This window comes from Grampus griseus, assembly GCF_964374135.1.
Source record: "Grampus griseus genome assembly, chromosome: 7".
NCBI lineage: Eukaryota > Metazoa > Chordata > Mammalia > Artiodactyla > Delphinidae > Grampus > Grampus griseus.
In genome coordinates, this window is record NC_139001.1 from 28,849,458 (window position 1) to 28,993,636 (window position 144,179).

General features: G+C 41.4%; 1 protein-coding gene across 4 annotated transcripts; it reads left to right on the forward strand.

Annotated features, from left to right (window-relative positions):
• Positions 1-8,277: 8,277 nt before the first annotated feature.
• Positions 8,278-121,592, forward strand: KLF7 (KLF transcription factor 7). 4 transcript variants are annotated; one of them, XR_014297019.1, is made up of 5 exons: positions 8,278-8,830; positions 48,927-49,557; positions 101,954-102,077; positions 115,344-116,541; positions 116,897-121,592. XR_014297019.1 is itself a non-coding variant. In XM_082658832.1 (4 exons), the coding sequence occupies exons 1-4, from the start codon at positions 8,729-8,731 to the stop codon at positions 115,393-115,395; spliced, it is 909 nt and encodes a 302-aa protein (XP_082514958.1). In that variant the 5' UTR covers positions 8,278-8,728; the 3' UTR covers positions 115,396-121,592. The 4 variants fall into 4 exon arrangements, 2 of the variants coding, with proteins under 2 accessions (XP_082514958.1, XP_082514959.1); XR_014297020.1 differs by having other exon boundaries at positions 115,344-115,808; XM_082658832.1 differs by having other exon boundaries at positions 115,344-121,592.
• The last annotated feature ends 22,587 nt before the right edge of the window (positions 121,593-144,179 follow it).

Here is a 144,179-nt window from a genome sequence, read left to right on the forward strand (position 1 = left end):
CGTGTTTACAAAGGGCAATCTTGTATAAGTCAGTCCACTCAGAAGACCAAATGATAGATCAGAAGATTGCCATGGTAAAGACAAGTCAGAAAGGGGAAATTCAAGGTTGCCAAATAACTTACTTTCAAACTACTAAAGTAGATCGTTTTCTAGTCTGTCTAAGTGATCTTTAAAGGTCATTTAGCATCAGGACATCCTCTACCCCAGGTCATTATAAAAGAAACTCAAATTTAAAAAATTCTATTCTCTAGCTTCCTTTTTGCTAACCTTCCCAGAAAAGTCTGTTATTACAACACTTTGTGAAATGTTACAATATTCAAGATTCCAGTCTCTCTTAACATGTAACAGTGGCTGTTTCCTGATAGACTATGTAGTACCTTATTTAAAAATTACATTATCTCTGAATCACTCAGTAAAGTGGGTTCTTTGATAACATATCTCATATACTTTATGTAGATTTTGGTATTAAAAATTTTTTTTAAATTAATTTTAGTTAATTAATTTATTTATTTATTGGCTGCATTGGGTCTTTGTTGCTGGGCATGGGCTTTCTCTAGTTGCAGCAAGCTGGGGCTACTCTTTGTTGTGGTGCAAGGGCTTCTCATTGCAGTGACTTCTCTTGTTGTAGAGCACAGGCTCTAGGCATGCAGGCTTCAGTAGTTGTGGCACGTGGGCTCAGTAGTTGTGGTGCACAGGCTTAGTTGCTCCGTGGCATGTGGGATCTTCCCGGACCAGGGCTCGAACTCATGTCCCCTGCATTGGCAGGCAGATTCTTAACCACTGTATCACCAGGGAAGCCCAGATTTTGGTATTTTAATTACAGAGAATTTTGCCAGGAGCCTTAGATCTTTTTTCTTTCAACCATATTTGACATCATTTAAGGTAATGCCACTTCCTCCTGCTTAGGTCAACCTAACAGAAGCCAGCACAAACAATAGTGTCCTAACAATACTGGAGAAGGAGTAATATTGTTTTTAAATTTTACTAAAAATATTTTGTATGATCTTTTTAAAGTTAGTTCTAAAAAAAGTTTGTGCTTATCATAACAGATATTAGATTCTCTATAGGGTGATCAGACAAATGTTCCCTAAGAATTTATAATCTCAAAAGGGCAATGATGCACATGAACATGTGGAAAGGACAATAACACTTAAGAGGGGTTTAACAAGAACATCCTCAAAGATCAAGAATCGATATTGCAGAAAATCAAAGGATAGGTTAATGTATGGCACAGAGGAGTTGGGTTGAATCTCACATCTGGGCAAATTGGGTGGAAGGAGTGAGCCTCTCTGAGTTATACTCACTGTTGGTCTTCATCAAATGGGATTTCCCTAGCTTCCTAGCAAAGCAGAGGAGCATGTCATACATGGGAACCAGCTTGGGCATGACCAAAATGTGATGATGCTGATGATTGCTTAGAACAATTTTTGAGCGTTGCAAAGCAGTAGGGGGAGATGATGAGAGCTAGGAGAGGGCTGTGAAGCATTCTGAGGTGGACACTGAGGCATTTCCTCTGGCCCCTCCCGTTTGGACTGCATAAATGGAAGTTTAGGGCATTTGCCTTGCTTACTCCTGAGAAAAGCAGTAACCAGTATTAAAAACTATGACTCAGCTGACTCTTCTAACCATTCAGATAAGCATCCTTCTGGTAAAGCAAAGTCGGTGAAATGCAAATGAGCAACCAGTCAGCAAAAAACTGCTGCTGACATTATTAATCTTCCAAACTACCCAGATCTATCATCCACATAAAAACTTATCATTGGGCACTTGTGGAATAGGTATCCCTCACTTAAAGGAATGGTCACTGTCAGCAAAGTTAGCGGTCCAGACTTTCTATCAAATCAATCTTATCCTCTCATTGATTTCCATTACCAAATCTGAGATGCATTCTGCTGTTAAATCCCATTAAATGTGTACCAAACCCTTTGGAAATGGCATATGTAAAAGAAAAATGATAATATCCTGATAAAACATTGACAGTGATATTTATACATTAATAGTAATGCTGTGCTGTATTCACCATGTCACAATAAAAATTGTTCAGGATGAAACATAACACAATCCTACAAACTGCCTCACACACTGCAAAGGACAATAATCCCTAAAACATTAGCAACTTAATTTCTCACTAGCTTCACGACTGTCTTGGCATTTCTATCATTACATAGTCAAAGGAATTCTTCTTTTTATTATTTAAAATCTTTTCTCATCTTCTACCAGTCTCTTTTCCAAAATCCTTGTCCAGAAACCCCTGAATAGCTTGTGATGCTATTCTCAGATGGGAAAAATTAGCCAGCCAGACTCAGTCATAGTGGTTTATCCCAGTGCCTGCTGGGATTTCCCCATCATTGGAGCAACGGGGCATCTCCTGGAAGGAATATTGTTGAGGGAAGCAGTGGACCTGTGAAAGTAGGACTAGATACTTCAAATGCTTTTTCTAACTTCTGAGATACAGCTCTACTATCTGACATTGTTTACAGTGGTAAACATGTCTGTGTTTACCATTCTATTTTCAACCTATGCACTTTGCATAATATATGTTAAATGACCAAATGTTTTGCATAATATATGCCGAATGACTGAATGTTTTGCATAATATATGTTGAATGACTGGTTGAACTCAGATGATGATTTTTTTTTTCATTGGAGAATATTGACACTTCTAAGTGCTCGTAGCTCAGGCTGGAAATGTGGCTACCGTCATTAATCTCCATAGGAATTATGCGTCATAGGTCATAATGGCATTAAATGTCCAACGTTCTAAGGTCTGGACAGGACGTTCCTGACAGTGAACTTTTGCTGAATTCTTGAGTTCCTTCTCTTTATCATTGCGGTGAGTCAATTTTTTATTAAGCAATAAATAGCCTGCCTTCTTGCATCAGAACAACATGCCCATCACTGGTGATGCACCCCAGGTATTCCCCTTAATCATTTTAGCATAGCCCACTGCAATGCAAAGTCAACATTCAGGATTGACTTTACCATCTGATTAAAAAAATAAATGTTTTTATTAAACTATTACATACCCACAGAATTCTGAAGAGTCAGTGGCAAGATTGGGATGTTTTCTGGAGATCAGCAGGCTACGTGCCAAGAGTTTTTGGTTAATTCACTGAGAAAAGGGTTTTGTTGTTGGTGGTGTTTGTTTTTTACCCATCATGTCCAGAAACCTCAACATGGAAGAGTCTCAAAATTGAACACACCCAGGGAGTCAGACCCATGCTCACTGAACTCACGAGGGACACACGTACAACTAAAAGGACTTTGTGTGGACAAAAACAACCAGAACTGTCACAATGACCACCAGGCTCCTGTGGTTGTAACCAGCACATTCTTTCCCTGCAGGCAGAACAAGTGGGAAGCCAAATTATGAGCTGAAAGTAAGTAGAGAATGAAAACAAGAAGAGATGTGTATCCTCAAGGAATATTTTGTCCAGGACATGAGAGGCCTGAGGAAGTTGCCATTTTTTTTTCAATCATGAAATAACTCTCTGGTTGTATGTATGTATGTATGCATGTCATTGTATGTATGGCCACATACATTTCCTTTCAGATTCAAACTGTCTCTCAGAGAGTCTTTGGCATTCTTTGGCATCTCCATCTCCATCTCCTTGTCACTCTTATTTTCTCTGATACAAACAAAGCCTGCTGCCTAAGCTCACACTTTGTTCCACTATAGTAAGATTGTAAAGAGAAGCAAAAGTCAATGGTATATGAAAGTATTATTAATGATATGGCCACTTATAAATTAATACTCCATTCAAACACCTCTTTTAAACACCTGCCCCCCCCCCACACACACACAATGATGGTGAACATTTACAGCACAATGCAAACACATTCAGTTCTATTGCAAATCTTGCAAAAGGTGTAAGGTCAGTGAAAGTGAGGTTGGTAAAACTGGCACATGAGGATCCATGGAGTTAAACACATGAAGGTAAAATCAACTGGGCTGACGACTATATTGATACTTCAGAAGAGAATAGTTTGAACATCAAAGAACTAATTGAGACCCTTGGGAAAACTGAAGAAACTCTGAAACATTTTTACAAAAAGTGACCCTCTTTTTTATTATTCTCTGAAAGTCAAATATGAAATAAAGCACGTTGTAAGGTGCTTCACAATGCTTAGGAAAAATTTAAGCCAACAATAATCATCTTGATTTATTATTTATTCATTCTATAATTAGCACATGGTTGTACTTATCAATTTTGTTCAATGTAGGATAGAATAAATGTGTTTTAAAAATGTTGAGTTTTATTTTCAAGACAAGTCCCCAGCAAACCTTTTTTCACTAACTGCTCTGAAATTTGGTCCGTGTTTTAAGTAGATTTACTTTGAGGCTTTCCCAGTGCTAATCACAATAGGATATTAAGGACTTTCTGTACTAATGACACAGAACTTTTCTAGTAGTAACAGTCTGATGTCTTGATTGTTTCTATTTGCATATTGAATTTTTACTATTTTGTCTATAAAATATCCTCATTTCTCAGTTCTTGGTGGGTAACTTGTTATTTACTCTTAGGTGTTTCCTACAGGATCACTTCCAAAGGGTGATACTTTAAAAAGTATCATCAGTATCTTCTAAGGCAACCCATGTAGAGGACATAGACTTTGGAGTCAACCTGGAGCCAGACCTATATTTGAATCTGCTTTTGCCACTTAAGAGACATATGACAATGGGCAAATTATGTGCCCACTCTGAACTTTGGTATCTTCATCTGTGAAAATGGAGCAGTAATAGCTCCCTCACAAGATTGTGGTGAAGATTAGATGTGAACATGTGTAAAATGCCAGGTACAGAGAAAGCATTCGGTATGCAGTAGTTGTAGCAGTGCTCTTTATTTTTGGTTTGCTTGGCTGCCAAATTTCCCTTGTGATCTTAATTTGTTGATTATTTTGTACATTCGGATTCTTTCCATGTGTTTTGCAATGTGAACCTAGGGTCTCTAGGCTATTAAAAGTAGCTAAATATGACTAATACTGAAAATATGCCTTTAGGAGCGCCTTGTTACATAAATCTCTTAGATCTCTAATCTATAAAGCTTTGAAAAAACTCATAATGAGGTTTTTAGGATTTACATTGTAAAATTTTGGTTGAGTTCTTCTATAAGTTGGATGGCTGATATTTACATGTGAAAAACCTCAATGGAAGTCTCCCTCTCCACACCCAAGCAATTTTTATAAACAAGTCTTGACTTAAAGCCAAGAAACTCAAGTCTTTCACCTTGCAGAGAGCCCCATGCAGAGCACAGTCTTGGAAGTCAGGTGGTCCTGGATTTGAACCTCTGTTTGGCTGCTTCCTGGTTGTGTGACCTTGACCAACTTAGTATTTCCAAGCCTGGGTATCTTTATCCATAAAGTTGGGGATAATAAAAATACCTACGCTGGGGCTGCCATGAGGATGAAATAAGACACAGCATAGAAAATGTTTATGTGCCCATACAGCTTGGCACATTGTGCTTAAAATCCTCAAAGTTAACAGGTATGTCATAATTTGTTGAAAATGGTAATAGTGTAACACAAAGAAAACAAAAAACAAGTTCAGTTGAGTCTCAAACAAATTATGTTCTTTGGTCTTGCCTTGCTTTTTGCCTCTTGCGTTTCCTACGTTTAAGATCCTTTCCCTCCCCTAGGTGGTGGTGAGATGATTTGGGAGACTGGGATTGACATATATACACTAACATGTATAAAATAGATAACTAATAAGAACCTGCTGTATAACAGAATAAATAAAATAAAATTCAAAAAAAAAAAAAAAAAGATCCAGGCTTCCCTGGTGGCGCAGTGGTTGAGAGTCCGCCTGCCGATGCAGGGGACACGGGCTCGTGCCCCGGTCCGGGAAGATCCCACATGCCGCGGAGCGGCTGGGCCCGTGAGCCATGGCCGCTGAGCCAAAGATCCTTTCCCTCCCCTATTACTCCTGAACATGTCTTCTGCCCCAGTACTTGTCAGTGATCTCTTCCCCATCCCCACACACAATCAGGATAGCATGTTGGGTTGCAGGGGCAGACCTTATTCCAAACTGGCAAGAGGTTTCTACATTCTTCTTCTCTAAGACTGGTATATCCCCCTACAAGTCTGATGGGTTCAGATATTATTTAATTTACTCAGCTAAAGTCAGGAGATAATGATGGCTAACATTTAGTATTCACCTATTAGCACCAGATACACTATGCTAGGTGAGTTAACAAACATTATAACATTTTGATTGTTCATAACAATCAGGCAAGGCAGATACCACTTTTCCTGTGTCTGAGAAGGGTAGCCAGAGGGTTTGAGCCAGTAATTTGCTCAAAGTCACACAGTAGTAAGTGGCAGTATCAATGGCCATCAAGATCAAGTTAATGCATTAATTGGTATGTGATGGCTCTAAATGGTTTTCTACTTCTGGGAAAGGCCCACGCAGACTTCTCATACTGGCACTTATATGTGTGCTATCATAATATCACTTTATTCGTGTAGGACTTTTACCCTTTTCATACCATTTATCCCCTAGCACCACGAATGTGTATAATACATAATGCTAAATGTACCAAGATCCTTGTACATTCCATGCACACACACTTACAGTACATTCACCAATTATACACTGGATGCTGGAGATCTGACCAACAGAATTCCAGACATCAAAAAGCAAATAAACTAGACTTTCCTCAACTCAATAATTCCCGTTTAATTTCCCCTGGCAAATACTGAACTTCAAACTGTGTTTGTTCTATAAAGTAGAACTTTCGAAATATTGTGATGGAGCCCCACATAGTCAGGAGAGACAGCTGAGAAGGGCGATTAAGGTGGATGTGTTTCTTCCATTATGAGTTGAATTTAAGTTTCTCATTTCAGAATAAGTACCAAATTCTGCAATCATTCCAAAAGTGGAAGTTCAGCTCACACTGCATTTTGGGGAAGCTTTAACCACACTAACCATTTAAGGTCAAGCAAACAACCGGTCAACCCTCACAACGTGCGTAGTTCAGCTAAGAGATAATAGGCTCTCTATCTATACATCTCTATAAGTCAGCGCCATAGCGCAATTCAGGTCCTCCTCTCACCACCGCAGCTAGGCAGACGGACACCCTCTCTCCAAGCCGCATGGGAAGTCTCACGTTTAAGCCCCCAAGCAAGTTGCCGGCTCCTGCCTGCACCCCACGTCTACAAGGATTCCCTCTATTGTCTTTAACACACTCCCCAGCAAAACGTCCAGTTCCAATCAACTCTAACTGCGAGGCTGACCCCCGCCCGGTCCCCGGCGTCGGCTCAGAAGGCTGGGCGGGCGGGGTGGGGCGGGGCGCGGCGGCACGCACTGGGGCGCCGGCGGGGCTGGGGGCGGGGCCTGCGCGAGGCGCGCAAGGCGGGCCCCCGCCGCTGTTTTCGCGCATTCCCCTTTGTTCTGCTCCATTGTGTGGCGCTTCCTCCTCTGGCGCTTCTTCTCGGCACCCTGGCAGCCTGTGGGGAATTCGTGAAGGGGCTTTTGGTGACTTTTTCTTTCTTCCGCCCTCCTCCCAACCCCCCGGTTTATTTCTGAGGAAGTGAGGAACTCGTTTGCGCTGCCCCGCCCTCGCGGTTCCCTGCCCTCGGGCCTAGAAGGGAGGCGGAGTGGGAAGTGACCTGCCCTCCTCCCCATGCCGGCTTCCTCGTCCTCTCGCCTCGCTCTTCCTCCGGGAGGCATCCTGACCCCGCATTCTGGACTTTCACCTCCTAACCGGCCGCGTCCACGCCAGAACGGCGATACGCGACCCTCTCCCCTCTGAGGGGCGCAGGCTCCGGCCGCCTGGGGCTCCACCTGGCACCCAAGCGAAGGTCGGAGGCCGGTGTGCGGCCCGAGCCCAGTCTCCTCAGCGTACCGGGAGCCGGTGCAAGTGTCGCCGCGACCCTCCCAATCCCTCGCGCTCGCGCTCCCCGGGCGCCGCACGGCCTCTTCAGCCCCCTTATATAGCCCTCTAAAAATAGCTCGCCTCGCACCGCCTTGTAAGGCAGCAGGGAGATTCGCAGCGTGCCAATCCGCGCCCGCCGCCAGGGCCAAGCCCCGCCCTTGGCCCTGCTCCACGCTTCCCATTGGTCCTCAGTGACTTCATGAGCCCCCTGTTTACCATACATGGTCACACGCGGCCTAATGGACGCCCTCCTCCGAGATCCCACGGCTGCGCGGAGAGCCGGGCGGAGGGAGGGAGTTTGGGGAGGGGGAAGAGCAGGAGGAGGAGAAAAGGAGGAGGGGGGGGAGAGACTACAAACTAGCAAGGATGGGGGTGGGGGTGGGGAGGGAAGGAAAGAGGGGGAGAGAAGCGATCGCGAGAAAAAAAAAAATGCCACCTCCCAAAATAAAGAGCAAAGATTGCATTAGGAGCGAACAGCGCTGCAGAAATAGATGGCAGCTTCGTGTCAGTGAGTTTGCATCCCCCTTCCTGATCCACGAGCTGGAGTGATTAGAGCCCTGGAAGGGAATTGTTACTCCCGTGAAGTCCCCTTTTCCTGGCAGCCGTCTGCACTGTACACGCTGGATGCCTCTCTCCATCCACCCCACTCAGTCTCTCCTCTCTCACCTCCTCTCTCCCTCTCTTCTGCATTGATTTTTTTTTTTTTTCCTTTTTAGTTGACTGAAACAAAACAAAACAAAAGGGCCACTGGATGTCTGCCTCCTTGGGGGGTGAGCCAGACAGACTGACAAACAAACAGACCCAACTGTGTTCGGGGGAGGGTTTCTCCTCCCGTTTTGCCCGGCAGCAGCAGCATGGACGTGTTGGCTAGTTATAGTATATTCCAGGAGCTACAACTTGTCCACGACACCGGCTACTTCTCAGCTTTGCCATCCCTGGAGGAGACCTGGCAGCAGGTGAATGATTTAAATTACTTGTGTAAATCGTGTGGTGGCGGCGGAGACGCAGGGGCTGCGTTGGTGTGGGCTTGGGGTTGAATTTTGTTTGTTCGTTTGTTTAATTCCCCCCCCCTTTTTGGCTGTCTGTTGTTTAAAATGTTTTCGGAAACAGTCATCTGCTTACCTCTCCACCCACCCCCTAACCCCTTAGTGTGCTGAGCTGAGCGGCCGGTCGGAGCTGCCTGCGTTTCAGTCACCAACACACATCCTTGCGCACACGTTGTGCGGCTCACTGCCCCCCAGCAGAGACCTGCCTAACTTCTGGGGTTCGGAGGAGCCGGGTGGGAAGGTGGTTTGGGGCTTTACGAGCCATCACAGACAGGTACCGCGTCCCTACATGCACGAGCTCTACCTCCTTGGTACCTTAAATCAGGTTCATCTCTTTCAACTGGTGCTAACGACCGTCAGATGGGGGGGAGGGGGTAGGAGCAAAGCGGAGTGTTTTCCTAGTAATTAGCGAGTATCAGTAAAGAATAGGAACTTGATTTTGAGATTAGAAGCTGGGCAGAAGGAAGAGGAGCCCAGTGATAAAGGATACTCAAAGATATCTCGGAAGAGGATGGGAAGATGTGTCTATCTCATGCTGACCGTGCATTGTAGGTTTCCCCAGTGCGGTGTCTTCGGAAGGAGAACACCGTCTGTGGGTGTCCTTGCTTCTCTTTCGTTTGGTGTGCCTCTCCACTTAGCACAACCTCCGACAAAGGGTGGTGTGTGCTTCCATGCCTCTGACTTTGTTTTAGAGGACTAGTCAAGAAACTCCTAAGATGCTGAAGGGCACCGATGCCAAGTTGGCTAGGCGTCCCAGTGAGGGGGAAGCGGGGCTGGTGACAAGTTCACTGGGCTTTGTGAAGTGGAATAAAGAAAGTGCTGGTTAGTGGAAAGTGCGAGATCTGCTGCGGAAACAGTGGTTTTCTCAGTAAGGATTAGGAGCTGCTGAGGGGACATTCTGCAGGAAAGATGGTGGGTGGGGATGGAGGGACACGAACATTCTTTCAGAATTCTACAGTGTGCATCATGGAACGTGCAAGAAGACAGTTCGGATTTGCACATTGGAAGTGTGAACGTGCACAATCCGTCTGGGAGAAACGTGCTTGCCCTTGGGGCGGGCGGCAGGAGGCTTGGTGTGTGGCTGCTCATGTAACTTCTCTGCTCCGTGACAGCAGCTTGTTAAGGCTAATGAACGGCTGAATTTCCTCCGACAGGATACAAAGCGGGATTTGCCAGTTTGAGCCTGGGATGTAACAGTTGCTGCTTTAGCGAGTGAGGTTTGGCTTGTGGTATAAGGAGCCTATCCTGTGTACCATTGTTGCTAGTTGCTGTTCTCCCCTGATTTCGAGGCTGGAGTTTCTCCAGGTACTGGCCTCTGGTGTCTGTGCTTCCACACATACATTCCTGCCCAAGGATGCTGGCAGATGTGTTTGACTTTGTCTTTCCCTAAACGCACGCACAGCTCACATGTTTCTAGCAGAAGGCATTTCTCCAGTGCATCCTTTCCCCCATCTCATCTCATTGATGAGACTATCTCACGAAGGGTCTCACTAGAGCTTTTTCCTGCTTTTATTTCACATGTTAATTAAACCAAAAGGTTGCCAGAATTTCATTTTCTGAAATAGTCTTCATTTCACACTGTCAGCCCACTGGTGTTGAATCGGTTGCCTATTAACAACTGTCTAGACAGGTTAGGGAAGAGAATCTGTTGATTTAGTCAGCCTGCCCAAGGCAGCCCTTGTTTGTGACTAACTGTTAAGCAGGGTTGGAGGGAAGAAAGTTGGCTTTATTTGTTACAACGTTCCCTCCTGATGAATCACACAACTTTGTTTGGTTCAAGATTTCACAGTAGTAAAGCCTGCTTTGGGGGAAGGCCTCTCCAGAGGAAACCTGCTTTTCTAGATCTGGTTAGAGCATCCTTGAGAAGGTCTAGATCTGTAAAGAAACATCATTGGTTTGATAATTAGAGGATGTACTGGATCTTTTGTTTCCTTAGAAGCCTTCTCCGCTTCCCACCCACCTCATCCTTCATCTCACCTCCTTCAGGGCATCTCTAGCTTAGTTTGTATCTGTGGGCAAATAAATTTTCACCCCCCCTATTTCTTGCGTTAATCCTCTCCTACTGCCAACTGCCCTCAGCTTAAAACCCTTTGCCAAGCTCTTTCAGAGGCATGCTCGTAATCCATACTGAAACATAACTTGTGAGGACACGGTCCTAAATGAGATATCGTTCCAAGGAGCTTTCTTCTGTGGGCTCTGTAGTCACAAATGCTTTCTGTAAAGGTGACTGTGCCTCCCAGTTCATGCTGATGACATAACCTCCAACCTCTGTCTCTTCCTTCCTCCCTCTACCTGCCCCCTCCCTCTTGCCTCTTCTGAGTATAAAGGAGGGGAGTGTGGTTATATGCAACTGTTGGTTCTAAATCAACCATCACATGGTGAAATTTTAAGGCTCCTGTGCTCAAATCAGCTCAAGAAGGTTGCTACAAAGAACCCCAGGCAGGAGGAAGTTTCCTGATGCTCTGGGGTAATCAGATTTTAGAGGTCAAATGAGGAGCAGTTATTAGATGTACTCCTGAAAGTGAACAGTGTACCTTGAGGAGATGAGCGAAGTCCAGAGATTCCAGTAGTCTGATTTGGTTCGTAAGAAACAGAGTGGCTTGGATGATAAACTCAAGACCATCTGTGCATTTGAAAATTAAGGATGGACTCTTTGGAGTTTTTATTTTAAACTCAAGTCTGGGATAATTGTTCTGCTTAATAGTCAGTGAGCTTGTCATGGCCCTCCTGTCACAGGGGTCGTCATTTTGACATTGGGTTTTTGGGCAATATTGTCTTAGCCTCATACAGCTCCAACTATGAAAACCATTGTTGGTGTAATTTTTAAATCCAGATGGACATCCTACATTAACAGCTCTCCATTCCTGGGCTCTGACTGCATACTTAAGCATTTGGCCCAAGTAACATCATCCCTGCCTGTCATATAACTGTAAATTACACTGTGCTTATGTGGTCTATTATTTTATGGAATTCAGCTGACGCACAACTCTTAAGGCTACCAGCCTTAAGCTCTTTGGAAACTTGCAGGAAAATTTCCAAGAGCTGTCTGAGGAAAAGTAGGAAAAAGTCAAAGGTAGGACAGAAACTAAGAGTAGCGTATAGGGTACCACTTGATGATGGATAAAGGGGGACCCATTCATGAGTTTTGTTGCCATTAGAAATCATGATTTTTCTGGACCCACTGCTGACTTGGAAAATAAAAGAGGATTTGGTACAATACTGATGGTTATTTTTCTTTGGGAAGCTACAAAGACTTTTAGAATTTGGATATATTCTTTATACCTAGACTGCTATTTCATGAGTGCAGGTCAAGTAATGATGTTCTAAGTCTTATTTGCACTTAGCTTTGCTTCATGCCATTGAGGAGCATGGTATGTTTACTTGAAAACTCTTATGGAATTATGCTTGTTGTTAATGCTGATTCATAATTGGCAGATGGGGTCAGTTTCAGGCCTCCTTTTTGCTCAGAGAAAATTTTCCACTGCTACTGGAAACAAATAAATAAATCATAGAACATTCCTCCCTCCTCCCCCATTCCCCCATTGTTTTAAACTAATGGCATACTTGGCTACTGTAAGAACTACAGCGTCCCCATAACACTGCAATTTCATCTTGGTTTCAGGCACCCTGAAACACTTTTTACAAGGGCCTTTGGTATGAAGCATCTCTAGGGGACAACTTACAAAAATGGTTGCCTGCCAAGAACAGCCTCATGGTGCAAGGGATGGGATTTGATCTGTGAGCTACATCGCTTCTCCTATGTTGGGATCTTGCCTTTGCACTGCCTTCTACAGGCCCGAGCAGCCTGGTGCTGTCTCAGCCAGAAAGACAAAGCAAACTGTAGGGTCCCTGCATCCGCAGGTTTGCCTCTGTCCCCAATTTGCAGAAAACCTTGTCATGAATTAGAATTTCTTGGCAACAGCACCACCCAGGGAAATTTGTAGACACAAAGGAGCCTTGCTAACCACACTGAAAGGATAAAATAGCTGGCTTTTTTTTTCTTTTTTGTATGTGATTTGTGTGCTCTTTAGTTACCATAACTCTATTTTTTTTTTAAATTTGAAACAGTGACTTGATAGATGAAAAAAAAATCAGAACTGCCCCTGTTCTCCAGATTTTCTAAATAAGGATGCAGTCACTCAATAAATGTAGCTTTACAAATGAAAGCACATGTGAATGCCATCTATCACACAGTTGGCCTTTCCATGTTCTTTTTAATTTTAATTTCCATGTTCTTTTTAATAGATACATCTTTGTGTAGATTTAGGGATTCTCAAACATTATCACTCAGTCTACCTGTTTGTAGTTTGGTATTTTGAAGTGAGTGAATGTTACAACGCAGATGTTTTTACTACATCTGTCTTTAGTTGGGGGGATAAAGGAAGTGGTGACTTCTTTGTTCTCCATGAAACTCCCACCCCCACTCCCTACCCTGAGGAGGATGTGATGTTGGGGTCCAATCCATTTAAAGGGCAGAGCAGAAGATGTGACACCTCACCCTGAAATGATTTATGTATGGGTATGTCAGAGACCTTCAGTGTGCAAAATGTGCTCTTCCTCTCTCCCAGCCCATTCTAAATATAAATGCCAGTGGGGGCTATTTGCCTCTCCACTTGAACGGGAATAGTTTAGAGAAGGTCCTAATGGAGCTTTCAGTAGCCATTCTCTTATAAATCTTCAGATTCTTCTCCCTTCAGAGAATTCCTGTATTTTAACTTTTTGAGTACGAGAAGGCAATGCAGTCTTCTTTAATCACTGTGTGCTTATTTGGGAGAGAAGACAGTTTCCTCTGGCCAGTCCGAACTGGCTCATGTTGATGGGATAGCTGGCCAGATCGGGTGGCAGACACCCGCTATCTCTGCAGTTTGTCAGTAGCGTGCAAGGGGTTTTAAATCACCTTTGCTGGACTCCATGATTGGTGAATGCAGAGAACGCCTCTGTGATTCCGGTTCACTCAATCTATCAGTTAGCATGTATGTTTGGAATTGGGATTTGCTGAAAGTTTAGGACAGCTCCCCAACGTAACCTGAGCGATGCCAGAAGGGTGAGGGGTGGAGATTTATCTCTCTACAAATAAACCCCTTTGTTTCCCCAAATTAGCTGAGTGCTTGCTTAGCATAAACAGGTGGAAATGTTTTAACCCAAATTGCCAAATCTTACCTAGTACAGTGATTAGGAAGCTCTATAAGTACTAATGGTGTTAAAGTCGGTGGAGCAAGATGCAGCATCTAATCATTAATGTTACATGCAACATCCACAAGTTAAGAAACACTCCTCCTCCCGGTTACATTGTGTGCTCATTTTAGAGCACCCGCGTGAGAAGCTCTCCTTACTTAGTTTAATTTAAGTGTTCCCCAAATCAAATATCGCATTACTGGAGCAGGCTTTTACCTAAGATCGGTCATGATCTTGTTCCTCTCCCTTCTTGTTCCTTGGCCTTCATTTTCTGCTGCTAATTTGGAGAATCATTTCTCCTGCCTTGAATCCTTTTTGTTTTCCTCACTTGGCATTTTGCTGTGACCCTGAGAACTTGGTCCTGCTAAGTGTATTGTGTCCGTTGCACTCTCCATTAGAGCAGCTTCCAGCTGCCCCATCCACCACATGCGTGACATAGAGATGGACAGCAGGGGGTCGGCAGCAGCTTTGTGATCAGTCCGGAATCAGCCTGCTTGAGGTGGGAGTGACTTCTGATTTCATAGTGATACCATTCTTGACTGAGCATTACTGGAACAGGCTTTTACCTAAGATTGGTCATGCCTCTGAGCGGGTAGAGGCAGTCAGTCACACCTTGTGGGCTTTTCTCTGTTTATATTAAAATATGGAAAATATTTCACCGCCAGTACTTCATTCCTTTGCTCTGGTTATGTGCAAAATACTGTTTGGGTGATGCGAATTTGAATTGGATATAGTTCTGCCCTCTATGAGCTTGACTTCAGTAGGGGAGAGTGAGCATGTTCAGAATTAAGTAATACAGTATTAGAACACAGTTGCCAAAAAAAAAGAGATTTTAAGTCCAGTATTTGAACACTGACCCATGCCTCTCTGTACTTACCCACCTCGTTACAACCTTGTTTATAAAACATACTTGAGATTTACTAAATTTTCTTAGGCTTTTTTAGCTAATGGTGTAATGGGGCTGGTGGCCCTTTTAGGGCAGATGAGTCGACAGTGTGAATGAATACGCATGTCCATAATGACCAGGAAACAGCATCCATGTCTGTGTCATTCGGAAATGATTATAGGTAATTAAAATAATTAATGTAGAGCCATATGCAATATCTATTTCTGAATATGGGTTTATTGACATTTCCTGAGGTCATATTGAAAGTCAAGCCCCAGGCCTTGTACCAAAGCTAGACCCAGAGAATTTTAGAATTTCAAATCCTGAAAGGGTCTTGGTTTCTTTAACTCTAAAACACTAGGCTAGGACCAAATGATTGTTGAAGCCAGATGAAGCATTGAACCTTCCAAGGTCACCCAGCTGTTGTTAACATGGATGGTGGTCCCAGGCCCAGTACTCTTTCAGATGCCCAAATCAGTTTGCTTGCTTTTCATCACACGGTTCTGAATATACTTTGAGTCACTTCTCATCTTTCCTCCTCTCTCTTTCCCCCTCTCCCCTTAAAGGGAAGCAAGAAAACCCCCATTTTACTTTGAACAATACTAGTACATGGAATTTTTGAATTGTCTGGGCCCTAAACCAAGATATTGAATATCTTGGAGAAAGCTTATGTGTGTAATTTAATCTCTTTTCCATTTTTAATAATGTGTGGTAACCTGGAAAATGTACACTGTACTGAAAAAACAAAATAAAAGCCCCCAATTGCAACTCCAGCCTTATGAAAAAAAGTGCTGTCACTTAAATGATAACAAACGGAGCGAGAGTAAGAAGGGTGCATTGAGATGTATGCGGTAGGGAGTTGGATGGATGATAGAACTGGGGTTTTATGTGGAAAGCGTCAAATGCGAAGTTTTGAAATGCTTTGTCTCTGACAACTTGCCAACAAAGGGACTGCATGAAACTGTAGCAGTTATCATGTGCCAATTCAGAAAAATCTCTTTTGAAGTGTTTTAAAATTTCTTGAGAGGGTTGGATGGGCAGTGAGGTTGTAATGTTTTACAAATTTAAACAAAAAACATTGCACATTGTGATAAGCAGTTGGGAAGAGAGACAACTGTGCGGTTTTTAAAAAGTCCTTATGGGGTGGGAGGTGAAGCCAAGGCTCAATTTTCAGTGTCCCTAGTGAGGAAAGGAAACGCAGGGTGCTCTTCACTCTGCTCAGTGACTTTTGGCCCTTCTCCACCCAATCTCTAGTATAGTTATGATGGTGAAAATTCTCTCTTGAAACTTGGCTCACAGATTGGTTTCACCTCTAAGATCTTAGAAACTGAAGATTTCTTCCCAAATGGAGACTTCTTTATTTCTTCAAAGCTGTAATCTACAGCTCCAACTCCAATATTTTCCTGAGTTTCAGGCCCACATTTTTGAACTGGAAACCTGGGGCTGACACTTAAGGCTTTTGGGGTTGTCCCATGAAGACCTCAGCTGAATATGTCCCAAAGCTTGAACTCGTCAACTTCTTTCCTCCCTTTCCTGGCTTCCTTGTTTCTTTTATTGAGTTGACCTTTCTTCTGTGATCCAGGTTTGAAGGTCCAGCCATCTTTGGCTCCTCTCTTTCCCTTCACTCTGATTGGTTGAAAAATCCCATTGATTTGGTTCTTACAGTACGTCACCATGGTCTACCACTTTCTTCTTGCTCTGCCATTGCCCCAGGGCAGCCCCATCACCTCAGCTGGACTGACCTTCTGCCTCCATCACCATGCTCCAAACTGTCAATGGGGCCCTCTTTTACATACGATGAGGCCAAATGTCTAAGAGTCACGATGTTCCAAGACTGGGTCTAGGTAGTAGTCACAAGTTTCCCCCTTTGTTACCATGTGCGGTAACCGCCATCCAAATTGAATGACTGTACTTTTCCTGCTTCTCTCTTCATTTATGTCATTTCCTTCAGCCTTTTCCTTCTTCTTCCTCTTTGAGTCTCTTTGTCCAAATTCTACCCATCCTTTAACTTTCAGATGGTTGCCACATCTTCCAGGAAACTCCCTCGCTTTCCCTTGGCCAACAGTAATTGCTGCTGTTTCTATACTCTTGTGTAGAACTTTTTACTTCCTCATGATGCTTTTCAGTTTTGTCCTGTAGTATAGTTTTTCTTTTCTTTTTTTTCCCCCATTGCCTTATTTTTCCAGTTAGGTTGCATGATTTAGAGCAGAGTCCATGCCTTGGTTATAATTTTGATAATAAACCTTTAATACATAACCCTTCAGGTTCTTAGAAAGCCTTGCACGTGGTAGATACTCAATAGATATTTAGGGCTTAATGATGTGACTTAAGATTTGACTATGTCTGTAGTAATGGTTCACAACTGTGGCTGCACCCCAGACCAATTAAATCAGTATTCCTTTGGGTGGAACCCAGGTATCAGTGTCGTTTTGTTTTTGCTTTTTTATAAATTTATTTTATTTATTTATTTGTTTATTTATTTATTTATTTTTGGCTGCTTTGGGTCTTCGTTGCTGTGCATGGGCTTTCTCTAGTTGCAGTGAGCAGGGGCTACTCTTCGTTGCAGTGTGTGGGCTTCTCATTGCGGTGGCTTCTCTTGTTGCGGAGCACGGGCTCTAGGCGTGCAGGCTTCAATAGTTGTGGCATGTGGGCTCGGTAATTGTGGCCCGTGGGCTCTAGATCGTAGGCTCAGTAATTGTGGCGCCCAGGCTTAGTTGCTCCACGGCATGTGGGATCTTCCTGGAACCCACGTCCTCTGCATTGGCAGGTGGATTCTTAACCACTGCACCACCAGGGAACTCCCTCAGTGTTTTTATAAAGCTTCTGGGTGATTCCAATATGCAGCCAAGGCTTTGAGCCATTAATCTATAGAGGGTTAATATCAGAGATACCAGAGTTGCAGGTGGCTACTACTTATATGGAAATATTTCATTTCTTGTATAACTTGGAATCTAAGTGTAATAGAGGTTTATAATAAAGCAGGACAGTGGATGTACTTCATCCAGCTCCTCGGTTAATAGCAACTGTCCAAGTGTTGTTTCATCTTCCTTGTTTTACTTTCCCTTACCCTAAAGTGTTTCTCATTTAGCTCACATTTCCTATGACCCACTAGAGGTTTGCTTAACCTGGTCAAATTCCATTTCTGGTACCTTTGTGGTGGTGGGCATTAAACTCCAACCATGCCGTGCTTCAAATAATTCATTCTCAGCAAGCTCTCGACCATGATTTTCCACTTACCTCAGCCTGCTCTGTGGTTTTAAAGGGATGGATGCATGCACAAACATTTGTTGGGTGATGCCAGATAGGCATTAGGTAGCAGCTCTACATATTTCTTTCTGACCTCACTGTTTGCAAGTAGACTCTGTTTATAAAGAATTTCAAAGGACCCATGTTTCTAGTAAGAGGAGCAAAAATAAACTGTGGAAGAATTGCCGCTGAGGACATTCAGGCAAGGAGGCTGCCTCCTCATCCATAGAAGGCTTTAGCTCTTGTGGTAATGACTGTGGGCATGTGGCGATGTTCACAAAGAAGCCTTAGAAATGCCTCTATTTCAAACTGTGATGTTTGCAAAAATGTATGTACTGTAGCTACATCCTTTCATCTATAAACTGTCTTTGATGGGGGTACGGTTGGCGAGAGAGAACATCATGAGAGGAGCTCAGAGCTTAGGGTTGAAGGATATCTTTTGGAAAGCTCAACCCGGCCGTGAAAATGGCAATTAGCTGTGGAGCAATTGCTCTGCAAGGAAGTGTCCGCCTGCTCCTGACCCCGCTTTCACACTCACCTTGCAGAGCCGAGGTAGCAGGAATTCAATGGCGTGGTCACAGTGCTGGCTCTTATTTTTGGAGAGGCGGCAAATTCGCTCATCACACAAAGGAGTGGAAATAGATTGCCCCAGCCCTACCTTTTGAGCTCTTAGTGTTTGTTCATATGGCCACTGTAGAGCCTGTTAATAGAGCACAGTTCCTGCCTAAGGGGTGAAGGATGTCTTCTGTGAGGAGGCCTCTGTGCAGGACTGATTCTCCAGTGAGCTCCCTGAGATGCTGCTCAATGACAGACTGCGTCTCTGGCTTTGCTTTCTGCGTTCCAAGATGGCTCAGCCCTCCCCTGTGCATTTGCCTCCCTATATCAAGGTCCTTGCTTTCTTTGATATGGACCAAGATATGATTTCCTCTGTGACGGAGATGTTCATGTTGGCTTGTGAGAGTCTAACAAACATCTGTATTGAACTTTTTTTTTTAAGGGCTCAGGGTGTTTTGCTCAGGACCTCTTGTCATCGGCACATTCTTTTTGTAACTAAGGAACGGACAGGTATTACAGAATTTCCCGTTCAGAGGTGAGAAAATTGGGGCAGAGGAAGATTAAGCAAGTTGTCTTAATGTGGCCGCAAAGCAAATGAGTTGCAAAACCAGTGGTGGAACACACTTCCCTCTTCCTTTTTTCCACTTGGCTATTCTGCCTCTTATCATAATAAGCATCATAATAATATCTAATATCTGTCAAATACTTCCTAGAGATGATCTCATCTGAGCACTTTATGTGCATCATTTCATTTAATCCTCACACCAACCCTGTGAGATACATATTCTTCTTATCCCCACTTTACAGATGGAGACATTGAGGTTCGAGTTATTAAATGACTTTGCCTAAAGTCACACAACTTGTAAGTGGTTGAGCCAGAATGCAAACCCAGGCAGTATGCTCAGGACTCCAAATTTTTACATTTATACTGACTCCTAGTTAGGCAGGAGACACCAGGGCAAGAGCCAAAGGTCATGGCCTGGGACTCAGTGGAACTGTTTGGGTTTGAACAGCTTTCTGGTCTGTCTTCTTTCTGGGCCTTGGTTTTCTCATCTGAAAAAGAACTGGGTTGTGCTAGGGCTCCTTAATGTTGTAGTGTTTGTAGTAGTCAAATTACACGAGGCCTTGAAATCAGACAGAGCTGGAACCTTGAGAAAGTCACCTAACGTCTCTGAGTCTCATTCTGTCATGAGTGGAATGGAGTTAATAATGCCTAGGTAAGGGCAGGCATGTTGGCTCTCTGGCCCAGTGTCTGGTACATGGCATCCACTCAACAAATGCTCTTTCCTTCCCCGTTTTCAACCATCCTTCCTCCTGTTGAAAACAGTGCAGAGTGACACAATGCTCTTTTTCTAAATAGTATCACTGGTCTCTCTAAGATCCCAGTGATTCTGGAATGTCTAAGAGAAGGTGAATGATGAAAGGCCAGGCCAGGGAGAATGCTGGGCATTGGACATGGTGTTCCTTTATCCATCCCACAAGAGAGCTCTCATGAAGTCACTGGTGCGTAGAAGTGGGGAAATACTAGCAATATCCATTGTCCCCAAAACTCAGCCCCCTTTGATATCCTTGGAATTTGCTTGACTTGCTCACACAAATGTCCAACTCGTTCCCTTTCTTTCCAGTCTTACTTCTGACTTACTTCCCTTAAGTTTTTCCAGCATGCGGTTATTTTTCTTTACGAGCCAGAATTAGGCACATATACTATAATACAGTGCTGGTTACTACACCTGCCTTTTCTGCCTTACCTGATGACTGAGCTTACAGCAGCTTATGAGAGTGAATCAGGTTTTATGAGATCTATAAATATCTCCGATAGGATTTTTATTTCATTTCCCCCCTTCAAATAAGACATAATGGAAGCAATCACATACACAAGGAATATTCTTTCTGTGATAAAGTGGGTGTTTTTGAATTGGCCTCTGAAAAGCAATAATTTGATGTGGTTGTTCCATGTTGCGAGTTTTATGGGGGAGGGGGAAGAATCATGCCTATGCTGCTATAAAACTCGAATATTATTTCCTCATGTTGAAGGTTTAGCCCAGCACCTATGGGGAGATTTATGTTAGAGATGCCAGCCCTGTGTGCAGACTGCATTTCCTCCTTCTGAGGAGTGTGTATTTGTGTTTTCTTAGACACACAGAATCCAGGGAAGGAAGGTCCCATTGGCTGGCAGGAGGGAGGGCTCCCAGAAAGAAGGTTTCCAGTTCTTTGTCTCATCTGTTTCCAGCTGCCCCAAGGGAGGATGTTCTCATCCTTCTCTGCACTTCATGGATTTCCTAGGAAGATTTCACACCACTTAATATATCTCAATGAGATTTTTTTCCCTTGGAATTTCACTTTTTAAAAAAAGAGTCTTAAACTTATCCAATTTTTTAAAATGTACTCTTCCCCAGTAACAAGTATGGAAAGGATTTTCCTTACCTTGCTCTTTGAGGAGTGTCTAGAAGGAACCTTGAACATGTAACTTTAAAGAATCCATTAAAAAAAAAAAAAAAAAGCCGTGAGAGTTCTATGTACCTCGTTTTTCCTGTCTGGAAAATGGAAGTCAGGAGCTCCATTTGCCATCTTACTCAGGACCATTGTGACAAAGTTAATTATGGATTTAACAATTGTTTTTGAAAAATTGAATATCTGACTCTGACTACTTAGGATTTTTTAATTTATTTTTTTGGTACAACTTCTCCTTGCATACATCTTCCCCCAGTTCTCAGAAGCTTTGTGTTTAGCTAGATGATAATATAATTTGGCCTCTGAAAGAATAACCCATGTGAACTTAGTACCTGATCCAAGGACATGCAGGATTTTTACCTTAATGTCATTTCATTTTTTCTATTTAACTTCATCTCAGTGTGTAATATAATCTTATCATTTTGGCTCTGCTACCTACAAACACTATTCCGTGCTTATCATCAAATGATGTGACTTCTCTGGTCCACAGTTTCCTCATGTGTATATAGTAGCGTAGAGTTAGGAATAGTCAGCGATCAGAGATACCAACAGGAAGCTCCTGGGCTAAACTGGCTTCAAGAGCTGTTTTATTTGGTCAGCATACATATTTCAATTTATTTTTAATTGGAATGCTTTTAGACAGATCATGCACTCTTCAATTAACCTTGTCTCCGCTATTTCTACCTCGCTTCGTTTCTGATCTCTGGCCAGGTGAGCATGCATTTGGGTTTGTGACCCCCAGACTGGCAGCTCTCTAAGTCACCTTCCCCTCCAAAACGCTGTGATTTGGGGACAACCTTTATTTCTTTATCAGTCTCAAGCTGGCTTGATTACTACTCTTATTTGGAATCCATTTTCATTTCTTTTTAGATTTCTCTGCCTTGTTGAATGTCTTTGTTTGGGATTCTGTTTTATAAAGCAGATTCCAAATTGCTTCTCAATTTCTCCTAGTCATCCAGGTTCTGTTGTAGATCATCGAAATCTGGGTTGGAAAAGACCATCTGGTTTACCCCTCTCCCTGCCTGGGCTGAGCAGTGTCTGCAGAGCATGTTTATTACTTATTGGTATTTGCAACATTTTCCAATTTGGAAACTGACTCTAAGTTTCCTGAGCTTGCGGCCTCTTCTTGGTGGAAATGGGAGTGAAATGGGACAATACCAAACAAAAAGTTCTTTTGGTCTAACAGCCCTCATTAACAAATGACTGCCATTGTCACTGTTTCTTTTGTCACTCCTGAGACCCAACTGGTCAGTGGTGGGAAAAACTCCTTTTTGTGATAGAAAAACATGTAACCATTTCTGAGGTTTCTTAGTCTTGACATAGAAGCATGTTGTACAGAACCCCATTAACTGTTTTAACTGCTTATTTTGTGTGGAAGTAGATTTTATATGACTTGTTTCGCTGAGGAAGTGATGCTTTTTGTGTGAAGAACTCCAGGGAATTATAATAAAGTACTTTCCTGAGAATCAAGTAATTTGCATTTTTTCCTACGCTTGGCACTCAAATACTGCCAGCAAGGCACTTGGCCTTCATTTTCTAATGCTTTCAGGATGCTAGTCTACATTAGGGGTGTTTAAAAAAATTTATTCTTTTGTATTGGCTCCCTGATATTACTAAGGATATCATTTAGGTTGACCAGCTGGTGATTTTCAGGGTCATTCTTTTCCTGTTAAAAAAACCCCTGTCATTCCATTAAGTTACTTGATGCGGGGTATTTCTCCTTTTCTCCAATCTCCAATTACTTTTTCTTTCTTTCTTTTTTAAAAACTCTGAGTGTTAAGTAAAGGTCCAGGTTCATTATCTTGTTAATATATATATTAATTCATTTTTTAAACTAACAGCTGTTTATCTTACTGGGTGAATTGGCAGCTATTAAAATATTTCTGAAAAAATATCCCTAGAAAGAAAGAAAGAAAGAAAAGAAAGATAGAAAATAAGGAAAAGAAAAGGAAAAAGGAAAGAAAGACATTATGTGGACTTCAAATGTCCTTGCACAGTTCTTCTGTGAAAGAGAAGCGGAATGCAAACCATTTGTCTTCCTATCCAGGATGTGCCTGCCTACATTTTCCTCCTGTTTTTGCATTCATGATCTCTGTTTTTATGCTCCCTATTCATAGAGACTAGGATTTTACAAATATTAGAATTTGAGGACCATTAGACATCTCACTGCAATCTGTTTTCTTCTCCTCAATTTGCGGGTAACCTGCCTGAGCTTTAGAGAACATTATTTAAGTCCAAGCGAGTATTGGACCATCAAGAAATGTGAGCCCCCTTTCAATATTTTATTTATTTATTTTTCAAATTTTTATTGAAGTATAGTTGATTTACAATGTTGTGTTACTTTCAGGTGTACAGCAAAGTGATTCAGTTACACACACACACACACACACACACACACACACACTTTGTCAGATTCTTTTCCATTATAGGCTATTACAAGATACTGAGTATAGTTTCCTGTGCTATACAGTAGGTCCTTGTTGGTTATCTATTTTATATATAGTAGTTTGTATATGTTAATCCCAAACTCACAATTCATCCCTTTTCGGTATTTCAAATGCATTCTCATGTTAACACAATGCATGGTGTGGCATGGCTCAAGGCAGTGCTTCTCAAAGGGTGGGCTGCACTCCAAGGGCTTCGTGAGCACAGCGTTAAATAACAACAGAATCACCTTGGGAGGCCTTATTATTCCCTTTTTAGTTTTCTTTCAATCCTTCTGACTAACTCAAGGAGAAAGACTCAGCTTTGTGGTAGTATGTCTTTAAGGCTTGATAATCTTTTCTTCTCCTCCGCCTTCTTCTCTGTCCTGTCCTCCCTCCCTCCCTTTGTTCCTTCCTTCTTGCCTCTTTTTCTTTCCTCCCTCCCTCCCTTCCTTCCTTCCTACCTTTCTTTCTTTCTCTCTTTCTCTTTCTTTCTCTCCCTCCCTCCCTCCTTCCCTCCCTCCCTCCCTCCCTCCCTCCCTCCCTCCCTCCCTCCCTTCCTTCCTTCCTTCCTTCCTTCCTTCCTTCCGACAATAGATCCCAGACCCAGAGATTTTGACAGGCAAACATTCAGCTAAAAGTTAATAATATCATTTTGGCTTTATTGTTTTTAATTTTATGATTATCTTTTATTGATGAACATTTACAGGAAGAGTATTTTAAAATATATTCAGCCTTAATACATAATGCCTTAGTGAGGCAGTTAAAAATGTAAATAATAGGGAAATGATTACACAGATGGAATGCTGATTTGGTAAAAATGTATGAAGGTGGAATGAAATGAAGTTTGAGGAACGCTGGTGTGGTAGAAAATCAAGGGACTTGGAGTCAGAAAACTGGAATTAGGCCTGACTTTGTAAGTATAAACCAGGGCAAATTGCTAAGCTGCATTTTCCCATCTGCAGTATGGGGTTTATAATAATAGGATTCTTATAATCAAATGATATATGGCTGTGAAAGTGCTTTGTAAACTGTCATATGCTATATAATGTTGTTGTTTTCTATTCTGTGGTAGGGGAGACTTTAGTCTCAAACCTTAAACTAGCACTCCTTGCTGACTTGCTTCTTCCTTATGATTTCTGTGTAGTGTTCTCAGCAGGGATATAGTAGCTTCTTACTTGTTCAAATGGGGCTATTACTTGTGCCTTAATTATGGCACTTTGAAAAATCTTCCTACTGGTTTTCTAGAAGTGGGGACATAATTTCTAATTTCTTTGTGTGTGTGTGTGTTAGCTTTTAAATAAATTTTGAAAAAGTAAACTTAGTATATAATTTATAGTATGTCAGAACTACTAGATTAAGATAATACATTTAGCTTAATTGATTTTTTAAGATAAATTTTTAAAAGTTAAAATATTTTACCACACTCATGAAACAATTGTGTGCATTTGTGTGTGTATGTGTGTTGGTGCCCAAGGATGAAGGAAGTTTGGATTTTGTATAGAAAGGAGAACCCTGGGGACAGTTTGCTTCTGCAAGTGGAAGTCTGGGGTGGCTAAAATGACTCATTAACAATGTCTGTCTCATGTTGTTTGATAATAAGAAGATGGGGACTTGCCTGGATAGGAAGTCCTGGACTTACCAGGACCTTTCAGCTGACTTACAGGGAAACCCAGCTTATGCTACACAAGGATTGGAGTGACAGAGCAGCATGCGTGCTCTCTGGGACATGGACTTTTATCCTGTCCAAGACAACCCTGGTAGGAGGTAACTGTAGATAAGAAGGGAGGTTGATTTCTCTGACATGAGGACCACACTATGTTGGTCAAGCTCCATGAACTCTTCAACTCAGGATGCTCAGATCTCCATGCTGCTTAAGACAGGTGCCCTATTGACAAGAATTTGGGGGCCCAGAGTGTCAGGTCCAAAGGCCCACTCTCCTACTGCCTCATCTGGAGCACTGGTGGAAATGAGGGTGCATCTGGATCACTGTCTATGAGGCCACTAGGGTTTTAGCCCATCCCTGTTTTGGGGGGTTGAGTAACTCCGTCTGTCTACGTTCTTTCAAAGCGAAGGCTTGCAACTTCGATGGCCCTGGGAGCAGCCCATGTGGTGGCTTGCACGGGCCTCTCTTGTTCTGCCTGCCTGGGTCAGATGGCAGCCACGGCCCTCCCCTCACCCTAGGTAGAGTCGGAGGGGGTCCCTGAAGCTCGCAGCTGCCTGTTTGCTGTGGCTGCAGACTTTCAAGGGGAAGTGGAGATGGAGAGGGACAGGAATCTACTTCTGTAGGGGTTTGTCAGGACATACCTTTGGCTCAACCTCCCACATGAGAAATTTGATTCTGGGGTCAGGAATGTGACAAAACACTTAGGTATGCAGCTGGATTTTTGCCATCAATGTGATTTGCAGGGAAGTGTGGCCATAAAATGCTTGAGATCATGAATTGGATGGACTCCCCATCTGGAGAGCCATACCTTTCCCTGCAAAATTAAATATTTATGTACTTTTAAAGTTTAGTTTTGATTTTTTTTTAAAAAGAGGATAGAAACACACTCAACTATTAAGAAAAAAACATAAATTGCTTCAGACCTAGTGGTAACATTTTCAAGTTTGCAACAAACAGCTTTATTGGAAAACATTGTTTTGTTCTTTAAAGAAAATCAAACGCATCCTAAGATGTTTCAAGACCCGGCTGATGCTATAGTCCTGGCCAGTGAACACCATGGAAGCAGCAGAGGCTGGGGCTGGCACTGGCACATTATATTATCAGAGAGCTTTGTCGCCATCTGTTATTCCTTGTCCTCTCGCTTTCAGGTTCCTCCACTGTGGCTTTCCCAGTCAAGTGCTAACTTATTTCATTTTTAAAACACTTTTTATTTTGAAATAATTATAGACTCATAGTAAGTTGCAAAAACAATACAGAGTCCCGTGTTTCCCCCAGTGGCGACGTCTTATTCTATAGCTATCAGATGACTTACTTCATTTTGAGGCACTTGCTCTGAGGGAGTCGGGCATGTGTGGTAGGAGGGAACACCTTGGAAAGCAGGGTGATGTCCTTGTGGGGCAAAGGGAGCTGTGGGCAGGGGGCAGAGGGGGAATCAAGAAGGAATCCAGGCCATCCCCTCCCCAGCCTCTTTTTACCTGGGACCTCCCAGCTATCAAAATGAAAAGCCAATTACGTTCTGTGTAAATGAGAAAAAAGAAGAAATAAAGCTGTCTATTTGCTGATACGCATAACATTTCAAATAAAAGGATATATGAAAGTACTCATTGACAGTTCGAGGAGGAGGAGAGGGTGCTGGGAGATAGAAAAGGGAGATTTTACACCTTTTCTGTTCTGTTTAAATGTTTTTGACCTTCACATGTGGTCATTACTTTTAATTTTTTTAAGACAATCCTGGTGATGGAGTGATGGGCCACTTACATTTTCCTCGTGTTTTATATATATATATATATATATATATATTTTAGTCTTATGTTCATTTAAAAAATACCAAGCCTCTTGAGAAGATCAATAATTATCAACAATTTGGACTGTTGACAGTTGTCTATAATTATACCATGATTGCCATTATTTTAGTGAGGCCAATAAATTAACCCCACCTCTCCCCTCCCTAACCTATTTGAGAAAACAGATACGGGAACCAGAGAGAGAGAGGTTAATATCAGGTGTAAAAATTGATAAAGCTGTGTTTGGACCCCGCCGGGCGGTGCGATGTCACTCTGGCTTCCCAGTATTTCCTGTCGCCCTCCCGCTGGCGGCTTGTGGGCGGGCCCATCCACGGGAAGTGTGTGCTCCACAGAACAGCAAGCAGGTTGGCAGCCTTGCCTGCCTACCTGGCCCCTCAGTGCTTCCCCCGCGGCAGGTGGCAGAACCTTCCAGGAAGAGGTCAGGGCAACAAGAGAGGAGCACAGGCTCCAGTATTTTTTCTTTTCTTAATGTTTTTTCTCCCAGTATCACTGATCACTTTCTTTCTTGGGCAGGAGTGAGGGAAGGAAGTAAAAAGAAGTTTGGAAGCTTTACTTCCAGGATGTCCTGGGAGATATTTACTTCTGGAAGAGGGAACCCTGTGCCTCTGTGGAGTTCCAGAGGAGGGCAGGGAGAAGCCCAGCACAGCAAGGGGAGGGGCTCAGGGTGACAGTTTTACATTGGTCTGACTCAGGGGTGGGGCTCAAGGGTCCATTGTCTTAGGCCCACTGGCCGGAAAGGAAGGAGGAGCAGTCTGGGAAGGGGAGCGACCTGGAACGGGTCCGGTTCTAGTGTGTCCTGAATTCCCCCGACCTCACCCTGCAAGTGAAAATGGAAAGAATTTGAAGACTATAGGCAGGTCGCCTTAACAGAAGAGTGGTGGAGGTGGAGAGACGAGAACAGAAGAATCCTGTGTCTCCAAAACACTCTGGTTGTGGAGACTGCTTTGTCCCTTACCTATCCACCTGTCCACTTACCTCTTCTTGGCCACTTCACGTCAGAACAGAGCTCACTCCTAGTCCCTGAAGTCAGCTGGCCCTTGCTGATCAGAGTTTGTCATCCACCAACGAGGGGTGAAGGAGTTGGAACAGTCACACTCGTCTGCAATAAACCATCAGGATTCTTGAGAAAGAAGTAGAGAACGCTCAGTTTTGTAGTTGTGCTTCATTTCTCCTCTTGATTTTTGTTTGGTTCTCTTTCTTTAGGATTTTCTCAGTGATGTCTTGTCCATGAATAGCTGTTAGTTGTTCTTCTTGTGAAGTCTGGAACCACCTATATCACCATCTTAGTGATGTCACTCTTCTGGTTCTTTTTCTTTAATTTATTCATTTAATTCCTCTCTTTCTCCTTCTCTTCCTTCCTTGAGAGCTTTTGATGTGCCAAGCATTGTGCTAGGCACTGAGAATGTAGTAGTGACCCAAACAGATATTGTCCCTGCTGTCATGGAGCTTAGAGTCTAGAGGTGGACCCATAAGATAGATAGGTACATATGGATGTGTGCGTTGTGATTGGCATATAAGGAAAAGAATAGGGCGTCAGGAGAGAGCATTTCTTCAGTGACTTTCCCAGTCACATCTGAAATAGTTAAGGAATTTTCCTATTCATCTCATAGCTTTTTTATATACTTCCCAAAATGTTCTTCTCAAACCTTTTTCCTGGAAGTGTATAGTTACCACTCAAAAAGGAAATATAAAATGGAACAGACATTTTGGGTTGAGGATACTTACAACCTTTAGACACCTGTATTTCATATATTACTAGTCTCCTCCTGGGTATATAAATTCTTTTCTATGTATGTAGCTGGAGTTTTAACCTTGCTAAACAAAGAGGTTGTCATGCTCTGTATCCTATATGTATTGTTACTGTTTGAGTAAGTATATTTTTGTTTAAAGGTTTTTTTTTAACCTCAACTCTTTTTTCTAATAGATTTATTTTATTCCTTTCATAGGAAAAAAAACGAGGGAAGTAAAGAAAAGGAAAAGCTAATGGGTCTTTTCACATCACACAGCAAATCATGGCAGGCAAGAGATTTTGACTAAGCATGTCAGTTAAGGCTTTAATGATATGTTACTGTACAGCACTTCCTTATAAAATCTGTATATGAAAAAGCAGTAGGTAACTTATGGTCATCAGTGGTGGCAGTTTTAAAAATATACAGATGCGATGAACATTCTGTTCCTTAAGTTCTGTCTCAGGATTGGTGAGTTGCCATTGCGTCCTGTTGAGTGATGTGAATAATATCGATAAACATATCGGGTCGTATTTGTCTGATTCTGGCTTGGTACATAGCTAAAGGGGAAAAAAACCTTTCTGGGAAGAGTAATGCTTCTTTAACAGCAAATGGATTGAATTGATGTAAGTATGATTTGCAACAGGGGATGCTTAACCTTCTATCTAGAATCAAATGCCGGAATTAGAGGCACTGAAGGCAACAGTGACTTGAACAGCAGTAAGACTTTTGCTGGATCTGCATGATTGGGAGAAGGATTTGGGGATAAAGATGTATCTGAAATCTTAACTTTGCTTACCTTTAACATCTGCCAGTTTTCAGCCTTGCAGTGACAGTTACTGGCATTACCGAGGGATGGTGGCAGGGTACTGGAGAGACCAAGGTACATTTTCATGTGAAGGGAAGCATGAAATGAACCTTGTTCATCGGGTGTGCATGAGATTTGTTGACACTGACTTGGTGATAGAGGCAGTTGAATTGGGTCATGTGACCTATGAGAGGGAAGCAGTGACTCCCAGCTGGTTGGGAGTCCTAAGCAAATCAGAAGGGACACAAGCGTAGGGCTGGTGGTTTCATTTCCATGCAGGTATAACAAAAGCTCTGTATTTTCTTCTGGTGAAAACATTGGAAAATGTTCATTTTGGTACTTGTAGGTGACCCAGGAAAACAAGTTGAAAAGTTAGCAGCAATGGGATGCTGTACAACTTGTGACTCAACATTTGTACGATGTTTTTGAAACTTTTGCCTTGGGTTAGCCTCCTGGCATGACTTTTTGGAAGTCTGCACTAAACAATAACTCTTTGTCATTCAGACCTAGCTTGGTCTACCTGTACTTCCTTCCACTATGACAGCTCCTTGACCAAGGGCAAGATTTTTATGGGGGTGGGGGAGGTGCTATATCAATACTGGCTTCATCTGTAGAGCTTAAACGCATTTGCCTCCTGAGAGTTAAGCCTTTAATGAGGCATCCTTTCCCTTGGAGCCAGCCTGCCTTTCTGCCGTCTTTGCTCTCCACCAAGGCAGAGAGCAAAGCCTTCTGTTATGATATTGCGGAGTTAATAATGCTGCTCTATTGATTTTATGAGGCTCTCAGTCACAGGGGAATGTATGGGGGATGGGGCCAGCACTCACAGTGCGCTTCCTCCAACTCTCTTTCCAGCCCTGGAGCTTTTGTTTTGAATCTGGAAGCTTCCAACCAGGGCTGGATTTCCAAAGGTCAAATGTGCCTGCACATTTTGTCCTTAATGAGTTAGCTTTGCCCTGGAACCCTCTCTGAACTTGCCAGCGTTCAACCTGAGTGGTAGCAGCAGCTTGATGACCAGATCCAATTGACGTTCCACCCTTGCGAGGTGCCAAAAGGAGCCACTTAGGGTTATTGGCCAGGAGAATGTGGTCATAAATGCATGTCTACAGGAATGGGCGAGGTTTCCTCTTTGCTTAGAAAGCCAGAAAAACATCAACAGAAAGGGGCTACAAAGGAAAAAAACACATCCAGGCACTGAACCTTTGGTCCCCTCACCAACAAAACAGTTGATGGTTTTAATGAGGAAATTTCACTTTTTTTAAAAAGGGGAGATAATCATCTTCTTTTTTCCTCTTGTTCTTTCTCTTTTATTCCACATTTTCTCGTCTTCCTCCTCTTCTTGCTTTAAAGGTGGCATACACAGGTCAACTGATATCTGAGGAACTGATGTTTCTTTTACTTGATGATGAGAATTTCTTAACTCAGTATTGATCTTTTTGCCTTGGCTACCAGGAAAATCAGGGCTGAATTTAATTCTGTGCATGATCCAGTAGCACTTTTTTAAGCTGAGATTTTTGGTAATATTTATCTTCTTTTGTTCTCATTTTAAGGTTTGTTATATGTATGTCTTAAATTAGTATGAATCTGAAACGGAAAATGCCTTAGATGACTTTGTAAAACATTTGGGTTCAGGAGTATTACTTGGTAGCATTAATATGACCATTAGGCCTCACTAATATCTTTTGAGCTCTTGATCTTTCCCTGAATTATCACTGAGGATCTAGAGAAATAGCCATTGCTGTTTAGTAAGTATACTGGTAAAGCTGAACCTAGAACAAACCAGCAACGTCATTGTCAGCCAAAAACTGTTTGCATTTTCTAGGCCCTGGGGATGCATTTTTTGCTGCCCCTTTACAGATACCCCATGTATCAGACCCCCTAGACTGCTCACCCTTTTCCAAGCACACAGTGGGGCTTTCATGTGTCTACATCATTGCTCATGTTGTGTGCTCTTTCTAGAATGTTATTGTTCCCTTTCTACATTTGACAAAAGCTCACTTATTTTTCAAGGTCTAGCTCAAATGTGACTTTTTCATGTGGCCTTCACTGACCTCTCTAGGAGAGTGAGTTGGTTCCTTTGCTGTGTTGCCATAACACATTGTTTGTCCTAGCTATTGGTCACACATATACCCTGTTCTCTTTAATTGTATGTGTTTCTATCCCTCTGTCCCTACTATACCATGGGCATCTTATAGGTAGATATTGAGCCTTAGGATTCCCTGAAATCTCTAGCAAAGTGTCTGATGTAAAGTGGAGGCTCAGTAAATAATTGTTAAATTAATTTAAAAGAAGTACGAATACAGCACCTGCCCCTGAAAGGCCAACAGAGTTCAAATGGGTGTAACCTACATATCGTAGCAGAGTTCTTCCTCCCTGGCCGTTATCCTGCTAAGACAAAGCTACCAGTCTGATCCAGTCACCCTTGAGAAGAGCACAGAATGATAAGTAATAGTGGCTCCTAATCAAGATTTTTTAAAAAATTCATTTAGGAAGAATTTATTGAGCAGCTGTTGATTATACCGAGCACTGTGCTTAGCCCAAGGGAGGTTTAAAACTTGGTGCCAGACCTCCAGGCTCTTGTAGATTTGTTAGTGCTTACCCTCTCCTGCTTGACTTTTCGTGGTGACATCTCTGCAGATTTCCCTTTCTTGTGTCAAGATTCTTCTTGAGAGCAGGGATTCCAGCTGCGTGGTGCTGGGCAAGAGTAGCTGGTCAGGAGACGAAGGAAGGTGCTGCTCATTTGTGATTTCCTCCAGCTGGGTCTCTCCTCAAATAAGCAATTTCCTAGGAAAACTTGGTGGAAGTGTTTACCACAGTTCCCACCAGTCTCTGCTGTCATATTCTTTTCACTAATGTGTACTAGCCTCCTGGCCCCTGTAGGTGTTTTGAGTTTGTGAATCCTGACCTAGATTTATCAGGCAGGGCATTGATAACTACTAGAGGAGGGGATCCTTAGAAACAACACCTGTCTACCCCAGCATCTCAAGGACAACTATCTGGCCTTGTTTCATGGGACCTCACCTGGGAGGTTGGGCAGAAATTGCAGTCCAGAATCTGAAATTGAGATACCTGAAGACTCCTATAAGCAGAGGGATCAGAATAGTAAATTCCATCTTCATCATGCCTTGCTTCCTTCAGGCAAGCAAGATTTGGTCACAAGAAACCAAGGATCAAAGAAGAAGTGACTTCAGGAAGGCCACAAAGCTAATTACATAGGAGGAGCTGGTAAAAGTCCTCCTGACTTTAGTCTGTGTTCTCTCCGTGACACCACATTGCCTTTGATTTTATATACCTATAAAAAGTCCCAAAGTTGAAAGATTTTGATATCCGAGATTGATTAGGTACCCCTCCCAATAAGATGCTACATTACTTGATTTTTAATAAAGATGGTCTTTCACAACCACATATTTCTGAATCGCAATAATAATTCTTTCTTCTTAGTTTACTACCAAATGATTATAGATAAAACCACTTTAAAATTAAGGTTTAGGTTCCATGTAGGGAGCAGGGGTAAGTGTCAGTTTTGCCCTTGTGTTGATTTGCTGCCCAAAGTTTGATGGATCCCCTTGGTTAGAGGTACGTCACCTGATAAGAGCTGCTGGCATCCAGGATTTTTACACAGGAGTGAAATGCTTGCTGTTCATCTGTTTTCCATTACTGCTACTTTTCCTCCTCTTCTTGCTGCTTCTATTCCTTCCATGTTCTTTTTCAAGCTGCATTTTCTATTCGAATCTTGAACAAAAGAAATAAGTGATTGATAATACTGGTGTTGAAAATGGGCTAAGATCCAGTATTCTGAAGGGCACTGGGTTGGGGGCGAATGTTGAATCTGGTTTAGTGAAATATGCATTTTTATGTTTATTAAAACTAGGAGGGCTTCCCTGGTGGCACAGAGGTTGAGAGTCCGCCTGCCATTGCAGGGGACGCGGGTTCGTGCCCCGGTCCGGGAAGATCCCACATGCCGCGGAGCAGCTGGGCCTGTGAGCCATGGCCACTGGGCCTGCGCGTCCGGAGCCTGTGCTCCACAATGGGAGAGGCCACAGCAGTGAGAGGCCCGTGTACTGCAAAAAAAAAAAAAAAAAAAACTAGGAAATTTTCTTTCAAATGTTGAATGGCAAATTCAAATACCCCCTTTAAAAAAAGTGTGTCACTTACAGTTTTCATATATTTGGTATTAATCCAATAAACAAGTAAAATTAGGTCCTTAATAAACCATAATTATAAATTTTCTCAGTTCAGATCTTAAAAAGTGATACTGGTTCCATTTCTTTCTATCTCAGTAATGACATTTGATGTTGACAGATTGGAATGACTAAAATACTGTTTACTTCTAACAATCCAACCAAGATTTGGAACAGTCAGAGAAAACTCAGAAATCTCCTAATAAAGGCTGTTGTCAAAACTAAGACCTCTTTTTGTTCTCACCAGGAGAAATTACATATGTAGTTGAAAAGTTTGTGAAATGAAATTTGGGATCGGGTATTATGTTTACAATTTGGGAAGATCCTGAACCTTTGTCAGGAATCCTGTTCCTTCAAGGTTACTGCAGATGGTTTGTTGAATTTTTTAGAATGTTTTGAGATCGTGGTAGAGGGTTCAGAGTTGGACCAGAAAAAAAGCCTAAGGGAAAAAGGCAAGAAACTTTTGGTTCTGTTTCTGGTCTATAGTGTGGCTATAGAAGTATGGAAAACCCAGTTTTCTTTACTAGCTTGGGTTCCCCATCAATAGGATGGGGATTTTAATCCTTGTTGTCTAGTTGGTCTCACAGGGGGACTTTGAGGTTACATGAAAATATTGACAACCATTTTCAGAAGCTTTTCACAAAAGAATTATCCGTAAAAAAAAAGGTATATGTCATTTCATATGGATTGGATTGGAAAAGTCCCAGTTTCACCTGGCTGCTATAGTTATGATTTGTTCCCGATTCTGTCAGCCTGTTTTCTAGAGAAAATGGAAGGTTTCTATAGATCTCTGATTCAGTGAATCGTGGGTTCAGAGCTCAGAGTATGCTTTTAAGAACAGCACAGATAAAGCATCCCTGCCTTAGCAAAAGTGATCCTTTCATTCATATAGTTGTTTGCAAATCCTGGTAGTGTGGATGGCATTTTAATTTTATTTTTCCAAGAAGCACATTCAAGAACTCAATTTATATACACTAATATGTATAAAATAGATAACTAATAAGAACTGCTGTATTAAAAATAAAATAAAATTTGGAAAAAAATAACTCAATTTATTGAAGATCAAGCCAAATACAAGCAAATTTTATGGCAATTGCAGATATAGACACAACATCAAAATATCTCCTAAATTAAGGCTGTGGCTCTGCTGGGGCCCACATTCCAGGATTCTCAGTAGAGAAAACATGTTTTCTTTATAGGGGAGTTTTATAGCAGCAATGTTCCGGTATGTGGTTCAGGTTAATTAATGATGTAGTCACACTGGTGTCTTGCCATGAGTTTTATTCCAGTAAGTAGGGCACTAGGAAGTCTCATTGGCATATCCTGTCATGCCAAAATGGAATCCTTAATTTGGACCATTAAAATACATCTCAGTGAGGTCTGTCAACAAGGTAGTTTAAGAATTTTTAATGTGGATACTACCTTACACTGAGAATTCACTCACCATAAACTATTAAGTAGCATGTGCATTGGTTTCAATGAATATATGCCGTTCTAAAATATTTTGTTGGCTGAGATGATTGAGACAATTGAGACCTCAAAGACCCAGACCACCCACAAGCTCTGGTGGAGTTGACCTTCAATTGTGTAAGGAGATTTGTACTAAGAACCACCTTTTCCCCATGAGAGTTTCTATTAATTTTAAATCATGGTGGCGTTTTAAAACTTAATTTTATGTTGTGCATATGTAGCAACCTTCCTTGGAGGTTGAAACAACAAAGCAACTAGATTGGAAATTAGATTTTCCCCCTTATGCTGCTAATGTAGTTCTTGTTCCATTGGGATTTCCCTTTGCATGGGCTGATGATTTCTTTGAAACTGTATGGAAATTGGTTCAAACAGGAACAAAGGGGAGAGGGGATGGCAGTGATGATTCAAATTAGTGTCTCTTCTTCAATGAGAGTCTAGTGCGCCTGAAAGTGCATGTCTTGCGGTACCAGGCGAGCCACCTAAGGTTAAATGAGATGCCAGAGCTACTGGAAACCAAACTTCAGGGCCTCAGCACTTGATTCCTCCCTGTCCAGTTGGGTTGAATTGTTAATTTGAAATCTGCAACATCAGAATGTGGTTCAGAAATGGGCCAAGCACGATTTTTCTTTTCTTTACGTGATGGAAAACCCTCTCTTTCTTTCTCCCTCATCTTTTTCCAGCCATCATGTGAAAGCTTCCTATTGCCTAACATAATAAACAAGAAAGGGAATGACTTTGTGACTCTGAGAACAATGACGGGTTTAGAGAAAGGCATCCGAAAGACGTGAAAAAGAATCTACATTTCATTTTCAGTGGCATGTGCACACACACGCATACATGTGTTCATACACACACAGGGACCCTGTACAGCTTATATTCAATATTTTCACCCTCAGCTCTTGCCTAGTTTAAGCGCCATACCCTCTTAATTGGATTTTGGCTTACTTCCAGGTTCAGTGTTTGAGGGCTCTGTATCCGTGAAATAATGATACTGAAATAAATAGCACCTCTCAGTAGAGATATCTTTTTATGTAAAATTCTTAAAGGGAATGGAGAGGAACAAAATGCTTTGTGTTTAGGAATTTATGGGAAAGTCACCAGAATGGGCCAAAACAGGAATTTCCAAGGACCTCACCTATGTAAGTGAAGTGTGCAGCTATTTAGGATGACAAAAAACATGCGTCCTCCCTGCCTGCGAGATTTGAATGCACTGTTTCATCGAAATATCAGTGAATGTGGGGATGCCCGTGTTGGGAACCAAATGGATGTGACCCTCAAGTGCTTCAGAGACCAGTGGCCAGAGTTGCCTTTCTCAGGGAGGTCCTTTTGGGTAATAGAAATGGGAATAAATGATGTAAGATGGTTGAGTCTCTATCTTAAATCTGTTCCCTCAGGGCACCAGTTAACAGGAACCTGGTTGTGGAGGCCAGGAGAGGGTGGGTTTGTTCATCTGAGCGACACTTGGAGCACATGATGCAATACAGACTCCTGAGAAGAAATACCCTCTTTGCATCCGTTTGAAATGTGCAGGTGTGAGGACCCAAGGCTGATCTCTTTGTCTTGAGCAGAGTTTCCATCTTACTGAGTCTGATGAGTATGAGTCAGTGAGTGCTTTCTCGGTGCTAAAATGTGAACGGAGGAGAAACATTGATGGAGTCCTCTGACCTAATAAGGTAGACATTTTAGGATAGCTTTCCTGGCTGGTGAGACCAGCTAAAGTCCTCCCTGGAATTCAGCATTGACTAATGGCTTCATTGATTCATTTACCCATTAAACTAGTATATTTAGATGCCTTTTCCAGGCCCTGTGCTGGGTGTGGAGATTCATTGGCACATAAGCCCAGGTCCCTACTCTGCTGGAACTTCCCTAATAGTATGGAAAGATGGACAATAAACATGAAAACAAATAATTTAGATCTTTCCAGGGCTTGGTAAGTAACTAAAAAACAAATAAAACAAGGTAGTCTGAGGGAGAATGAATAGGGTGTTTGGGTTAGTTTATCTAGGCAGATCAAAGGACTCTCTGAATAGGTGGCAATTAAACCAAAACATAACATTAAAAGAAAGCAGGTATGCCATGACCTGGGGAGTCTGGATTCTGGGGTGCAGGAATAGCAGGCACTGTGGCCCTGAGCTTGGTGTGGTTGTGTGAATGGAAGGGGGGCGGTAAGAGGTGAAGAAAACAAGACTGGTTCATGTAGGATCTGATTTGCCATGGCGAGGAAGTAAGTGTGATGGCAGGCCACTGAAGTACTATCAGCAAGCACTTGAGCTGGAAGGGGTCTTGAGAGGGTGGTTCACTCACTTTGCAGGAAGGGAAAGAACTCCCTGCTCAGGGTTAGTAGTTCCGTGGGAAGGGAAGAGGCAGTGTTGGAAAGGGAGGTGTTGAATCTGATTCCCAGGCCAGGTTCTTTTTACCAATACAAATGAGAGTTGAACAGCACCTTGTCCACTTGTGTTTATGGCTTCTCTTCCTGGTGGTTTCTGGAGGCCAGAGGAGAAAAGATGAAGTGGCAGGAGGAAGAGGAACATTCTCTGAGATGAGGAAATGGCTTTTACTTCCTACACAGGGCTGCCCTATGGCCTTGTGGGAATCTAAATGTGCCTCTCATTTGGGAATGCTGGGTGTATCCCAGACAGTAAGCATTTAAACTTTTTTTTTTTTCTTTAATGAAAAACATTGAAGAGACAAGTTAATATCACCTGTAATTAAATATTAAAATACTGCTGAAGCCTACAAGGACTGTTGTGGGTTATATATGCATACATATTGTTTCTGGTGTTCTTTTGGTGGAGGAAGAAGAATTTTGGGCTTGTATCATACTTTCGACCCCTGCCTGAACAGAATTGTGATCAATTGTGTTGACATTTTGACTGAATTGTTTGTTTGAGAGTTGCTTCATTCATTCATTCGACAAGACAAATGCTTGAATCAGGCCATGAGTCAAAAACAAGTCCGGGTGTCTTCGAGGAGCCCATATTCTAGTGAAGATTATATTTAGATGCTGGCGAGGCTCATATCCACGATGAACCAGAGAATTCGTTTCATAGTATCTGTAAACTTGGGTTAGTGAGTGTCTTAAGCTTCATGAGCGAGGCCATGAGGTGCCTGTGAAGAGGCCAAAGACCACCTTCTTCTGGGTTTTGCAGCCTCCTTCCTTTCACCAGCCAGTTGGGCAGCAAAACCATTGGTCTGTTCCTTCAAACCTGTTCTGAATGAGCCATTCCCATGTTTCTTTACCCTTCCACCACTATTTCATGGCCTCCTGGAACTCCAGACTAGTAGGTTCCTGAGAACCCCCATCCATTCACCTGGTAGGTGAGAAAACAGCGCAGTGAGGTAGGTCATGCAGCCGGAGTCCCCTGCTCACTTAACCTTTTCCACTCAACAGCTTTGCTTTACCTTGATAATTATTTGGTGTTTTCATCTTCCCTTTCCGTGCCCTTGATATATTTATTTTCTTCTTAGATGTGTAATGAAAAGAACACATTATATATTGGCTATAGCATCCATAGTGTGTGTTTCAGGCCCTGTTATAAGCGCTTGACACTTGAGAGTGATTGAACTCTCACACACTTCTGCAGGGTAGGTTCTTCTGTTATCTCACTTTACAGATGAGGAAACTGAGGCAGAGGGGTCAAGTAACTTGCCCAGCAGTGATGTGAGCTAGTAAGTAGTGCAACCTGATTTTGGACCCAGGCAGTCTGTCTCCAGGGCCAACTCTTAACCCCCTTGCTTCTGCCTTTCAGGGTACACAGGGCCTGTTTCCTTAACTGGGGTGAGCAGCACAGTAGCACACCCACATAGGCACCTTGAATATTTTGGGAAATTGATTCCAAGGACCCTAAATTAAGTAAATGAACAACCATCTATGTCAGGAAAAGCGGCTTAGGGCTTGGTTTCATTATGTCTTTGGCTGTCACTTTTCGAAGTCTGAGGAGCAAAACAAACATTCCTCTTAGTGCCGCTACGTTGTCTTCAGCATTCCACAGTGGAAGTGCTTAAACTCTCTTGGTTTTGAAAATATCCTCTGTGATCACCAGCCACTAAATTGCATCTGCCACTGAGGGCCCCGATGGGATTTGAACCTGTTGTTCTTGGGAAATTCAAGCTTCGAGTGGGTTTGTGTGTGTGTGTGTGTGTGTGTGTGTGTGTGTGTGTGTATACATTGTACACCTGGGCAGCTGTGCTTTGGGGTGAAAAACAATCATGTATGTATACGTATTTTTTATGGGAGGTAGAGGAAGGATATATTTAATTTACCCGACTGAGAAGGATATAACAATGGTCCAGAAGGGAGTCAATGAAATGAGCTTGCTTTAAAAAAAAAAAAAAAAAAATCCCAGTAGCCTGAGTCAGCCTGTGCAAGTGATTTGGGAGAGGAAGGGGAGATGATGTCATGGGTTCGGCATGTTCCGATCTTGGCCACTCAGTGCAGAGGGGCCCAGGGAGTTTGGGGAGGGTGTGTGCGTGTGTGTGCAAAGTTCACAGGAGCGGGTAGGGGGGTGAGTAAGAGCGGGTTGTAAAACAGGATTAATAACCCCTTGTCAGACCTTTCCCTGTTACTGTGTTTTTCAGTAATTTTGGTTTGAATGAAGGCTCTCTAGCCAATTAATGTTTATTTGTTTCCTTTGGCAAGACCCATTGGGGGAAGGGATGAGATTGGTGGATTTAAAATTTTTGTTTTGTTTTTGCATTTTGGAAGAAGAGGCAAGTAACGTGAGTGTGGGTTTTCAATGAAGGCTCCCCTGCCCACCCGCCCCCTCCCAGCCGCAATCCACCCCTTTAAGAGGCAGGAGGCAAGACATGGCCAGCTGGTGCCTTGAACTGACACAGGTGCAGAGGCAGTGGGGGGGTGGCGAGCCAAGAATAATTACAGGTTTCTGAACCATCAGGCCCCTCCTGACACAAGCGCTCATCGCAAAAACTGCTCTTTATGGAGAATTAATGGTGAAGCTGAGCAACTGTCAGGATCATTGTTCTCGCGAAGCATCACCCCTCAGGGGGGAGGCCTTCTCCCGAGTCCTTGGGCTCTCATGAGTTGCTGGAGCAGGGTGCCCTTCTTCTCGAGCAAGGACTGGTTGGCCCTCTCCCGCGCAGTGATGGGCTTTTCCTTTGGGGGTGTCTCTTGTACATTTTTTTTCTTTCTTAAACCACACTCTCAGCCCAGATCTGGGTCTTTGCTCTAGTGTAGGATGATTTTTCCTTGACTATTAAGGCATGAATTTTATTTTGTCTATGAAAGTATAATAACTGAAGCAGAGACATCTAATGAAACTTACTTTCAAGCTCTAAAGTAACAAATGGGATTTCCTCCAGTGTGTGTCAAGCTAAATGGAGACTTAGCTGGGAAGCAAGTTGATAGTGGACCCCAGCATGTTCTGTGATCTAGCTGTGATGAGCAGTGGTGTCTCTCCATGACTCAGAAGTTGAATTTAGTTATAGTTCAGTGGCCAAGTGAGAGCGAGTGACTCTCCTTAAGGGCTGATGTAGGGTAGGTGCAGTAATTGTAGGTAGAGGCCAGAGTGATAGACTTCTCATTGGTGTGTTCTGAAAAGTAACATATGGAAGAAGAACCCTGAACCAAGATAGGATGGCCTCTCGTGCATGGGCCACCTTGTCCCTAGCGGACACTGAATTTTAAGGGTCACAGACACTGTGAAGGAGGAAAGAGCTCTTCCAGGTTGTTGGAGGCCTGGGAGACAAGGAGCACAAGACATGGGCCCCAACTCTGCGCAGGTTACATGGCTGTAAAATTCGCCTTAACTCTTAATTCGGATTTGAGTTGTTTGGTGGTTGTTGGTTTGTTTGTTTTTAATGCGCTGCAACTAAGGAATCCTTGGAGATGAAAGGGGTATTTGAGGCTGTCTATTTCAGAGACGTCACGCTCTCCCCAGGCCTTTAATTTTGTCTCCTTTCTCCCCAGCCTCCCCAAACGAAAAATATACAACAAATATTTTCTTTGTATGTTGAAAATAGTTGGGGGAGGAGAAACACTGAAGGGGTTTTGGTAGAGATTTCCCAACTTTCATGTTTGTTTAGAATTCAGTTAATTTTCATAGCACTGTCTCTCAGAATTTACAGATTACTAGAGGGAAATACTTAATTTGGTTTCAGCTCCAGCAACCAGTCGATGTGAGAGACAGTGGGAAGGAATGGCATCTTACACTGGTTACAGTGCTGTGGTGGTTTTGCGGAGTTCAGCAGTTCTGACAGTGATGGGTAATACTGTTGTACCTCTGGGGTGTGCTGTTGATGTGGGTTCCTTTTTTTTAACCTAATAGCTAAAAAACGCAGTAAGAGATTTTCACTTATACCATATACTTGCTCACCCACAATTTCTAGACAGAATTGATTCTCTCCTAACTTTCCACCCAAATATTTTCTGGCAGTGAAAGTCAAGAAAAAGTGAATGTTTGTTTAAAATCTATCTCTAGGTCTTACAAGTTTGATTCTTGTCACTGGTTCATACCTCCTCTCTGCTACGAGTTAGGTTCACTGTTACATTTTCCTCCTCAGAACTGCTTTGAAATGTCGAAACCCAGGAAGATGGGCAAAAAGTTGAGGTACCTGTTATGTGAGGTTCTCCCACAGGCTTACTGAGTTTATCAATTATGGTGCTTCCTTTCCCTCCCCCAATCCCTCAGAAAAATTGGTACCAGAACTCTGGCCATGCTTTCAACTTCCTTTCCCATCTTTCAACTCTGACCTAATTTAAAAAGACTAGAAATGTGTCAGAACCATTACATCATACCATCCTTTGAAGGGGGAAAAAAAAAAATCACAAAGTTCCCATAAATATCAATCTTTGCAATCCTATAGAGTTTTCAAGTTGGCTTGGAGTTAGAAGAATAAAGCTTTTGCCAAAAAGTGTGAAGTGTGAACTTAGTTAATAATATGTTAGAAAGAATGAGTATTTTAGAAGATTGCTTTACAAAAGAAGCACAAATTACCCTACTGTCAGTAGCTTGTTTTGTGTCACTTTGAATTTCCATTCTGGGTTGTGTGTGAATTTCAGAGCACAGAAAAGTAATTAAGCTTTGGGACACTCCCAGGAGAAAGGTAAGAGCTTCGTCTCCCTGTTTCTATACTTCAGACTCTTTGGGGACTGTGGCACCATGGTTAATAGCACGTGACAAAACCACACATAATAAATGTCAGGAAGGGGCTCCCATGGGCAGCTAAGTGCAGTTCACCTGTGTGTGCAGTTCACTGGGTGAGCATTCTTTCTGGAGCCAAAATTCACCCCTTCCTTGCTGGAAGCATCGGCATTATCATCATCATCAACATCAGTAGGTCAAGGTCTGATCTCAGAAGAAGCATGACTTTGCAAGTTTCCATGAAGGAGATTGCTGTTATCTCCCCATATTTTTGCCTCTATGTTCTTTCCCCAGTTTGTTTGATCTCTTTGTTCTTTTAACTCTTGGATCTTTTAAGTGAATGAAATAGGTGGAATACTTAGAATGAAGGGCAGCTGGCTAAAGGGAACACAAATGACTGATAATTGATTATGAACACAGGTAGTAGTGTAGGTGGCACTTTATTTCAATGACTATATTATTCCAGAAAGAAATCATTAGCAAAATGCCATTTCTTTTATTTCTTCTATTTCTTTTTTGACTCACTAACTCAAGTATATGTGGATCCAAAGACTACAAATAACTACTCCTAGTGACACAGTTATTGAGTGGTGGCAAGAATATTGGACCAATGGCTTTGTCTTATGTTCTAATTAAAAGACAGAAAAAAAGCCTAGAACTTTTTGTGTTTTAAAAACATTTGGCTTTAAAGGGATGGCATTGAGGAGGCTGGACTAGAGTCTGCCCCAACCAAACATGGGTATAGTTTCAGTGGTGGTGATGGATGGGGGTTGTGAGGCAAGCTTATGTTTTAGAAAGTTCTTACAGTGCTACACCACTTCAAATACTTAGATATATCTCCCATCTGAGATAGCAAAGGTAGAATTTAGCTCTAAAAGATTATTTTTATTGTTTGAGACCTATGTGATTTAAACAATATGGTCATTGCTTTTAAGGAGATCATAATCTTAATAAACCAGACATGCTACCAATTTATGGACCCTTAGATTCATTTTGGAGACACAGTTTAATTGTCCAGGATTGAGGAGGGTTGTCTTTCAACACTTGACAGCCAGCATATTTTCTTAACTCTGTGTTTCCTAAACCAGGCTTCCTGAAAGAGATAGACTTTATGCTGAACTTTGGATGAAAGAATGATTAGTGGGAGAGAAAATAAAAGATTGTGTCAAGCATATGGGCATGAGGGGAAGTTAAGGAGAGGAAAAATAGGTGAGGGAAACCCTTTAGGGGGAGGGTTTTAGGGGAAATGGCAAAAGCACCTGGAGATATTTGCAATCTTGACTGGCAATTTTCATGTAAATTATGATGAGATAAGGACAGGTTGAACAAGAGCCATTTGGTAACCTTGGCATCATCATGCCCACATATGACCAAGTTTCTTGATCCTGTGAAAGTAACTACCTCTTGCCAACAGCAGGGAGATTTTGGTGAACTTAATTTGTCCTGCAAGACTTGGATTATCCTGTTTTCTGTCAAATTCTGCCTGTGCATCCTATCATAGAAGTAGCAGGTATGGCAGTTAACAGGTTTGAATTTTTTTCTTTTTTAAAAACTAGGTCTTGGATTATCATTTTAATAAGCATGTTTCAACAAGAAGGCTATGAAGAGAATGGAGAGTATTTTAAAATATTTCAGGGTGATCATTTCAAAACCAAATTCAGGTGATGTTTGTTAGGAAACTAGAAGAAGCCATGCATTTTGAAATTGAGATATCGGACAGCCTTCACAAAACTCATCTGTGACTCATAAATAATAAGAAAGTCACTTTGCAGTTGGGTGCGTTTCCTCCCCATTGCTGACGGTAGTGGATTTTTGAGAAGGTGGAGGCTGATCCAGTGGCTCAAACCCTAAGTTGTATTGTTAGGTCAGGCTGAGGAAAGCCTCATTTCTCCAAGGTGAGGTACCAGACAGCCATGATTTATGTCATTAAATTGACATCTGCTGACTCCAATTTGGAGTTTGCTGGCTAGTGTCATTGGGACAGAGTCCCAATCTCTGGTTCTGGTGGACAAACAAACATTTGAACTCTGTATCGAAATTTGCAATCTGGAGACACTCCTAGTGTGCCGATGGGCATTTCTTCTTCTCTCTCTCTCTCTCTCTCTCTCTTTTGAAAGTATTTAGACTTATATTAAGTCGCAAAAATTGTACATAGAGTTCCTGTATACACTCTTTGCAGCTTCCCTTAATGTTACATAATCATAATACAAGTATCAGAACAAGAGATTAACCTTGATAAAATACCATTAACTAATTTATACACTTTATTTGAATTACATTATTTTTCCCACCGGTGTCCTTTTTCTCATCCAGGATCCAGGCAGGGATCCATTGCATTTAGTTGTCTTATCTCCTTAGTTTCCTGCAATCTGTGACAGCTTCTCCTTTGTTCCTCATGATCTTCATACTTTTAAAGAATACCAGCCAGTTATTTTGTAGAATGGCCCTCAATTTGTATTGGTCTCATGTTTTCTCATGATTAGATTGAAGTTAGGTACTTTTGGCAAGAATGGCACAGAATAATGTTGTGCCCTTTTCAGCCTATCATGTCCGGGGAGCATGATATCAATATGCTGCAAAATTTTATCATATGGTGAAGGTGGTGCATGCCAGGTTTCTCTACTGTAAAATTATTATTTTTGTCTTTGTAATTAATAAATGTCTTGTTGGGTGGGTGCTTTGAGACTAGGCAAATATCTTGTTTCTCATTATACCTTCATCTATTAATTTTAGCATCCATTGGTGATTCTTGCCTGTACTCATTACTACTTTGTTGTTTGACTAATGGCGATTTTCTATTTCAATACTTCTATTTTCAATACTTCTATGTTTATTAATTGTAATTTTACTATAAGTAGGAGCTGATCTATCTCCTCCATTTATTTATTTATTCAACCGTTTATTTATATCACTATGGATTCTTGGATATTAATCATGTTCCATGGGTTAGAATCTGTTATCATTATTCATTTTTGTTGCTCACGTTGCCTAGATTTGGACTTTGAGAACTCCTTCAGGTTGGCTCATGAGTCTTTTTGACATGCCTCCATCACTTTATGAGCACTTCCTTACCTTCTGGTATGACAGTATATTCTAGTCTCATCTTTATTTTCTTTGCCTCAGCCTTTCAATCAACTATTTCTCCAAGGCACTCTGGTTCCCTTTATTGGATAGTGATATTTAGAAACCAAGATCTTCATGCCAGGTGTGCTCACTGCTACTGGGGTGTCTTTGCTTGTAGACTCTTCTCATTGATGGAGCTAGGAAATACATGTATATATACACATACATGCATATACACATTTATTTCTATACATACCTCTGTGTGTATATGTATTAAAATCTCTGAGTAAATACTGATACCTTAAATTCCAATTAAACATCATAGGCGTTTCTTAAGGGAGTTCTTATAATTATTTTTCAAAAACATTGGTGATAAACTGTCTCTTTTGCTTGGAAATAATCTAACATTGAAATCCTCCTCCTCATTAACATTTTAATCTCCAACACTCCTGTTGAGTTTCTGGTTGACAAAGTCTTCTTTTCTATCTAAGCTTCATCTCCAGCAAATATTACAAGAAGTAGATTTCTCAAGACAAAAATATTCCATAATGATTTCAGAGGGCTACTCAGCACATTCTGATGGGTACTCATGCTTCTCTAACTCTCAGACGGAATAATAATGCCTTGTATTAGGATTGCAAGTGATAACCTCTCTTAAGTGGTCCAGATTTTCCCACATTTAATCATGGGAAGTATCTCCATCCTTAGATAATTAGTGTGATCCATGTGTTCTGGGATTCAATCTGGGATTCAAACTAGGGCATACTGGGTAGGTTATTTTTGTTTGTTTTTTTTTGGTACGCGGTCCTCTCACTGTTTTGGCCTCTCCCGTTGCGGAGCACAGGCTCTGGACGCGCAGGCTCAGCGGCCATGGCTCACGGGCCCAGCCGCTCTGCGGCATGTGGGATCTTCCCGGACCGGGGCACGAACCTGTGTCCCCTGCATCAGCAGGTGGACTCTCAACCACTGCGCCACCAGGGAAGCCCTGGGTAGGTTATTTTTTATCCTCCCTGAAGAGTGTGTAAATGCATTTAGAATATCTCAGTTCCTTAGAATTCCTTAGAGTATGAAGAGATCTGAGCTTCCTAATAATCACAACAATTTCTTAGTGACTTTTGATTCTGTGAGCTAAAAATATGTAAGATGACATGACATCCGAAAGCTGTATCCACAGACACTGGTGACTGTGAGTGTGAAATCGTCCTTGTTTGTGAGGCCGGGAAGGACCTCTTATAACCTATGATTCAGCTGATTTCTACCTGAAACATATCTGTGTCTCTATGGTCTGGTTCTGCTCTTTGGGCAAAGCTAAAGGAGTATTACAATTATGTTCTAGAAGACATGTATTAGTGGTCATTTCTAGGATTGCTAGCCTCAGCCTAGTCCAGGTTAGGGTCAGCAGGTGGCTTTTGTAGAGTGGAGTAGAATAGAATGATCAAAATAATAGTATAAAGTTGATTTTATCTTTGTTTGATAGACATTATGTACCTGATGGGTACCAGACACTGTACTTGGCAGATGATGGTTTAAAAAGGGAAGGGGAGGTTTCAGGGGTAATATCTTATAATTCAGAAGTGAATTGACTGGGGCTAACACTGAGGGTTTCAATATTGGAAAGAAGTAAATGATAATTTTTAGCAATGAGATGGAAAAATGAAAGGGAAAATCTCTGAAACATAGAATTCAGAAAAGGGGCAAATAAGGATAAGACAAATTCCTAGACCTGAGAAGGTGGTAGTACTTGTTTCGGATATAAAGTGGTGGGAAGCTACTCAGCAAGAGCTATTATTTAATCAATAAGCAAAATAGAATCAAACTTACTTTTCCAATAAGCTTTACTTGATTAATACCTCCATAATATAGAGTACAGAATTCATTGTCCACTCATCCCCTAAGAACTTATCAACATACTTTATTGTTATGTTATTTGGTACCACTTTGCTTATAAATTCATGTAATTTTTAGCTGGTAATTGTTTATTCTGCACCTACATCACATGGATCTATCACCGTCTTCTTCTTCTAACATACAGAAAGCCTTGCACCTTGCTGTGAACACAGTAGTTGAGTGAACACTTGTGACATGAGGGTTGAATGAAGATTGGAACCATTCATTAGTTTATCCTATTAAAAATCAATAGTGAGACCCAAAGGTGATTCATTGTTAAAAATCTGCTTTTCTTATTCAGTAATGCAGAGTTTTACCAGAAGGCTGATTAAAAACCAATCTTTTGAAATGTCATCAAAATAAAATCCTTGACAGATACAACACAACTAGGTATATCATTAAAATAGATTCTTAACAGAATAAAAACCTAGAATCAGAACATTGATTGAAAACATAGAAGCTCTACAGAGGCAGTAAATTAGGAGCTAGTCACATTTTAAATTTGCCATCAGTGTTTTCTTTGTTGAAGCCCCAGAAGTTAGAGCAAATTGAACTGATAGTATAAGTTAGCACCATGGTTTTCTGCCAGATTCTGGAAGAGTAGGATTAAGTGAGGAGAGCTTTTAGATTATAAACTTAAAATCCGCTTTGGCCATAATAGCGCTTCCCCCATCTTACAAAGACTTACATGCACCATGGAGGAAGATTTGTTGAAACTCTGAACCTTTCTGTTTTTTTGGTTTCTTTTTCCTCACTTCTTTACCGGGTGAAAACTTTATGTTGAAATAGATTGTGTCTTATCTGTACCAATTCAAATAGCTATGATTGAACTTATTTTTATTGTGGAGTCAGAGATGTCAAACTATTATAATGGGACTCATGCTCCTTGCCACACAGTATGTAGCAATTGTATTTTGAATAACTTGCTGTAAACAATGGGGGTTTTGTCATGTGCATCAAAGGTTTTATACAAGGCGTTCTTTAGAACAGTGTCCATTCCTGCTGGTTAGGGAATCCATTCCCAAGGCAGGGCTTGCTGTTGGTTCAGCTCATGACTTAGTTTGGGTGGGCATGGTTTATTCTAAAGGGCAAGTTGGAAAACTGGTCTATTTTTGTGACTTGCTAAAGTCTATTTGAAAAATTAAGTTGGACTGTGGGGAGTCTTGATATGAAAATCTTGTCTGATTCTATTTGCTTCTTGCTTGCGCGGGAACTCCTAGGGAGGCTTAGAGCATCTCACCTGCTGAATTGGATTGTGGAGCATGAGACCATTTTAACATTAAATGTTCTCAGGGAACTTGATGGTGTGAGATAGCCCTTCTGGGCTTCTAGTTCCCCATTAACTATAGTAGTTGAACTCATATCATGTGACCCTTGTGAACCCTTCAGAAGTGTCCAGGGAGAAAATAACAAGGTCAGACCTTTCAACAAGAGAATTTCAGATACGAGCCATGAAACATTCTCTGTTCCTTCCTGTATCTTCTTCCTCAGCCTGTCAACATGTGGTCTCATGGTGTTCTTTGCTTCTGATGGCTGTTTCTCTCCCTCCCTCCTTCCCCTCTGCAGACATGCCTTGAATTGGAACGCTACCTGCAGACGGAGCCTAGGAGGATCTCGGAGACCTTTGGTGAGGACTTAGACTGTTTCCTCCGTGCTTCTCCTCCCCCGTGCATTGAGGAAAGTTTCCGGCGCTTAGACCCCCTGCTGCTCCCTGTGGAAGCGACCATCTGTGAGAAGAGTTCGGCAGTGGACATTTTGCTCTCTCGGGACAAGTTGCTATCTGAGACCTGCCTCAGTCTCCAGCCAACCAGCTCTTCTCTAGACAGCTACACAGCCGTCAACCAGGCCCAGCTCAACGCAGTGACCTCATTAACGCCCCCCTCGTCCCCTGAGCTCAGCCGCCATCTGGTCAAAACCTCACAGACTCTCTCAGCCGTGGATGGCACAGTGACGTTGAAACTGGTGGCCAAGAAGGCTGCACTCAGCTCAGTAAAGGTGGGAGGGGTGGCAACAGCAGCGGCAGCCGTGGCGGCAGCTGGGACAGTTAAGAGTGGACAGAGCGACAGTGAACAAGGAGGGGTAGGGGCTGAGGCATGCCCCGAAAACAAGAAGAGGGTTCACCGCTGTCAGTTTAACGGGTGCCGGAAAGTTTATACAAAAAGCTCCCACTTAAAGGCCCACCAGAGGACTCACACAGGTAGTGGTACAAGTTGGCCGCACGTGGTTTCTTCTTTTTCCTCCTTTAGCCTCATGGTGGGAAGGGCTTCTCTCTGTTCCGAGAAGTGGCATCCTTGCCAACTAGGAGGTGCAGAGAGGCAGGTGGGCCTGGGTGGGGAAGCAGGCGACTCACTCGTTACCTTAGGATCTCCAGGTGTCCTGAGCACAGGACATGGGTTTGTCACTCACTGGCTCGGAGACACTTTCAGAGGCAATAATTCTACAACCATGGTGTAGAATCAGACACTACTGAGGATGCCTGAACAGGGGCTCTGGTGGTGTGACTCACAACCGTACGTGATATGTGCACTTGTCACTTTCCTGGTACTTTTCATTGTTTTATCAGTGTAATTTTGCAGTTTGGATCAACAGTGGAATCCGAGGAGGTACATTTGAAATTCACAATTGAGCAAGGTAGCCAAGGTGTCCCTATTCACTCTTTTTCCAGCATCCCTGATTTTTCATCAAAGTCACCAACAGCAGGAGGGTTTCAGAGTTCATTAGAGGTGATCATTCTATAATTAATTGGCATCTCCTCTTTTGCATTGTTCTCTGGCGCATGCTTTATGGAGAGATGGCAGAATTGCTTTTTAATGAGCTTGTTACTGAGAAGTTGCTAAAGTGATTACATTGCTGTGTGTGTGGTAAGGGCGCTGGGGACCGGTGGGGACTGTATATTTTCCTCAGGACTTCTGTGGTGACTCCCAGGAATCATGTTGATCTTGGGAGCGATGGGATAATTTGGTAGAGGGGGGTTTGCAGAGAAAAGAGTGAGATTAGCATATTCCTTGAATCCGGTCTTTGTTCTCTGGTTTGAGTTGGAAGCTTAGGGCTGGTGGCTCTTCTTCGGGTTAGCATCATAGGAGCAATTACTATCATTGGGGTTTTTTTAATGAGTCCCTGACAGTGTATTGCTGGTATGGTTTTTGCATACTGCGTGCACAGTACAAGCTGAACAGGGAAAACCTCCGAAAGTATAAACAGCAGAATCAGAGTGTTGTCAGGGAGAAATAGGGGATTGGATCTAGGCTAGGAGATGTGTTGGTGAGAGTTCTTTTTGGGCTCACTGCCTGTCTTCCAGGTACTCTGTGGTGGTTTGTGGGCTGTGTCACCAAGGAAGTGTACAGTGCAAAGTTCATTGGCTGGAAAATCAGGAAAACCTGGGTTCTACTCCAGTGCTATTACTAACTAGCTTTGTGACCTTGAGCACATCGCTTTACCTCACTGGCGGCCTCATTTTCCACATCTGCCAAACAATCTAGATCTTAAGGCCCCTCTCAGCTTTAATCTTCTGGGGGGAGGGGGTCTGTGAAATGTCTTTGTGCAGGACAGAGAAGCTTCCCTGAGGTAGGAGTACATAATGTGTGACTAGAAGCCATCACCACCGCGAACCTGGAAGGTACTCCCACGGGGGGATGAGCGTGGACGTTGCTTCTTCACACCACAGGACTTAGGCATGCTGTCCTCTAACTCCGAACTGACTTTCCCTTCTGCCCTTGCTTGGTTCATGGGAAGGTCCCCTAAGGTAACTTTTGAACCTGTGGCTCAGGTTCAGGTGCCACTCAGGGTTCCCATTGGAGATTGGGTTCAAGTCCTCCAGTCCACATACATCAAGGCGAAAGCTTCCTGCAACTTTCAGCTTTTTTTTTTCCTCTCTCTGATATTGTCCTGGAGGTCGTTTTTATTTATATGTCTTTCTTTCTCAAGTCAATGCGTAAAGTAACGAGAAGACATTGCAGTGCTCCCAGGCTTCAGCCATGACTCATCTCCTGTTCCCCGCAGGAAACCAGAGAAGGCAGGATGAGGCAAGAAGGTTGAGCATTGTTGGGGGTGTGGAATTCATGCTTATGAGCACATTTTTTCATTACTGACGTGAGACAGGCTATGTCCTGCCTAGTATGAGACTGGACGGCTCTGGGGAAGCAGAGAGTCTTTTTTGGGGGTGAGTCCAGAGCAATTTCTTCTTTTCCCTATCCCCTCTTTCCAATGGATGTGTTAGAAGGATAGCTCTGAGGAGTGATGCATATTTTGTGCTTTGTTTTTTGGGCATTTTCTGTTCAGAGTGATTATCAAGGTGGAGCTCATTATGTTTCCCAGCACCTGCAACCTCTTGCCTTATAGCGAATTAAAGTGGAAAGACTCCTCCCCGTGGGGAGTTTACCCAAGAAGGCACCATGCATTATTAGAAAGGCAGTACTGCAGAGTGGTTAAGAGCAGGGCTTTGCAGTCAGGGAGACTTGGGTTTGAATTCTGGCTCTACAACTTCCTAGATTTATGACCTGGATACATGATGTATCTTCCCTGAGCCTCAATTTCCTCATCTGTAAAAGAGGGATAATTTACCTCCTAGATTGTTTTGAAGATTAAATGAGTAAACATATGTAAAATACTTGGCAGATGGTAAGAGCTCGTTAAGGATAGTCATAGGGTTGGTTATAGTTGTGACTATTGCCGATGATCTTGATTAGCAGTGATTTTGTGCAAAAACAGCTTTATGTAAACTAGAAATAAACCACTTAAAGTTAAATGCCACCAAAGAACAAGAAGCTTTTCTTTCCTCACTTCCATAATTTCAGTGTAGGGGTGATGATACAAGGACATTACTCATGGAGGGTGAAATTGGACATGCAGGCCTTGGCCCATTGAAGTTGGCAGTAATGTAGAGCATGACTTTCCTAAAACAACACAGGAAGCAATGGCCTTGCACCCTCCAGAAGCATTTTGCCAGTAAAACCTTCTGCAGAGACAAGCACGGAGGGAAAAGTAGGTGCTTTGAGAAAGAGAAAGAATAGGAGGGGAGGCAGAAAGGATAGGAAGGATAGGAGGGGAGGTAGAAAGGATAGGAAGGATAGGAGGGGAGGCAGAAGTGGAGATGGATTAGGAGAGGGAATCTGAATTAATTTGGATGAAATGGATGAGAATCGGAAGTATTTATTTGGAATTGGTGTGAAGGGGGCACATGGGGAACTGAAAAAAACAAAAGTGATAATTTATGTGGTGTGGATGAACTAAGAATAATGAAAAAAGCATGAAGGATGGAATCAAATTAAGTGCAAACATATCAAGGAGGTAGACTAGTAAAAAGCTTGAGGGCAAAGGTATACAGTGATGGGAATTCAGGTTGGAGACGAGTCTGCTGCTAGAAGTGAATGGAGTAGGAAGAGCCGCTGACCAAGTGTTGAAATGAAGTTTAAAAAAATTGGCTCTGGGGCTTCCCTGGTGGTGAAGTGGTTGAGAGTCCGCCTGCCAATGCAGGGGATGCGGGTTCGTGCCCCGGCCCGGGAAGATCCCACATGCCGTGGAGCGGCTGGGCCCGTGAGCCATGGCTGAAGGGCTCTGGTTGGATTCAGGCAAGCTGTTTTAACACAGGGCTCACTTTAATTCAGTGAAAATATTTTCTTATCCTTCAGCTGAGGAAGTGTTCTGGGACATAAAGAGAGAGAGAGAGAGAGAGAGAGAGAAAACCATCCAGGAGAAAGAGGGAAAATATTGGCATTTTGTTCTCTAGAGTTATATATATGATCTATCTCTTCTATATGGTAATATGTTGAAAAAGAGACACTTGCAAATGTGAAATAAAATGTGTGGGTCTCTGTCTATGCATAAAGAAAGACAATACGTTGTTAGTAACATGGACTTCCTTGCATTGAAGAATTTTTAAAAGTGTTATCCATTTAATCTTTATACAGATAGGATTTACTGAGCTGGAAAAGATATGCTGCTGCTTCTTTTTTTTTCCCTTCTGTGTCTGTTTTTTGAGGATGCTGAATCCTTCAAACTTTTTGCCCTGGAGGATGTTAGGCAGTGAGGTGGCCTTTCTTTTTTTCAGGTAGCAGATGTTCAAGTTGGTAGCTAGGGCACAAATACTGGTTGCCCAAGGAGGAGAGGTGAGGGATGGGGGAGCCAGGCTGGGGGTTGCAGAAGATGAGGCAGGAACTGGGACAAAAGGAATATTGTGAAGTAGCAGAATCTTAGTGAAAGGAAGCATATAAAAATGGACATATGGTTTATTCATTGGGAAGAGCACTTAGTGCTGGCATGAGCGTAAAAATGTCCTTTAGCAGCCAAGCCATTACAGACCTTTCTCTCCCACTCTGTTTTCTGGTCTTTGTATAATATATTTTTCTTTCTCAATAAGTCAACCATTATGTTCATAGTTTTATTCATCTTCTTGGAGACAGCTAAATAATTCTTATATTTTGACACAGGGGAATCTCTCACTTTCAATTAAAAAAAAACACTTTATTATGCTTATTTTCAGCAAAAATCAATTTGTTAAAATGTTAGTAGTTTCTATTCAAAATGAGAAAGAATAATATTCCACATTTCTTCTTGATCACTGCTAAGTAGGAAAGGAAGAAAGTCTGTGATTGAAATGGTGCTTTGTGTTAAGTGAGCAGACTTTTCTAATATGGAAATTCATATAAAAGCATGTCCACATTTACACTATTAAGATGAGTCAGGTTGGTAAATTCTGGACAAAGGCCAGCAATGAAGTCTTTGGTTGTTGGTCACAGAAGAGGAAGAAAAGAGGCCACGTCCTCTCTTGTGCTACTTGGAGAGCTCTCTATAGACTGGGGTTGCTTTAGCCTAATCCATGGGTGGTGATAGGACATTCTAGATTTTGCACTGAAAAATATAAAAGTATGCTTTCTAAGTGAAAAGATAAAAAGAACGTGCAATTTACTTAGCATTCTATATCTGCTTTGGGGTGGTCATAATGAATCAAGATGTGGCACAATCTCTAAGTTTAATTAGGATTTAGGGAACTTGTTTTTAAATGGAAAGGTGAGTAAAAACATTACAAACAAAAAGATGAGTGTAGTATTTAAGAGGCAAACAAAAGTGCTTATTTTATACATATAATGAAAGTTCTTTAAAGTTTGAAATATAATTTATTCTACATTTCAACAAATACTTATAAACACTTGCTATATGCCAGGTATTGTTCAGAGTATTAAGAAACAAAATTCGATTGAGTAAATTTTAAAGATCTTATTGGCTTTATTTAGTGATTCATGAATTGGGCAGCATCTCATCTAACAAATAGAAAGGAACTCTGAAGCACTATGCAAAACAAAAGACTTTTATAGACAGAAGGGGCTGGACAAGGAAGTTGTACCAGCAAAGAGTCTGATTGTTTGTGGCAAGGTCACCTTCCTTTAGGGGATGACAGGGATCTATCACGCAAATTACCTCTCTAGTGCTGATCAGGTAATTCCAGATTGACTGGTTTAAGATTCCATTCTTGCGGCCGGTGAACCTATATTAAAATTGTAAGTTTCAGTTTGGTGAAGTGGGACTTAGCACAAGTGACTCCATTTTGGGCCAGTTGTCTCTTTTTTTAACAATTCTCCCTTTCTGATCAAACTCAGCCTTAGAGATGTGATCAAAATTTAACGCATTAATGCCACTCCCAGCTACTGCTCTGAAGATCTCACAGTTTTTGCTGATTCTCTGTGTGCTATTCACAGGTCATGACTTAAGTTTCACACTTTTTAAGTTGGTCATTCTCTTCATCCCTTTTCTGACATTTCAGTCTTAGGGTGTTACTTGCTTGGTGGTTAGTGACCATGAACATGCACTTAAACGTGCATTTAAAGTGCACCAGGAAGACTACTATGATTATTGTAAGCAAGACAAATTCCCAGTGTCTGGAGTGCACTTCAGAGCCATGCTCCCCAAGACCCAAACCAAGCAAAATCAAATACGTCAAGGAAGACCTCATTGAAGGAGTCGCTTTTTAAAGCCAAGTGACTTATTCAGTGATTTTATGTAGCTGAGTTTCAGCTTCCCCAGAAGTGTTAATCCAAGTGCAGCAAGTGGTATTGGATGCAGCACAGACACCTTATTGTTCAGCTAAAAGATAATCAAGGGCTATCCCATTATCAAGAACAACCTTGGTCAGAGTCTAAGGAATTTTCTTGGGCAGCTATTGCTTTAGCAGTGGATTTTGCAATACTTTCAAGAGTTAAGGAAGGTTCCTGATCATAGTCTCATTTGTACTCACTTCTAACCAGGGAAGTAAGTGCCTGCCAAAGGAAGCGAATCCTGAGTCCTGAAGCCTTCTGATAGGTCCCTTCTAACTTGACAATGTAAATCAGGGGAATTGACCAATGAGGTGCCTCAGTTTGATTGTGGATGGTTAGGGGCACAGTTAGGTAACCTAAGAGGCATTGCCTGGTTATGTACCAGCCATCTAGGTATGCATAAGCCCAAGGAGAATGATAATCACCACAGACAAAGATTAATCATGTCAGGGCACAAATCATTCCCATGAAGATGGCACTGTTAACGGATTCATTTGCAGGGATCATTGCACTTGCCCATTCAAGCCAGGGGTCAGTTAGTTTTTCAGTGCATTTGGAAAGTAAATCTCCTAGCCCTAAATAAAAAGTTGTTCTAAATTCCTTGCAAAAATGGGTGCAGCTGGTAAGATCTTTTCACGATTGGGGTAAGATCTGATTTAGATAATCATAAGAACGTCGAGGTGCAAATGTACTATGGTTTGTCTAGGTATTGTGTCTAGTTGGGCAAGTACAGCTATAATCAGAGAAAAGTAAAAACAAGGCACTGAATGTCCTGGCCATAAAAGTTAGACCCTCTAAGTGACTTCTAAGGGGGGTTCAATTGTAGTTTACAGGACATTAGGAATAGAAGAAAAATTGGTCGCAGGAAGGACCAGGGGGTCTCTAGCATTATGGACAGGTTGGAGTTTTTAATGGCAAATCCAGCAGTCTAAAAGGTTATCCCCCTTAGTAATGGCCTGGGAGATATGATGATGGTGTCGTTCCAGGCCAATGCCACAGTAAAGGAAACAAAGAGAAGAAGAAAGGGTTTTTAATGTTTCGTTAAAGTATGAAGTCTTGATTCAGCATCTTGGGTGGAAGCAGTCTATACTGATGTCAGCTACTTCTCTTCCTAGTCAGTTTAATTTGCAGGTCTCCAGAGTTTGCCCAGGAGCAGATGTCAGGTGGAACCTTCTTCAGCTGTGAGATATGTACCCAAGGTTCAGTGCCTTCTATTTTTGCAGCAGTGTCAGTGGTCAGAAGCACTTGGTAAGGTCCTTTCCATGAGTCTCACTTTTGCAAAAATATCAGAGTAAAACAATAACTGCCTGTAAATTATAAAAGACTTTAAAATGCCCACTGTTAAGATCTGATGAGAACTCATTTGCCGAGGAAGTGTATTTATTTCTGTGATATACATTTTAAGATAGTAACTGGAATTACGACTGATAACATTTCACCAGAACATTTAACATTTAAGAATTTCATACGATTTCTGGAACACTTATAACATATACAAATACAAAATAGAGAAGACTTATTGTTACCTATTTGGCAATGCTTCTTATTTAATTTAACATATCAAATAAGCCTATTTAGTTTAACATCTTTCTTTTTATGAGGAGACAGAATAAATCTCTTGAGATGTTCCAGGGGCCCTCTGGAAAATCCCAAAGAAAGTTTGAAGTCAAAAAACTTCACTTAGAATTTGATTTGGGGGGAAGTGTGTCAAAAATATCCATTTAATAGTGACAGTAGATACTGTTAAAGGCAAATACAGAAGGTTACATAGTTGTAAGCAAAACTTAGCTCTTTTAATATTGAGAAGATTGGGTTTTCTCAGCAGTCAAAGACCTGATAAAGACAGTGTGAAGCACAGTAAGTTGCTGGTAAGACACAAAATCTTCACTGTCCAGGCAGATTACTTAAAAAATAAAGAAAATTTCACAATCCATTATCAAAAGCAGACTAAAAGTCCAATAAAACCTTGTAATTTTAACAGAGAAAACCAATTCTAATTTTATACTAGTGTACTTTTGATATTAAAACTCATTTTTTTAAACGTAAATAAATTCATTCTAATCTTAGCCAGCCTGACTACACATAAAATTTGTTTCCAAGGTTCCTTTTCCACAAACTTTCTACAATTTTGTCCTATTTTTTTTTTCTCTTTCTCATTTTGGAACAATCAGTCATTTTACTTTCCTTACCTACTTTTCATACACAGTTGTTTTCCTTCACCCTTATTTTTTCTAAGTAGTTTTAATTACATATATTGATAATATTGAAAATAAGGAATGCATCCTTAATTCATAGTGAAAACTAAGATGTAAGAAATTGTGGACTGTCTCTTATATGGGCATTCTGTGGATTGGCAAATTTATAAATACATTTCATAATTTCTAGAAGTATATTCTTTCTCATAATAAATTTTCCAATGTAGCAAAAAAAAAAAACCCATGTCTACTAATAAACCCAAGTTTCTCAGTAATAAGAAGCTAAAAGATAAACCTGTGTTCAGGACTAACGTTCCAGTATTTATATGGAAATGATCTAGATAGTCAGTGACTATTCATCATTTAATTTAACTTAGCAAAACTTTAAGGTTTCAAGTTACCAAAAAGATTTGGGGAAACTATTTAAGTAGATATACCATAAACCATAGTTATTACTGGAAAGTGGAAACGCTTACCCACTTACATCTATTTAAATCACTTGTTCTTAACAGTTATGTTTAGATTACTCATGAAAATTTTATCATACCAAGTTATTTTTCTTGCTGAAAAATTTTGTAATGGAGATAACATGAACTTATTTGACTAGTAAACCCAGGTAGAATAAAATTGTATGTCTGCATTATTTTCAATGTTGATAACTCTAAAGACATATCTATTTTAATTAAGCCAACAAACTTAAACTAGCTTTTATTTACTGAAGATTATCCTAGGTCACGTGAACTTGAAAAACATTTGAGTTTTCATATTTCTGAGACTATGTTTAATTTATATAGCATTTGTTTTTAAACCAATTAAATGGAGCCCTTTACAAATTAATCTTAGCAATACCATCCAGAGGTAGAAAATACCACACATCTACAACACATATACAGTTGACCCTTGAACAATGTGGGGTTCAGGGGTGCCAACCCTCTGCATAGTGGAAAATCTGTGTGTAACTCATCATCTGCCCTCTGTATACATGGTTCCTCTATATCTGCGGATTCAACCAACTGCAGATCATATAGCACTGAAATACTTACTCTTGGAAAAAACCTGCAAACAAGTGGATCCAAACAGTTCAAATCTTTGTGGTTCAAGTGTCAACTGTGTATATAGACACACATAAACATACAGACTGACTTAGAGACCTTAGAGCTTCCATCCTCAAATTTTAGCCATGAATTAGGTACAATAATACAAAACTCACTAGTTATATAAAATAAGTTGGATCAAAATTGTGTGTTTGGCAGATGGAATAAGTTAAGGCTCAGATGGCTAAAGCTTTTCACTAATATTTGTGAAGAAGACACTTAAGATTTTTCATTTGTCTAAGTTCCAAATAACTCCCTACCCCCTTTTTTCCCTTTGGTAAGAATTACCTCCCTGGAGTTTGCATTTCAAAGAGATATGGCCTAGATACGATTTCCTGGAGAAGACCTGGTAGAACATTTACATCTCAAAGGCACAGGAAAAGAATGTAAGTTCGTCCAAGAAGGACTCTTGTTTCATAAGGCCAGAATTTTTACAATACCTACAAGTCTTTTGAGATGAATAAGGGAGGTTTGGGGATTGGACTTCGAATTGTTTCTAGAGCTGCATTTCTGGTTTTGCAAAAATTTGTAAGATAGGGGCAGTTGCTTTTAATTTCTCAAAGAAGTGGGTTGTAGCCTAAATGATTATCAAGGGATTGATTTGCTTATTCAACCACATTATCTTCAATTTGCTTTTTTATATTGGGGAGAGGATTTCCAATTAAGATGGAAATGAAAATTTATATTCTGGATTTAGAGCTGTTTGTCTTTGGAATGTTTTAGTAAATGCTTCCACAAAGGCATCAGAATAGTTTTTGTTATTTTATTTTTTTCCTCCTGGGTACATAGTTTCATTTATCTTAGGGGAGGTTTAAAAATTTTTTTCTGTCAGGCTCTGAATATCAGCTTCCAATTTGGCCAACTTCTGCTCACAGAGCTACTTAAAAAATGCTTTCAAATATCTTGTCAGTTTTCAGCTGACACATGCAATAAATATAAATAAATAAAATGAAATAAAAAATACTGGCAGTATTGAACAATCCTATGGACTCGAGATGTCCCCAAAGAGGGTGCAAAAGTTACTACCCTCCCAAGATTCAGAGCCACTCCCAAAGATAGCCAAAAGGAGAAAGAAAGAAAAAAAAAAAGACAATTCCCCTGAGGGCTGGCTGTATACCCAAGCTGCAAATGGGGTTTAACCCATATTTCTGTCCAGCCATATCTAGCTGCAAATGGGATGTAACCTACATTTCTGCCCAGTCATATCTTGAGGCCCTCAAATTGACAAGCCAAGTTCTCAGGACGTAAAACAAGACAAACAAGAAGGTAACAGCTGTCCTTGGGAGAGAAAGGATCAATAACCAATGGATCTGGATTTAGAAAGGAAGGAGCAATGTCAAATTTTATTTTCCTCTCCCAACTGGGCATAACAGACAGAAATTCAGGAGAGCTCCCTCTGGTAAGAACACTCACTCTTTGCTGGCTTCTGCCAGTTTCCCAGGATCCCATCTGCAGGCTATAGTATTTACCAGAATTTGACAAGGTTTTTCCATTAATTTTAATTTTATTTTTCCTTGGCTGTTTAAGGGAATAATGTAGCAGTTTACCAGAAAATCTCTCGGAGTCCTGTCAACTCTGGGAGGGGTGCATATGGGGACCTTCCTTTGAGGGTAGATATGGGGGTGTCTGTATGGCCACTAACTTGGCAGACTTGTTCAGTCCTGTAGTCTCTTCAGAATTGAAAGACAATTCAAACAGAAGACCATAGAAGGAATGTTACAGCAAAGGGGGGTAAAGGGGAGCAGTAGGAACTGTGTCCCTCCTGTGGTCTTTGGTTTTAGGTACCTCTTGAGTCTTTTCATTAGCCTTTTATAACACATCTTTCAGTGAAGGTAGTTTGGAACTTTGGAGCCTCTGCCTGCCAATTACAGTAGGTATCCCATTCTATTTGTTTGATTTGGGAACCCTTGTTTTAAGGCACGCTTTCTTAAATGATCATGTCTAAATGGAACGTTCCCTATAATGGCCGTTGTAATTCTAGGTTGTCTTTAGTAAGGTTTTGCCATTGTTGTTAAGATATTTATAGCTTCCGGGACCATGGTTCTTAGACATGAAATAAGCAGGTGTGCCAGAGGTAGTGTACTCAGTTCTTTGAAACGTAAGGATCCTAATTTTTTTAGCTAAGCCTTGGGTCTCTCGGAGCCAGAATTAATACCCAAGAGGGATGTGGCACTGGGTTGGGGATTGTGTGGTGTTTTACAGCACACTTTGTTGTGTGGAAATTTTCTTGGGATTGGCAGGTGACCTGGTGTCAGTCTAACCTGTTTTGTGACCAGTTTATCCTAACACAGGAGTCTTTTGAGTTAGGTGACAAGCGCTCTAACAGCTTTTAAGTGCTCGACCATACCCATCAATTTTGTGACTTTTGTCTTCTGAGATTCCCATTAGCAATAGTCATTACCTCATATGCACACTAACATACCAGCAGTAACCAAAGACATGTTACTGCATACTGGCCAAGAGAAGGTGCTAGGTGGACACCACCAGCTGTTCCCAATGAGGAACTACAGACTAAACAGTCTCTAATAAATGGGGACTGTGGACTAACCAAGGGCTAGGGACTTGGGTTCCAGGTGGGACCGTCTGCCAGCTCACGCTGACCCACTAAGCCCTGGACTGGGGCTGTGGTCTAACCAAGGGCTAAGGATTGGCACTCTGTTAGAGCCTCCTGTCATACTAGGCTGGCCCGTTAACCTTGCACTGGAAAGCCAATTGGATCAGGAGCTCAATGCAAAGAGAGCAGAACTCAGAGCTGAGAGGAACTTACCCACAGCCCTTGAAAATGATGAGACAGAGAACTCAAAGGTTTACAGGTACCAGTGCCTGTGTTTCTCGTTATCTCTGAAGCCATCAGAAGTTTCCTTTGGATCCCGCCACTGCCTCCAAATCTGTTAAAAAACAAAATTCAACTGAGTAAATTTTAACGATCTTATTGGCTTTATTCAATGATTCAAGAATTGGGCAGCATCCCATCTGGCAAATAGCAAGGAGCTCTGAAGAGCTCTACAAAATGTAAGACTTTTATAGGCAGAAGGTGGCAGGACAAGGAAGTTATACCAGCAAACAGCTGTTTGTGGCAAGATCATCTTCCTTTAGGGGGGATGGCAGGGGTCTCTCAGGCAGATTACCTCACTAGTGCTGACCAGGTAATTCCAGATTGACTTGTTTAAGATTTCATTCTTGGGGGAGGCTAAAACTATAGTTAAGTTAGGTATTAAGTCTTGATTTGATGATGTGGGGCTTAGCACAAATGACTCCATTTTGGGCCTTTTGTCTTTTTTTTTTTTTTAACAGAAATCTTTTACAAATATAACCCTTTAAGCCATATTAATCTAATGACACAGGTGCTATTCTTATTTCAAAGAGGAGAAAAATGAGACCAGGAGAGGTCAAGTAACTCGTCCAGTGTCACAGAGGTCCTAGATGGCTGGTCCAAGATTCAAATCAGACAGTATTGCTGCAGTCTGAGCTCTTAACTTCTGTGCTAACTCATGAGGGGAAAAGAAGCCATACAGATATTTTTCTTCATAACCCATTCAGAGGAAATGAGAAACTTATCATTTAACTACAAATTGACAATGAAAACTACTTTAAGTGTCTTCTAAATAGGTAAGAACCGGCAGGATCCTTAAACATACTGCCTCATCAAGTGACTGAGAGCCAGAGCAAGGAAATTACAAAGGGATGATCTTCCATTTCCAGGCCCATTACTGTTACTGCAATAGTTACTATTATTATGGTCATTACTATTAAACCGTTTTTTTTTTAAATTAAAGAGAGACTTTCTTATAACATTCCCAATTCACTCATTAAAATGACAAATGTTAATAGTCTATCCATATGAAGTAATAAAAACAAGCATTATCACATATAGTGGAAACTGAGGACCAAAACTATAAATATGCCTTAGTCCAGTGTATACGACCTGCCACTGGCAGAATTAAAATTTGTACCATGTCCCTTAGGCTTGCATTCTATTTAGTAGAATTTAGTCGTATTCTTATTTACTTTGTTCATTCAGTCATTCTACAAACAGGTATTAAGTGCCCGTAGATGTCAGGTGCTGTGCCACGGAAATGACCAGCAGTTAAGAAGGGAAGAGCCAGTCAGATAAGGAGTTCTAAAGGAAGACAGGGCATTAAATGAGATTAGGGCTCCTGTCCGTGGTCAGAAGCAGCATGGATGATTCAGAGATACGAAGCCGCTCTTCTCTTTCTGGAAAGGGTGTTTTTTACTGAGGCTGTTCATCTTTTAAAATGATGCCAATGTGATAATACACTAATGTATATAAAATTAGAAACCCTAATTCGAGGTCAGGCGTACCAGCAGGATAAAATTAAATACCTCAGTCTGGAACTGTAGGGGGCCCATCGACCACTTTCAACCTCCTCAGCGCCATAGATAAGAATTCTTTGAATTTATACAATAGCAACTGAAATAGGGCAATTTTAAGACATTAAAGGGCCTTTAATATGCTGAGACACATGGCTGCTAATGAATTTTATCCATGTGTTGAGGCAGAAACTCATTAAACCCCTATTATGGGATGGAAACTAGCATAAGGGTTAACTGTTCAGTTCACAAGGTGGAGAGAGTTTAATGGGAGGGTTTGATAGTTTGGATTTAGCATATTCAGGGGCTTAAGGGAAAGAGCGTGAAAGAAGGGGCGTGAATGAGGTGGGGAAAAACAATTGATGGGAGAATTTTATGATTCAGGAAAATCTTAGAGCTTCACCACGTGATAATTTAGCAATATGCTAGCTCTTAACATTTATGAAGATAAATTTAGGTAAACATATATTGAGTAGAATGGCTTAAACTCAGCATATACACAGCAAACACATTTATTTTATTATTATAATATGGTAATAACTGCAGGCTTTGTGGGATGCCTATTCCAGGTGTCCTTTTAATGGATAATTGGTAGTCACAAAGTAAATAAATATGTTAAAATAAGAATTGAGGAGAAAGAAAAAACCATGAAATTAAAAAATATTTCACCATAAACAATACTTATTGAACACCCACTATACTACTGTTCCTTCCCCCATCTCTGAGAACCTCATTTTTTGATACAAAAGCCTGAAATATGGTTTCATAAAACCATTATATTTAGAACCTGATTTCAGAAGAGAATAGAGCATGGATTGGGGATGGGAGGTAGGAAGAAGGAAGAGAAAAGAGGAATCTCATTTCAGAAAAGGCAATGGAAGTAATCGAATTTTATAAATTCTAAGATTTAAAGGTTAGGCCAGCTCTGTTTGCTAAAGAGGTTCATGAGAAGTCTGTGCAAATGAAGGAATGGCATTGGGAAGGCCAAGTGTGAACCTGAAAAAAACTGTTCCCTTTAATAAATAATGTATAGACGCTGTTTCTAATACAGTAAGAATATTAATAACCATGATCATTATGGTTATCCTGTATATATTATATTGGGAGGTTGGAAGAAAGTTAAACGGAGCTTTGTAAAGAGTGCAGGCAAAGATAATATTGTAAGAATTAATTGGTGGTAGGCAATAGTTTTTTGTTGTTGTTTTTTTTTTTTTGCGGTACGCAGGCCTCTCACTGTTGTGGCCTCTCCCGTTGCAGAGCACAGGCTCCGGACGCACAGGATCAGCGGCCATGGCTCACGGGCCCAGCCGCTCCGCGGCATGTGGGATCTTCCCGGACTGGGGCACGAACCCGCGTCCCCTGCATCGGCAGGCGGACTCTCAACCACTGCGCCACCAGGGAAGACCCCGGCAATAGTTTTTTTATGTCTCCTGAAGTTGAAATAGTAATGGAGTGATTCTGTTTGAATCAGGAAACAAAGGGGAGTTCAAGAAAGTCATGTGTAATAAAACCAAAACCAAAACCTTTTTTTTTTTTTCAGCTTTGGAATAATCCTTTTGAAAAAATTAGTTGAAATACAAGGACAGATGAAAAAGTATTTGTAAAATGATGTGCCTTTCTTTGAAAAATATTCAGTTTGAATTTTGTAGAAATTGTAGTTGAAACCTTGAATATGGATCATGAGGAAACAAACTTTTCATAGAAAGAAGTTAATTCTGGTAAGCAAATGGAACTCTTTGGGAATCCAGCCTACTATGGATATATGTGTAATGGGACTCAAAGCCAGGCCATCAGCTACCAAATGGAGAGAGCGTGGCCCTTTAAACCAGGCAGTTTCAATTTGTCCCCAGTCTAATGGAGGCGAACTGGATGGCAGCAAATTTGTTTTCTAAAAATCTCAGTTCCTTCCTTCTTCATGCCCCACCAAAGAATCTTATACTTGATGCTTTCCTATATTGAGTCACTTCCTGCCTTGTTAGCCTTCCTTTACCCTTCATTACCTCAGAAAGGATCTGGACACTATTGATTGGTGGATTACATGTCCATCAACCAGTATAAAACACTGAAATCTTTTATTATGTTTTGAATCTTCAGTTATAGGAGACTCAATGGAATTTCAGGAATCTGCAAGCAAGTAGGGAGTCAAGATGGGGGCGTGTTGGAAGCTGGAGCAGCATTCTCCACCTCCCACTCTTTCCCCTTTCCCTGCTGATGGATTTTCTACATTTTCTAAGAGTAACCTCTTTTCAGCCATTTTTTAAAGTAATATATTGACAGGACAGTTATTAAGCTAAATGTTAATAGAAGGAAGACCATTCAAAATAAACAAAAGTTAGTGACTTTTTAATGTGCTGGCTATTTGGCCAGCCAGTGACAGAGTCACCCCCCGTTCCTGCAGTGTCTCCATATTTGGTTGCCAGTGTTAGGACCTGACTAGCTTATATAATGGAAGTCAACCTACTTAAATTATTTAAGGGTGTCTGCAGAGAGAATATGCTTTCTGTGGTCTGTCCCATATTTATGTTCACCTTGCCTCCTCCTCTATTATCTGTGCTTATTGAGGTAGGTGAGTTGGAGACTGACCCAGGATGGAAGCCAATAAGTTTTGGGGGATGGAAGACCAGGGTGCCCCATGACTAATTCCTTATGGATCCTAGGTCCAGCTTTGTCTTAAACCAGGCCTACTTGGCAGACTTTCTTCCTTTTTGGACTTTGCATCTTTTCCTTTTCTTCCCTTCAAAAGTTACCTGCAGTCAGGTTAGAATCCTTTTATTTTATTTGCAAAATAAAAATGCACTTACAATTTAAAACTCATTTTATATGATAAGCCACTCATCTGGTGTCAGCAAGCATATACTTTAGACTTCTTTTGTTGTTTTTGTCTTCAGAATGTATCCTCTTTCCATTACTGTAATTGACATTTAATTTATGGAACTCAGTAAAGTAAAACAGTATCATGCATACTGTTTTCAAGCAAACAATGTAAAACTTTTTAAAATCCCAAATCTGTTGGGATACAATAGTTTCAACCATTCCACTAGGTGAGCTAAAGTTGACAAAAGCCATCAGTCCTTTTGTTGTGGGCAGGAAGCCAGAAGCCATCCTCAATGGAGAAGGTCCTTTTCCTTCGTGGAAGAGTATTGCCCAGTGAAGTGTGTTATGGTGTCTAATGTCTTCTTCTGGAGCCCTTGGAGTTTTCATAGCAGGGGAATTTTGTAAGAAGGATGATAAATTGTTCCAATATTGAAGGTACTGTTAAAATGAGACAGGTTCTAGGAGTCTAAAGGATGCCCTAAAAATGTGAAATTATATAATCTGTGCCCTGATGACTAGAACCTAGGAAAAAGGTTGACACCAGTACATATTCTAGTATATAAGATGGGCAGTGTGCAATTGGAAATATTTTAGAATAGCTGCACGATAGTCATGTTTAAATGTTTTCTGTCTTCATTTTGTATGTTCATGAGGTTTAATATCACCTCACTGGAATTCATTACTATGATTGTGAACTTACAACATGGCGTTTGAATCCCCTTACTGCGGTATTCACACACTCTTCACCTGTACTCAACTTCTATTGTAGAAAGGAAATAATGATTTCTCATACAGAATTCTCAATTGGTCATGAGCCTATTGGACATAGTATCAGTATTTTAAAAAGAGCAACAAAAGATACATCTCCCTTCTCTGATATAGGTAATAAGAGATTTTATGTTCCCAGTGTTCAGGAGAGAGTGTCAGAAAATCAATATGAATAAATTCAAGTACACAGAGGATTCAGCCTATTCGAAAATGTAGTGTATGGAAGAATGACGGTATGCATTATTAAATGTTTCTTGTTTCACTCACATGTGAATATTAGCACGAAGAAAAGGTACCATAGGCTACTTATAAACTTAGGCAGAAGGCGATTTGCTGGCTTTTTTGTTTTTTTCGTTCTTTGTTGTTGTTGTTTAGTGTCTCAAGGCTTACAGCTAATCTGAATTTGAAACTAAATACTGTCATTACAGAAGATTTTTTTCTGAGTTCTTCCAATTTCTCTGGGGACAAAATAATGGCTGCTTGAAGCAGTGGAGAAACAGTAATTAGGGCAAATAGTAATACTGTGCATGATTGAGGAAAATGTGAGGAAGGGAGGGAGAAAATGCAACAGACAGACTTGTACAACCTGTTACTAGGAAACCACATCAGCATTAAATACAGTGTGCTAATTGGCTATCCTGTTTCTGCCTGGGTACCAGCCTGGGCCTGCTGCACAGCTGTTTCTGCTCTTTCTGGTTGCTAGGTAACTGCATCAATTTTTTTCCCCCTCTTTGTATTCTGGAGGCTAATTGGCTACTTCTGCTCCTGGTGTTGCTGCTGGGTACCAGTCTGGGCCTGCTGCTCTGCTGTTTTCCAAAGGGATTTAATGGGGGGAGGGGAGGAAAAAGGGAAAGGAAGATATGCTGGCAATTAATGGAGCATAAGTGCAAATTCTACACAATGTCTGGCACCTGCGTCCCTTCAGCCTGCTTTCTCAACTAAATCCTTTAGCTATGAAAACACATTAGAATCTTGAAGTCTTTCTTCTCTCTGCTTACCTTTTGAATATAGTTTAAAAGAAACAAGACATTTGAAGACTTATTACTTCAATGATGGATCTGATCTTAAGAAAGAATGGGCAAATTATTACACATCTATAGTTGATATGGGCACTAATAGAATTTGTGCAAACATGAACATTTCTAACTTAATAACAAAGAAGCATCTTTAACATCTTAAGGAGAGTACCACTTTATCTCTTAACTGGACCAAATTCCTTTGTAGTCATTCTTCTTGATATCATACAGAGTATAAAGTAAGAAATCAAATGGACTAAAAGCAACTATAGGATTTTCCCAACTGTTTTATTCATTAAGAAAGAGTAAAGGGAAGCTTCTAGACCCATGCCTTTCCATTATGGATTTCATTTCTCTGATGTGCACAGCGCATGTCCTAAGTACTCTTTGGTGATACATTGCATTTACATAGAAATAAGCATGTTTGCACACCTTATTTTTCTTTCCTTATAGCAAACAAACAAATGTGGTGCAAAGTAAACCTAAAATCAGTTTTGTGATTTTTTTTTAAAAAGTGTAATTACTTTCCATATCATTTTTATTTCCTATCTAAGTAGAGGTTTCCATTTCATCATTATTGAAATTGTCCCTGGAAGTATGGGGAGGAAGATTCTTCAGAAGTGAAATGATGCTTCAAGGAGGTTTCACTTTAAATGGTTGAGAAAGTATATGTAAATTGAGGCCCCTTGAAGAGGCAACTTCATCCCCCTGGGAAGGAGCTGTTTTATTGAGAAAACTCAGAGCATGTTGTGTGACTGTGCACAGAAATAGTTAGCAGAGGCAACTCTTACTCAACGCTAATGGCTAGTGCTGGCTTCCCATACTAATGAGATCTACCCTCCTCTATTGAAAGTGAAGAAGGAGAAGCTCTATTCTGAGCAACAGCCCTGCCGCTAGTAGATCAGATCAGGCTCTATGGAATCATTTCTGTTTAAAGTATCCTTAAAATAGGTAGAAGGCCTCAAACTAGGCTAGGATGATGGAGAGAATAGTGCAGTGTTCCATAGATCTTAAGGAAACCAGCTAGCTGTTAGTAGCGATCGAACTGCAAAAGAAAACCTTATTATCAGAGGATAACTACAGAGCAGGTATAGTATTATTTCTGCTGTCTCTATTAAAAGGACCATTGTTAATCACTCGGAAATATTATGGGTCATCTGCAGTCAACGGAAGCAGGATATGGAGGAAAAGTCCAAGGAAGTCCTGGCTGTTTTTGTCCGTTCCTCTTCACCTGTGGATTGGATATATCTGCTTTCTGGCTCTGGTAAGACCTGAGAAACCAAGACAGAGGTCTTGGAAGACTGAAGCAGTCATGATTAGCCCTAGCCATAAACAAACACCGGGACCCACTTCCTAGCTTCCTCTCTTCCTGCTCTTCGGGCAGGCAGGTCTTTATTCTTCGCGTGGCTCCATATTGAAAGCAATAGTGGGAGTGCAAGCATGCTTTGGGGGTTGAGGAAAGGAGATGTTCCATGTAGCTGCTTCAAACTTCCGATTCTCCTCAGTCACAAAAAACCTGCTTTGCTAATTCTCATCTGCACGCAGTGTTGCTACCCCTTGTATGAGGTACATCAGTTGATGAACCTGGAAAAGAGGAATCTGATGGCTGCTAGCTGCCCAGGAGGGCTGCTGCTAACCCACATCATGCTTTTGTGTGAATCAGAAAAAGGTGCACCTTCCGTGGGCAGACGTGGCCTGTGCTTGAGCAGCAGAGCTGGATTCAGCCCTCCTCCGCCCTTCAGCTGGCCACCCTGTGTGCACAGCCTCACATGGCTGCCTGCTCACCACGGGAGCTGATCCACTCGGCGGGCCTTCCCTGACCCTCCAAGAGCTTGAGAAGCTAATGAGGTTCCGGCAGGAACATGAAAGTCGCATGACTGTTGGGGTGGGGGTGGGTATTGGGACCTCCTCTCAGTGGCTGAAGAGGCTGCCCATTATGTGTGAGAGTAAACCTTTTAGCCCAGCTGCACTCCCCAAATGCGAGATCATTAGTTGCCTAATGCTCTGATTCTCAACTTGGGCCCATTTTCCCCCTCGGGGCATTTGGCAATGTCTAGAGACACTTGGGGTTGTCACATCTTGGAGGGGGATTGCTACTGGCATCTGGTACGTGGAGGGCAGGAATGCTGGTAAACGCACTGCAGTGCACAGGACGGCCTCCACAAAGGAGACTCATGGGGCCCAACCGCCCACAGGACCGAGATTGAGAAACCCTGGCCTAACGCAACCTTGGCCGTCCTTTGCTCCTTCTCTTTGGGTTCCTCTGCACCGCTTGCAAAATATTTCCTCATCCTTTTAAGACTACAGCCAGGTCTTGCCTTCCCTTTTGTGCTCTTTTAAAAATTGACAGAATATAACTACTGTATAATGTATTATTTCTTTTGGGTCTCAGAAGATGTGCTGTTCCCCCCCTCATGATATAGGGAAATCTCTTCACCTCTACCCGATGCCTAGCTTTCTAGAATTAACATTCATGATTGTAGCTCCTCACAAGCGACATCCCCTCCCCTCTTGCTGAAGGCTCCTGACCTGTAATAATTTGAGATTTTGCTGAGGCAGGGATTTAAATCACATGGGCTGCCAGGCTGGTAGGTGGTAGAGAGGCTTTTAGCCAGGAAATGGGTCCAGCTGACCAGGCACTAACGATCATTTTCTACCCGTCCTCTCATGTACAGCAGTCTCGCCAAATTGTAACAATTGTTTCCTTATTATCAAAGAGAAAGTTGACTGTTAGGGCAGAAATAAGGCTGAGAATAAATATTTTCAGTCAGAAAATGGACCTTTTATTGGGAAAACTGTATTATACTGGTATGTGCTACCTCAGTGCATTTGCTATCGTTCACTGTCTGGTTCACACCAGCATCGTGAGGAAAGTACCGTGAAGCATTTTGAGTTCCCAGGGAGAAAGGTGCTACCTCACGTAAAAGGATTTTAAGTGGCATTATCTAATGGACACATACTTCATGCTTGCATTTTGTCAGGAGATGTGAATTATGCATTGGCCCTTTCAGCTGCATTCACATGCATAGAAAATAACATTGTCAGACATGTCATCCCCCAGATACAATGGACAATATGCTATTATAATTGTGTGGCATTGTCCTTGCTGTTTGGAGATAATACTGCTGACATTATTCCTCTCATACATGTGAATGTGGCTATAGGGAGGACGTGACATCTGTGTCTTTCACACAGATTAGCTTATCCCTTGCCACTTGGAGAGATTGCGATTAGTGGGCTGGCCTCCTGGGGTCATGGTAAGGGCCATGTTTTGGATCACAGTTGTTATCGGACCTTAGTTTTAGGTACAGTAGGGAATTAGTAATATTTATCTTGATGACCTGAAGAGGCAATGGTTATTTAGTCAGCTCCCCAGAGCAGATGTACTAAAGAAAGGGTAGGCTGAGGCAGTCCTACTCAGATTGGCTTTGGAAATGAGAAGGCAGTTGGGGACCAAGCCTGGATGGCTGCTTAACACATTATTGCTTTATCCAAGGAAGTAAGCAATAAGATATCACTTGTATAGGTTGTCATAGCTCACCAAGTGCTTTTACATACCTCATTTTATTTAACCCTCACTTACCTGTCAGGTAAATGTTCTCATTATTCCCATTTTATAGATGAGGAGACTAACGCTCTGAGAATGATTTTCCTGTGATGAACTCTAAAGCATACCCCATTCTGTTTGTCCTTTGGAAATCAGTTATTTTTGCAGGGATGGGGCTAAATTCAAACAGAATATAAATGAGTTTAGTTGTGTTTATGGTTCAGCAAAATAAATGGCTTAACTTTTGCCATCCTTATCTCACACATATGCTAAGTAACAGGTGAGTTGTTATATATCCAGTATGACAAGTTTAGAATAGCTAAGAGAACTGAAAGTTTGTCTTATCTATTCCTATATTCTATTTAGATTGAATTTAAGAATCTTTAATCTTGGGGTTTTTTTTTTCTATTTTAAGAAAGAAAGCTTTGAAGATGCCAACAAGTGCAAGGCATTGATTCTTGAAGTGATAGCTCAGTACTAGCGCATTTGCATATTTTAGAAAATGTATGGAGAGAAATAATAAATGAAAACTTCTCCTGACCCCTTACAAGAATGCACTTTAGTCCTCTTTCCTTACTAAACTGGAAAATCCAAATGGAGTGCCTTAGAGAAGAGGTGGGAGAAGCTGTGGATGGATGGATCTTGGTGTGTAGGTTACTCGTTGCTGTCTTAGGTATACCAGAGCTTTGCTTGGGGAGTTTGAACAAATAATTTGTGCTTTCATTTTTATTTGTATGATTATTACAGAGTTAAAAAGTAATCCTGTTTATCCCTCTTTTGCCCCACTTTTTGGAGGATGTTTATGGACGTGTTAAACGTCTTAAGGAGAAAAACACTTGATCAGTACAGTAATTATAAATCCCCTAGTGGGCAAAGATCCCAAACTCAGGTGAAGATTCTGCTGCTGTGTGCAGCCATCTTCCCTCTGTATTCACAAAAGCATGTGGTGAAGAATAGCTGCTTTCTAGCATTCTGCCAAAAGGATCTATAGGAACCTCTGAGTGACAAACACTTGCATTGTCTTCCGGAGAGCTGAAGAAAGAAAAGGTTTTAACACCAAAAGCCACATTTCTGGAAGGTGGAAGGAACAGCACACATGACCCCTGAGGGCTCTGCTTTTTGAGGATTGTTCGCCTGTAGATTTAATTTTGTCTGATCTCGGGTTCCTGTGCATCCTCATATTTACTTCCCCCTTTTATTTATTCTACCTGCCAAAGAAATAATCATAACAAACCATTAGAACTGGCAGGGCCCTCATCCTCATTTGATATGAGCTGCTTGCTTGCTTAGAATTTGCTGCTAAGCATTAGAACGCTTTCTAACCGATGTGTGTCTTTTCCCCCCTCCCACAGTCAGATCTTGAAGTTTTTCCTGTGGTTTTCCTTGGTGTCCATCTTTTCCACAAAGAATGTTAAATAAGCAATGGCAGGGACTGGAAATAATCCTTTCAACTAAGGAAAACCTTTCATGCATCTTTCCCACCAGTGTCATCGCATGAGTTAGAAGGACCAGAGGCACAAAGTTTATGGGATCAATTACAATGAGTTCACTATTAAACATTTTTTTAAAAAATCTGTTGTGAGAAGAATAAAGCAATAATTAAAATTAACTGAACAGCTTTTGCTCTATTGAGGCGTTAAATCTTTGTGTAAACACAATCATATTGTGCAAACATGGGTCTTTTCACTTGGCTGATTCAGACAGTGAAACCGCTGAAGTTTTGAGGTCTCGGGGTCAAGGGCCCATTTTGACGCGGCTTGAAAGGTCACCTGCTCATTTGTGTCTCCGCTGTGCAGCACACTGGGCCGTGAGCAGGTATGATTCCTTGCCCACCACGGCGCAGAGAGGAGCCGGCAGATCGCAGGTCTGAGGCCGGCACGTGAAGCCAGCGCGCTGCCCACGGGGCGGGTGTGGGTGCCTGCCGGCCGCTGGGGTCCGAGCAGTGAGCCGGCTCGAGTGTGGAGAAAACAGCAGTTATGAAATATAAATATGTTTATTATTACACTGGGCCCCATGCTATATAATTTCACACACACTCATATTTGTGATTTATGGCCACAGCTTTATATGGAGGAGAAGCTTGCTAATTAACCCAAATTGATAGGGAGGTCTCTGAAGATGATCAAATTGGAAGGAGCGGGGTAACTGAGAAAAAATGGTCTCCTGAAACAACCAAAAAATAGTGGCTGCCGTGTCGGAGGCATCCTTTGTTCATTTATTTTGATAAGCAGAGCTTTGCCTTAATTATTCATGATAATGCTTGCCCTGCAAGGAGTGTCTGTCCCCTGTCCTGGCAGCCCCGGCTCGGTGCTGGGTTCTCCGTGAGGTTAATGCCGAAAACACCCAGCCCAGCTTCTCTTGAGATGGTGTCATGCTTTCACCTGTGAGAGCTGAGACAGGTGAAGATTAGGAGGTTCACGCACACCTGCCGCCTGTCCCTTTCTGGAAGACGGATGTTGAATGGGTTGAAGGAGGGGAGGCCTCAGCCCCGGTTTGAGGCACTGCTGTGCTAATCAGGCTGCTTGTTGGTGCTGTACCTGTGTCCCTGCCCTGAATCCTCCCAAGGTGGGTGGTGATTTTCCCATCACAGGGAGGAAAAATAGGGGCCTAGAAGAGCCCAGGGATACCCAGCTAATAAGGAGCTAAGCTGACTTTAAGTCAAGATCTGATTCCAAAGTCGGTTCTCCTGCAGTATTCTGCTGGAATTTTCTAGGAGAGAAGCCAGGAAGGGGCATAGGAGCAAAGACCCCACCCAGCTTCCACCACAGCCCATCCCATTGGCTGTGCTTTCAGCCCATTTCCTGATCGTAGCAGCAATAAACATCATCGTTTCCAACAGCTTTCCAAAGTGATTCTTGTCTTGGCAGAATCTTGAGTTACTTGTTCTGGGAGCTCTTCAGAAGGAAAGCACTTTGGAATAGCATATGCTAGTTCCAGAGTACTCAGAGCATCCATGATTCATGACTCTTGCAGAAGAACTTAATGCAGGCAGGATACTGCGACCCCGGGATAACTTGATGGGCTATTTTTACTTGGATGTATAATTACTAGAGAGTGGATACTGAATGGCCCACCCACTCTATTCATAGCAGAACCTTGGGAGGCATCCCTGTACACAACCTTTTGTTTCCCCCTTATTCATTCATTTCCTATAACTTTTGGGCATTACTTTCTAACTATGTTTTGTATTTTGTTCACTTCTCTCCTTCTCTGCTGCTAGGAGCAATGCCGTCCATGTTCCAGCCACAGTCTTCTCTCTCCCAGATGGTTGTAGAGCCTCCTAGAGAGTCTGCCACATCAGCTTATTTCCCTCTGCAGCCCATTCTCCGTTTTGTAGCCAGGGTGATATTTTAAAGATTCAAATCTGATCGTGGTATGCCTCCGCTTAAAAGCTCACAGTAGCTGCCATTGTTCTTAGGATAATGTCCAAATCCTTACGTGTGGTGTGTAAGATGACTGTCCAATAGAAATATGTAATACAAGCCACATGTGTGTTTATATATACATATCCTGGCAGCTTTATTTTAAAAGTAATTAGTTATACTAATTAATTAATTTTAATACTAGACTTTAAAATAATTTCAACATGTAATCAATATTAACATTTATTAATGAACTACTTTACATTTTTTTCCATAGTAAGTCTTTGATATCCAGCATGTATTTTACACTTAGAGCACAGCTATATTCAGATTGCTCACATTTCAAATGCTCGGGAGGCACATGGGACTAGTGGCTTCCAGATTGGACCCAGCAGTCTGGCCCCTTACCGATTTCTCCAGTCCCATTGTGTTTCTCCCCTCCCTGCAGGACACACCAGATCCTCCTCTTTGGGCTTCTGGGCTAGGTGTGGGAGAGGATGTGGCAGAGAGGTAGGAGTTTGAGGAAACAGCCCAACACAGAGCCATCTTCAGTCTACCTTTGGACCTGCAGAGCTTTCAGGCAGTCGGAGGTATGGGTAAAGAATGAAGCCATTGCTTTTCTGTTGGCCTCGGGGGTTACCATTTTGGTTTATCTAGGGCTGTGTCAGGCTAAACTGATGCTTTTTTGAGAAAGTGAAGGGAATTAAATGGAAAACCACTGGTAAAGTTGATATGTGGTATCACTTTGCCTGCCTACCCCACACAGAGGTCCTGTAGTGGGTAGTACCATTATATGAGCTAAAGATGAGACTGTGGGACCTGACAGGGGTGAGTGAGGGGTAGTTCACATCCCTGGCTTCTAGTCTCTGTGGATAATATTCCTTCACATGTTCATTTTTTAAAAGTTACAACAGCTACTGTATGCATGCCTCTAAAGAGTTCTGGTATTCTTTCCAGTTGAAAGATTTATTTTATCAGAAAATATCTCCAAAAGGAATATGAACATTTATTTTTATTGTTGGCATTTAAATAAGAGGCAGAGTGAGATAAGGGTTAATTATGTGGACTCTGAAGGTGAGCCTTCCTGGGTCTAAATCTTGGTTGTACCACTCGTAAGCTGGTGAACTTGGGGAGTGGCTTAATTTCTCTGACCCTCAGTTTCTCATCTATAAAATGCGGGAGGATGATAGCATGTATTTCATAGGGCTGTTGAGAGGATTAAAGGAGAGAATAGCCTTGAAGCCCTTAGAGTGCTGCAGTGCCAGCCCATAATGACTGCTGGATAAATATTAGCCAGTACCCTGTTTCCCCAGGATTTATAAAATATCATCATCAATTGAGGATTGATGGAATTGAGCCACAAGTCTTGGCTCAGGATGATCATGCAGGATGTTTTCTCGGGAAAGATGCAGTTATTGTCTGTTTGTGTATAATGTTTTGTGTTTCTCTCTCTCACTTGGTTTCTGCTATATGTATATCTATGTGAGGAAGGAAAATAGAGACATCTTATCAGGATTTGATTCTGCCATCCGTGTATCCAACAGAAAAAGCAGACATATTTTAGTGGATGAGATGTGTGGCATGGTGAGATGTATACCGTATTTAGTGGTACATGGACTATGAGCTATTTTTCTATTTAAAAAGTTGCGCTGGGGCTTCCCTGGTGGCGCAGTGGTTAAGAGTCCGCCTGCAGATGCAGGGGTCACGGGTTCGTGCCCCAGTCCGGGAAGATCCCATATGCCATGGAACGGCTAGGCCCGTGAGCCATGGCCGCTGAACCTGCGCGTCCGGAGCCTGTGCTCCGCAGCGGGAGAGGCCACAACAGCGAGAGGCCCGCTTACCGCAAAAAAAAAAAAAAAAAAGTTGCGCTGTTTGGTTCAAACCCTTTGTGTTTCTAATCAGTGACACAGTGCAAGTTGAGAAGTTGGGGCTTAGGGTGACATCTCTGATCATTCATTGAAAGACTAGCACCAGGAGGTGGCCTGCTCCTAACACCATACACTGATCTCTAACCACATTAGCTAGAAACAGGTGATTGCAGACCTTTTGTTCACCAAGAAGGTACATCCAGCCACTGGGTGTTGATATGAGCCACCTTGCATAAAGAAGGATGTTTGTTGGGAATATTTTAATAATAAGTTTGCTTACGTAATTAAAAGCACTTGCCCAGCCATCATCTCTCTTCATACTTCATAAGAGTCCTGTGAGGCCAACATCAAAGAAGAGGTTAGCCCCATTTGTTTCCGGTTTTATGTTTATCTTAGTATGGTATTTAGTACTTATTATCATTGGTGGATTTGTTTATTGGGTTGGTTGCTCTCTTCCTTATATATATATATATATATATATATATATATATATATATATATACACACACATATATGTTCTTTTTTTTCCTTTTTCTCTTTTTGTAAGTGTGTATGTTTATGCTTCTTTTTGTGATTTTATCTGTATAGGTTTGCTTTTACCATTTGTCCTAGGGTTCTGTCTGTTTGCTTTTTTCTTTCTTTTTTTTTGTTTTTTCTCTCTTCCTTTTCTTCTGAGCTGTGTGGCTGTCAGGGACTTGGTGCTCCGGCCAGGTGTCAGCCCTGAGCCTCTGAGGAGAGAGGGCTGAGTCCAGGACATGGACCACCAGAAAACTCCTGGCCCCACATAATATCAATCAGTGAGAGCTCTCCCAGAGATCTTTGTCTCAACACTAAGACCCAGCTCCACCCAACGACCAGCAAGTTCCAGTGCTGGACACCCCATGCCAAACAACTAGCAAGATGGGAACACAACCCCACCTATCAGCAGAGAGGCTGCCTAAAATCATAATAAGGTCACAGACACCCCAAAACACACCTCCGGACACGGCCCTGCCCACCAGAAGGACAAGATACAGCCCCACCCACCAGAACACAGGCACCAGTCCCCACTACCAGGAAGCCTACACAAGCCACTGAACCAACCTCACCCGCTGGGGACACACACAAAAAAGAACAGGCACTATGAACCTGCAGCCTGCAAAAAGGAGACCCCAAACATAGTAAGTTAAACAGAATGAGGAAACAGAGAAATATGCAGCATATGAAGGAGCAAGGTAAAAATCCGCCAGACCAAACAAAGGAAGAGGAAATAGGCAGTCTACCTGAAAAAGAATTCAGAGTAATGATAGTAAAGATGATCCAAAATCTCAGAAACAGAATGGAGAAAATACAAGAAACATTTAACAAGGACCTAGAAGAGCTAAAGAGCAAACAATGATGAACAACACAATAAATGAAATTTAAAATACTCTAGAAGAAATCAATAGCAGAATAACTGAAGCAGAAGAATGGAGAAGTGACCTGGAAGATAAACTAGTGGAAATAATTGCCACAGAGCAGAATAAAGAAAAAAGAATGAAAAGAATTGAGGACAGTCTCAGAGACCTCTGCAACAACATTAAACACACCAACATTTGAATTATAGGGGTCCCAGAAGAAGAAGAGAAACAGAAAGGGTCTGAGAAAATATTTGAAGAGATTATAGTTGAAAACTTCCCTAACATGGGAAAGGAAATAGTCAAGTCCAGGAAGTGCAGAGGGTCCCACACAGGATAAATCCAAGGAGAAACATGCCAAGACACATATTAATCAAACTATCAAAAATTAAATTCAAAGAAAAAATATTAAAAGAAGAAAGGAAAAAGCAACAAATAACATACCAGGGAAACACCATAAGGTTAACAGCTGATCTTTCAGCAGAAACTCTGCAAGTCAGAAGGCAGTGGTAGAACATATTTAAAGTGATGAATGGGAAAAACCTACAACTGAGATTACTCTACCTGGGAAGGATTTCATTCAGATTCGATGGAGAAATTAAAACCTTTATAGACAAGCAAAAGTTAAGAGAATTCAGCAACACAAAATCAGCTTTACAACAAATGATAAAGGAACGTATCTAGGCAGGAAACACAAGAGAAGAAAAAGACCTACAATAACAAACCCAAAACAGTTAAGACAATGGTAATACAAACATAGATATTGATAATTACCTTAAATGTAAATGGAGTAAATGCTCCAACCAAATGATACAGACTGGCTGAATGGATGCAAAAACAGACCCATATATTTGCTGTCTACAAGAGACCAACTTCAGACCTAGGGACACATACAGACTGAAAGTAAGGGGATGGAAAAAGGTATTATATGCAAATGGAAATCAAAAGAAAGCTGGAGTAGTAACTCTCCTATCAGGCAAAATAGACTTTAAAATAAAGACTATTAGAAGAGACAAAGAAGGACACTACATAATGATCAAGGGATCGATCCAAGAAGAAGATATAACAATTGTAAATATTTATGCACCCAACATAGGAGCACCTCAATACATAAGGCAAATGCTAACAGCCATAAAAGGGGAAATCGATAGTAACACATTCAGAATAGAGGACTTGAACACCCCACTTTCACCAATGGACAGATCATCCAAAATGAAAATAAATAAGGAAACACAAGCTTTAAATGACACTTTAAACAAGATGGGCTTAATTGATATTTATAGGACATTCCAAGTAAAAAGAACAGAATACACTTTCTTCTCAAGTGTTCATGGAACATTCTCCAAGATAGAGCATACCTTGGGTCACAAATCAAGCCTTCGTAAATTTAAGAAAATTGAAATCATATCAAGTATCTTTTCCGACAACAATGCCATGAGACTAGATTTCAATTACAGGAAAAAATCTGTAAAAAAATACAAAGATATGGAGGCTAAACAATACACTACTAAATAACCAAGAGATCACTGAAGAAATCAAAGAGGAAATCAAAAAATACCTAGAAACAAATGACAATGAAAACACGACAACCCAATACCTATGGGATGCAGCAAAAGTGGTTCTAAGAGGGAAGTTTAATTAATTAATTAATTTATTTTTGTGTTGGGTCTTCGTTTCGGTGTGAGGGCTTTCTCCAGTTGCGGCGAGCGGGGGCCACTCTTCATCGCAGTGTGCGGGACTCTCACTATCGCGGCCTCTTGTTGCGGAGCACAGGCTCCAGACGCGCAGGCTCAGTAGTTGTGGCTCACGGGCCCAGTTGCTCCGCGACATGTGGGATCCTCCCAGACCAGGGCTCGAACCCATGTCCCCTGCATCAGCAGGCAGACTCTCAACCACTGCACCACCAGGGAAGCCGTAAGAGGGAAGTTTATAGCAATTCAATCCTACCTCAAGAAACAAAAAACATCTCAAATAAACAACCTAACCTTACACCTAAAGCAATTAGAGAAAGAAGAACAAAAAAACACCAGAGTTAGCAGAAGAAATCATAAAGATCACATCAGAAATAAATGAAAAAGAAATGAAGGAAACAATAGCTATGATTAATAAAACTAAAAGCTCATTCTCTGAGAAGATAAACAAAATTGATAAACCATTAGCCAAACTCATCAAGAAAAAAAGGGAGAAGACTCAACAGGTTTAGAAATGAAAGAGAAGTAACAATTGACACTGCAGAACACAAAGGATCATGAAAGACTACTACAAGCAATGCTAGGCCAATAAAATGGACAACCTGGAAGAAATGGACAAATTCTTAGAAAGGTACAACCTTCCAAGACTGAACCAGGAAGAAATAGGAAATATCAACAGACTGAAATTTCAGACAAGCACTGAAATTGAAACTGTGATTTAAAATATTCCAATAAACAAAAGTCCAGGACCAGATGGCTTCACAGGTGAATTCTGTCAAACATTTAGAGAAGAGCTAACACCCATCCTTCCCAAACTCTTCCAAAATGTAGCAGAGGGAGGAACACTCCCAAACTCATTCTACAAGGCCACCATCACCCTGATACCAAAACCAAAGATGTCACAAAAAAATTACAGACCAATATCACTGATGAACATAGATGCAAAAATCCTCAACAAAATACTAGCAAACAGAATCCAACAGCACATCAAAAGGATCATACACCATGATCAAGTGGTGTTTATCCCAGGAATGCAAGGATTCTTCAATATACGCAAATCAATCAATGTGATACACTATATTAAGAAATTGAAGGATAAAAACTGTATGTTCTCAATAGATGCAGAAAAAGCTTTCAACAAAATTCAACACCCATTTATGATAAAAACTCTCCAGAAAGTGAGCATAGAAGGAACCCACCTCAACCTAATAGAGACCATGTATGACAAACCCACAGCCAACATCATTCTTAATGGTGAAAAACTGGAACAGTTTCCTCTGAGATCAGGAACAAGACAAGGTTGCCCACTCTCACCACTATTATTCAACATAGTTTTGGAAGTTTTAGCCATAGCAATCAGAGAAGAAAAAGAAATAAAAGAAAAAGAAATAAAGTCCAAATCGAAAAGAAGAAGTAAAACTGTCACTGTTTGCAGATGACATGATCCTATACATAGAGAATCCTCAAGATGCTACCAGAAAACTACTAGAGCTAATCAATGAATTTGGTAAAGTAGCAGGATTCAAATTAAATCACAGAAATGTCTTGCATTCCTATACACTAACAATGAAAAATCTGAAAGAGAAATTAACAATCCCATTTACCACTGCAACAAAAAGAATAAAATATCTAGGAATAAACCTTCCTAAGGAGACAAAAGACTTGTATGCAGAAAACTATAAGACACTGATGAAAGAAATTAAAGACGATACAAAGAGATGGAGAGGTATACCATGTTCTTGGATTGGAAGAATCAACATTGTGAAAATGACTCTACTACCCAAAGCAATCTACAGATTCAGTGCAACCCCTATCAAGCTACCAATGGCATTTTTCACAGAACTAGAACAAAAAATTTTACAATGTGTATGGAAACACAAAAGACCCCAAATAGCCAAAGCAATCTTGAGAAAGGCAAACGGAGCTGGGGGAATGAGGCTCCCAAACTTCTGACTATACTACAAAGCTACAGTAATCAAGACAGTATGGTAGTAGCACAGAAACAGAAATAGAGATCAATGGAACAGGCTAGAAAGCCCAGAGATAAACCCACACACATATGGTCACCTTATCTTTGACAAAGGAGGCAAGAATATACAATGGAGAAGAGACAGCCTCTTCAATAAGTGGTGCTGGGAAAACTGGACAGCTACATGTAAAAGAATGAAATTAGGGCACTTCCTAACACTATACACAAAAGTAAACTCCAAATGGATTAAAGACCTAAATGTAAGGCCAGACACTATAAAACTCTTAAAAGAAAACATAGGCAGAACACTCTATGACATAAATCACAGGAAGATCCTTTTTGACCCACCTCTTAGAGAAATGGAAATAAAAACAAAACAAATGGGACCTAATGAAACTTAAAAGCTTTTGCACAGCAAAGGAAACCATAAACAAGACGAAAAGACAACCCTCAGAATGGGAGAAAATATTTTCAAATGAAGCAACTGACAAAGGATTAATCTCCAAAATATACAATCAGCTCATGCAGCTCAATATAAACAACCCAATCCAGAAATGCACAGAAGACCTAAATAGACATTTCTCCAAAGAAGATATACAGATTGCCAACAAACACATGAAAGGATGCTCAGCATCACTAATCATTACAGAAATGCAAATCAAAACTACAGTGAGGTATCACCTCTCACTGGTCAGAATGGCCATCATCAAAAAATATATAAATAATAAATGCTGGAGACGGTATGGAGAAAAGGGAACCCTCTTGCACTGTTGGTGGGAATGTAAATTGATATAGCCACTATGGAGAACAGTATGGAGGTTCATTAAAAAACTAAAAACGGAACTACCATATGACCCAGCAATCCCACTACTGGGCATATACCTTGAGAAAACCATAATTCAAAAAGAGACATGTACCACAATGTTCATTGCAGCACTATTTACAATAGCCAGGACATGGAAGCAACCTAAGTGTCCATTGATAGATGAATGGATTAAGAAGATGTGGCACATATATACAGTAGAATATTATTCGGTCATAAAAAGAAACAAAATTGAGTTATTTGTAGTGAGGTGGATGGACCTAGAGTGTGTCATACAGAGTGAAGTAAGTCAGAAAGAGAAAAACGAATACCTTATGCTAACACATATCTATGGAATCTAAAAAAAAAAAAAGAAAAGGTTCTGAAGAACCTAGGGGCAGGATAGGAATAAAGACGCAGAGGTAGAGAATGGACTTGAGGACATGGCAAGGGGGAAGGGTAAGCTGAGACGAAGTGAAAGAGTAGCATTGACATACATACACTACCAAATGTAAGATAGATAGCTGGTGGGAAGCAGCTGCATAACACAGGGAGATCAGCTCTGTGCTTTGTGACCACCTAGAGGGGTGGGATAGGGAGGGTGAGCGGGAGGGGATATGGGGATATATGTATACATATAACTGATTAACTTTGTTACACAGCAGAAACTAACACGACATTTTAAAGCAATTGTACTTCAATAAAGATGTTAATTAAAAAAAAAAAGAGAGAGGTTAGCCCCATTTTGCAGAGGAGGAAAGTGAGACTCAAAGAGTATGTAACTGTCTAAGACCAAATAAGTAGTAAGAGTAAAGGCTCAGGTCTCCTGAGCCAGGTCTCCCAGGTCTCCTGATTGTGAGTCGTGTGTGTGTGTGTGTGTGTGTGTGTGTGTATGTGTGAGTGCGCGCGCGTATGTATTTTCCACTGAACTGTACTTGCAAACATGATACTCCATTTCCAGAAGTTCTGGCAACCTTTCTGAATAAAACAAAAAGTGAGATTGAGATGTGAAATAATGCTTTTACTGTAAGTTTTCCATTTGGGCGTGTATTATTTTCATTCATTGCTTTCTGTTTACCCTTTGAATTAATAAGAACATAAATGAAGCTATTTGTGACAGAGACCCAAGCTAACAGGCTTAAAGAAGACGGAAGATTTTTTTTTCTCTTTCACATAAAAGTCCAGGCTCTGAGGCAGGTGTGCTCTGAGAAGTTTTCAAAAGCCCAGACTCCTGTCCTGTTGGTCCCTCTCCCATCCCAAGGGTTTCTGTCCTTAAGGGATCGCCCATGTCCATGCAATTCAAGATGGCTACTCCCAGGCCTGCTTTATATCAACCTAGTTTTCATGCAACTATTTTGAAAGTGGGAAGGGGAGAGGATGTCCCAACTTTTAAAAGTACAGCTTGGAATTGCACTTGTCACTTCCACTCACATCTCATCAACCAGAAGTTAGTTATATGTCGATATGCAACTGCAAAGGAGCTGGGAAGTAGAATTCTCATTCTGGGTAGCAATGAGCATGGCTAAAATCTGGGGATTCTCTTATGATAGAAAAAGGGAGAATGACTATAGAAGGACAACTGGCTGTTGCTGCTCTGCTCTGAGTCTTAAGAATAGCCTCTTTTTAAGACATTTAAACATGAAGCACTTCAGTTTCAGAAATTCTAAAAGTATAATATGGTAAGAAAAAAAATCGTAGTGCATTTTAGTTTGTGGCACATTGCACAGTCAAAATAACTGCAGGGAAACTAGCTTCCTGTGGTATGCCAGAAGTTCTGAATGGAAATTTAATTTACATTTTGCATTTTATGAGAATATTGCATTATTGGCATAATATGAAGTGACTGGGAAATGAATAACTTTGAGAAAGTAAGCCTATAGGGTCAAATTAACCACATCTTAATATTCTTGTACTTTTTTCTTTCCAAAGTATCAAATCACATTGCACTGACATTTTCACCCCAAGTTGAAAATTTAGTAGAAGAATGAAGAGAAAAGTATTTTGTAGCTGTGGGTTTAGCACAGACAAAATTAAGGCTGTTTGAGGTTAGAGGGATATAGTCTGACAGATTGTGTGGGGATGTTTTTACATATGTGGGTGTCAACATGTTTGTGCTGAATTGTTTGCAGATATGGGGGGAGGTGGTTTTGTGTGTGTGTGTGTGTGTGTGTGAATGTAGACTCCATGGGTGGCTTCAATCATTGTGTTTTCTTCCTAATTCCTATTACAAAGCAGCAGAAAGAGGTTGTAGGAGGATCTAAGCTACAGTGCTTGAAGGAGGGTTTGAACTAAGGACTAGTCATAGATGCATGTTTGTTCGATCAAGTTAATTGACGGTCTTTGAAATGTCTCCACTGTTCTAAATAAGTCTTGGAAACACTAAGGCAAGTAAACCTGGCCTCTACCCTTGCAGGGACCAGTTGGTTTTGTGAGGCGACAGCATGTAAACACAACACTCAAGCAGTAAGATAAGACCCTCCTGAAGAAGTTATAGGATCAGAGAGGAAGGGGCACCCAGTTCTACCAGAGTTGGTTTAGAATCGCTTCCCAGAGGATACGCTTTGTGAGGTACTGGTGCCACACATTAGGCTAGGCTCTGAGGATACAGCTATGTACAGACATGAACTCTCACTTCAAGGAGATCAGTCTCCTGGGAGGGGGGTGGCTTGTCATCAAGACCCCTAAGGGTGTGGTTCTTACTTCTTTCCAGTCCATTCTTGAAATTCCTCTTCATATACTCACCCTTCACCTCAGCTGCGACACCCCACTGTTCCGCATCTGTGGGCCTTTGTATCTGCTGTTCCTTCTCCCTGAAATGCCCACTTCCCTTGTCCCTGGCATCCCTCAAGTTTCAGTGAGGCTTCTCTCTTCTGGGATGCCTACCCTGAGGGTCCTACAGAGTCTAGGGATGGCCTTCTCCACACATCCACGCACATGCACTGATCAGACACATCGGCCTTTTGTTGTTTGTGTGCACACATGGGGCTTCCCCACCTGGAAACCCCTCTAAAACAGAGACCCTTTACTTTTTTGCTTTAATCTCCGGCACTGTCATTGCTCGGTGCATATAAGAACCAACAAGTAATGTTGGTTGAATCTAGGTTGTCACACTGAAGAGGCTGATGGTATTTTCACCATCAGTGAGTTAGACCAGAAGTCTTGGTATCTGACTTCGCCTGCTCACTTGTGGACAGAGATGAGGTGTGTCGGAAACAATTGCATGTTAGGGTTTGTGAATCTGGAAGGCAGGATGTTACTGTTGATTTCTGATCGATCACTGACCTGTTCATTAGTAAGTGTCATTCTGAGTGAACTATATGCACTGAGAATGCCTGAGCTGGTACTCAACAGTGGGTGATGACAAAGAGGCAAGCGAGAAAGCATCTAGCTCTGTTCCTAGACACATTGGATACTCAGACAGGGCAAAAGATCAAGGCATAAAAAGATAAATATCTATAGGAAATAGCAAACAGGTGGCCAAAGAGTGAAAACTCGGACAAAACTATAGTTTTCTGAGAAGGAGCAATACTTTGGGCTGACACGTAGAAGACAGACACATCTTGAGTTGAGGACATCCCCGTACGCAGGAAGGGCTGGGGCGGGCTGCTTGGGAATGTTGGAGAGTGAGGGGTTTATGGAAGGAGTAGTGGATAGATAAGGGTAGGGAAAAAAGTGAGATGGTTTTGTGGACATCTTTTCCAAAGTACATAGGCAGTGGTATTTGAAGAGCATCTTGCATAAGTTATCATTTGTCAAAATAAGAGACTAATATTTTCCTTTTGAGTTTTATTTCCTTAAACTTCATACTTGGGCAGGTACGCATGTGGGATGGTTTAGCTAATGGGGAAATTTGGTCTCTGGGAAAAAAGGGGGTTAACCTTGGGAGAGTTAAGTTATATAGACAAATTGATGCTTTAAATCTTGACTCGAAATCTCTAGGGAATTGGATCCATATCTATTCAGCTTGAATGGTAGCTGGTCCAGGTGAGGGCCCATATCTCCATCGTCTGTATGTAAATGATACAATTTGGGCTTTTTGAGGATTGATAAAGTTACCTTTTTGTTTTTTAATTTAAGACAAATTACCTTATCCAGTATTGATTTGCTTAGACCACTTCTCTACCATCTGCATTTGTATAATCAGGGAATAACAATTAATGATTGCGTTAGCTGAATCAGAACAAATTCAGGATGCTAACACTAGTCATTTGATAATTTCCAAAATCAGATCTAACGTGGTTTTTGGATTATCCAGTTTTATGGTTTTCTATACCACCGGTCCATCTCTTTCCATATATATCACATATGTAGCAGAAAATTAACTCTGTACCCTAATATATGTGTTTCAAGCTTATATTATCCAATTTTTAGTTAGCAAAAAAGGAAAATTCAGTGTATCTAAGACAATAAATTAGGCATCATCTACTAATGTGATATGTGCCAGTTGGTGACTACCATGTGTCCTGGATCCAGTGAGATTTGTTTTAGCCTACCCTCCCGACACATTGGTACTGGACCTCCATGCCCCTCTTTTTTTCATAAATCCCAGATACACAATCCTCTCCCGCTGCCCTCGGGTTCTCCCAGATCCTCACCAGTAGGTATAAGGCCTACTCTCATTCAAAGCTCTGTGCTACCCATTATTCTTTTTCTTACTACCTCCCTTCATGCTAGAAGAATAAATTCCTGCCAGTACTCACTTGAAGTTGTACACCTGAGTTACCAGCCTCTGAAATTCGTTGGACCTTTGGGGGGAAGGGTTCCTGTTCTATGTTGGTTTGCTTCTGAAGGGCATGGCACACTGCTGCATTAGAGATATTACTACTTTCACAGTGGCTTGGTGATACTTTTTTCATATCAACTAAGCTTGGAACATGTTGATTGGGGCTAAAGTTACATTTTTAAAATTAAATTTTTTTAAATGATTCAAAAATTAATAGTTTGGTCATGGTTGTAATAGTAATACACTGTTCCTGCATGTATCCTTTGCAATCATGCTATATTTACATTTGAATACAAAAATCAAAGATTTTGGCCATGAGTTTGAAATTCATAGTTCTTAATCAAATTCTTACCTAAATACATCACATTGAATTGTGGAGACCTGGCTTACAGAGTAATATCTTTATTGCTAAATGGAGGAAATGCCCTACAAATTAGTTTCAAATAAATTCACATGGTGTAGTTATTGTGACAGGAAAAGAGACAAATGTTTTAACAAATTTTTTCTTCAAATTTAATTTCTATCTAGCTTTTAACTTTTATTGTAACTTTGGTAATCACCAAAATGTACTTAAATTTCCAAATTGATATTAAACTTTCCTTGAATTTATCTTTAAAAAGCTGATAAAAATAATTTTTAAAATTAATATTGGACAACAGCAACCAAAAGAAGCCAGTAAGAATCAAAGCAAAATAAGAAAAAATTAACCATGGTGCCAGAAAGACATTTAGTTCCCCGAATGGTCATACTTACCTGTTTTACAGCTTGAGATCATATAACTTCAGGTATGAGTGTTGAATTTTTAAGTGAGTTTACAGTCTTTTGAGAATTACTCTCTTAAGAGTTGTGGGATTTTGTTTTTGTTTTGCTGGGGGAAGGGAATTAATTGTAACTTACTGAAAATATTAGAATGCTGTATACATTTTGATAAAATAAGAAATCAGTTTGACTTTGAGAATATTATGATACCCCTAGCCTTATGGGACACATGCTGTGGTATCTAAAAACAAATGTATTGGACTCACAGGTTGCACATTTGCAAAAATTCTATAATTGCTGAGAGATATACTTGTTCCAGCATCTGTGATCGTTGCCTGTTTTCATGACCAATCCAGTCTTCCTTCAGCATTTCAGACAAATTCACTAAGAATCTAACAATTCACCTCCAAAGGAACGTTTAGAAAAAGTTAACAGTCATTAAAAATGGAATATGTCCCCAAAGACTTGCTTAATCCTGTGTATTTCCAGGCCGTGTTTTACAAAGCTAGGTGGGTCTGAGAAGTGATTCAGTGTGATGCTTGGGCTCCAGTTTAAGTTTCATGGAGAAGCCCTTGTGCCCTTGCCCTGCGTACAGAGGTGACAGAGATCTCTGTTCCCATAGTCTTCTCTGGCCTCCTGCACACCTGCAAACTCCATTTTGATATCACCATCATTGTCAATACACCTTTTATCCATTTGGGACTTCGTAATTGACCACTTTTATGTACTAGATTCCATTGAATCTTCATAACTACAAGAGAAGAGGGAAGATGTTTTAAAATTTCTTTTCTACGCAGTTAAGAACAGTAAATCCAGAAGAAGTTAACTGACTCTGCAAGGCTGTATTGCTAGTATGTGGCAAAGCCAGAGCTAAAAGAATCTGGTTTTGGATGACTAGTCCTTTATCTCTCCACCAGACCAATGATTCAAGTTTCATCAGGGCATTGAGGGAAGCCTACCCTGAGGGTCCTACAGGGTCTAGGGATGGCCTCCTCCACACATCCATGCACACACATTGATCAGTTGCATTGGGCTTGTGTTGTTTGTGTTCACGCGTGGGGCTTCCCCACCTGGGAACTCCTTTAGTGCCAAGACCATTTGCTTTTGCTTTAATCTCTAGCACTGTCATTGCTCGGTGCATATTAGAACCAACAATTAATGTTGGCTGAACCCAGGTTGTCACACTGAAGAGGCTGATGGTATTTTCACTATCAGTGAGTTAGACCAGAAGTATCAGTATTTGACTTTGCCTCCTTACCTGCAGACAGAGATGAGTTGTTTTGGATGATGTGTGTTAGGGTTTGTGAATCTGGATAGCAGGGTGGTAACATAGCTTTTTGTGCTGGGCATTGGTAAGAGTTTAGAAAGGATGAGGCCTTACACTTGAATTAATGGTGGGAATTCTACATAGAAGCTATATTTTAAACTAGTGCTGTCTAAAATAGAAATATATGCAAGCCATATATGTGATTTAAAATTTTCTAGTAACCACATTTTGTAAAAAGTAAATAGAAATAGGTAATAGTAATTTTAATAATATATTTTATCTAAACCAATATATCCAAAATATTCTTTCAACATAAATCAATATGAAAAATTATTGAGCTATATTTTACATATTCTTTTTATTAATAAGTCCTCCATATCCGGTGTATTCTATACTTATTGCATGCCTAAATCCATATGCTAAATTTTCAATGGTTAAAGTTAAATACAGTCCTACCAAAAGAAGAGTATAAAATATTCTTTATATTGCTTCAGTTTTCAAATTTTAATTTACATTAAATTAAATGGGAAGTTCAGTTTTTTGTTTTTGTTTTTGTTTTTTTTGCGGTACGCGGGCCTGTCACTGTTGTGGCCTCTCCCGTTGCGGAGCACAGGCTCCGGACGCGCAGGCTCAGCGGCCATGGCTCACGGGCCCAGCCGCTCCGTGGCATGTGGGATCTTCCCTGACCGGGGCACAAACCCGTGTTCCCTGCATCGGCAGGCGGACTCTCAACCACTGCGCCACCAGGGAAGCCCGGAAGTTCAGTTCTTTAGTTGCCTTAGCCACATTTCAAGTGCTCACAGCCACATGTGGTTTCTGACTACTGTATTGGACACTGCAGTTGTTGACAGCTGTGGGATTCAGTCAAAATCCTTTCTCACCTCTCTCCATATTCTGAAGTAGGAGCTATACCTCATTAAGGGTATAAGGTTTAAATTTTAATTTATAAATTTTTAAACAACCATTTTAAGGTGGTGATCCAGGCAATGAGGAGTTAACCTAATCTAAGCCAGTTATTATTTTATTAGTTGTTTTAAAAATAAAAAAAAAATAGAGTAAATGTTTGTATGGTCTGTAAAGTGTCTGGTGCTTTGCATAAATTCAGAACTCAGGCCCTAGCACCTAGTTGGCTTTTGGGTGAGCAAGTAAATGGATGAATGAAAACAATCAACATGGAGCATAAATAAATGAGTACATATTTTATTTTATGTAATAGTTATAAATGCTTTTGAATTCAAGAAAATAAAGCCCTTGTCTCATTTTTCCATCACTCCCCTAATCTAAAAACCTTGGGAAAAAAATATTTAAAATTCAGCTGGAACAATGATTATTAATAATATTTAACAATGTTAGTAATAATAATTGGAAGCCATTTCCACCTTAAAAGTGGCAATCTGGAAAACGGGGCCATGGTCGTTTTCTTTGAGTTTGAGAATTTACAAACCTGTCACAGCATCATGACCTGTATATTGCATTGCTCACTACAATTTTCCATTAAATGTTTAATTTATTGAATTCATGTAGATCAATCTCAAAGTGATTTAGTAAATAAATATTTCAAACATTATCATTAAAAAAAAAAATTTAGCTGGAATCTAAGAGGAACTCTGAGACAGTTTTCCAAAGCAGCGTTAATAACGTGGAGTGTTTTTTAGTTGTAGCACATACACCCTGAGAAGGGATTGCCAAGCTATGGAGTGATGTTTACTGGTTACTCTTTTTCCAATTTTTTTTAATGTTTATTTATTTATTTTCTTATTAGTCATCCATTTTATACACATGAGTGTATACATGTCAATCCCAGTCTCCAAATTCATCCCAGCACCACCCCCCACCCCCCGCCGCTTTCCCCCCTTGGTGTCTATACGTTTGTTCTCTACTTCTGTATACCAATTTCTGTTCTGCAAACCAGTTCATCTGTGCCATTTTCTAGGTTTCACATATATGCGTAAATATACGATATTTGTTTTTCTCTTTCTGACTTACTTCACTCTGGATGACAGTCTCTAGATGCATCCACATCTCTACAAATGACCCAATTTTGTTCCTTTTTATGGCTGAGTAATATTCCATTGTATATATGTACCACATCTTCTTTATCCATTTGTCTGTTGATGGGCATTTAGGTTGCTTCCATGACCTGGCTATTGTAAATAGTGCTGCAGTGAACATTGGGGTGCATGTGTCTTTTTGAATTATGGTTTTTTCTGGGTATATGCCCAGTAGTGGGATTGCTGGGTCATATAGTAATTCTATTTTTAGTTCTTTAAGGAACCTCCATACTGTTCTCCATAGTGGCTGTATCAATTTACATTCCCACCAACAGTGCAAGAGGGTTCCCTTTTCTCCACACCCTCTCCAGCATTTGTTGTTTGTAGGTTTTCTTATGGTGCCCATTCTAACTGGTGTGAGGTGATACCTCGTAGTTTTGATTTGCATTTCTCTAATAATTAGTAATGTTGAGCAGCTTTATGTGTGCTTCTTGGCCATCTGTATGTCTTCTATGGAGAAATGTCTGTTTAGGTCTTCTGCCCAGTTTTTGATTGGCTTGTTTGTTTTTTTAATATTGAGCTGCATGAGCTGTTTATATATTTTGGAGATTAATCCTTTGTCCGATGATTCATTTGCAAATATTTTCTCCCATTTTGAGGGTTGTCTTTTCGTCTTGTTTATGGTTTCCTTTGCTGTGAAAAAGCTTTTAAGTTTCATTAGGTCCCATTTGTTTATTTTTGTTTTTATTTCCATTTCTCTAAGAGATGGGTCAAAAAAGATCTTGCTGTGATTTATGTCAAAGAGTGTTCTTCCTATGTTTTCCTCTAAGAGTTTTATAGTGCCTGGTCTTACATTTAGGTCTCTAATCCATTTTGAGTTTATTTTTGTGTATGGTGTTAGGGAATGTTCTAATTTCATTCTTTTACATGTAACTGTCCAGTTTTCCCAGCACTACTTATAGAAGAGGCTCTCTTTTCTCCATTGAATATTCTCGCCTCCTTTATCAAAAAGTAGGTGACCATATGTGTGTGGGTTTATCTCTGGGCTTTCTAGCCTGTTCCATTGATCTCTATTTCTGTTTCTGTGCCACTACCATACTGTCTTGATTATTGTAGCTTTGTAATATAGTCTGAAATCCAGGACCCTGATTCCACCAGCTCCATTTTCCTTTCTCAAGATAGCTTTGGCTATTCGGGGTCTTTTGTGTTTCCATACGAATTGTGAAGTTTTTTACTCTAGTTCTGTGAAAAATGCCATTGGTAGTTTGATAGGGATTGCATTGAATCTATAGATTGCTTTGGGTAGTATAGTCATTTTCACAATATTGATTCTTCCAATCCAAGAACACAGTATATCTCTCCATCTGTTTGTATCATCTTTAATTTCTTTCATCAGTGTCTTATAGTTTTCTGCATACAGGTCTTTTGTCTCCCTAGGTAGGTTTATTCCTAGGTATTTTATTCTTTTTGTTGCAATGGTAAACGGGAGATTACCATTCCTTAATTTAAATTCCTTAATTTCTCTTTCAGATTTTTCATCATTTGTGTATACGAATGCAAAAGATTTCTGTGCATTAATTTTGTATCCTGCAACTTTACCAAATTCATTGATTAGCCCTAGTAGTTTTCTGGTGGCATCTTTAGGATTCTCTATGTATAGTATCATGTCATCTGCAAACAGTGACAGTTTTACTTCTTTTCCAATTTGTATTTATTTTTCTTCTCTTATTGCCGTGACTAGGACTTCCAAAACTATGTTGAATAATAGTGGTGAGAGTGGACATCCTTGTCTTGTTCCTGATCTTAGAGGAAATGCTTTCAGCTTTTCACCATTAAGAATGACATTGACTGTGGGTTTGTCGTATCTGGCCTTTATTATGTTGAGGTAGGTTCCTTCTATGCCCACTTTCTGGAGAGTTTTTATCATAAATGGTGTTGAATTTTGTCAAAAGCTTTTTCTGCATTTATTGAGATAATCATATGGTTTTTATTCTTCAGTTTGTTAATATGGTGTATCAGATTGATTGATTTGCGTATAGTGAAGAATCCTTTCATCTCTGGGATAAATCCCACTTGATCATGGCGTATGATCCTTTTAATGTGTTGTTGGATTCTGTTTGCTAGTATTTTGTTGAGGATTTTTGCATCTCTATTCATCAGTGATATTGGTCTGTAATTTTCTTTTTTTGTGGTATCTTTGTCTGGTTTTGGTATCAGGGTGATGGTGGCCTCATAGAATGAGTTTAGGAGTTTTACTTCCTCTGCAATTTTTTGGAAGAGTTTGAGAAGGATGGGTGTTAGCTCTTCTCTAAATGTTTGATAGACTTCACCTGTGAAGCTATGTGGTCCTGGACTTTTGTTTGTTGGAAGATTTTTAATCACAGTTTCAATTTCATTACTTGTGATTGGTCTGTTCATATTTTCTGTTTCTTCCTGGTTCAGTCTTGGAAGGTTATACCTTTCTAAGAATTTGTCCATTTCTTCCAGGTTGTCCATTTTATTGGCTAGAGTTGCTTATAGTAGTCTCTTAGGATGCTTTGTATTTCTGCAGTGTCTGTTGTAACTTCTCCTTTTTCATTTCTAATTTTATTGATTTGAGTCCTCTCCCTCTTTTTCTTGATGAGTCTGGCTAATGGTTTATCAATTTTGTTTATCTTCTCAAAGGACCAGCTTTTAATTTTATTAATCTTTGCTATTATTTTCTTTGTTTCTATTTCATTTATTTCTGCTCTGATCTTTATGATTTCTTTCCTTCTGGTAACTTTGCATTTTGTTTGTTCTTCTTTCTCTAGTTCCTTTAGGTGTAGGGTTAGATTGTTTACTTGAGATTTTTCTAGTTTCTTGAGGTAGGCTTGTATAGCTATAAACTTCCTTCTTAGAACTGCTTTTGCTGCATCCCATAGGTTTTGGATTGTCATGTTTTCATTGTCATTTGTCTCTAGGTATTTTTTGATTTCCTCTTTGATTTCTTCAGTGATCTCTTGGTTATTTAGTAACATATTGTTTAGCCTCCATGTGTTTTGTGTTTTTTACGTTTTTTTCCCCTGTAATTGATTTCTAATCTCATAGCATTGTGGTCAGAAAAGATGCTTGATATGATTTCAATTTTCTAAATTTACTGAGGCTTGATTTGTGACCCAGGATGTGATCTGTCCTGGAGAATGTTTCGTACACACTTGAGAAGAAAGTGTAATCTTCTGTTTTTGGATGGAATGTCCTATAAATCTCAATTAAATCTATCTGGTCTATTGTGTCATTTAAAGCTTGTGTTTCCTTATTAATTTTCTGTTTGGATGATCTGTCCATTGGTGTAAGTGAGGTGTTAAAGTCCCCCACTATTATTGTGTTACTGTCGATTTCCTCTTTTCGAGCTGTTAGCAGTTGCCTTATGTATTGAGGTGCTCCTGTGTTGGGTGCATATATATTTATAATTGTTATTCTTCTTGGATTGACCCCTTGATCATTACATAGTGTCCTTCCTTGTCTCTTGTAACATTCTTTAGTTTAAAGTCTATTTTATCTGTTATGAGTATTGCTACTCCAGCTTTCTTTTGATTTCCATTTGTATGGAATATATTTTTCCATCCCCTCACTTTCAGTCTGTATGTGTCCCTAGGTCTGAAGTGGGTCTCTTGTAGACAGCATATACATGGGTCTTGTTTTTGTATCCATTAAGCAAGCCTGTGTCTTTTGGTTGGAACATTTAATCCATTCACGTTTAAGGTAATTATCGACATGTATGTTCCTATTATCATTTTCCAAATGGTTTTGGGTTTGTTTTTGTAGGTCCTTTTCTTCTCTTGTATTTCCCACTTAGGGAAGTTCCTTTAGCATTTGTTGTAGAGCTGGTTTGGTGGTGCTGAATTCTCTTAGCTTTTGCTTGTCTGTAAAGCTTTTGATTTCTTCATTGAATCTGAATGAATCCTTGCTGGGTAGAGTAATCTTTGTTGTAGGTTCTTCCCTTTCATCACCTTAAGTATATCATGCCACTCCCTTCTGGCTTGTAGAGTTTCTGCTGAGAAATCAGCTGTTAACCTTATGGGAGTTCCCTTGTATGTTATTTGTCGTTTTTCCCTTGCTGCTTTCAATACTTTTTCTTTGTCTTTAATTTTTGCCAGTTTGATTACTATGTGTCTCGGCGTGTTTCTCCTTGGGTTTATCCTGTGTGGGACTCTCTGCACTTCCTGGACTTGGCTGGTTATTTCCTTTCCCATGTTAGGGAAGTTTTCGACTATAATCTCTTCAAATATTTTCTCGGGTCCTTTCTCTCTTCTCCTTCTGGGACCCCTATAATGTGAATGTTGTTGCGTTTAATGCTGTCCCAGAGGTCTCTTAGGCTGTCTTCATTTATTTTCATTCTTTTTCTTTATTCTGTTCTGCAGCAGTGAATTCTACCATTTTGTCTTTCAGGTCACTTGCCCGTTCTTCTGCCTCAGGTATTCTGCTATTGATTCCTTCTAGTGTGGTTTTCATTTCAGTTATTGTATTGTTCATCTCTGTTTGTTTGTTCTTTAATTCTTCTAGATCTTTTAAAAACATTTCTTGCATCTTCTCCATCTTTGCCTCCATTCTTTTTCTGAGGTCCTGGATCATCTTCACTATCATTATTCTGAATTCTTTTCCTGGAAGATTGCCTATCTCCATTTCATTTAGTTGTTTTCCTGGGGTTTTATCTTGTTCCATCATCCAGTACATAGCCCTCAGCCTTTTCATCTTGTCTGTCTTTCTGTGAATGTGTTTTTTGTTCCACAAGCTGCAGGATTGTAGTTCGTCTTGCTTCTGCTGTCTGCCCTCTGGTGGATGAGCCTCTTTGTCCAATGTTAAGAAAGCTTTGTGACATTTTCTCTCTCAGTGTCTGTATTCCCCAGGTGTTTAAATTCTCTAGTGTTGCTGAGTGTGATGTGAAAGCAATTGATGGGTCTTTGCTGGTTTCCTCTAGATGTGCTAGGTGACAATATAAACCCATTACAGAGTACCCTTTCTCCTTTCCATTTTGCTTTTCCATTTCCTGATCTACAGAATTTCAAATTTCTAATCCAAGTCCTAAGGAGACTAGGACCCTAACATGCCCAGATAACAGAAATCTAGTAGCTACATTTTTTAAACAAATAAAAAGAAATAGATAGAATTAGTTTTAACAGAAACATAGGTACATCAACATCCTAGTCTCCTTAGGAAATGGATTAGGAACTTGAAATTTTGCAGATCAGGAAATGAATGCAGAAAATTTGCATTAGCAATGTTTATTTTCAAGAGACCTTTAATGCAAGATTCTGACACCTGTTCGTATTGCATGCTACAATCTATATCTTAAAGGCAAATGTATAGTGCAATATGTTTGACATATCACTTATGCTCTCCCAAACCCATCTTCAGTGAGAACCTCTACCAATGAGTTCTGTAAAATGATGCACTTGGTTTCCCAGAGGGGATGTTTCTCAGGAGACTGATCCCAGGGTTGAGATGAAGATTTACAGGAAGATTTTCAGGATACTCCTTTTTTAGACTCGGGCAGATAGGGAAGAAGTGGGAAGTGATCTTTGATGGTGAAGGAATAGTTAATCCATTGTAGAGTTTCACATTGTAGTCCCTGTTACAGAGGCGTGGCCAGATTTAAACAAGCAAGCAAACATTTTCTACTCTTATGCCAGTTCAGTACATAGCGAGGGACTGAAATCACTCAGGCTGTCCTGCCCCTCTGCTGTACCTGGGTCTTTGTTGCAAATGAGGATGCTTTATTCATGCAGTTTCTTTTACAGGATTGAGCCAGGCCCTGAGTGCTGTTGGTATCACAGTGAACAAAAGAGATGCCCTCATGAAGCTTATACTCTCCTAGGGGAAGCAGACAGTAGTACACACAAACAATATGCAGTCTAATGTCAGAGTGACTAAGTAGTATATAGATGACAGAATCTGCTGTTCAGCAGATGATGGGGAGGGTAGGTCTCTCTGAGGTGGAGACATTTGAACATTGACCTGAATGAAGTGAGGCAACAGGAGTATTCTAGGTAGCAAGTGCAAAGGCTCTGAGGTGGGAGCAGCCAGATAGGGCATGGGGAATCAGGTTGGCGGTGGCAGATCATGTAGACTCTATACTACAGGACCTTATAGGCTTTTGACTTTTATTCTAAAAGCAATAGGAAACCATTGGAGCATTTACACTTCAATATCTTCTTAACCATTTTTGGGTCATGAACTTCTTTGGCAGTCTGGTGAAGCCTGTGGAACCCTCTGCAGAATAATATTTTTAAATGCATAAAATAAAATGGGGATTTTAAAGAAAACAATTTCTTGTTTTCTTTAAAACAGGGGATTTTAAAGAAATCCAGGGGATTTTAAAGAAAACAATTATATGGAAATATAAAGATTGAAGTCCCCTTTAAGGGACACACATGCTCTGATTTACATTTTCAAAGGGTTGTTCTGACTGCTGCAGCGAGAATAGACCGTAGGGGCCAAGGATAGAAGCACAGAGACCAGTGAGCTTGGAGCCAAGCTGTTTTCATCTACCCTGTAGGGCAACGGTCTCGAAATAGGGTTGTGCAACACAGTCTTTTTGAGTGCAGGAAGAAAAATTTATAACTTCTATTTATATTTAATTGACCCTAATTCTTTTAAATTTCTATATTGAGTGTATGTTTTATAATATCCTAATATATTAGTACATTAGTACATTTATGTAATTCATGAATAGATCTGCATGTATTGGAGGTACATGTTCAAAAGGTAATGGTAACAATATACTTTGATCAATCAAATGTGATGTTTGTGATGTAGGAAGAGTTACTCTATAAGAAACTAAAAAAAAAAAAAAATGCCACACTGCTTTAGACCACATTCCATTTCAGAGGCCATTTTGTGGGGAAGCATGAATTTGTGCCATGATTCAGCCTTGCTAAATGTCAGTCCGGTTTCTCAAGCATCCTTAACTCTCCTTAAGAGCCCTCACATGGCTATAAATCTATTTACACCTGATTAGACCTACTGTCACATCTGACGTGACACATACTCCCCCAGGGAAATGAGTTTCCTGGGGTTAATAATTTCCAGAAAGGAAAAGCAGTTCTTGATGTTCCCCCTAAAATTCTGAAGAGCGGCTTCTACTGCGGGCCCTGTGAACCGTGCAGGCACTGTCATGCTCTCCTGTACATCCTCTTTGTCACGTGCTTGCCTTCATTCACGCACTCCTTCGGGACTTGAGTCCTGATGTTTGAAGCCTGTGTCCCATTTGCCTGTCTCACAGAGACCTCTCTTGAACATTTTTGTTCACTCTTGAGATGCAGTGAGCCAAATGCTGGGCATTCTAGGTGCCTCAAGTGTAGCGTGGGGCAGGGCTATGACATTTTCTGTTTTATACCCAGGAATAGGACCTGGAGTGGAGCAAGGACAGAAGGGAGGGTGAGGCAGATGAGCTGATTTTGCATGAATCTGTTCAGTTATTACTGAACTGCCTTTTTCTTTTCTTTCTTTCTCCCTCCCTCCCTTCCTTCCTTCCTTCCTTCCTTCTTTTCTCCTACACCCCTTTCACCCCCTGTCTTTTTTTTCTAAAAGACTTTGTTTTCTTTTATAAAGAAAGCCGTTCTTTTCTAAAGAAGGAAAGCCAAGTCTTTCATAAAATGAGCAGAAACCCTCAGGTATGGTGTTAGGATAAAAACTAATGCATTGTGGGTGTAGGTTGTTCTGCCCCCAAGATCCAGCAGTCAGGTGTTGGTGTCTGGGGGATGTAATCTTGGCCATGCAAAGTGCTGACGGAAGAATTTCACTGACTTGAGAGTAGATATTAGTTTGTGGAAGTGGGTACAGAACCCAGAAACTAGGCCAGCCTAACCACACTATTTGTGAGCTTTAGATAGGAAATTGTATTCCCAATTCTTTGTATTTTTCCTGTCCCTCTGATTTCTGAACTCTCCCTGTTTCAGGCACTACTCCTTCATCTGGCTCTGTTCTTTCTTGGTTATTTTAAATTTCTTATTAGTGAGTATTTGCGGAAATGGCAACTTGTAGGTCAATTACTCAGGAGCTAGAAAAATAACCTGATGCATCACTGTAGCATAACTTGGCTAAACTAGCAGGGCACAGAGGGTCTTGTCCGTAGTGTTATTCTGTATAGCACCTGCTGCAAGCAGGAAACAATGTTAGGTGACACGATTCAGAGCTAAGTCAAGCTGTTTTTAGTTTCTGTCTGTGCAGTGGCAAAAGGGACACAGCCACTGGAAGGACACTGAAATAGCTACTGGGAAGAGGATGGTTGGTTTGTGCCAGGAATTAACAGAGCATCTACATTATTTTCTGGGAAATAACTAAATCCTTGAAATTATTTGTCAGAATAGAACAGAACAAAACTGGTTTAAAAAAATTCAGCAAGGGGAAAAGCAAACTCCTTGAAATTTTTAAAAAATATACCCAAAGACATCTACTTTAATCTCCCTCATTTTCTGTGTCCTTCCTGTGTCCTTCAGAATGTGGTTGCCTGTGATGGACGGGTCTGTTCGATTGTGGGATTGATTTTGGGGACTGGATGTCTCTGCTTGTTGCTGTAGAATGTCATGGGATTTCCAGATGCCTTGTTGTATTTGGGGTACGCTTGGTACCCAAGGTTCCAGGACCCTCCAATTTTACTCTCATTTGAAGGCCTTTGAGTGTGGAAGGTATTTTGAATTTCTGAAGTCTTTGGTGCCTCATTCTCCATTTCTTGTTGTTGTTTGTGTCAGATTTGTTTGAAGTAACAGAGCCTCGTGGGTGATCAATAACATTAAGTAAATGATGCCAACAGGCCTCTCTGAGAGGGCACTTATCTCTCCTACTTGGGTCTCTTACTTCCCCTTCAGCATCCCACTCATTCAGAGCAGATCTAAAGAGCACAGTTTTTCTGGTCCATTCTCCATCAGTATACTGAGAAAATACTTAAAACTTAAAAAGACTCTCTGTTTTCCAATATTTAGTTTGCCCAGAGTGACTCCAGACCCAGCTGTCTGGAGCCTGAGCCCTGGAAGTTCGTACTGATGGCCAGTTAGACCTGTCTCCTCAGCAGCCTCTGAGAATATAGACGAACGGGGAGGAAAGGGGGTTCAGATTAACTGAACATTTACCTTGTGCCAGGCTTTGGAAATGCCTTATACACAACAACTTATGTAAGCCTCACGATAAACACAGGCATCTCACCCCCACTTGACAGATAAGGACCCTGAGGCCTGGTGTCTGCAAAGAATGAATAAGATCCCAGGTGTGCTAACTCCAAAGCTGACTTGACCCCTCCACTCTTCACCTTCTCTGCAGCAAGCGCACTTTTCCAAAATTGTGGCTTTAAGTATCCAGAAGCTGAACTTTTAACACCGCTCAGTGATTCTTTTTTTTTTTTTTTTTTTCTGGTTTCCAAAACTGAATGGGTTTCCTCCTGCGCTTCTGGCCCTCCTTCATGTCCTCTTGGTTCGATTGAAAAGAAATGCCTGTGTTTCTCATTCCTCTTCTCCATGGGTTTTACAGAGCAGCAGCCCACTAGGGCACCAATTTAATGAAATGAAATTTTTCAATCATGTTTGGTTCAATTCTAGGTGATACAAATAAAGAATTGTGAATGCTTTGTAGTTAGGTTCAAAGGGAAGGAAAAAGGTGGAAAGAAGAAACTGGGTCAAGTATAGTACCTGGGCAATGTCTCCTTAGGTGCTGCCTAGTGAACGTTGAGCTATTAAAAATGGAGAAATAATGGGGCAGCCGTACTACTTTGGCACTTGTGTATCTGGAAATTTCAGGTTTAGCAGTTTATAATACTTACCTATGCCAGGCGTTGTTCTAATTTATATATAGTACATATGTATATTAATTTATCCTCTCCAAACCCTTTAAGGTACATATCTCTAAGAAAACAGAGGCACAGAGATGTTGATTAACTTGCCCAAGGATAGACAGTTAAGGGCGGAACCAAAAGTTGAGCCTAGGAAGGTTGGCTTCAGAGCTGTTGACTGCTATGCTAACCAGCCTCTCAGTTACAGGGCTCAGTAACTCTCATGATTTCAAAGATCATTTTTCTTCTTATTAGAACCAGCCCACCATACAGTTGGAAGGGTAAGTATTTGTCATGTTTGATGACAGACGTTGATGGGTTAAAAAAAGGTCTTAGGAAAATCATGTACTTTCTCTTCCATATTCCTCCATCTGTATTTACTGTGCGAAAAGGTCACTTGAGCACAGAGCTCGAATTTCGTGCTTCTAAGCAGCTTCACCGTGGCTGAAACCTTGCTCTACAAATTGACTTTAAAAATATTTTGTAATAATGTGTATCACGCTCAAATATGAACGCTCTGGAGTCATTAAGTGATGAGCTTCTTAAATAGGACTTTTGAAACTGTATTTTACATAAATGCCGGGAATCGTTAAGTGATTTTTGTTTTACTCTCAGATTGTAGCCTTTTCTCGTGACTGTCCATCCACTCACATTTACTGGAAGGAACGGGGGTTCTGGGAGACCTGAGCTCTTTGCCTTGTCAGTCAGCTGCCTGGCTACAGTTTGTGGTAGGAGGGAAGAGAGGGGAGAAGACTAAATAGGCTGAAATGGTAAATTACTGTAGGTTCTGGAGAAAAATAGAATTAGAAACATTTGTGGTTCAGATGAAAATAGCACATTTCCTTTCTGCTTGGAGTCGGGGGGAGGGGGTCAAAGTGCTCCAGGGAATAGAAAATAAGTAAAAATTGATCCCTCACCAGTTGAAGGAAATGCTCTGACTCTGGGAACTGAAATGACAGCTCCAGATTTGAAGATCTTGTGAAACCACTTTTGAAGGTTAAAAAATAAAATAAAATAACAACAAGAAAAACACCAGGAGACAAAAAAAAAAAAAAAAAAACAAATGTGACATACTGTGTTAGGAAATGCAGTCTTTCAAGAATGATTTCACAGTCCTTTTCCAAGACTGTAGAATAGGTAGCAGACCCTGATCAGGTGTGTGCCCGTTTTGTTCCTGTTGCTGACCATGGTCATTCCATCTCTTCTTGCAGGTGAGAAGCCTTATAAGTGCTCATGGGAAGGGTGTGAGTGGCGTTTTGCACGAAGCGATGAGCTCACAAGGCACTACAGGAAACACACAGGTGCAAAGCCCTTTAAATGCAACCACTGCGACAGGTAAAGAAACTTAGAAGCTGCTGGGATGGGGAAGGGAGTTGCTGAAATGGGTGGGGGGGGGGGTGCTGGTCGTGTGCTCTTGGGTTTATCACAAGCCTCTCTTGCAGAGACTCAGGCCTGGGAATGCCTTTTACTTCTCCATGGAGAAAACCAATTAGATAAGGGTGCCTCCTTGCATGTAACCAAGAGATGATATGAATTCTTGGATCAGTTACATAAGTATTTAATGAACACCAGAACTGTGATAGTCACTGGGTATCAATAAGACATAGCTCCTACCCTCAAGGGGATGATGTGACAGATAATTTTAGTATAATAGGAAAAGTGATAGGATAGAGAATGGTCACCTGTAGCTTCTGCTCTTTTTATCAACATCAACACTATTTTTCCTCATCCTTAATAACGTGAAAGAATAGAAAGCCTGCTTAATGGAGGGAAGGTGAATTATAAGGCTTTTCTTCGAAGCACTGTTAGAAATGAATTTGCTGAAGAGAGTTCCCATTCTTTGGGGGGCCTGGACCATCCTTTCTTCTTTGAAAATAGGTACAAAGTTCTAAAAGTTGGTGAGGCTTTGAGAACTTATCCTATAATTCAATTTCAAACCTTCAGCATTTGATAGTGGAAGAAAGAGCACGTAGCAGCAGATTCTACGCAAGTAATAGTATCTGACAGCCCTGGCATTATCAACCAATAAACCCCAAAATGGAGACTCTGCAGGCCAAGGTGAAGGCAGGATTAGGTTTAGACATAATCAAATAATGGGCTTGCATCTGAGCGTGTTAGCCTTCTAATCCTATTTCTGTGTTTAAAAGGAAGCTTAAGAAAATTAACCATCTTTTTAATGCACTACTAAAGGTCTCGGTTATGATGAGAAAAATGCTTCTAATACGATAAAAGCCCTGAAAGCCTCAGGGTTCCCCGGCGCAGCCAGCAGTTCACAGGCTGGCAGGAGGGGTGAGCAGGATGTCTGCAGAGGCCTGGCTCTCTGTCGGAGGAAATGCAGTGGTTTTCCCATCCTGCCCCCCTCATCACTGTGCCGGCACCTCCCTCACCAGACCTTCCTCTGGAGTAGTGCCTGTTTGTTTGGAGAGCAGGGCAAGAGTGGCCAAATCTCATGGGTGGCCACTTGGCTTGGAGCTCCTTTAAGATGCTTATAAAGGAGTATTCAGGTTTTTCCTCCTTTTTTTTTTTTTCCTTTTTCCTGAAGAGGCTATTTTCCTCTTATCTTCATTCTTGAAGAACTAAATAAAGCCCCCCATGCCTCCTGGAGCCCAAAGATAACCTCCCACCCCAGGGCTGAGGAAGTACATTCCATGAAGCTATTGTCTCTCATTCCCTTGGAGCTCTCTTCTGCTACCTAAAAACACAACCTGTTTTTTCATTTCTATCCCATTACCTCAAAGTCCCCCTAAATTTATGTGAATCAGCAGCTGTTCTTCTACAGATTATATTTCAGTGATGTTTCTCCTTATTTGATATCATCTCTCGACTCCCATCTCAAGTTCATTCCTCTCTAACCCTGGCTACTAATAAAGAAGTTATATAGATGGTGACTCTTTGACCACAGCCCTTTGAGGAAGAGCCTTATATCAGTGGGGATGAAGAGGATCCTTCGTGAGTTGTCAAAGTGTGGTGGTAGTAGGTACACACGAGTCGCCTTGCCCTGAAGGGTGGTGAGGCTATTACTTGGAGGTGGTGCATTAGAGATGGCCACAATCTGGGGAAATTGCCAGAGTTAGTATTCCTCTCTTTAGGTCCACCGAGTTACTAAGCAGTATGCAACTGTCCAGCACTTGACACATTAGGATTAAACCTGACCATTTGTGTGATTTATATGGAGAAATATTTCACACCGACTGGATATTTCAGTGAAGGAGATGTCAGGGATGGGTAATTTGGTTAGTCTTTTGCTTTATTTTCCTCATTGAAATATACTCTGGTTTCTGGAGTTAGAAATTTGAGGAACAGGTGGTACAAATGTGATGTGGTATTTGGGGGAGCTGGTGAGTAGCTCAGAGTCCTGTGGCATGGACCAAGAGCCAGTGCATTTCAACAGTGTCAGAAATCAGGGGGAGGAGTCTCATTCGTGTGTCCTGACAGGCAGCACCTTGTACTTCAGTTGCAGGAATTATACTAAGAATAGAGCAGGTCTGGGAGGTGACGTGGGGAGTTGGAGTGGTCCCAAAGCCGATGGAAGGAAAGCCTGGAGCGACCGGGGACTTGGCATTCCTTAGAAGACTTTACCTTCAGAAACAGAGGGCATCTGTAGCCCTTAGCAGGACACTGAAGCCTATTGGGCCCAAAGGGTGTATGAGCCCAAGAAACCTATCTCTTGCCTCGTTTAATTTAGCAATCAGACTGCCTAGAGGCCGAACTAGGATTAGGGTTTCTTGTCCTTAAAGCAGGTACCTCCTGGAGCCCAAATTATTTGATTCTGCATTTCTAGATGCAAAAAAGTATAAGTCTAACTTATACTTTTATTTTGCCTGAAGGGTAGATTAAACATACATGAGTTTTTCTTTGTCTTGCTAACATTTAAAATTGCTAAGTGCCACAAAGATCTCTATTCCTGGCTTTGTCTGAAAAACGCGGAAGATCTGGTAACAGTGGGCTCCCATTCCCACGTGGCCGTGATTTTCTGGCGCTGAAGAGTCATCACTACCTTTCAGTGATGGCCCTGTGGTCACTCATTTCTCACTGTCCCTCCTCCCCCACCACAGTCTCCCCAGTGAGAAGGCAGAGCATCCTTCGCCGTGTATCATCACACGTCTCGTTATGTCCTCTTAATCCATGCCTTATCAGAAGTGGAATCACATAGCTTAACAGTGCTGTGTGTTTCTTACACTTCACCCGTTGCACCCATTTACTTTATCTGCCTGGCCCCTGAAGACATTGGGTTTTGTGACCTCTGGCTTCAGGTTTGGGTTAGAGGAGAAAGCAGTGAGGTGACTCTGCCATTTTCTTACCGTCAAACTCAACAGTGCAGCCCACTCAGTGATCAGCTGCTTACAGCGCTGAATCTTCTTTCTCAGCCCACAGAGCATGAGGCTGCTGATGGTGGTTGTCAGGGCTGTTTCCACAAGTGGTCATATGCAGATATAATCCAGGGAGACTGCTCCCGGGGTAGTACCTCCAAGATCCTGGGAAGTTTAGAGGAGGCATTTTGATCTTTGATCTCTAAGTCAGCTCAGTAAGAGGTGGTGACAAATACCAACCCCTATCTGGCCCTTCAGTGCCCTAGAGGATTGCTATCAGCTTAATGCCCATGTGACTTTAGTGGGCCTTTTTCATAAGCAACAGAAACTACAATAGGGGTTTGACTAGTTCTCTGTAATGAACAAATTTCAATCATTAAGGACCTTCTTATTCAAGGTCATCTGACTGCTGTAGAGTCACAGATACCCTCTGGGGGTATATTACCCTTACAATTATTTGATTCTGCATTTCTAGATGCTGAGTTTATTACTTTTTACTTTACTATTCCTATGTGGAACTCGGTAAGTATAAATTAATAAATATAAATTAATCATGGCTAAGTATCTTGCTGGTGTACTGGATTTAAATAAAACCTCAGTGGTGAGGGACCTAGTCTAATTTTTCTTTTTTAACATCTTTTTTGGAGTATGATTGCTTTACAATGGTTTGTTAGTTTCTGCTTCATAACAAAGTGAATCAGCTATATATATACATATATCCCCATATCTCCTCGCTTGGCGTCTCCCTCCCACCCTCCGTATCCACCCCTCTAAGTGGTCACAAAGCACCGAGCTGATCTCCCTGTGCTATGTGGCTGCTTCCCACTAGCTATCTGTTTTACATTTGGTAGTGTATATATGTCCATGCCAGTCTCTCACATCGTCCCAGCTTATCCTTCCCATTCCCCGTGTCCTCAAGTCCATTCTCTACGTCTGCATCTTTATTCCTGTCTTGCCCCTAGGTTCTTCAGAACCTTTTTTTTTTTTTTTAGATTCCATATATATATGCTGGCATATGGTATTTTTCTCTTTCTGACTTACTTCACTCTGTATGACAGACTCTAGGTCCATCCACCTCACTACAAATAACTCAATTTTGTTTCTTTTATGGCTGAGTAATATTTCATTTTATTTATGTACCACATCTTCTTTATCCATTCATCTCTCGAGGGACACTTAGGTTGCTTTCGTGTCCTGGCTATTGTAAATAGAGCTGCAATGAACATTGTGGTACATGACTCTTTTTGAATTATGGTTTTCCCAGGGTAAATGCCCAGTAGTGGGATTGCTGGGTCATATGGTAGTTCTGTTTTTAGTTTTTTAATGAACCTCCATACTGTTCTTCATAGTGGCTGTATAAATTTACATTCCCACCAACAGTGCAAGAGGGTTCCCTTTTCTTCACACCCTCTCCAGCAATTATTGTTTATAGATTTTTTGATGGTGGCCATTCTGACCAGTGTGAGGTGATACCTCATTGTAGTTTTGATTTGCATTTCTGTAATGATTAGTGATGTTGAGCATCCTTTCATGTGTTTGTTGGCAATCTGTATATCTTCTTTGGAGAAATGTCTATTTAGGTCTTCTGCCCATTTTTGGATTGGGTTGTTTGTTTCTTTGATATTGACCGCATGAGGTGCTTGTATATTTTGGAGATTAATCCTTTGTTAGTTGCTTCATTTGCAAATATTTTCTCCCATTCTGAGGGTTGTCTTTTCGTCTTGTTTATGGTTTCCTTTGCTGTGCAAAAGCTTTTGAGTTTCATTAAGTCCCATTTGTTTATTTTTGTTTTTATTTCCATTTCTCTAGGAGGTGGGTCAAAAAGGATCGCGCTGTGATTTATGTCATAGAGTGTTCTGCCTATGTTTTCCTCTAAGAGTTAGATAGTGTCTGGCCTTACATTTAGGTCTTTAATCCATTTTGAGTTTATTTTTGTGTATGGTGTTAAGGAGTGTTCTAATTTCATTCTTTTACATGTCCAGTTTTCCCAGCACCACTTATAGAAGAGGCTGTCTTTTCTCCATTGTATATTCTTGCCTCCTTTATCAAAAATAAGGTGACCATATGTGTGTGGGTTTATCTCTGGGCTTTCTGTCCTGTTCCATTGATCTCTATTTCTGTTTTTGTGCCAGTACCATACTGTCTTTATTACTGTAGCTTTGTAGTATAGTCTGAAATCCAGGAACCTGATCCCACCAGCTCCATTTTCCTTTCTCAAGATAGCTTTGGCTATTCGGGGTCTTTTGTGTTTCCATACAAATTGTGAAGTTTTTTACTCTAGTTCTGTGAAAAATGCCATTGGTAGTTTGATAGGGATTGCATTGAATCTGTAAATTGCTTTGGGTACTATAGTCATTTTCACAATATTGATTCTTCCAATCCAAGAACATGGTATATCTCTCCATCTGTTTGTATCATCTTTAATTTCTTTCATCAGTGTCTTATAGTTTTCTGCATACAGGTCTTTTGTCTCCTTAGGTAGGTTTATTCCTAGATATTTTATTCTTTTTGTTGTAATGGTAAATGGGAGTGTTTTCTTAATTTCTCTTTCATATTTTTCATCATTCGTGTATAGGAATGCAAGAGATTTCTGTGCATTAATTTTGTATCCTGCTGCTTTACCAAATTCATTGATTAGCTCTAGTAGTTTTCTGGTAGCATCTTGAAGATTCTCTATGTATAGTATCATGTCATCTGCAAATAGTGACAGCTTTACTTCTTTTCCATTTTGGATTCCTTTTATTTCTTTTTATTCTCTGATGGCTGTGGCTAAAACTTCCAAAACTATGTTGAATAATAGTGGTGAGAGTGGACAACCTTGTCTTGTTCCTCTTGATCTTAGAGGAAATGGTTTCAGTTTTCACCATTGAGAACGATGTTGGCTATGGGTTTGTTCTATATGGCCTTTATTATGTTGAGGTAAGTTCCCTCTATGCCTACCGGAGGGTTTTTATCATTAATGGGTGTTGAATTTTGTTGAAAGCTTTCTCTGCATCTATTGAGATGATCATATGGTTTTTCTCCTTCAATTTGTTAATATAGTTTATCACATTGGTTGGTTTGCGTATATTGAAGAATCCTTGCATTCCTGGGATAAATCCCACTTGATCATGGTGTATGATTCTCTTAATGTGCTGTTGGATGCTGTTTGCTATTATTTTGTTGAGGATTTTTGCATCTATGTTCATCAGAGATATTGGCCTGTAGTTTTCTTTCTTTGTGACATCTTTGTCTGGTTTTGGTATCAGGGCGATGGTGTCCTCGTAGAATGTGTTTGGGAGTGTTTCTCCCTCTGCTACATTTTGGAAGAGTTTGAGAAGGATAGGTGTTAGCTCTTCTCTAAATATTTGCTAGACTTCACCTGTGAAACCATCTGGTCCTGGGCTTTTGTTTGTTGGAAGATTTTCAATCAGAGTCTCAATTTCAGTGCTTGTGATTGGTCTGTTTATATTTTCTACTTCTTCCTGGTTCAGTCTTGGAAGGTTGTGCTTTTCTAAGAATTTGTCCATTTCTTCCAGGTTGTCCATTTTATTGGCATATAGTTGCTTGTAGTAATCTCTCATGATCCTTTGTATTTCTGCAGTGTAAATTGTTACTTCTCCTTTTTCATTTCTAATTCTATTGAACTGAGTCTTCTTCCTTTTTTTCTTGATGAGTCTGGCTAATGTTTTATCAATTTTATCTTCTCAAAGAACCAGTTTTTAGTTTTATTGATCTTTGCTATTATTTTCTTTGTTTCTTTTTCATTTATTTCTCGTCTCATATTTATGATTTCTTTCCTTCTGCTAACTTTGGGGTTTTTTTGTTCTTCTTTCTCTAATTGTTTTAGGTTTAAGGTTAGGTTGTTTATTTGAGATGTTTCTTGTTCCTTGAGGTAGGATTGTATTGCTATAAACTTCCCTCTTAGAACTGCTTTTGCTGCATCCCATAGGTTTTGGGTCATCGTGTTTTCATTGTCATCTGTTTCTACATATTTTTTGATTTCCTCTTTGATTTCTTCAGTGATCTCTTGGTTATTTAGTAGTGTATTGTTTAGCCTCCATGTGTTTCTGTTTTTTACAGATTTTTTCCTGTAATTGATATCTGGTCTCATGACGGTGTAATTGGAAACGATACTTGATACGATTTCAATTTTCTTAAATTTACCAAGGCTTGATTTGTGACCCAAGGTATGATCTATTCTGGAGAATGTTCCTTGAGCACTTGAAAAGAAAGTGTATCCTGTTGTTTTCGGTTGGAATGTCCTATAAATATCAATTAAGTCCATGTTGTTTAACGTATCATTTAAAGCTTGTGTTTCCTTATTTATTTTCATTTTGGATGATCTGTCCATTGGTGAAAGTGGGGTGTTCAAGTCCCCTACTCTGATTGTGTTACAGTCGATTTACCCTTTTATGGCTGTTAGCATTTGCCTTATGTATTGAGGTGCTCCTATGTTGGGTGCATAAATATTTACAATTGTTATATCTTCTTCTTGGATTGATCCCTTGATCATTATGTAGTGTCCTTCTTTGTCTCTTTTAATAGTCTTTATTTTACAGTCCATTTTGTCTGATATGAGAATTGCCCCTCCAGCTTTCTTTTGATTTCCATTTGCATGGAATATCTTTTTCCATCCCCTCCTTTCAGTCTGTATGTGTCCCTAGGTCTGAAGTGGGTCTCTTGTAGACAGCATATACATGGGTCTTGTTTTTGTATCCATTCAGCCAGTCTATGTCTTTTGGTTGGAGCATTTAATCCATTTACATTTAAACTAATTATCAATATGTATGTTCCTATTACCATTTTCTTAATTGTTTTGGGTTTGTTATTGTAGATCTTTTCCTTCTCTTGTGTTTCCTGCCTAGAGAATTTCCTTTAGCATTTGTTGTAAAGCTGGTTTGGTGGTGCTGAATTCTCTTAGCTTTTGCTTGTCTGAAAAGCTTTTCATTTCTCTGTCAAATCTGAATGAGATCCTTGCTGGGTAGAGTAATCTTGGTTGTCGGTTTTTCTCTTTTATCACTTTAAATGTGTCCTGCCACTCCCTTCTGGCTTGCAGAGTTTCTGCTGGAAGATCAGCTGTTAACCTATGGGGATTCCCTTGTGTGTTATTTGTTGTTTTTCACTTGTGGCTTTTAATATTTTTTCTTTGTATTTAATTTTTGACGGTTTGATTAGTAAGTGTCTTGGCGTGTTTCTCCTTGGTTTTATCCTGTATGGGACTCTCTGTTCTTCCTCGACTTGATTGACTATTTCCTTTCCCATATTAGGGAAGTTTTCAACTATAATCTCTTCAAATATTTTCTCAGTCCCTTTCTTTTTCTCTTCTTCTTCTGGGACCCCTATAATTCAAATGTTGGTGCATTTAATGTTGTCCCAGAGGTCTCTGAGACTGTCCTCAATTCTTTTCATTCTTTTTTTTTTTTATACTGCTCTGTGGTAGTTATTTCCACTCTTTTATCTTCTAGGTCACTTATCCGTTCTTCTGCCTCATTTATTCTGCTATTGATTCCTTCTAGAGAATTTTTAATTTCATTTATTGTATTGTTCATCATTGTTTGTTTGCTCTTTAGTTCTTCTAGGTCCTTCTTAAACATTTCTTGTATTTTCTGCATTCTATTTCTAAGATTTTGGATCATCTTTACTATCATTACTCTGAATTCTTTTTCAGGTAGACTGCCTATTTCCTCTTCATTTGTTTGGTCTGATGGGTTTTTACCTTGCTCCTTCATCCGCTGTGTGTTTCTCTGTCTTCTGATTTTGCTTAACTTACTGTGTTTGGGGTCTCCTTTTCACAGGCTTCAGGTTCATAGTTCCTGTTGTTTTTGGTGTCTGCCCCCAGTGGCTAAGGTTGGTTCAGTGGGTTGTGTAGGCTTCCTGGTGGAGGGGACTGGTGCCTGTGTTCTAGTGGATGAGGCTAGATCTTGTCTTTCTGGTGGGCAGGACCATGTCCCGGGGTGTGTTTTGGCGTGTCTGTGACCTTATTATGATTTTAGGCAGCCTCTCTGCTGATGGCTGGGGTTGTGTTCCTGTCTTGCTAGTTGTTTGACATAGGATGTCTAGCACTGTAGCTTGCTGGTCGTTGAGTGGAGCTGGGTCTTAGCGTTGAGATGGAGATCTCTGGGAGAGCTTTCGCCATTTTATATTATGTGGACCCAGGAGGTCTCTGGTGGGCTGGTGTCCTAAACTCGACTCTCCCAACTCAGAGGCACAGGCCTGGCACCTGGCCGGAGCACCAAGACCCTATCAGCCATACAGCAGGGAAAATCTGCAATCTTTTCCTCTAAGATCAGGAACAAGACAAGGATGCCTCCTCTTAACTACTTCTATTCATATAGTACTGGAAGTCCTTTTTGGACAGAAAGATCTTATTCCTGGATTGTCATAATGACTTGATGATGATCAGTTCACCACAATTTGACTTATTCAGGAAGTCTGGACGGCAGTCCTGTAACAGTTATATCCTAGGGCAAGTTATTGAACTTCTCTGTATATCAATTCCTCATCTTCTTCAACTGTTTTATAAAAATGTTAGCCACCCCTCTTTAGATTTATGGTTTTCAGTAACACTGTCTTGATCTCTCAGGAATGATGGTGCTGATAAAGAGTTCAAAGACGTAATCATAAGAATGCTTGCCAGGCTTGGGAGAAGAAACGAGGAACTCAGTGAGAACTTCAACGAAGACCTCTGAATGCAAAGGCCATACTGCCTGTGGTTTATCTTCCCATATTTCTGTAGGTCAGAAATCCAGCTTGGCCTGGCTAGGTTCTCTCCTCAGAGTATCATAAGACTTCTTGCTATGGTAGGCCTGAAGTCCTATTTCCTTGTTTGCTATCAGCCAGAACCACTCTTAGCTCCTAGAGGCTGCCCACATTCCTTGCCCTGCAGTCTTCTTTATCTCCAGTTCAGAAACCACCTAGTCTAATTCTAAACATCATGTACTTCCTAGAATTTAAAAAAATAATGATGCTAGTTTGATTCAAGAGGGGTGCAGTTACATTTCATACCATGTCGAAGATTCGGTTTACTTTGTTCTGAAAGAACTTGAAGGGTAAAGATAGTTGCTTGTACATATATTGCTAGATACCCAGCACAGGCTAGGCAAGTGGTAAATGCAGAATAAAAGTATGGAACACATACATTACGGAGTGGTAATTTCAAATGAAGTCCTATCTCAAGAATACTGTTGTCCTGTATGTTCTCAGGATATGGAAAGGAAAAGAAAGAGGTTTTGTACTGCCATGACTTATACTTTGCTTCTTACTGTCTCAAATCCCCATGTGCCTCTTTTGGACAGGCAGGATTCTTAGTACCTGCTCTGTTGCTTTCTTACAGGTCCTTACTGCTCAGGCCTGACCAGATTAACTTCTGGATTAGTTTTCTAGCTGCTGCCATTACCAATTGCCACAAGTTTATATCACCCTTATTTATCTTTATAAATTATTATCTTACAGCTCTGTAGGTTAGAAGTCCAACACAGGTCTCACTGGGGACAAAATCAAGATGGGGGCTGTGCTCTGTTGCTTTCTGGAGGCTCAAGGGGAGAATCCATTTCCTTGTCTTTTCCAGCTTTCAGCTTTGCCCACATTCCTTGCCTCCTGACCCCATTCCTTCATCATCAGAGCTGTTGAGTCCTTCACCTGCTGCCATCTCTCTGGTTTTCTCTTTTAATTCCCTCTTCCACTTTTGAAGACCCTTGTGGTGACATTGGGCCTACCCAGATAAATCAGAGTAATCTCCCTATCTTTAGATCAGTCGATCAGCAAATTAATTCCATCCACAACCTTAACTCCCCTTTGTCTTTGAACCTAACATATTCACAAGTCCTGGGGATGAGGTGTAGATATCTGGGGAGGGCCATCCATTATTCTGCCTACTACAGACTCTTTAAATTGACAGCTCAGCTTGACCTTCTTTTCAGCCTAAAAAGCAGATATGGCTAAGAGCCTGGGCTCTGGAGTCAGGCTACTTGGGTTCAGATTTTGGCTTTGCCTCTTTTTGATGAGTATCTCATCTGGTAGTGGGGATAAGAATGGTACTGTCTTTATATAGAGTTCTCGTGAGGATGTTAACTTTAAAAAGGAAATACCTACAAAAAGAACTTCCTGGCTTAGATCTTCTTCCTCAAAGCTGTTGAGATGAAGGACGGAGAAAAGAAAGAAGGGAGGAAGGGAGGGAGGGAGGGAAAGAAAGAGAGGAGCCAGTGGGCAGTACTAAGTGTGCCTTCAGGACAGGACAGAGTCGTGCAAGTCAAATACTAAATTCCCTGCAGGCTGTATTGCTTTTTCTTGTACCAGTGACATCAAGTACTTGCTTTTAAGGAAAATTTATCACTGTTTTATAGTAAATCAAATCCCCTTTCAATGGAACTCTAAGGGATTATCCAAGTATCTTTCTCATACCAAATCAGAGCCTGAAATAAGTGGTTATAGTTAGAATTACTATTATTCAACACATTATTGGATTAGATAATTTTCTACTGTAATTTTCCCTTTTTTTTTTCATTTTACCTTTGTTCTGTTTTGCTTCATTTCCTTGAGGTTCTATCCTGCATGTGTACCTGTTTATGAAATGAACACAAAAGGTGTGTGGAGAAATGTTGGGATCAGGGGATAGGGCTGGTTTTTGTTTGTTTGTTGTTTGTTTGTTTGTTTTGGGAATGAACAAATACAGGGAAATTCTGCACTGAACAGGAAACCTTGCTAACCCGAGCAGGACAACTTGCTAATATCCCAACAAGAGTTTTGGACTGTGAGGGTTATCTCAGGCCTCAGGGGATCCTGGGAACATTCTCCCAGGTAGGAGGGTGGCCAGTTTCTAGAAGAGGATCTGAGGGAGGATGTACACCCAGAGCTAAGAATGACTGCTGTCTGAGGTGCTGACTTCACTGGGATTCCAGCCAGAACCTGAGATTGTATGTAGGCTTTGGGGATATGGAAATGGCCACTCTATTAGTTATAAGTACAGAACTCTAATTCAGACTGGTGTTAGCTTCCAAAGGTATTTATTAACTCTAATAACTAAGAAGAATAGAAATGGTTTTGTCTTTTGGCTTGGCTGGGTCCAGGTTCTCAGATGTATTTCGACAGGACTAGAAACTCTCTCTTCCTTTCTACCCCCTGGCCCCATTTTTCTCTGTTGACTTCGTTCTCAAGCAGGCTCTTTCCCACATGGCCATATGGACACCAGCAGCTCTGGGCTTCAGTATTAGTATCTTAGCCCCAGTGGAAAGAGAGCTTCTCTCTTTCAGTAGTTTCAGCAAATGTCCCAGACCTGGCTGTCATTGACTTTTGTGGGTCACATGACTGTCAGTAAAGCAGATCGCTGTGGCCATAAAACTTCAGCCTTAGGAGGAGGGTCAGGCCCATACAATTGAAAACGCAGAAGAGTTGCTGTCCTGGGCAAGATCAAGTTGGTGGTGTCAGAAGAAGGGGGAAGGAGTGAAAACAACCACTGCATCAGCTCTGAGGCTGACAAAGGCACTCAGCGGTGGACGTCGGGTACCAAGAAACAGTTCAAAAGAGTGGGCTTATAGATCTGCCTGGGTTCTCACCCCATGGCTGCCACTCACTGGCTGTGTGACCCAAGCCTCAGTGTCCTTATTTAGCACATGCACACAAAAGGGGTGCAAAGATTTACCATGGAAGGCTGCTGAGGATATTATTGGGGTGAGATTGGGGAAATAGCTAGCACGTGCCTGCATATGATACCATCCTTAATAAACATGAGCTTTTTCTCGACTTGAATATAGACCTGCAGGTATCACAGGCAGCATTTCTGGGCTTCCATTGTAAAGCTTAGGACTGAAATCTGGGTGTTGAAATGTTAGAGTTTCATCATTCAATGGTACAGGCTAATCATTCTTTATTTACCCTATACAGGCATGACACGTCATTTCTAACACACTTTTACATTCATTTCTTCTTTAATAATGACAATTTCGATAATAATAGTTAATATTCATCGAGATCTTACCATGTGCCAGAGAATTTTCTAAGCACTTTACATAGATCATCTCATTTAATCCTCACAACCAATCTATGAAGTAAGTGCTGTAATTATCCCCATTTTATTGAGGAGGAATTAAGGTACAGAGAGGTTAAGGTGCTCAGAGTCATACAGCTATTGGAAGAGCTGGGATTTGAACCCAAGCAGTCTGACTCCTGAGCTCACCTTCTCTATACACCTTATTTCTCAACACACATGCACTGCTTCTCTTTAAGGTAGGGCTAATTGTTTTCTAAGGGATGATGGAAGTTAAGTTATTTACCCAAATCTCTCTAATATCCTTGTTATTTTTATGTTTCCTAGGTGTTTTTCCAGGTCTGACCATCTTGCCCTCCATATGAAGAGACATATCTAAAAAACCTAAAGGCCACAGTTGCCATGGCGCCGGCCATTGTCTGAAGGAAATGCCATGAGGCAGGGGGCTGGACTTCAGGCGGGGACCCATTGCCTCGCAGAAGAAAGTTCTCACTTATTAAACCTCTGTGTACACACACGCACAGACACACGCAGACACGCACACACGCACTCACACATAGACACACAACACACGCGCACACACACACTGTCATGCACTCAGCTATATTAAAAATATATACGTCTATTCTTTATGCCTTGCCCTAGCCAGATGGTAGAAGACGAAGAAGAAGGAAACCAGGTGAACTCAGCAAGGCAGTCTGGCTGCTTACTTCAGCACTATTGGAATTATTTCCCGCTGTTGCCAATGGAAATCAAAGAAAATGGATATGACGTCTCTGCAGGTGGACGGCAGTAAGAGGGGCTTATTTAACTTGCTTCTCAGTGCAACTTGATAGGAGAATACAACGTCTTAAAGTTGCATATGTGTAGCACTAATGTTTCTTTTTAAATAGTTGGGGGAAAATGACCTAGAAAACCAAATTGCAGTTTGGTAGCCAAAATTAACTCTTGGTTTATTTGTCCTTTGTGTGTGAAAAGTCCTACTATTCCGTGCGTCCGACTTCCTCACAGAACTGTTGATCAGTTTTGGTTCTTCTTAGTACTATTGAGATCTATCCAGTTGATACCAACGGCCTTAGTGGCGGCAGACTCTGGAATAACTCCTTACACCTTTCTGGCCTGCATTTCTCTAGACTTCACTCTCCAGGGAGGAGTTTTCTTTTCTTACTTTTTGACTCTCTTGCACACCATATGCACTAGGGATTCTGGAAACTTCTAGCATGACTGCAAAGTGGCCAAGAGAATAAAGTCCTTGATGATAAATCACAGTATATCCCTTGAGCCTCACCTTATTGCCAGTGCTAGATTTTTTCTTTTTAATCTCTGTTTTTTGCTAACGAAAACTTGAAAAGCTTATTTGGAAGCTTAAATGTTTTATCTTTTCTCCATGGACTAAACCTCTCCAGGACTCTCTCTCGGCACCTGGATGTCCAGCTCTCGAAGCAGCCAATCAGATGGGACATCACACTTTTCTCATCCCCCTTGAGGCATCCTGACCTCAGCTTACAGTGATCAACCCTGTGCTGTATGTCATTGCTACCCTATAACCAGTTTCAGCATAGATGTTGCTAGTCTCAAAGGGCAGCTGCATATTTAACCTAACTCTGGGTTACGACCTGACAAAAAGCCAAAAATATCACTCTTTCCAGGAGTGGGGAGAACAGAGGATGCCTCCCAAGTCTAGTGACTTCAAAAACCATCACCCTTTCTTCCTCTCTCATACCCACTGAGTCGTATCACCCCACTTGTTAAAACACACAGTTCAAAATGCCATTGTGGGAATGAAGGGTGGACATTTAAAGAAAGGGTTGAGATATTTCTCTCATGCTCTGTCTAAAAAGAGAGACATATTTCTGATTTTTTTTTTTTTTTTTGGCTAGGCCCACCATGACTTGTGACCTAGAGCACCCGGGATCAACAGAGGCCTCACTTTTACTCTGCAAGCTGACGCCGAGGGGGTTACATGCCTCACTTTCCATCCCACACACACAATCCAATATCGGCCTCCATCTACCCGCATTCTTAGCTAGCTGGCACTGGCCTCAACTCCAAAGACTGCCTTTAGGACCATTAAATGGCCTATGCAAGCAAGCGGGGTGGTTTTAGGGCAGATTGTATATTTTGTATATTCTGGGACCATCCCTTCAAGACACGTCTAAAAAAACAAAAATGGCATTTGGTCCACCCATGGTTGCTGCTCCTTCATCCAGCTGGCTCCCCTCCTGCCCTCCTTGACTGTTTGACTCATTGACTGTTAAAATGCCACCCCATACCTATTTGGGATGCAAAAGTGAAGTCTTTGAAAGGAAATAATAATGTAAGAAACACAGATACATTTATGACAGCAACCTTCAAGATCCTTGGCATTTGGTTTCTCAGCTTTCTGCAAACTTTGATTTCACTGACATGTTGAAACTACTCGTCTGAGGGCAAAGGAGCCTCCTTATCACAAATGCTGTAGCTGCCAATTGGACACTTGGGGCATTCTGAGGTCCGGCCCTTAAAGTTTTCTTTCCCTTTTTCCTTTTTTCAATTTAGACCAAAAAAAAGAAAAAAAAAGAAAAAAAAAAAAAGAAAAATGAAACAAAAAAAAAAACAGCAAAAAAAAAGAAAAACCACCCTAAACACACATACACACAAAATCTGCCCATTTGCCAGAGGCAATTATGTATATGTTAGTAGGAGGGTATTTTAAAAAATCAGTTTTATTCCAAAGATTTAAAACTAGACATGACTTAGAAACCGTTTCTGGAGCACTGCTTGCTGACAATCTCATAGTTCTCGACTGCATTCGAGTGCATTTGTAGCCAGTCCATCAGGGCGGACCATGGGATTATATTTGAATGTGTGGTGCATCCTTTCTCAATGAAGGATGTGTGAGGGACCTTGTCCCTCAGCTGTATTAGACTGTAGCGCCTCCAGTCAGTGCACTAGATGAAACTTTAGACACCCCAGGTTTTGTTGGTTCGTTGATTTCCCTTTCTAGAGCAGCCTCCAGCATGACTGCACGCACACACCAGTGATGGCGTTAGCCATGGCTGCCACGATTTACAAACGTTCTCTGCCCAGCTGGAGTTGCTCTTGCCTCTCGAAATGCTATTATTATTAAGGGTTTATAATACTTAATTTAATTTTTGAACTGACCAATGCAAGGCTCTATTAAAAAAAAAGTTTAAAAAAATGCAAAAGAGTAATCATTGCTTGCTCGCTTCCCGTTGTCATCTGTGGTCTTGAAAAGATCTCATTTGAACGTGGCAGAACGAAGGGCATTTGGTCTTCATCAGCGTCTGAAATGTTCGGCAGTTTCTCTCTCTTTTGTATCAGTGAGGTCCTTTGTAATCTGCTCCTGACCTTTCTCTGAGCAGGGTGCACTGAACCTCGATGGTGGGGCTGGCTTGCTTGCTTCAGGTATTTGTTGACTGTGAGAATTGGCCTGAGAATTTGGTGGGCGCTAAGTGTATGGCTTTGAAACTGTTCTTCTCTAGCCCGATTGACACCTCTGAATGATAACCAGTCCTGTCCGTGGTGGGTGGGGTGGGGGGCAAGTAGCCCCAATCATTTTGGAAATGGATTTGTGATCAAGTGTCCATCATCTCTGAAACGGCAGAGATGGTTGGAAAGAGCCTGCTGGCGTGAACAGGCTTTCCAAGAAATAACCCGAAGCTAGTTTGCTTCCAAGAGGACAGGTTATTTAGAACAGTGCTTTAACGGACCTTTGAAATACAGTAAACCGCTTTCTCATTTAAATTGTTACCGCCCAACATTCCAGGGGATCTCAAATTTGAAAGGAAAAACCTGGCACGGTGTTTCTTGAGGTTGTCCTCTCAAGCTCGGTTTATCCAGGGTTCAGAGTTTGACGTATAGGAAAAGAGTGTTTCGAAGCCATTGACAGTTTTCTTTATTTCAGTTTGTGCTTCTATCTCCTACCACACGGCTGTAAGTCAAAGATGTGGAAACCTGAAATTATAATGCTGCTCCTGGCTACTGGCCTCCTGCCCCATTGATGGTTCATTGCCCAGCTTAATGCCTGGTGGTGATGAGTATTATGTCCCGAAAAAGAGATGTTTGGATTCCATGACAGAGCTGCATTTTATAAAAATATCAGAGACCCCCAGAATGAACTTCATGCTGACCATTTCCCTCTCCTCTCTGTGCTCTCCCTTGCAAAGCCCTTCAAGTATCCCCTGTCCTCCCCTCCTGCACCTCTTGTGCCCTTTTCACATCTTTGATTGCCTGATGATAACAGGGTAAAAAAAGACGGCCAACCTCACGCATGATTAGCAGAACTGATTCCTATGTTTTAAAAACTCTTCTTTGAATCTAGAAGCCAGAGAAGATTTTCTTTTTAAGGATCTCAGTTTGAGATAAGCTTCCAGATTAGCCATGTCTATTTGCATCAAAGGGGAAATAAATGGGACTTTCAGGGTGGCTCAGCCAGTGCGTTCAGAACATTCTGCCTATAGCTCCAACTCCTGAATTCTACGGCAAAGTCAAAAGAAATGAACTCAAATGGCAAGAACAACAAATCTTAGTGATTAGTTTTATTGGTTCAAAATGGTTTCCTCTATGGAAGTCACTTCATAAAATCTAAAATATAGTGCAAAGTGCTTTTGGCTTTTCTTTTGCATGAGTTGGTTTTAGGAGAAGGAAGAAGGTTGGGAAAGTCAGAGATGCAACATATTTAACTACAAAAATCAGGTTCATTGTTTCTTTTTGAAAAAAATCTTATGAGGGCCAGCATTTCTGGCCACAGTTTTGCACCCAGATCTTTGCCAAAGTGAAAATTCGTTAAGTAGAACCTGGTTGAAATCTACTTGCGGAAGCGTCCTCTGGCATCTTCCGGAAGTGGCCACTGCCAAGTGTGGGGTGGAGGGAGGAGGAGAGAATTTGCATTCCGGGTCTGGATTACATTTCGGTAAACATGGTGATATCTCAGTTTGAAAAGGGGCTGGCCTGAGTATACATCGATGCCTCTTTGATGGCCTACTTTCCTCAATGAGGATCTTTGGGAAGACTTGAGACGGAACAACGACAATGTGTCAAAGGAAGCAAAAACTGCTTGTAAACGTGAGATCCCATGACGAACTGCCTGAGGCTTCAGGGTTTTCTCTTGCTTTTAACACTGGCTTAAATCTCCTCTGTTGATTCCTAATAGATCCTGGAAAAGGGAAAAATAAAGCTGCAATTAACTTTCTTCCATGCACCCTTCCAGTAGAGTACTGTCTTCTTCAGGTGTTTTGCATTTACGTATAAGTCCTCGGGAAACAGGTATCAAAAACGGAGAGAGAAATCCTAGGCCGTCACTTCACAAATATCCCAAACGAGATACTCTTTTCGAACAGGGCTCCCTCTCAGCAGTCACGAGGGAAGGTTGATGTGTTCTTTGTTGGGGACTGTTTATACAATTTTTTTCAACTGTGAGCTTTGGAATCGTAAACTGCTTTGACTCCAGCTTCTGTCTACTGCCATAAAATGCACCCCACGTCAGAATAATGAGGGTGGTATGCGTGCACGCAGCTAGACACGTGTGCATGTGTACCTAATGTACCTTCGCAGAAGGAAAACAGTTAGGCTACTGACGTTTACGAGGAGTAGCCACCAGTGCCTAATATCTTTTGGGGGGGATGGATGCTTATAATTGCCAGTATATTGAAAACACACTGGGAGTTCCACGTAGAGGGGAGGGGCTGAGGGTGGGGAGAGGGGACATTTTAATCCTAGGCCTTTGGACCTGAGGCAGAGTGATTTCTGCAAATCTAGGTCCCGAAAGGCTTTGGGGCTCACTGGCTGGTCCTCAACCTTTTTGTTTTTGTTTTTCTCAGCATGCATTTTCTATCTAAACCCAGATTTAGTTGAATTTCTTGATCTTTCACTTCTGCTTCATTCCAGGGAGGAAAAATACACCTGTTACGGCCAAGATCTCCTTGCTAACACAGAGGCAAAAATAAATGTTTAATGTTTTTGAAGCCTCCCCCTTCCTTTCCATAAATGCCCCCCAAACTCCTTCTCTCCTGTCACCCTCTCCCTCCTCCTACCATGCAACCTCCCAGCCACTGCCACTTTTCTTTCAACTCTCTATCATGCTCGTAACAGTTGCTTGAAGAACTTTATTTTTGCACTGTACGTTTTCTTTTTGCCAGACGTGTCTAACAAGTGTGTTTGGAGAGACCTACTCCCAGCCCTACCCCTCCCACACCTCCCTCGGTCACATGCTCTCTCTCAGGCCTTCTCTGGTATTTATAATATATCACAGAAGTACCCAGTCTTATAGCCCTCGGTTATGCCTTTTTTTGACATTTTATTTTTTTTAAGCTTTTTATATATATATATAAATATATTACTTTGTCAAGTTTTTTTGCTGTACAAAAGTCTTAAGATTTAAAACTATTATTTGTATTATATGATGGTGGTATGTTAATGTTACAAAATTATTAATGAAGAAAAAATTTATTTTTGTTACTGGTCTGTTTCATAATTCTTTTTTAAATTGGTATATTGTAAGATATCTATGCAAAAAATGTTATGTGACGCATTTTTATTTAAGAATGTAATATGTGTAATAAACAGTAGAATGTGTTTGGCCTTGGAATGCCTTACTGTATTTCTCCTTAGCTTATCTCACCAGGGAGAAAAAAAAATCCTCAGAGAGATCCAAACGGGTCCTTATATACCTCAGGAGAACTTTCTTTCTCAGAGAGAAAAAGGGAAGGCAAGAGATTGTATTAGGTATTTTTCTTCATTTGGGAGGCTGTTGGGTGTGTGTGTGTGTGTGTGTGTGTGTGTGTGTATTTTATGGTTTCAGTGAGGTAGCTCAGAGCCCGGATAAGAAGGAACACTAAAGACAGTTTATTTCTTTAAGGGGAAGTAGAGAGCAAATGGTTGGAGGTTATGAAAAGCAATATTTTCGAACGAGGTGGGTTGTGGGATGTCATTTGTTTAGGGGGTTAGGAGCAGCTTATTGAAAGCAGTTTATTTGGTGAGAGAAGGGGAAGGTTTGTTCTGGGGTAGCATTAAACGGAGCAGCTTTGGAAAGGGCAACTTGAAGCGCTTGGTGCAGGAGAGAAGAAGGCAAATGTGAGAAGGAATAATTGAGGTGAAGTGTTGAGGAATTAATTTATAGGAGTTTGGTGACAAAGTGGGGAAGGGAAGGCTAACCAGAGGCAGAGCCATGTGGGTGGCTAGGCGTAAGTACGAGAAGGTAGATGCAGATATAAGCAGCCGCAAACACTGACAAGAGGGAGATGGAAGGCCTAGGGAGAATTCTCAGAACTGAAAAGAACACTTACTAAAATCTTCTCTTCCCCACACGACTTCCAGGAAAGAACATCCAAGTAAGCAGAAAGGTAGAGAACCTAACTGCTGTTACAATCCCAGCACCCCTTGCAGGGCGAATCTCCGAGAAAAGTGCTATCATTAACTGGGAGCCACAAACGAACACATTTGTCACCTACACTGGACACAGTGCTACTCAAGCTTTCTTTTCACGCTTTGGACTTAGGGAAACGGATGCAGTGGTGAATCACTTCTATCCCTCCTCAGACGAATGTGACGAGAAACTTTTCGATCAATTTTCACATTAAAGATTGTGACTATGGTGACCAAACTTGCTGCCTGGGCACATGCATATCTCTGAACAGGAAAACGGGTGTGAGGAGTGTTGCAGGGGGCTGGGAAGGGAGGCTGAGTGCTTGTGGCCTCACCCTAATAAAACTTAAGGGAAAGAGAACAGTAGATGCGTCAGGGGCCAGGAAAATGGTTTTGAAAGTTGTAAAGATCTGCGGCCACATCTTTCAAGTAAGCAAGTGAGCTGGGCAAAAGGGCAACCCAAAGCCAGCTGACAAGAAGCTACAGGCTGCAGTGGGAAGAGAACCAGCCCTGGAGTCCACAGCCCCACCTCCTGGTCCCTGGTCATTTAGTAGGTCCGTGCCTAGCGGAGTAATTTAACCATCTCATAACCAAAGTCATTGGCTTAGAAATTTCTTTGTGCGAGGAAGGATAAGATAGTTTTGCAGTGTTACTTAGAGCATGGCTTATTTTTCCGTAAGAATAAGCCTGACATGTCAAAGCATATCAAATTGAACATTTTAGGTGGGGGACAACCTACACCCCGCTGAGATGATAAGAGGGGAAGCTGGTAAGTCTAATATTTTTGCCATAAGGAAAGGAGATGGTTTACATAAGTGAATATTCTAGATGACTGAAGCTTCCACATTTAGAGACATAACTTTTGTTTAAAATATGTCTAAAAATACATTACCCACTTCACAATTTTTCTAGCATCCGTTTTTGCCGTGTAACATAATTCAGGGATGATTCCAGACTGTCAGGTTGTCTGACCCCCAACTAAATGACTCCAGTCTTTACCCCGAGTGACTCTACTTCCTCTGCTGTGTCCTCCCTGTTTGCGAGTTGCAAGTTCTTTGTGTTGCCTTCTAGCAATATTTATCTCCTCGTCAACTCACAGATCAGAGAAGCAAGCTTGGCCACTTAGTAAGTGCAAAATGTAAGTATAATTCTAGTTCAACAGGCAGTAGTCAGAAAGTGTAACCTGGGTAAACCTAGGGGAGTAAAGTGCATAGGCTTTGTGACAGCTCTAATCTGAGGTTATGTATCCGACTGGAAATTCTGTGCTAATGGAAAGGAACCTTGTAAAAAGCAGAGCTCGGTGGAATTGATAAATAATTTATTATAGCTAGATCATCTTCCACTTAGGATTATAGGTTTAGAAGGGGAGATCATTAAAACTTTTAACTGAAATGAGATTTTGAGGTGACTGGTGAATGATGATAGTTTTTTGGGTTACCCCTGATAAGCCAATTTGTGATTCCTTCTTCAACATTAAACATTTTATCCCAGCTGTTCAAAACTATCAGTACTGACTGGCTTGAACGTCAATTCAACCTATTGTTTTCTTAAAATTCTGCCTGATCTTAAAATTAACATAATTATACATACCACCCCACTACATTTAAAAATACTGAAATGACAAAAGAGCTACAAGGGGGCTTCCCTGGTGGCGCAGTGGTTGAGAGTCCGCCTGCCGATTCAGGGGACACGGGTTTGTGCGCCGATTGGGGAAGATCTCACATGCCGCGGATCGGCTGGGCCCGTGAGCCATGGCCACTGAGCCTGCACGTCCGGAGCCTGTGCTCCGCAACGGGAGAGGCCACAACAGTGAGAGGCCCGCGTACCGCAAAAAAAAAAAAAAAAAAAAAAAAAAAAGAGAGCTACAAGGTTAGGGAAGAACAAGATTTGTTTGATTAGAATTTTCCCTTCGTGTACACTGCATTTGAGCCGTCCAGCAAGACTGCATAGTAATAGAATAGGTATCGTTCACAACCATGACGCTTTGCCTTCACAAATAGAGAAACTAGGACTGAAAGAGGGCATGTGACTTTGTGAAGGCCCAGGGGACACAGTAAGTGACAGCACTGGCTCGTAGGTCCCCTGACTCGACTTTCCTCTGCCCCTCACTGTTCCTCAGTGACCCAGGAGCCAACGTGATGCTTATGTGTGTCTATCAATAACATCACCATTGACAACACTGACTTTATTTCCCAATTTCCTTACCTTTAGTCACAGACGGTAACCTATAATAGAGATAAAGCATCACTTGCTAGAATTGGAAGGGATCTTGGAGATCTCCTTCAATGCACCATTGTACTTGAGTATACCGGGGCTCAGAGAGGTGGCAACCTGCCCAATGTCATACAGCAGGTCCTTTGCAGAACAGGAGTCAACCCAGGGTTGTGGATACGCAGTAATGCTCAACCAGTCTTGACGTTGTTTCTTAAACTTTAGTCACTTGAGTATGGCCCTCAAGATTCTTGTGATATCTTTGCTCTAATACTTCCTTAATATTTTTCTTTAAATCGACCCACTTTTTAAAATCTCAAATACCTGTTTTAGCTTTGTCCTAAGCAAAAATTTCCTGAAACCACTGATTTGACTGTTTCCTCTTTAAATATAAATGAAAATAAATTTATAATTCAAAATAAACACACACATAATTGTGTTACATTGCAAGACTCAGTTACTCTTGGTGGTATTGGAGAGGCATCGTTCTGTGCCATTCTGTAAAATCTTTTCTGTTCCATTTCTCTTTAGCTAATTATTTAGTCCATATGATGCTCCTTGGAGCACATTTCAAATTGAATCTAAAACTAAGTGCATGTGAAAATTTAATAAAGACTGATTTGATGACTGGGAAGTTACTTAAGGACCCAGAGGTCTCTTAGGAGGAAGATAATGCAGCCGTGAGTGGAATGAGCATGCATTCTCTGCCTTGCTTTCCCATCCTTGGAACACCCATCTTCCCTCAGGGCAAGGCACTCTCAGTGGATGGGCTCATGGCCAGGTCATGCCATTATTCTGGGAATGGAGCTCTGAACACTGGGCGTTGACTGCAGCAAGGAAATCACCCTTTCCTTGTGTCCTCCCCCAGTCAACAATCAATGCCTAGAAACAAATGCATGCTATGAAACATGGCATCAAAGATGTGTTCACCTTCACAGCATGTTTCCTGGGATCCGCAGCCCACCACCTGTACATGCACACATACACACAACTCAGCCCCCAAAATATTCTTCCAACCAGCTTCCAGGCACCTGATATTCTACTAGTAAAATTTTTTTTTTTTTTGCCTAAACATTTCCCTATTTTAAAACTTCAGCTAGCCAGGAAGAGGTAACTCTATACTTTATCCATGATGTGTACCTTAATGTGAATGAGTGTATTACAAACTTTCACAAGAAAAGACTTTAAGTGCAAGGAAGATGAGAGACATGGGGACTATGGATAGGAAAGTAGGTGGCTAACTTCAGGCCTCAGGATGGGGGAGGGGTAAGGAGTCAGGCAGGCAGTTCTTTGCCCATCACTGCGGAGCCACAGTGTAGGCAAATGACTTCATAAAGGGACCGAAGCAAAGAAAAGCCCCATCTGAGTGACTTCCAAGGAGGTAGCTGATCAGGTTAAGTCCCAGGAACCTTCTCCTGAAAATGTGCTGAGATGGACCTTCTCTGGGTCTTTTCTTAGATAAGACCTCTGGTGGTAACTCTTTGGGGACAGTGCGTTTTGATTTTGTTGCTTTTGACTCAATCCTCTCAGTTGGCCTTGGCAGTTCATGCCCTGTGCTAAGACGGTCCCTGGCAGAGGTCCTAACCAGGGCATAGGAATGCCAGCCTGTTACTAGGACCTAACAACTTACCTAACACTTTGGGCTTAAGACTGGGCCCTGACCTTGGCTTCTGAGACACCAATGACACCCCCTCTGGGTTAAGTCCTATTTGTTTCTTAAACCTTTGCCGCCTTTATGCCATTGAAGTGCATCCTTCAAGCACAAGTCCCCTGGGACTGAGAGCTTGGAGGGGCCCATGTGAGTCTGCTGTCTGTCAGCAAAGCCCCTTGAGCTAAGCTCAGTTTTACATCCATATTTTATCAACTGAAGGAGAGGAAAGAATTCATGTCACAGTTGGAGAATATGGGCTTTTATATATTCTGAGGAAGCTGTTCTAAAAATAGGCCTGTGGAAGACCTAGCAGGGAAATATAGCAGCAAAGAAGGAATTTTAAAAATGATTGTGAAAGCTCTTCCTGAAAATGTACAGATACAGATTCCTGCTTATCTCCTTCCTCTGACCCACAGCACCCCAGGGATGAGGCAGGTAGCTCAGGGAACAGGAAGAGAATTGCCATAAATCTGAGCTAATTTGGAAAGGGAAGGAAGAAGCAGATACTCAGCAATCAATAGAGCGACGATTTGTTTTGTGGTAAATGTTTACGGCTCTGTTGCTGGAATGAAATCCTGCTGCATCAGAACGTGGACCATTAGAGGTGAAATGAGTTCACCTAATGCCCTCGGTGTGTAATTGGTATGCATCCCTCCTCCACGGACAGCAGCCCAGAGTCCCTGGCTTCCAACTAGAGAAAAGATTTTAGATGATTCTTGACATCCTCTTTATCTTTTTATTACTTCAGGATTCCCAAGAAGGAGATAAAAAATGACCCATGTCTCGTTCCTTAGCCCATGCTTGCAGAACGGGATGTACGAATGGCGCTTAATGTTTCCTTCCACTCCTGAAAGTGCTGTCGGGGAGCAAACGAGGAAATGAAAACAATGAGAACAGGGGCTAGTTTGTTCCTCCACTGACTAAACTCAAGAAGTGATGCCTTGCTCAGCCGCAGAGGGGAAGAGAAGCAACGCTTGTGTTTCCTTGTCATGCAAACGGGAGGGTGTGAAAAATGCTTGACTGAAAGCGGAGTGCACTAATTGATTGTTAATGACTACGCAACCCTCAATGTCTGGAATTTGGTTTAGATTCAATGTAATTTGACATTTGCCAACCATTGTTAAATCCCTTTGATGCTCTCCCTGTGCAGCAGTGACGAGCAGCTGATTGGCTCTTGGGGTTGAAAATGAGGCTGGCTGGGCACGGAGTCAGTGGGGTATCTGGAAGGCAGCCACCTTCACCCAACTCCCCTCAGCTTCACCAGCCTCACAAGCGCCGGCACTCCCAGTGCCTTGTCTTCTCCATCCCCTTCCTCTCTCTGCAGGCTCTCTTCTCTTCCGTTTCCCCTCATTCTCCAGGTCATAGTCCCTTTCCAGCTCCTTTAAAAGCAAACCTGCCCCTTTAAAAGCAAACCATCCTCTGCTCAACTTTTCTTTCTCTAACTCAAAAGCCACCCTCTCTTTGAAAAGCACAAAAACTTACTACAATTGCATCATGATGAAAGGATTAATAAAAAAAGTTGCAGGAGGATTTCATGAAAACCCATTGTGGGAAAAATAGTCCCTGAGAGAATCTGAGAGTCCTTGCCTCCCTCATGTTTCATTTCTGTTTTCCTTTGCCTGTTTGCTCGTCCTTCCACAAACGAGCTTCTCTGCTTCCTTACCCGTTGTATACTGTCCAGCGTACCTTTCACCAGAGCCACCCCCGAGTAACTCCCTTAGTTCCAGCCTCTGCAGAACCCATCTCCTGGCTCCCCACAGGAACTGACATAGTCTCAGGGTCCCAATTCTAATTTCCCATGAGAAAGAATTTCATTGGCCAGGCTCTGGTCTAGGGCTTATCACTGGCTGAATCAGCTGTTGCTTGGGGGTGGGGGTGGGGGGCGGGGAAGTGGGGAGCAAGGGGTAAGGCAAGTAAAGTTCACTTTTCCAGAGCTGAGAGGGGGAAGGAGGAAAAGATGGCAGCCCCGGTGCAATGTCCAAGAGCCAACCTCTTCATATTGGGGTCAACTATCTTGGAACATCCAACATGGCCTTGCCAATAGTTCTATCTCTATGTTCATAATTTTTAATATACTCCAACACTTGCACTGACCCACTTACTTTACCAGAACCAATTCCCCATCCACACTTCTGCTACATCTCCTTTCAAAAGATTTAGGAGGAGGGAAAAAAATCAGAAAACATTTTAAGGCAGATCCATGAGAATCAAGAGAAGAGCTGCGGCAATAAGAGAAAAAAACATAATTCCATTACAGTAAGGACAAAGTGGAATTTCCTTATCCATCCATCTCTGAAGCAGCATGAAAGGGGCTCAGGCGGAAAGGACAGTGGAGGAGGGAGTCAGGAAACATTTTCCTAGTTCTAGCTATGCCTCCTGAGGGCTGTGTGACCTGAGGCAAATCAGTTAAATTTTCTGGGCATCTCTTTTCCTTTCTTGAAAATTAAAAAGAATAAATTAGATGAATCTTAAGTCCTTTCCTCTTCTTCAATTCTGTGATAATATAACTTCAAGAAATATTTGATACAGAAATCATAGAACAGCAAAAGAATTTGAATGGTTTCAAAGAACTATTCGTCTTTCCGTTCATTCTTGGTTTGTGTTTTTTTTTTGCTGTACGCGGGCCTCTCACTGTTGTGGCCTCTCCCGTTGCGGAGCACAGGCTCCGGACGCGCAGGCTCAGCGGCCACGGCTCACGGGCCCAGCCGCTCCGCGGCATGTGGGATCCTCCCGGACCGGAGCACGAACCCGTGTCCCCTGCAATGGCAGGCGGACTCTCAACCACTGCGCCACCAGGGAAGCCCTCTGTTCATTCTTTTAATTCATCAAGCAAAAATTAATGTTTTAATTCACTTAATTAATTAATGTTTTAATGCTAGCTAATATCTGGGCTAGGCTCTGGTTATGCAAATGGCAATATGCAGATATGATCCCTACACTCACAAAAGGCACAATTTAGCACATTAAGGAAAATCTTTATCATCTACATTGCAGTATTTCTGAGATAAACCTTCTTTTATGTATAATGCTGTTTTCTCCTGTAGAACTCTTCATACACTGATGATCTATGGCTTCTTTCTCTTCATCTAACTGGAATGGGAGCCTTCCCTCTTTCGGGGAGACACTTCGAAACCCCAACACTTAGCTGCTACAGAAAAACATGGCCATGACCGGATAGAGAAATTGGCCTGCTTTTCCATCTCTTTCTGTGTCAGGTCTGTGTGTGTGTGTGTGTGTGTGTGTGTGTGTGTGTGTGTGTGTCAGGTCTTTCTAACAGGACTTCCTCTTCAGGTTCGGAATAAGTTGCAAAAACATTGGAAGACTTTATATTCAAAGATAAACGTAAAAGCATCATGAAACACAAGCAGACACGAATTATGAATTATGCCCCACGTTGACTGTCCCATTCTCTCTGAGCCACTGGAAGATCGTTTCAAGAATGACACAAGTGGACCCATGGCAATGAGAGTTGGGCCTGGCACGTGTTACCTGCCCACTAGGTGCTGGCTGTCACTGTTGGTGCTAATAGAAAGCTGGCACATTTCAGGGCAGAGTTTCTTAGATCTGAATCTCATCCTAGTCCTTGAGAAAGCGGACCAGGTGCTCACACTTACTACAAGTCTTGGACTGGGGACCTCAGCTTTGGGCTCAGGGAAGGAGAGAGAGCACAGTAGCTACAGCCTCCCTCTTCCCTCCTCTCCTGCAGCCACCCCAAGTGCGTGCCCCCACCCCCGGTCCTTGCCAGCCCAGATTCTCCTTAACTGATGACTCACCAGACAGGCCCAGGGGAGGGGGGGTGGTGCGTCACAGGTTCAATCCTTCTCTTCATCCCCCCAGAGCAAATCAATGTGTTCTCAGAAAACACAACCCCGGTGGAAATGTTTGCCATTTTCTTGGCTAAGTGTTATTTTTTCCATATTAGAGGTCTGATTTCCTGCCATTCTTGGAGAGTACCGGGAGGAAGAAGGGTCAGGAAGCTGGGCCCAGAGGGGAACAGTGATTAAGCGCCCACTCATTTCCGTCCTTTTCCTTCACATCGGCGGGCAAGGGCTCTGAGGTGTTTCCGCATCTGTTATTTTTGCACAGAAAAGAACAGTGTCTTTGTTAAGGGGTCCTAGATGATATGCATGGGAGAGTCAGCGTTTTCCCCTCACTTCTGTCCCTCACAAGCGGTGTGGCTTTCCGGAGCACTGGCTCACTGGGCCGGTTTCCTCAGCCCTTAAAACGAGACAATACTTGCTTGTGAAATGACTTGGATTTCCTTCCAAATAAAATGCCAGGCAAGTCTAACGTACTATTATTATTGTAAAAGGTCTCTGTCTTGGGAAGTAGCACTCAGTGAGAGGTGAAGAAAGGAGAGGGCAATCTTGAGGAGGGAAAGGGCCCAGACAGGGTCACAAAAGAATATTCCTAGACATTCTCCCCTCCACCCTCCTCTCTCTCTAAGAGGAACTTTAGAGTGGTTTTCACCAACCAATAACAGGTTGCGGTACTTAGAAGAGTAAAGCTGTTATGGGCTAATGGAACTGATTGACTTGATTTGACTATATGTTTGTTTATATACATTTTGTTTGTTTGTTTGTTTGTTTGACCACACTTCACGGCATGTGGGATCCTAGCTCCGCAACCAGGGATTGAACTTGCCCCCCTTGCATTGGAAGCACAGAGCCCTAACCACTGGTCTGCCAGGGAAGTCCCTATGTATATTTTTAATAACAGCTCTCCACAGGTACAAAATAGAGCACAGGATTTATCCAAGTGTTCACTAGTGATATAGTGGGATAATGGAGAAAGTATACTCCTTTTGATGATTGTTTTAATAGCTTGTCAATAGCTTTATGACCTCATTTAACATTCATGAGAAACTTGTGCGGTCAGGAGGATAGACTTACGTAAGCCCAAATCCCTACCTCTTCTTTGTCTTTTGAATGAGGAAACTCAAACCCAGGAAGGTCAAGTGGCTGGTCCAATGTCAAAAGTGCTAAGCAACAACGCTGAGGTGAAAACATCTCTCTTCTAGTAATGCGCTTTCCCATCTACCATGTGCTGACCAGCACCTTCATGAAGCAAATTCGGCCCTACTGTGAAGAGATGCCTGAATATTTAGTTCACTTAATAGTTGTTTATGTTTATACTGGAGCTATTATATTAATAGTATTCCAAAAGTTTGTTCAGAAGATGAGTTTCACTATATTTTTATTAAAGTAACTAGTCCATGTTTAAAGGTTAAAAACACAACTTCATTGTTATATTTGGTCCTTTATAGGATCAGGTGGTTTTATTCAGTACTATGAAAACTGTATGGCACAAGAATTGGGGTAAGGCTTATTGAATTTACTAACTTATCTAATGAGTACGGTAAGCTAAGACTGTGTTCAACATTGGGAAGCAAAAATGCCCGAGGCAATATATGTGAGTTAGAACTGTATGTTTATGTTCGCTTATTCATTTTAGGTGGTGACAGAAATTCATCCTGTGGTCTGTGCACAAAGGGGAATTCATTATAAGGATTGCAGTATAATTTATTGTAGGAATACTAAAGTATCCTTGTGGAAACCCTAGAAGTGGAACATGACTTCTAGAACCACTAGAAATAGGGATTCAAGAGCTCAGAGCCCTGCATCTCAGCTCTCTTCCTCTCAGCTCATTTATTTCATTCTTCTCTTTCTCAAGACACCCATTTTGTTTGCTCTGACATGTAAAAACATGGCTGTCGGTAACACATGGCTTCAAAACCAAAAGAGATTGAGTTCCTTTTCTCAGTTCCAATTCCCACATTGGACCAGGAGCTCACCCTAAACCAAATGGCTCTGCCCTTCAGGATGGTATGCTCTGCTTCGGTCAGGTGCTCCCTCCCAACCAATCCATCCGTGCAGGTAAGGAGAGGGATTACATTGGACTGGCACGGAGGGTCCTCTGATGACCACATGGGTGTAGGGGAAATGAGCTGCCGCTAGAAGAGGGATGTGGAAAAGACAATCCCGCGAAGAAAGGACAGTCCCTACCCTCACGAAGCTCCCAATCTCATCATCTATACACAGATAACGACACTACAGATACATGAACTGTTAGAGAAATATATCAGATGTCTCTAAGAACAGAAGGAACAATGACTCTGCCTAAAAGGAATCAGGAAGTTTGTACAGAGAAAGGTTCAAGCTAAGTCTCAGAAAGATCATCAGTGAGGAAAGGGCATTCCAGACAGAGGGAACAACTTATCCAAAGGCTCGGGGGGGTGGGGGTGGGGGGCCTTCCCTGGTGGCGCAGTGGTTGAGAGTCCGCCTGCCGATGCAGGGGACAAGAGTTCGTGCCCCGGTCTGGGAAGATCCCACATGCCGCGCAGCGGCTGGGCCGGTGAGCCATGGCCGCTGAGCCTGAGCGTCCGGAGTCTGTGCTCCGCACCGGGAGAGGCCACAACAGTGAGAGGCCCGCGTACCGCAAAAAAAACAAAAACAAAAAAAAACAAAGTCTCGGGGGCAGGAAACCATGACACGAAGGAGTGAAAAGATGAGGCTGGAAAGGGGAAGAGCCCCCTGTGCGCCTTCGTACCTATGACCCATTTGCCTTCCCCATCCTCTAAGGAACAAATGAGGTCCTGAAATGCTAGAGGCGCATTATATGGAACTTCTGGCTTCTAATTTACATAATAGAGCACTTTTATATAAATTCTTTCATTGGGTTCACACGATTTGTAGGTAAGACTCACATTTTTCCCCCAATTTTGTTGATGAGAAAAGAAATTCTTAAAGGACTGTGACTTGGCTAAGGTTAGTTTAGGGGTAGAACCAGAACTGGATCCCAGGTTTTCAATTCCCAACTCAGTGTTCTTTCTGCCTCTTCTTGGGGTTTTCCTTTAATGTCAACTTAAGGAATCACACCTGTGTCACTAATAATTCAGTCTACTGTGACCAACCACTCAGATGCTCCCAAATGAATTATGTATATTTTATTTTGGTCAGTTATTAGCTTGTAAAATCTCCATTCCAGAAATTATCTGAAAGAGAAGATCCTTGTCACCTGCAATGGGAGGGGAGGAGGACAAAGAAGTGACTTTTCAATAACTAGTTTATTCTTATGATTCTTCGGTTATAATCAGTACATGAAGATTTACACAAATCTCATAAGTACATAAAATGAACTGGTGATCTATTTTCACCATCCAAAAGGCCTGCTAGATTTTAAGCTACCTGAAGACAGGGAATGTATCACATTTTTCAAAAGCCAGAATTTGCCCAGCCTTGCTGTTGTGCCTGGCCCTTACGTTGTAAATTCTCAATAAATGTTTGATAAATGAATGCATAAATAAACAAATGAACGCAGGGAATTTTTAAAAATGAGAACACAACATAGATCTATGATGAAGAGCAGGACTTCAGGTGTCAGATATATTTGGGATCAAATTTTGACTGTACCACCTACTAAACGTGAAGTAATCGGCAAGTTGTTATCTAAGCCTCCACCTCCTTAGTTGTGAAATGAAAATATAATGGAACTTACTTCTGAGGTTGTTTTTTTATTGAATAAAAATTTATTGAGCATCTACTATACGCCAGGCACTGTTCAAGGTTCAGGAAGCTAGCTCAGAAAACACAGGTGACAAGGGCAGTAGACAAACAAGGCAATAAATCAGTGAATGCGTTAATTTTAATTGTGATGCAGTGCCATGAAGGAAGAAAACAGGGTAGTGCAGACTCGATCATGGACATGTGGACTGCTTTAGAAAGAATGGTAAGAAAAGGCTTCTCTACGGAGGTGACATTTGGACAAAGACCCAGGGAGAAGAGAGTGAGCATGCAAAGGGAGATCCAAGGAAGAGCTTTCTGGGCAAAGGAAGCAAGAGGCAAGCAGAGGGAGGGGCAGGATTGCAGAGCTGGAAGAAAAGCAAGGAGGTCCCTGGGGCCAGGGGTACGAGGTAGGAGAGAGGCTGGAAATTGGCCAGGTCCCAAAGTGCCTTGTAGGGCAAAGTCAGGGATTGGGGCTTTGCTCTCAGAGCAATGGGGGTCCACTGAGGAATTTAAACAGAAGGGTACCCTTACCCGATTTACATTTTTAGAAAAGCACTCTGCCTCAGTATCAGCATCCAACTAACAGCTTATATGAACAACCTGAGTCCTTTCTGGCTCCTCAATTTCCCTTTCCCTCCCCCTCAACAAATCCAGTGAACTGGGCCTCTAAAACGTATCCCCAGAATCTTTATTTCTCTCCGCTTCGACTAAAACTACCTTCATCTAAGTTGCCTTCCCTGGTCTAGGCTATTGCAAGGCTAAATTAGACACTGTGAGTGTGAGAACTGACCAGACTTTCAAGGGGAGAGGTGAAGTAGGTAGGTGAACATTTAAAACTAAATCTCAAGTTGGGAGTCACATGACATAACACATATAAACACTTGACACAGCACCTGGCTTCAAGAACGTCCTTAATGCACATTTTAAAACATTATTACTCATCCTCCTGGTGCTTTTCAACATGATGGAAAGATCAAGGGATTTGGAGCAGGAGACTTGGGTTGATGTCTTAGTTTAAAAGAATCGTGGCTTTGGACAAATCCTAATTCTCTGAGCTGCTTTTCTTTCCTCTGAGGAATAAAGATGTAAACACCTGTTCTTTCTATTATGCAGGGCTGTTATGAGCGTCAAATATGGTGACGGATATGAAAGCGCTTTGTAATCTGAAAAGCATCTTTTCATGAGTGATCAACTATATGAAATTACATTTAATTCAGTTTCCCTTTGTGTGTGACCTCGCAGGTTCCTATACTGTAAGACAATATTACAAAAGAAATTTTATTATAGGACACTGGGGTCTTCAGCTTACAGGAAGACGGAGTCCCAGATTTGTGAACCTCTGCCTTGTATAGTCAAAATCAGTGCTATCCAATAGACATCTCTGCTGAGATGGAAATGTGTATCTGTGCTCTCCAACATGGTAGTCACTAGCCATTGTAGTTACTGAGCACTTGAAACATGGCCAGTGTGACAAAGGAACGCTACATTTAATTTTTTAGTTTTTTAATTTAAATTTAAATAGCCACATGTGGTTAGTGGCTACTGTATTGCACAGTACAAGTCCAAAAGCTCTACTTTCTCAGGGTCCTCATCTATAAAATGAGGACCCACTAAGGTCCTTTCTAGTTCTATCAATGCTTCTATGTACATAATTCAGAAATAGGTAAGCCAATTTGGATAAAATAAAAGCTGAATCCAGAGTCACTTTTCTTATTCTTGACTCAAAGATAATCCTAGATTTTTTTTTAAACGTTCATAGCTGCTTTATTTATCAACAGGAGGAAAGACTTTGAAACAATGACAACACAGTCTCAAGTAAAAGGCAATCCTAGAAGATGAACTATTATACTCAAGGAATACATTCTCCTGGGAGCTATATTTTGGTATCAAGTAGAATGCTTGTTCCAAAGTTAACATTCTCCATTTCTCATTAAGAAAAATTGCCAGGGAAAAATGTTTGGAATTGAATAAATAAACGGATGGCTGCTGTGGGGACTGTTTATACGATGATGACAGTTGCCAGGTCACAAGGGGTTTCCATGATGAAGCTGGCACTAATTTTGTCTCTTTGTATGAGAACTGTCTTCCTATTAGGTGGAGACTGAACATAAGGTGAAATACCGAGAGAAACAGACAGAAAAGGAAGGTAACATGACTGAATTGTTTGGGGGGGAAAATGAGAGCTCCACAGAAAAGAAACCCAAGACAACTGAAAGGACGAGCGATGAAAGATGGCAAGAAGTGAGAAAAGCATTTGAAGGGGAGAAATGAATATGGAACTGAAATCAAGAAGACAGAGAAGGAACAGATTGGGGTAGGCGGAGTGAGGATCAGAGAAGAAATTCCAGATCCATTTGTGAACGACACCAGGAGCTAAGCCTGCCTGTGGGGAAAAAAATAAGAAAGACCAGAAAAAAAAAATTACTTTGGAAAGAAAGAGAGTGACAAGGTAGTGAGGAAAAGGAGGGACAGCTGTCATCTCATTTAATTAAGAAATTATTAATGGAACAGACGGGCCAGCCACAATGAGCCTTCACTGATGAGATGCTACTAAAACTCCAGATAATAGCAGCTGAAAAGTTATTGAGAGCAAAGTGGTAAGAATGCTAATTTAATTGGTAATAACATTATACTTAGCACAGTGCTTCGGAATTTAAAAATCACACATTAAATAAATTTCAATGACTCTGGTTATCATGATTGTTTAAATAATATAATACAATAAAATGTAAAAAAGAAGTCTTAATAATTTTAAGTGATCACCCTCATGTTCTGAATTCTCCTTTTAAGCATTTACCGTTCAAGCCTGCAGTCCTGGTGGAGGTAATAATACCCTGCTGGCTGCATCTTTACCAAACAGAGATAGTTGTTGGATCAGAAGAAGATAAATGGCAAACTTAGCTTCTAAATGCCTTATTTTTTTCTTCTCCATCCTTTATTTTTCCATTATCAGAATAGGTGGCTTCTTTCTTCAAACAACTACCTTGTTTCCTTCTCCTTCCTCCTCTCACCAAGCAGGTCCTCGGACAACACCTCCCTGCCTTCATTACAAGAAAATATGGCATCAATCCTGTTAGACTAAACGTATTACAGTTCATGTAGGAGCTCAGCCATACAAGGTCCCTTCACAAAATGTTGTCGAGATTGCAGCACTGAGAACCAAGAACCATAGCCCTGTGGCCATGACTATGTTGCTGACGGTTGCTGGAGAAGAGAAAGATATTTTGCTCACCTGACTCCTTCATGGGCAATCCATCCAGAAGTTCTTCTCATAGTGGGTGGAAAGAAAAAGGCAAAGCAACCGATTTATTTGAAAATATCTTTATTTTTCTAATGGTACATGAATGCTGTAAATTGTTCCCTCAATACAGAGAAAGTTAAAGGTCGTATAACCCTACCCAGACCATCACTATCAAGAATTTGATGCATGTTTCTAGAAGTCCACATACATATGAACATAAATGAGATCTTATTTAGGTAGTGTTCTGTAGGAGTCTTTTTAAACTTTATGTATGGTGGCCTTCCTTCCATGTCAATATGCCATACTTCATTGAGTGAAAGATGCTTGTGATTATAAGATTATGTACATGTAAGAAGGAAAAAAAACGCTACAGATATAATTAGCGGCTTCTGTAGACTCTGAGACACATCCTAATTTCAAAGATATTGAGGTATTAAAGAGGCATCTTATAAATAATGAAATACAGTATTAAAATTTTTACTTAATCTTTGTGAGAGCAGCATAATATTGCATTGTATGACGATATCATAAATTACCTGACAAATCCCCCATTAGTAGACATCTGTGTTCCTTCCAGTATTTTCAAATTTTCATGACTTTCCTTAATGTCTGGCTTTGCATACTTGTCCTATTACCTCCTCAGGTTGAATTCCTAGAAGTGCAATTGATGGATTAAATAAGGCTGTTAATCTTGTCTGCATCGGGTGATACTGATTCACACTCTTACCAGCTGTGTTTCAGGGTGCTTACTTCCTCAGGTCCTCAGCGACTGATATATCTGGCCTGGATCTCAGGTAAGAAAAGTCCAAAGTCTAACACCTCAATTGCTATCCATTATCATGCTTATCTTTCTTCTTGGTGTTTCCAGTATTCAAGAAACTTCAGGAACTTGAAATGGTGATGTCCATAGATGATTCCTCCGTCATGAACAAAGCCCAGATCTACTTATTGGCAAAGACCCACCCTTAGCAGCAGGGCTATGTTCAATGATCTACGTTACTGCTCTTCATCTTTCTGCCAGAGACAAGGCCTAAGGGTCACACCTTTGGATGTGACTTAATATTATTAGCACCAGTAATTAGGAATTAAATTGGGACTACTTTCCTGAACTCTTTTGTTCATTTGATGTGAAATCAGTGAACCCAAACTGTGCACTAAGCTGTGGGGAGACAAAGATGAACAGCTTACAGTTCCTGCCCGAGGAGCCTACAATCGAACGAGGGAGATGAGATTCACTCATATAAAGTTATAGAACAACAGAAGACAAGAGCATTGATTTCATGAGACAGGACATGATTTAGTGTCAAATATGCAGACATTAAGCCCAGAATTTGAATGAAATCTGGTGACAGAATGCCCTGTCCCTTTGAGAGGCACCAGGACCAATGCTAATGTGCCGTGACCCTCTGAACGCACAAGGATGACACATGGTCGATCTTTTCTAGGCAGCATCTGCGTCCTGTACTGTCCCCCAGGAGTCTAAGGCACAGCAACAAATGCTCTGTCTTTTCCTGGAGCACCAGAGGCCAGCTGTCCCAGCTCCCTGTGTGTCCTGGAGGGGAGAAACCAGACCTTTTGACTTCAGCCCCTCTTCTGGAGGAGTGCCCTGAGGGCAACACACAGAGTTCCAGGATGGGGGTGCAGGGGAGGGTTGAAGCGCTAAGAAAGTGGAAATTTCTCTCACAGCTCTTTGCCCAGTGGCATAGGAACTAAAGTCTGTTTGTAAAGCAAGCTTCCCAGTTCATCAGCAACTCAAGTTTGGGCACATATGCCTCCCAAACCAAATTTCAAGACAGAGGAGAGAAGGAGAGAGATGGCCGTTTTCTTTGATTGTTTCTGAAATCAGATACACATGGCTTTTAGGAGGCCCCAGCTCGTGTCCTGCTTCCGGGCTCTGATTTAATAAGGGTGGCAAGAAACAAACGACTTGCTTGCTCATATTGGAAAAGCACAAACACACCTGCCCCAGGCCCTCCAGGTCAGGGCATGTGTTTGTAACTGACACTCGGGTTGTGAGCCGGTGGGAGGAGATCTGGACAGAGACTCAGCAGAGCCAACTGGACCCCATCGGTGGATCTTAATCAAAACTGGGGGTCAGAATCCCGAAACTCTTTCAGAATAGATGCATGTTTGGACACACCCAGACCTCCTGATTCAGACTCTTGGGGTGGGTGGGGCACTGTTTTCCCAGAAATTCCACCGGAGACTCAGATGTGCTCCTCTTGTTAAAAAATTACTAAACTAGGTAATCTCTAGCCAGGTACTCTCAGAATCATTTCTGACATTTTGGGGCATTTATGTAATTTTTAAAAATGAAGGAAAGTCAAAATGGGGCTTTAAAATCATTTAAAAAGTTAGCACATCTTGAATCCCACAACTTGTGTTTATATTTAACCCAATAACACTTAAGTAGGATTATAATGCAATTTAATCTCACAAGATAAACATTTATGAAAAATATTCATTCTTGGGGAACCATAGGGAGTCTGATCTGAAAATAGAGCACAAGTTTAAGGTTGTTTGATGAATGGCTTCTTTTGGTCCTGTCAGGGTGACTCTGAGCCTGAAGGTACCACCTCATTTGATGAAATGATTGAAGTATCAGTTTGAGCCTCTTTGTTAGTGGGAAGCCCAGGCCCATGGTCATCCTGCCTCTCTCCCCCCATCCCTGCCCCCCATAGAAAGTCCTGGGCTTCAGCTGTAATGATCAATGACCCCGTGGTCTAATATTAGTCATGATGTTTCTAGGCTGAAGACTTTATCCCCGTGGGGGAAAGTTGTTAATGATAATATTAATAAGAACAGCTAACATCTGCTGAACTCTTACAAAGTTTCAGGCGCTATGCTCGGGGCAGAAAATAGATTTTCCTTTCTATGCCATGAATCTGTGTCTCTGAGAGTTGACTATTCAAGAGAAGCAGTCTGTTTTCCAGAACAGGCTCCATATTAATCGTATTACAAGAGTGAAATACCGTTCTTTTCTACTCTTTCAGCCAGCGTATTGGCTTTCACATGATTCTCATCCCTTTTTAGGATATTCAAACACCATTCAGGCCCCGAGACCTTGACATTGGACACAATCTTATGATTTGGTGACCAAGAAATACATGGAGCTGGTGGGGCAAGACTACATAAGTGAACATGAGAATCCAAATGAAATGAGAATAAGAGGGAGATGGGATAGCTCCCAAGTATGCAGCCTCAAGGGCGACTGTGATCCTTGTGAGGTTAGATCTATGCCACCTGCTCCTAGAGTGGCACCCTTCCCCTCTTCTCACATCCTCTACCTCTCTTGGAGTCAGAGTTATGTTTCCCTTCACTGAAGTCTCATAGGAAGAGTCCCTCAGCCCCAACCTGTGTCCTTCACACCAGCCCCTCCCAAATTCTCCTCCAGACATGTTCACATTCCTCATTCCTTCTCTGTCTTACAGCCTCAGTAGGGTCCTCCTCAAAACATCCACATACCCTCAAGACTCCAGGTGAGGACTGACTTCTCTTTCTTCTATGAAGCTCTCTACCCACTCACGTAGCTTTCAACTTTTCACCTTAGCATTTTTTTGTGGATTCTGCAATTACTGATTCCACACACTTGTCATGTCACCAGTGTGAAATCTGGTTTCTACTCCTACTGGGCTCCACAGTGCCACATGCCACAGCGCTGTCAGATTCCCTGACCCAAGGCCCCTCTTCTTGGGCCTCTTCACAGGATTTGGAACACTCGGTTCCTGGTTCCACACCATCTGCCATTTTGGTTCTCACAGACGACTCCTCTGTCCCTTTTGGACTCTATTCTTCCTCCTGATCTCTAAAACTGTAGTGATTTCAAAAGATTCTGCCCATTTGTTCCCTCTCTATCCTCTCTCTTATCAATTTTATCTCCTCTCACAACTTCATTGCAAACAAGTCACATCCCCAATCTGGTCCTAAGCTCTGGGGTAGCTTTTCCAACTTCCTTTGAGACACCTTCAACTGAATACATCTCTGAAACTTCACACTCTACTCTCTAATACCAAACTTATCAGTGTTCTCCATACCCAAACCTAAACATTTTTTCTCCTACCTTCCCTATTTCTGTTCATTTCTTGATCGAGAAACATTTCTTAATCTAGCAACAGCTCAAGGTAGAAACAACAGCCCTGACCCCCACCCCACCCCGCCCCTGGCAGGACAGAGGTGGAGTAAGGGTGGGCTCTGCTCTAACTGCCATTCAGGGGCCAGATAGACAGTGGTCCTGCCATCTTCAATGCATGCATGCCTTCCAAGGAGGGGTCTCAGGTGATGACATCCACATGCCAAGAGAAGAAACGGCACTGAGACTCTTGTGTGGGAGGTTTGTACAGACCAGGTCCAGAAGTGGCACACATCATTCTGCTCACATTCCATTGGCTAGAACTTGGCCACATGACCTAGTTGCAAAGGAGGCTGGGTAATGTTGTCTATCTGTGTGTCCAGAGGGAGATGGGTTTAAGTGAGTATTCTCCCTGTAACCTGTATTCAAAACCTCAAAGGAGGTAACCCCTACTTCTTCTTCTGATCTCCTTCCTTTTTTCCGTTAGTCACAGGTCCTGTTGATATTGCCTCCACAATGCCATTCATCATATCCAGTACCACCATCTTAGCTAGGCCCTCATAAGCTCTAACTGGGGGGCTATAATGGCCTTCTAATGAAAATCTTTCCCCTTCTAATCTCTCATTTATTCAACAAATATTTATTAAGGACGATAGTCCATGCATGATGTTAAGTGGCTAGGGGGAAATGAGAAAATGGATAGACCTTGTCCCTGCATTTATAACCTTGTGGGGAATATAGATGAATAAATGGCTCTTACTACATTGGATTGTTATTACCTGTGATGGGGAAGTGTAGGGTACAAAAGAAATATGTGGGAGGGGGGCTTCCCTGGTGGCGCAGTGGTTAAGAATCCACCTACCAATGCAGGGGACACGGGTTCAAGCCCGGGTCCGGGAAGATCCCACATGCCGCGGAGCAACTATACCCGTGCACCACAACTACTGAGCCTGCGCTCTACAGCCCACGAGCCACAACTACTGAGCCCATGCACCTAGAGCCCGTGCTCTGCAACAAGAGAAGTCACCACAATGAGAAGCCCATGCACCACAACAAAGAGTAGCCCCCGCTCGCCTCAACTAGAGAAAGCCCGCGTGCAGCAACGAAGACCCAATGCAGCCAAAAATAAACAATTAATTAATTAATTAAAAAAAAAAAAGAGGGGCTTCCCTGGTGGGGCAGTGGTTGAGAGTCCGCCTGCCGATGCAGGGGACGCGGGTTCGTGCCTGGGTCCGGGAAGATCCCACATGCCGCGGAGCGGCTGGGCCCGTGAGCCATGGCCGCTGAGCCTGCGCGTCTGGAGCCTGTGTTCCGCAATGGGAGAGGCCACAACGGTGAGAGGCCCGCGTACCGCAAAAAAAAAAAAAAAAAAAAAGAGGGAAATATGTGGAAGGGGCCCCAAACTCCCCTGAGCACTCTGCTCAAGCCGGGCACAACTCTTCCCTACTCACTGAACCCCTCATTGCCCTCATTGGTCCCTAGCCCACCATCCTGTTTTATTTTCATCACAGTCCTTAATGCCATCTGAAATGATCGTGCATATTTATGTCTTTATTTGCTGGTTTTGTGTTTTGTCTCACCAAAATGGGAGCTCCACGAAGAGCAGGGACCATGACTAATTTGTCAGCAGCATATACACAGGGTCCAGAAAAGTGCTGAAATGTAGTAGGAAAGGACCCAGTCTAGAGGGTCATTAGGTTTCTAGAAGAAATGATCTGGAAGAAATGGTCTGAAGGATACATAAGAGTTAATCAGTCTTCTGGTGGTACGGGAATGGTGGGGGTGCGAGGAGTTATTGTTCTAAATGGGGAGGAGAGAGCATGATTGAAGGTCAGTGTTGAGAAAGGGGAGGGTTGGGGATGGAGGTGTGAGTTTGGATCTGTATGTGTGGGTTTGGATTTTCTCCTAAAACTGTTCATTGTTTTAACGTGTGGAGCTACATTAGGATCCAATTAGAGCTTTAGATCCCTCTGCTTCTCTTTGTGGAAGAGATTGGGGGAGGGCAGGACTTAGGGCAGGACAGCTGGCGAGAACCCAGGGGAGAGATCCTGGTAGCATGAGCCAGAAGAGAACATTTCAGATTAATGTTTCAAAACTATTAGCTCAGATGATATCATTCCCTCAGAAATGTCTCCAAATGGTGAACATTGCAAAAAGTTGGATAATTACTATATTTTTCTACTTCTGTTCTATCTCCCCTTCCAACTCAAGTCTTACCTCCTCCTTGAAGCACTCCATGATTTACCCCTTCCCTGAATTGTTGTAAAATTTCACATTTATCCACTTCATTTTGCACAGATGCACGGTCCTATATTTTTTGTAACCTTTACAGTCATCCCCAGCCTTCCCCCAGTCAATTCCCAGCATCTTCAAAAAGTGACCTTGGTATATTATTTCATACACATGTGCTTACAGAAATGTAATTTGAACAAGTTGATTCACACTCGGGTGTTTGCCACTGATATGACAGCTTCCCCTATGATATTGGGATCTTAAAAGAGGAAAAATAGTTCTTGGGAGAATAAGAAATGTTTAGTCTAAAGAGAAATCCTGTCTCCTTAGGATGTTCTGAAGTGCAAATATGGCCCATTGTTTACCCCATTGCGACAAACCAATCTTCATGGAATTTCTGAAACCCTTGGGGAGAGATCTTAGGTGAAGGTATCCTCTAGACGGTGCCTCCGCCGGGACCCTGAAGCCAGGCACCAGCCATTTCCCAGAGACCAGTACATCCTTCTTGCCTCAGGCACATTTTGATGCGGCCCATCAGGCGCTCCAGCAGGTCTAAATTGGTCCAGGTAACAAGAGGCCTGATGTCTAGGTCTTGTTGACAGGCTCACAGGGCTGGGGAATATGTTTTCATTTCAGGTGATGTTGGAGGGTCGCCCAGTTCTGAAAAGGAGATTTTTCTCTTAAAGGCATCCTCTCTCTTCCTATTTTCATCCTCCAAACTCTAGCTGCATCAAGGCCAAACTTGCAATTCAGAGAAAGAAGAGCACCAGAGGACCAATAGGATTTTTATTAAGTGCTTGTTCTGTGAGAGGTGGAAGCGGGTAGGGAAGAGTGTTTGGAGAAGGCAGAGTAATTGTCACCTGGGAAGCCGGTTATTCATGAACTCCAG

Bases quoted from the DNA above. Each gene is read 5' to 3' on its own strand.
- KLF7 (XM_082658832.1), top strand. From the start codon at position 8,729: ATGGACGTGTTGGCTAGTTATAGTATATTCCAGGAGCTACAACTTGTC. The intron at 49,558-101,953 runs GTAGTGGTACAA...CTCTTCTTGCAG, and splicing joins CCACCAGAGGACTCACACAG to GTGAGAAGCCTTATAAGTGC. The intron at 102,078-115,343 runs GTAAAGAAACTT...TATGTTTCCTAG, and splicing joins AAATGCAACCACTGCGACAG to GTGTTTTTCCAGGTCTGACC.